General features: G+C 36.7%; 4 protein-coding genes and 5 long non-coding RNA genes across 11 annotated transcripts; 4 read left to right on the plus strand and 5 right to left on the minus strand.

Moving 5' to 3' along the window:
* The first annotated feature begins 12,055 nt into the window (after window positions 1-12,055).
* On the plus strand, window positions 12,056-12,618 carry LOC110906159. The gene is made up of 3 exons (XR_002573707.2): window positions 12,056-12,132; window positions 12,219-12,298; window positions 12,393-12,618. It is a non-coding gene; the product is annotated as an uncharacterized LOC110906159 (long non-coding RNA).
* A 3,026-nt stretch (window positions 12,619-15,644) lies between these two features.
* LOC110907681 (replication protein A 70 kDa DNA-binding subunit E-like) lies at window positions 15,645-18,340 on the plus strand. Its single transcript, XM_022152628.2, has 11 exons — window positions 15,645-15,797; window positions 15,894-16,161; window positions 16,276-16,375; window positions 16,465-16,592; window positions 16,717-16,801; window positions 16,897-17,029; window positions 17,115-17,323; window positions 17,425-17,545; window positions 17,792-17,872; window positions 17,980-18,048; window positions 18,119-18,340. Exons 1-11 carry the CDS (start codon window positions 15,645-15,647, stop codon window positions 18,338-18,340), a joined length of 1,569 nt encoding a protein of 522 aa, XP_022008320.2.
* Window positions 18,341-19,695: 1,355 nt separating this feature from the next.
* On the plus strand, window positions 19,696-22,436 carry LOC110904554. Its single transcript, XR_004879704.1, has 3 exons — window positions 19,696-19,842; window positions 21,129-21,213; window positions 22,206-22,436. It is a non-coding gene; the product is annotated as an uncharacterized LOC110904554 (long non-coding RNA).
* A 3,575-nt stretch (window positions 22,437-26,011) lies between these two features.
* LOC110906160 lies at window positions 26,012-28,706 on the plus strand. Of its 2 annotated transcripts, XR_002573709.2 has the most exons (4): window positions 26,012-26,161; window positions 27,435-27,519; window positions 27,823-27,913; window positions 28,476-28,706. It is a non-coding gene; the product is annotated as an uncharacterized LOC110906160 (long non-coding RNA). The 2 variants fall into 2 exon arrangements; XR_002573708.2 differs by lacking the exon at window positions 27,823-27,913.
* Window positions 28,707-42,401: 13,695 nt separating this feature from the next.
* Window positions 42,402-43,527, minus strand: LOC110906161 (AT-hook motif nuclear-localized protein 14). The gene is made up of 4 exons (XM_022151412.2): window positions 43,393-43,527; window positions 43,151-43,300; window positions 42,737-43,019; window positions 42,402-42,660 (listed from the first exon to the last, which is right to left on the minus strand). Exons 1-4 carry the CDS (start codon window positions 43,504-43,506, stop codon window positions 42,596-42,598), a joined length of 612 nt encoding a protein of 203 aa, XP_022007104.1. The 5' UTR covers window positions 43,507-43,527; the 3' UTR covers window positions 42,402-42,595.
* A 21,888-nt stretch (window positions 43,528-65,415) lies between these two features.
* Window positions 65,416-67,818, minus strand: LOC118486742. Of its 2 annotated transcripts, XR_004879706.1 has the most exons (6): window positions 67,662-67,818; window positions 67,472-67,593; window positions 67,223-67,372; window positions 66,202-66,918; window positions 66,004-66,067; window positions 65,416-65,654 (listed from the first exon to the last, which is right to left on the minus strand). It is a non-coding gene; the product is annotated as an uncharacterized LOC118486742 (long non-coding RNA). The 2 variants fall into 2 exon arrangements; XR_004879705.1 differs by having other exon boundaries at window positions 67,472-67,818.
* Window positions 67,819-93,285: 25,467 nt separating this feature from the next.
* Window positions 93,286-97,315, minus strand: LOC110904551 (AT-hook motif nuclear-localized protein 14). The gene is made up of 6 exons (XM_022150395.2): window positions 96,703-97,315; window positions 95,235-95,287; window positions 94,376-94,507; window positions 94,118-94,267; window positions 93,705-93,987; window positions 93,286-93,595 (listed from the first exon to the last, which is right to left on the minus strand). Exons 1-6 carry the CDS (start codon window positions 97,127-97,129, stop codon window positions 93,531-93,533), a joined length of 1,110 nt encoding a protein of 369 aa, XP_022006087.1. The 5' UTR covers window positions 97,130-97,315; the 3' UTR covers window positions 93,286-93,530.
* A 15,670-nt stretch (window positions 97,316-112,985) lies between these two features.
* Window positions 112,986-113,674, minus strand: LOC110906155. The gene is made up of 2 exons (XR_002573704.2): window positions 113,449-113,674; window positions 112,986-113,161 (listed from the first exon to the last, which is right to left on the minus strand). It is a non-coding gene; the product is annotated as an uncharacterized LOC110906155 (long non-coding RNA).
* Window positions 113,675-125,312: 11,638 nt separating this feature from the next.
* Window positions 125,313-128,805, minus strand: LOC110904552 (receptor kinase-like protein Xa21). The gene is made up of 2 exons (XM_022150396.2): window positions 126,057-128,805; window positions 125,313-125,894 (listed from the first exon to the last, which is right to left on the minus strand). Exons 1-2 carry the CDS (start codon window positions 128,737-128,739, stop codon window positions 125,500-125,502), a joined length of 3,078 nt encoding a protein of 1,025 aa, XP_022006088.1. The 5' UTR covers window positions 128,740-128,805; the 3' UTR covers window positions 125,313-125,499.
* Between the last annotated feature and the right edge of the window lie 2,003 nt (window positions 128,806-130,808).

Raw genomic sequence — 130,808 nt, forward strand, 5'->3', positions numbered from 1 at the left:
AGTATATATAATTAAAAGGCACACGGTTGAATGCAAAATTGTTGGTGATTTTAGTGTCGTTGAATATGTCATTTTATTGTAATTGTGTTTACTTAAAACGAAATGATAAATTGAACTAAACATTGATGCAAGTTAGGAGATGTAGAGTGCACACTCAATCAAGACAATTATGATTTCAGGTAGTATGTAACCTTCAGGGTTTTAAAAGGCGAAACCCCTAGACTATAGGGCTTCCAAGGGGGCACCACCCCCTTGGCGAGGTCCAAGGCAACGTCCTAGTGAGGTTTGGTAGCATGTCGACTGAATCCAAAAGGCAACACCCCTGGTGGAGTGTCAAACTATCTAATCATCATGAATTTTTTTTGTGTTGCCATATTTAAGCATGATAAGAAGTTGCTTCAGATTTGTATTGTATGGCTAGTGAAAAAGTTGCATCTAAAATGATCTTTAGTAGTAATTAATTATCATTATAAAGTTGCTATTAACTATCGGTGGAACTTATTAGCAACCACTGGTTTCATCAGTTGCAAAGAAGTTTAGTGGCAAGTTACTACTATGCTGAGTAGTAACTCGAAGTAGTAATAATTTGGTATAAATGATGTTTCCGCTAAGGTTTTCCTTAGTACGAATGTGAAATCTTAATCGCCAAATGTTGTACTTGTTCACCAAGGGTTATAAAGTTTTAACCTGATCACTATGATGGTTCGACTCTTATATAAAGAAATTCAGTTAGTCAGATTTAACGCATAAAATTAGAACTTTTTTTTTTGCAAAGATTTCATTCTCATTGTTTTCCAAACTTTTGTCTTATCCAATTATTGATTTTGTACAATCCAGTTTTCCAAACTTTTGTCTTATCCAATTATTGATTTTGTACAATCCAGATACTTTAAATTGATAGTAAAACATACATGATTCAACAAGCTATTGAGAGAAGAGGTGAGCATATTTAATGCCATAACTGATAACCAAGGTAACAAAACCGATAACTAACATAACTGGTGGTTATGAATTTGAGTCATTGGTTAACCGATCGACCAGTTGGTTATGGTTTCGGTTTTGAAGGTTTTGTTAACCACCATGACAGAAGCCGAACTGATGGTGAGCATATTAAGTGCCATAACCAATAGCTAACATAACTGAAGGTTATGGTTTTGAGGCGTTGGTTAACTGATCGGCCATGCAATTATGGTTTCGGTTTTGAAGGTTTTGTTAACCACTATGAGTCTATGACAGAAGCCGAACCGGTTTTAAAGGTTTTGTTAACCACTTTGTCAATCATTCACAAGGTATACAATCCCATACAATACAAGAAATAATAGTGCCTACGTCGCGCAATAGCGGCGACCGACCTCGTTGCCAATCACCGCTATTGCCTGGTGTCGCCACTAATAATTGATTTGTGTGCTAGTGAACATGGCTTGCTCTTGGCCCTTGATGAGAAGATGATCCAACGACATGGGTGCTCTCCCACAAACAAACACACTCTTCATAAAATGCACCCTCTTCATCCTCCTCAAACAAACACATGTACACCCCCATCTTCTTGGAAGGTTGCTCAATCACCACCGTAAACCACAAGCTCCGCCACCGTACAAGCTCAAGCTCCGTCATCCGTATCATGTAGAAATTATGTAATATAAAAATCATGTAACGTATGTAAAATTGACTTTTATGAGAAATTAATAGTGTTTTGGCATATTTTTTAGTTCGGATTGATAAATAACAAATTCCCCGGAAAGAAATCGTGTTTTGTTGTGCTGGAAATCCTCCGACGAACTTTCCAGCAAATTCTACGGCATAGGCATTAGTAGTGACTTTGTTAGGCAATAGCGACGTTATGGATCATTAGCGGCGACATATCGCCTAATACCCTTAGGGGCTAGAAAATGGGTCTTTAGCAGCGACATGTGTTGTTGCCGTCGCACATATTTGTTGTAGTGATATACAATGTTTGTTTATGTTTTACTTATATTAGCTTTAAAATGTTAGTGAATTTGATTACCATAGTTTGTTAGAACGTGATACATTTGATTCTTTTGATTTTTTTTTTTTGAACAACTAATCCATTGTTACTTTCCCTAAACTCCTATATTTATAAATGATACGCCCTTGTCTGGGATTGAACCAATACCCCCACTAAGAGGTAATAGCCTCTACCAAGTGAACTTGGCATTTGGTTCTTTTGATTAACTTAAATTGTTTAAAGACTGTTAAATTTAATGTAAAATGAGGATTTTATCATCATAATTAGAAAAAAATATAAAAATAATAACTTAATAATTCTACAAGATTGTTGGATTGCAATACAGTCTTCTGATAATCATGCCAAATAATTTAAATAGACCATAAATGCAATCTAACTTTTTATACAATCATCCATATTTAAATTTTTATGTCAATCATTCACAAAGTATTCTAATCAATTTATAGAGAAAAATGCAATTTGCGTCCCTATGGTATGTGCCAAACATTAACCTGAGCCCCTAAATTCATTTTTTGGTTTTTTGAGCCCCTGGCCTTATAAATCCATAACACTCTGAGTCCTTCCGTCAGACTTCCGTCTGTTTGACTGTTTGGCTATTGTGAAATGTCCTTTATACCCTTAATGATACATACATATAATCCCTAATTCCCTAAATTGATCAAACTGATTCATAAGACAACTGATCTCATACGAACCCTAACCCTAATTCCCAAATCGATCGATCCAACGTGATCTATTGTAAAGATGTCTCAAAAATCCGCTGCAAGCTCCAACAAGAAATCATCTCAGGGTGGGGAAGCATCTCAATTCCTGTGTTCATGTGGTGCAGCGACTTGGTACAAGGTTTCAAAGACTGAAGCTAATCCAAATCGACGCTTCTTATGCTGTGTAAGTTAAAATTATAGAAGAAAGATTGAAGTTAATTATATGGCTATTTGCTGATTGATGTGTTTTTACAGAAGAAAGATTGTGGTTTTATACGGTGGGCTGATACACCTTCATCTCCACATTCATCTCCACCTTCATATTCATGCTCTGGTTGTGAGAAGGTAATACCCGTATTGTTAAGGAGCATGGAAAACAAAGATAATTTGGCAATTAAGAAAGCTAAGGAAGTGATGTTTTTGAAGATGTGTTTATGGTTTACTTGGTTAATGATTGTGGTGGTTTATGTGTATTTTTAGTTTAATGTAGTGAATGCTGGTTATGTGTCTTTTTTTGGTTAATGTAATGAATGTTGGTTATGTGTCTTTTTTTGGTTAATGTATGAATGAACAAGTTTAGTATCAGTTTAATGCTATGAATGTTGTCGTTGATGTGTAGAATAACGAATTGGTTGAGGAAGTGGCTGATAATGAGTTGGACTTAGTGCCGTCTGTGCTGAAGGAGGAGTGGTTTGATGACTATGATGTTGTGATAGAAGTATTGAAAGCAGAGTATGAAGCCTCTCTTCCAGATCCAGCAGCGGACTATGACTCAGAAGAGTTGGAATGGGCTAGGTGGGAATGTGCAGTTCAACCACCGGAGGATGATTGGTACCATGATCCGTACCCGGGGGAGCATTATTCTGACTCCGAATGGTCAAATGATGATGCTCATTGGAAGTAGATTGTTAGGGTTTTAAATGTTTGTATTGACCGACTGGATGAGACTCGACATGTGTTTGATACGTTTAATGAAATTTAGTTGTGGTTGAGACTCAATGTGTTTGATACATTAACTGCATAAACTATAGTTGAACTGCATTACCAAGAGCAGCATAACATAAACTGCATTACAAACATAAACTGCATTACAAAACATAAACTGCATAGTTGAACTGCATAAACAAGTCTTATAGCAGCCACTACATAAACAGGTCTTAAACCATACATAAACGGGTCTTAAACCATACATAAACAAGTAATTCACAAAACATAATCAAGTCTTAAACCAGTGAAATCAACCTAACTAAGATTCACTCGAACTTGGTGCACCTTGTGTTGCAGTTTGAGATTCTTGAACATTCTCCCCTCCCTGGCCCTTGCATGTCCTACTGTTGTGACCCAAGGTTCCACACTTGCTACACTTGCCCTTCCTGGTTTTGTTTTCTCCACCTGCAACTTGATCCTCACTTGGTGCATGTACAACATTCTCCCCACCCTGCCCCTTGCATGTCCTACTATTGTGTCCCAAATTTCCGCACTTGCTGCACTTGGTTGTGTTGCCCTTCTGTAACACCTCGAAAATTTGCGTCCTATAAAGTAATGACATGTGTCATAAGTTTGCACGTGATAATAAATACTACAGAGGGACTAAAGTTGACAAACATAGAAAGTATGTGAATTCAAGGGTTCAAAATGTCAACAAGGGATAAATATACTTTACAGTAACCCTACATGATGCTCGTACCTTCAAACGAATGAATCACGGATCATACGGAACGAAATGTGGAAGAAAGTGAGAGATTACAAGCTGCAGGGGTTAAATGTGTCAACATGTTTAAGTTGTACCTCTGAGTGACCCTTTAACAAACCCGAGGCTTTGTAACAGTAAAATATGCTCACTAGAATGCACGATATAAATTTCATCAAGTTCCGTTATAAAATGAGAAAGTTATGATCGAATTCGTACATGAGGGGTTAAAAGCGTCAACATTGAAAGTTATGACTTTTCGGGTAGTAATAAACTAACCGAGGATTAATAAGTTGGGTAAAAGTCACGAGGCCCTTATACGTAAATAAGAAAGGCCCAAAGTGCAAAGTTACCCCTTCGAAACGCCAAGAGCCAGCTGCAATAATGTAAAAAGATTTGAAAAATCTTACAGCAGGTCTCAGGCGGGCCGCGTAAGAGTTACCTTGAGCTTATGTGGGCCGCGTGGACAGTAGGAAGATTTGATTTCTGACAGTGAGATTAAGGCGGGCCGCGTAAGCCTTGTTAAGGTCTTACGCGGGCCACGTCAGACTCCCAGATACAGAAAAAGGCAACAGCAGCACTGTTTGGTGTTTTAACCGACTTAAAACATTATTGCAACAGCATGGGCGCCCCCTAAACGACCCCTAGGCCTCAGAGACACTTTTTGATGATTTGGTTACACTTGTAGACTTGTGTGTCATGATCTAATGCATCCATGAACACTATAAAAGGCCATTGTATGCATACATTGTAACCACACCTTCATTCAACACTTCTGATCATTTCTGGAGCTCAAGTGTCTTCACTAAGCATCTCTGGTCATGCATAGGACTTCAGTAAGTGTGCTTAACCCTTCTTAGTTAAGTTTTTGCTTAGTTATAGCTTAGAAGTCAATCCGTCGTAATTAACGATTGACTTAACGATTAATCATAAATGGTCCAGTGATTAATCGAATCAAAGGTAGTTATATGTTGGTAATTATGTGGGCATTAAACCCTTAAAAGGGCACCCTCTGATTCCCACTCTAACTAGTCCAAATGTCGGGTCAAAGTTGCTTAGAAAAAGTCAACAGAATGCTAATTTTCGATTTAACGCATAATTAACAATGTAGATGGCATGTAACCTGTTTTATCACTCATATAACTTGATAATAAGCATTATAACTGGTCTAAGCTTGTTTGATCCGACCATGTACTGTTTTGACCCGGTTCGGAACCGAAAGTCGCAAAACTTTGACTTTTGCTTTGACTTCAGTTCTGACCCGTTTTGGTATGATTTAGATATGCCTTAGGACTCTCTTAGGACTAGGTTACATGATGGTATAACCCTCTGTGGCTGGTTCGTTGTTTGTCCGAGTCGTTTGCACATTTCCGTTATATGCTTAAAAGTTGACCATAATGCCCTTTTGATCTTAAAACGAGAATTTTGGATATGTGAAAGGACAGTAACCTTAGTTACTGATTTCTAAACATGTCCCAAAAATTTCATGTCAATCCGAGGTCTAGAATAGGAGTTATGCTAAATAGCGCAATTAAGAAAAACTTTGTTAATTAAACGGCGCAATCAGCATAAATCCTATCTAGACCCAAATTTTGACACCAAACCTTTTACACACTGATGTAAAATAATAATTTGGGATTTTTAAAGATTTTTAATTATTTTTAACCTGCTCATAACCTGCGGTTATGGCGTTGATTCGGTAAATACCGAATATACCCTTTTCGGACCTAAAATGAGTTCTACATGGTATCTTGACCCGAATCCAATTGCTACTGATTTCATATAATAAATAAAGTATTTTGAACTTTATAACCTGGCTAGAAAACTCAAGTTTCCTGTTTAACCCGAAAATCTCTTTTATAATCTTTAAAATGACCAAAATACCCCTACGGGGCGTATATTGGGATTAAACTCGTTATGGGCATAATGGAAGGTATCCTACTGATATCACGATCTCTCTAGAGCATATTAACTTAGGAAACCTGTGTAGGACTCTTACGGTTACCCGTTACGCCATTTACGCGTTCGGTTCGGTTTATGTTACTAGTTTACATAAATTAGCCGAAACGGGTCAAACCTTGTCGTTTTTATCTCAAAATCCAGAATGTGATTGGATTACCCATATTAAACAAGTCTTCAAACTTGTCGGGTCTAAATCACAATTTGTTCCGGTCTTCGCTTAATCGTGCGTTCGAATCGTATCTTTCGTTAAAACTAACCGGTCTAGGTTTAAGCTTAATCAAAGACCCGTTAGGATTCTAATAGGTTATTATAAACCTTCGTTCTAGAATAGGAGACCCGGTAAAAGCTATTTGCATTAGCTGTTTGTGAATTATACTTGCAAAGGTAGATACTTTTAAGTTATTTCCCTATACGGGCTTGGGGTATGGTATATAGAATACCGCTTGGTCGGGCATTTGACCTTAATCGATTAGTGGTTAAGTATTGTCAAGATGACCCATTAAAAATTTGATTTGTTTGCTTAAAGCCTTTGGGGGGTTAATGACCATGTCCCGGATATCCCTGGCATCATCTTACGAGATGGCCACGACCTAGGCACGGGGTGTAGGCGTACACCTGACAGCTGCATATGAAAAATGGTATCTCACTTAAGGATTAACCTTGTGGGTATTATACCTGTGGTGTGTCTATTAGTCTTTAACCCGGTCTACGGAACGGGCTACTGAACGCAAAGAAACATGTAATTCGTTTACAAGTATTATATTAAAATAATTATCCCAAGTTATAAAAGTTTGTGCCACGTGCATTCAAATCAATTTTATTAAACCTTTTACAAAAGTGTCGGTTGAATGTATTTACCAGTGTAAACTGACGTATTTTCCCAAAAGGTTAACTGCAGGTACTAAACGAACTAGGCTGGCTTTCTCCTAGAGTCCACAATAAGCCTCGCAAGCTTGGACGCCAAACTGTTGAACAATGTTCCTATTTTTTTTTGATCCCCTGTGGACTATTTCAACTATTTGTGATACATGATATTACATTAACATTCAGTTGAAATATATCTATCTTTTGCTTCCACTATGCATTTATATATTGTGTTGTTTGACTGTATTGTTGCCAACTACGTCACGGTAATCCCCCACCGGGCCCACCGGTGAAATGTGTGGAAATTGGGGTGTGACACCTTCCTGGTCATTTTTCCCTCACTAGCAAAATGAGCTTCAACTTCAGCCTCACCAACTGATTTCTTTCTCTTCTTTTGTGGTCTCCCAACCTATTTGTCATTATACTACAATTAAAAATAGAAAAGGTAAACTATTATAAATGAGATTACCTATTAAAAACCACTAACCTGCTTATGGTGTTTGGGAGGCAGAAGTTTGGTGGGACATTGTGAGGGTATCCAATTCTCAGGCCTTTGGGAATTGGATTAATCACATTCTCATAAACCTTCTTCCATGTGGATAACCAATACACTTCATCAACCAATTCTTCGGGCACCCCTATCCTAATATCATTCCTGGCCATATCATTGATAGCAGCCACTGCATTGTTTACATGGCATGCTAGTTAAATCCCACTTTCTGCAGGTGCATGTTCTGTTCTTCATATTAACAACACACTGGGATCTTGAGCTATTCACCTACACAAAATCAGTATCCAACATTGAAATGGTCAAACTGCAATACAACTAGTAAAGGGTCTTATTTGGTCAAATTGCAATACACATACCTGGTACTGTACTGCATCCACCATTAAAACATTGAGTTGTGAGGCTTCTTCTTTGATCTTATTAAACACTTCTTGAGCATGAGGAGTTAATGGACCATGAGCTTTAGCTTGAATCTTCTTTACATTCACAATTCTTTTGGTCATGTACACTCTTATGAACTCTAAACATGTGATTACAGGTTTGTCTCTGGCTCCTATCAACTGCCTATTGAACACTTCACATATATTATTCAACAATATTTCACATTTGGCCCTACCTGAAAAGTGTGCTTTTGACCAACTGCTTGCTGGGATATTTGATAGCTTTTCATGGAAACCAGGCTCTGCAATCTTCATTTCTTCCATTGACTTTTCAAAATATGGCATTGATGTCTTGCATGCTACTCCGTACAACAAGTTTTTGTACAAATCACCAGGCCAATCCTTCTTCAGATTCTGGTGGATATGTCTTAAAAAGAACCTGTGTTCATAGTCTGGGAACACTTTGGATAATGCAGGAAGTAGTCCCTGCCTCAGACAATGTAAGTTAGATATGATAAAATGCCATAAACATTTAAATGATAAAATGCCATACCTTTTGCCTATCTGAGATGAAAGTGAAGTTGGTACTGTCTGCTAAGCCAAGATCATCTTTGAGTAATTCCAAAAACCATTCCCAAGATTTAAAAGTTTCAGCCTCCACTAAAGCATATGCTACAGGATATATACCGTTGTTGCCGTCTACACCAACTGCAGTAAGAATCTGTCCAGGAAATGGACCTTTCATAAAACATCCATCTAGTCCCAATATTTCTCTACCACACATCTTGAACCCCCTAATAATCGAAGCAAAACAAACATAACATCTCTTGAATTGCCTAGTAGGAAGACAAGGGTTAGCACAGGGTTCACAATCTATTTTAATTGTGCTACCTGGATTTGCCGTCAACAGTGCTTCACAATAAGACCTTAGGATACCATACTGCTCTCTATAATCTCCAATGATCCTTGTTGTAGCAATTCTTTTAGCCCTAAACACTTTCTGGATTGAAACATTCACCTGATGGTTCTTCACAAGTATATCCTCTATGGCCAGCAAAGGCATGCCAGGGTTTGACTCGATCATGGGTTGGATCTTATTCGTTATCTGAGACATAGTGTACAGGCCCACTTCTCTTGTTTGGAGGCAATGATGTTGTGAGGGAATGGTTTTCACACACCAAGATTCCTTTTCAGTTCTCCTGGAGATCTGAACCGCCCAAGGACAAGTGGGCTTCAAGTGCCTTTTATCTTGTTTTAACCCTAGCCCTCAAACTTTACTATTCTGTCCCTCACCAGAACCCAAAGTAGGATTAGTCCCAAGACAAATAACTCTGAACCTCAACTTATCATTTTTTAATATATAAATCTGCCTTCTACTCTTAACAGCATATGTCTTAACCATGTCATTCAACTGTTGTTTATCTGGTATTAATTGACCAATTGAAAATGGGAGGTATGAGTCACTAACATTACCTGTATTTTTTCTCTTATTCCTTACCTTCTTCGCAACCTTGTCCAGCAGTGTACAGTTATCATCTTTATCACTAAAATCCTCATGATCACAAGTTATATCTTCCTGCCTAAGTTCTTCTTCAGTATTCTCATTTCTAGCATCCTTAATTATCTCATTGACTTCATCAGGATCAAAGTCAACACATGCCTTGAACTGACTCGTATCTACTTCATAATCAAACACTAGATTATCTGGTTCCTGATCAAATGTGTAATCTGGATCGTCTTCATCACTGTTCTCTTTATCACTACTTTGTGACTCACCCTCAGAAACTGCCTCGCTACTTTCTGACTCACCCTCAACCACATTATCTTCACCCACATTATCTAGTAAAGCCAGGCTCATTGCAGTTGAATCCTTGATTCTAGAGTCTCCTATTTCAACATACAAATCTACTAACTTGCATCCTTTTCTAAGTTGGTCATACACATACTCTAACTCATCATCATCAGTAAAGTGTCTAAGACCAAAATCCAAACACACATTAGGATCTTTAACAAAATAATTGAACACATCATCTATAGAGTAACCTGTATCTTTCAGCATTTCACGAAGAACAGCAACACTTAACTTTTCAAACTCAACCCAGTCAATGTAACTAACCTTACCGTTGACATACTCTCTTCCTGGATAATCAGTAAACTCACCTCCATGGTTAATCTTTATCGAAAATAGTCTGGGTTCATTCCCTGTTAACACAAATGATCAAAACATCAAACTCATTCTCAACAAACCGAAAATAGACTATACCCCTGAGGAGGAAGACACAATCAACTTACCATATATATCTTCAGGATCGTAGTATTCACCTTGAGGACGAAGTCACCATGTGAACACCATCGATTTGGGGTTTCTCTCTGGCACAATCAACTGTCTTTGTTTTTGGCGGGACTAAATTAGGGCTTAATACTGAATTTTGGGATTTTTAGAAGGGAAAGAAATCCAAAAGACGGTCTTACCCCTGGCTCAAACAGTCAAACAAACGGCAGTGTGACAAAAGGACTCAAACTGTTATGAATTTATAAGGTCAGGGACTCAAAAAACCAAAAAATGAATTTAGGGGCTCAGGTTGATGTTTGGCACATACCACAGAGATGCAAATTGCATTTTTCTCCAATTTACATTATTCGTATATGTTTCAAATATATTAGCTTTTACCATTTAAGTATATTCTTTTTACCGTGTCTAATCTATACTATATATGAAGCTCCTCTTTTTAATGACGAATATTAGCTTTTACCATTTAATGTTAGCTTTTAGCATTTAAGTATATTCTTTTTACCATCTAAGACTAGTGGGTATGGAGAGCCTCATCCTCAAGGGGATGGGCCACCACGTCACCGTCACGTAGAAGGGGCTTGAAGGGGATGGACCTAGGGGAGTGGGGGATGAACCCCTTTATATATATATATATATATATATATATATATATATATATATATATATATATATATATATGTATAGACGTGTGTGTGTGAGGAGAGAGGAAGGAGGCCTGACGAAATCGGCGTGGGGAGGACGAAGTTCACGGGGCTTGGGCGGCGACGGGGCTGGAGGGTGGAGAGTTTGGGGCGGGGGCGGGAGGACGGGCATGGGGACGGCCCCCATACCCTCTGGTCTAAGTATATTCAAATATCTTGCAAGGAGCTGAACCTTGAGAACAAAACACCAATCTTCCCGGTGTTACTATTTTAAAGCAATAATCATCTATCATATAGATTAGAGTGAATCGTAAGAATTTGTCTTTTATCTTTATACTTAATTTCAGATATATCATTTGCCTTTAAAATTGATGAGTTTTATACTTTTTCTTTCTAAATACTACACAGTTTGTCCTTTTGGCTAATCAGATAGTTTTTTTTGTTAAATCTAGTCACGAACCTTGAACATGAGTGCAATTTTGTCATTTTACCATTACAGGGACTAATTGTATAAATAACTTAAAAAGGATTAGAAATACATACACATATATATACACACACAAAAAAAACCTACTCTCTCTCATTCTCTCCCCCTTTCTCACCTCTCCCTCTCTCCCACCACCACCCTACCTCCTCCCACCCCCATCACCACCTGCACCTGCCACCTCCATAATGAAAAAAACTAATTGGGTTAGACCAAAAAGACAAACAATGTAGCATTTGGAAACATAAAGTACAAAACTCACCAATTATATAGGGAATGGACACTGTCTGAAATCTATTATATATAATAAATGAAAGTTATTTGGGCCACGTGTCACTTAATTAGGGCATCCTCAGTTCTTTTTTCCCGCCCAACAGTACCACTGCCATCCTCTATTTATACCATCCCTCATTTACTCATTTAGGGCTAATGCTTTCTTTCTCTCTCTGCTCTGCTCTATTCCGATCGATGTTTATCCTCTCTGATGTTTATCTTTCTTCTTCTTCTTCTCATATTCATCTCCTCAACAATGTACGACAGAGGTTACTTCTATTGGATATATCTGCGTTTGAAACCCTAAATCATGTACCGTCGAGTGGTTGAAGAAGAGAATAATCATGTAAGATCTATTTTTTTATTCAGAAATTTTATTTCGTTTTATCTATTTTCTCATACTGAACATGATGAAGCCTTTTCTATCCTCAGAAGAAGAAACAGATCTCCTAGGGTTTCTTATCGTACTCGATGAACGCTTTTGTACAAGCTCCTCTTAATCGGTGACTCTGGTATGTTTGCTTTGTTGTATCATGTGATTACAAGTAGATTTATTTTGATATGTTTTGTACTTTGTCTTTCTAAAGCTTTTTTGTTGGTTTATAGAGTTTGTTGATTAGAAGCAACCTCTGCCGGACGGTTGTTGAGGAGATGGAAATGTGAAAGGTGATACCAGGTGTATTGATAGGTGATACCAGTACAAAAGTTTAGGACATCACCAAGGTAACTTAAATTGGTGTGATTTATTTTTTGGTATTTCTAACGTTTTGATTTACTGTTTATTGGTGCATTGATTCATTTGTAATCCTTTGCCGATCTCCCGTCATCTCAATTTGAGCAATTAAACGTAGTTTTGTTAATCACTATCGGTGTTTTAATTACTAGCAGTGCTTAAAAAGTTTTCCATCAGCCTTTTGACTTAACAATAATTTGCGTTATTTATTCTAAATTCATCAGTTTTTGTAGGTAAACTGAAGTTTCCTACAATAGGCACTGCCCAGCTAAGTTTCCTACAATGATAGTGGTTATAACAAGTTAATATGGCAAATCACTGATTTGCCTAACAAGTGTTGGATATAATGATGGTTGTACATAAAGTTTGATAAACATCATCCACTGTTCAATTATGAAAAACCACTGATCAAGACCAAAGTCCAGACAAGCACTGATCAACTAAATGTGAAACACTCTCCAACAACAGTGGTTCCCCATCAACATTAGTTGTTCTATCTTTGTTTATGTTAACAGTGTTTATTCTATCTTTGTTTATTTTAACAGTGTTTATATGTAACATAATTTATCCTATCACTTTAGTGTTTTGATCTGTACTATTAATTGAACAGTTGTTTCATTTTTATACTAAAAAAATTCCTATACACTTGGATGAATATTAAGCACCTCATCTTGATTGTTTGGGTATAGTATTCTTGAAATTGGTTCAAACATTTGATTATTCAAAATATTTCACTGCTGAAATACAACCTCTGTTTCTTCAATCTCCCTGTTGACCACTGATTGACCAAACATCAGTGTTTCCAAAACTGGTTGGTATCCACTGATCGGAAAAATAGCCACTGCTCACTTTTACATTGTTGACATCCAATTACATAAGAGTTCCACCAACATTATTTTCATGATAAAATTTAAAGTTAAATTAAAAAATAAAAAAAAAATTCTTGATGACTATTTGTTTCAAATCAAATTAGAAATTAATGCTGATTTCTTGAGCTTTGGACATTTGATTAAGCAAATTTTGAATTTCAAATTGACGGTTATTATATCTTGATTAAAGTTAAAATAAATTTTAAAAAAGTCATTATGGCATTTGCTTTCAAATCAAGTCAGTAGTTACTGATAATATCATTAATTTTGAAATTCAAAATATGCAAAATGGTAATTTAAAATTTTCGTTCTCTTTTTTTTTCCTACTTTGCATATCATTTCTAATATTTAATTAGTCTAATAAAGTAGCGTATAAATATATACACTACTTACCTTTGAAAATTAAATCTGAAATTTATGACGTCGAACAACAGTGTCAAACTAAAACAGTGGTTCAGTATCAACTTTAGTTATTCTATTGTTTATTTGTTTATGTTAACAGTGTTTATATGTAACAGTGTTTTCCGCATCAATGTTTTAAAGACTGTTAGGTTGTTAGATGTCATCACCTCAGTGTTTTATATGTAAGCATTTTTATGGCATCAGTGTTTATATGTAACAGTGTTTAGGACTGTTGTTTATATGTAACACTATTTATCACATTTGATTGTTCAAGTACTCCACTGCTGAAATACAACCTCTGTTTCTTCAATCTCCATGTTGACCACTGACTGACTGAACATCAGGGTTTCGAAAAGTGGTTGGTATCCACTGATTGGAAAAAATAGCCACTGTTCACTTTTACATTGTTGACATTCACTGATATTGACCATCAGCGGTTTCCCTATAAAATAGTCAGTGCTCACATTTTTATTACTGATGTTGTTAATTTGTGATACATTGAAATTATCAAATGAAAACTAGAATTACAATCAAATTACCATTTTACCTAATCTTTACATTCCAGTTACATAAGAGTTCCACCAACATTATTTTTATGATAAAATTTAAAGTTAAATTAAAAAATAATAAAAAAAATTCTTAATGACTATTTGTTTCAAATCAAATCAGTAATTAATGCTGATTTCTTGAGATTTGGACATTTGATTAAGCAAATTTTGAATTTCAAATTGACGGTTATTATATCTTGATTAAAGTTAAAATAAAATTTAAAAAAGTCATTATGGCATTTGCTTTCAAATCAAGTCAGTAGTTACTGACAATATCAGTAATTTTGAAATTCAAAATATTCAAAATGGTAATTTCAAATTTCCGTTCTCTTTTTTTTCCTACTTTGCATATCATTTCTAATATTTAATTACTTTAATAAAGCAGCATGTAAGAATATACACTACTTTTACCTTTGAAATTAAATCTGAAATTTATGACGTCCAACAACAATGTCAAACTACAACAATGGTTCAGCATCAACTTTAGTTATTCTATGTTTGTTTATTTGTTTATGTTAACAGTGTTTATATGTAACAGTGTTTACCCCATGAATGTTTTATAGACTGTTAGGTTGTTAGTTGTCATCACCTCAGTGTTTTATATGTAACCATTTTTATGGCATCAGTGTTTATATGTAACAGTGTTTAGGAACAGTTGTTTTTATCACATCACTTCAGTGGTTTCATCTGTACTATTAATTGAACAGTTGTTTCATCTTTATTTTAATAAAATAAAATTCCTATACACTTGGATGTTAACAGTGTTTAAGTATTTATATTTAGTTAAGTAAAATGTGAATTTAAAATAAAATTCCTATACACTTGGATGTTAATGACTATTTGTTGCAAATCAAATCAGTAATTAATGCTAATTTCTTGAGCTTTGGACATTTGAGTTAAGCAAAATGTGAATTTCAAATTGACGGTTATTATTTCTTAATTAAATTTAAAATAAAATATAGAAAAGAAATTATGACAAGTGCTTTGAAATCAAGTCAGTAATTTTGAAAATCTAAATATACAAAATGGTAATTTAAAATTGACGTTCTTTCTCTTTTTTTTTGTCTACTTTGCATATCATTTCTTATATTTTATTACTTTAATAAACCAGCATATAAAGATATACTCTCCCTACATTTGAAATTACATTTGCCACTTCATTCAGTTAAAATTTTTATTGGATAATCGGTAAGCTTGAATTCCAACCTTGATATTTTTTTAAGAACATCCATGCTTATTGTATTATCATATTACGTTTAACAATACTTATATTTTGCATATTCTTTTTTTTATGTACAGTCTTCAAATGGAGGTTGCAAAGGTTAGCATGCTTAACGATCTTAATACATTCTCAAACAACTATTCGATTAGAGTGAATATTGTTAGCATTTCGAAGAAGATGATGAATAATAACAAAAATGAAATATATCGTCCTGATATGATCTTCATGGATGAGATGGTACCGTATATAGTTGTCTTATAATTTTTTTGGACATATGAATATCCAAATGAATATAACACCTTTTTTATTTAATCGGATGTTTCATATTCTTAGGGAACTATGATTCAAGCCAGTTGTTTGCATAAGATGCTAGGAAAATTCAAGGAATTTCTTCAGTTGGATGAATATCTTCTTATCACCAAACCTTCTCTTGCTACTAATAAGTCCGCTGCTAAGTATACCAAGAGAAATGACAAAATATCACTGTATTTCTATACTTCTGTTGAGAAATGCTTTGACTGGTCTGGACTGAAATACCGTTTTAATTTCGTTAACCTCAAGGATGTTGTTAAAAATAAATTTGAAGTTAATACAGTTATTGGTATGTAAATCACTACATGATATATATCTATTGTTTTGTCTTATTGTTTTTTTTTCTTTTATTGTTATCACTTCTTAATGCTGTTTTCTTTTCACAATATATTTTTGTTTATAGATTGGATTGGTTATGTGGATGTATGTTTCAATCTAGAGGATACGTCAAAGAAGGATGGGAGCAAGGGAAAGAGACTTAATCTTAGACTTGAAGACATTGAGTGCGTTCTTTTTATTAAGTTGTTGCATTTTGACGTTTAAACCATTATAAGGTTGCTTGATGTTATTATGTTTTATGTTAATATTTTAGAGGCCAAAAGTGTCCGGTTACTTTGTGGGATGGTTTTGCTATTGACATGTTTGCTTACATGAATGATAAGAAACGAAAGAAATATGTTGTTATCCTTTGTCATTTTGGTATGGTCAACCTTTACAAAGGTACAATTTAAACTTAATTAGTTTAATTTTTTTATTGTTATAGATTTATCTTTAGATTTACTTATATGTTTTAAATTTGACACTATTTATATTGATCTATATTTGGTTTTATTTTTAAATTCAGGCAGGCGTGGTGTTGCAAACGGCTTTGAGCTAAGCAGACTTTTTATTGACACTGACATTGAAGAGATATCCTCTTTTAGGAAGAGGTATAGTTAGTAATATGCATATAAACATTGAAAAGTATTATTTTGTACTTACATTTATTTTTTACGTTTTAATTTGATCACATGAATCTGTTTAGGTATGTAGAGAAAATTTATGCTTCATCTTCATCAAATGATCATGTTGGTTCAATCGTTATCTCAAGTGTTGAAGATGAGTTTCTTAATAACCCTGATTTCATGCTTATTGGTTTCCTTGGAACCATATCAACGGTGTGTATTTTCTTATAAGTACTCTACATGCTGAGTTTTTTAAAAGTCTTTTCTAAGTGTAATTATTTTTCTTTGATGTTGATAGACAAAGAAGGTTTTGGTTGTTGGCACAATCACAGCTATATGCACTGATAAACTTTGGTATTACAATGGTTGTAACCACTGTAAGTCAGGTGTGGAGGAAAGATTTGTAACGAAAGAAAATCCGGATGGTTTATCTGATGTTTATCATGAAAAATCGTTGGTGTGTACAAATGATAAATGTGAAGGAGTCGACATCTATTCTATTCCCCGGTTTGAGATTACAGTTTTATTTCCTTATACTAAATACTAATATGAACCACACTTTTGTTATTAGTAATACTAATGTTTTCATTTGTTTTTAACTTTGATAGGTTCAAGATACCTATTAGGGTGCAAGACTCTTCCGGTACTGTGTCTTTGACACTGTTTGATTTTGAAGCTTACAAGATTCTTCAGAAAACTGCCAAAGAGTTAGTTTCAATTCAAGATCAGGTAACAAATACATGCATTCAGTTATTTGGCCATGTACTATATATAATTTAAAATTAATTTTTATAAAATTGTATGTTCTCAATTATGGAATCATTCTGCTCATTGTAATTTATATTAATTTTTATAAAATCATAAGTTGTTAATTCTGGAGAGATACCGAACCCATATCCTGAGATTTTTGACACATTGATTGGAAAGAGGTATGTTTTCATCATAAGTGTTAAAGACTATAACATTGAGCATCAGGTTGAAAACTATGGTATTTCAATGGCCACTAACGATGATGAGATCCTTTCCGCGCTCTGCTCCAAATTCAATCTTAACCAGGTCTAAATCTTCATTATGTCATTCTTTTAATTTGATATTCATATCGTTTTAAAATATATTTATACCATTGTGTGTATTTTATGTTATTGTGTATTATGTACTTAAAGCATGAACAGTCCGAATCGTTGGATGTTCCAGATTCCTGCAGTTTGTCTACTCCTGTTGACCTTATGAAGGTAATATGAGAATTTCCTTATTTGTACTAATTTTTTTTAAACGTTAGTACTTATTGTCTTTTTATATCAGGATGAGATGTCATACTGCGGTGACAATGTTACACCTGCATCCCAAGCACTTGTAGGCACTGAGAATCCGTCTTCTGATGAAACAAAACGTAGTATTCGTGAAGTGTTCGATGTGGATGATGCATTAGGTAACTCCTCGACAAAGCGCCGCATTAGTGATGAACTCTCTCAGGATGAAGATGCTGGTGTTTCAACGCTTTTGATTCCAAAGATTGAGAAATAGTGTCTTCTGTATTTTCAAATACATTTACGTGTTGATTTCATATGCTGTTGCCATGTTGAACTTATGGTTTTCGTTTTGTTGCTTTTGGGTGTTTGGTGGGTTATGTTTTGGACTGATTATGTGGTTTTGAATTCCTAAAAACTTATCTGCTTATTATAATGTATATTGTTAAATAAATATTGAGATGTTCAATAGTCAATATTTATGTTTAAAACTTATGTGTATGAATAGTAGCAACAATTTATAATATATATATTGTATATACCCAATTAACAACTTTTTTATCTACAAACATTTGTAATCTTTAAGCAATTTTAATCTTATTATCTTATCTCATAACTTATATAGGATTATCAGTGGATGTGGTTGTTCTTTATTGGTTTTTACCGTTATCCCTGCCCACCAAGATTTAGTAAGTATCCGTCATATGTTACAGTTTAAAAAAAATATTGAATTTATGCCTGTTTCTCCCATTAACTTATTTAAGTAATCTCATTCAATAGGTTTTTTATATACTTCAAATTTTCTGTAAGTCGTTCAAAGTATGTTGTTAAGAAAAATCGTAACCAAGTATGAAGCGTAAATTCAAACCCATTTTATTTGGTTTTTTGTTTGGTTTATCAATCCATGTTTTATTTTATTTGTTTTCTTTAGTTTATTTGGATAACTGAAAAAACACCGTTTAACTTAAATCATATACAAATAAACCATAAACCTAACCGATGAACATCCGATTTACATTCCACAAAGATTACAAAATTTGTTGTTAAGTTTTTTTATCAATGTAATAGATTATTTGGAATAATTAATTCAATAATATGAAACAATATTATTTTGCTTTTCATGAAATGATTTTTAATTACAAAATAATAAAATGCAATATTATAATTTTTTGAGGTTATGTTTAATCCCTAGGTATTACATACTGTAATTCAAAATTTAAAAACCACTGTTTTCTTCTATTTTTTTAATGTTCCTGTGTAACACCCCGAAAACAGGTTTGGAAATTAAACCCTGTTAATACTAAAGACGGGGAAAGTACCGTTAGCGGTAAAAGTAAACCGGAAAATATTAGGAATCAAGTGAATAATCCTAATATTAATTAAAGGTGAATAAGAGCTTCCAGGAAAATAGAATGGATAAAAGGCCCGATTTAACGGGACTTAAAATAAAACGGGTTTTAACTCCCGGAACCCACTAAGTTAACTAGGTAAAATTAACCAAGTTAGTAATGAGTAACTAAATAATAAGCTATGGGTTATAGTTTCATTTATGAATCTCTAAACTTGAGGGGCTAAACATGGGCAACTAGAGAAGTGTTTTATTAAAACACTTAAATAAAAAAAAAAGCACACATACATGTGTGTACGTATACGATCAGAAGAAGGAGCCAGGAGAGCTCAAACCCTAGTTCAGCAAATCCTCCAAATCGAAGCTCAAATCAAGCCCGAATCGTCTGCATGATTACAAATTCCTGATCGCCTAGTCGTGGGGATCATAAGGTATGTAAAAATTTGATGATTTGTGAAGTTGTAAAATTTGAGTAATCTTCATAATCGCGAATTATGTATGGATTAGAGAGGCTATGGCTGAATTAGTGTTGTATGATTTCTTGAAAACAAACCCTAGATGTAAACTCGCTAATTTAGCACCATAAATTAGTGTTTTGGTTAACTAGTTATGTAGGTGCTAAGTGGGTTTTATGAATATGGTATGAACACTAGAATTATAGTGTTAAAATAGATGAACATTAGGTAAGTAATGCAAGTTCTAGTTGTAACTTATAAACACTAGACATAAGGGCTTGAAATTGATGCTTGAAGCTTGGTTGGAAGTTAATCAAGAACTTGACAAAAGAAGTATACGAATCTTGCACACTAGGTGTTTGTTAAAATGCCTAAATGAAAACTAAAGTGCTGAAATAGATGATATTTTTGACATCTCTTAGCCTACAATCACTGTGTTATAGGTTTCTAACCATTACCAAGAGTTTAATAATGGTTATAGCCATGGAAATAGGTTGCATTTGATGGTTTGGGTCGAATTTGAAAGGAAGCTAAACATGATTTCCGTAGCTTTTTATATGGATTTTGACTAATCTTAAAAAAATCATATAAAATCAACCGTTTATCCGATTTGGGTGTTCTATGCCTTTTCGGAAAGCTTATGAAGTAAATTTTTACTGTTTTCAATCATAAGAAACAAATGTGGTTGTTAAAGAGGTCAAAAATGTGATTAAAACTGCTGTTCAGAAAACTTAAAAGCTGATTGAAAAATGAAAATATAGTTGCTGTGCTGATTTTATAAAAATCATATAAAATCATAGAAAATTCGTTAGAAGGTGTACCTTATATGCTTGCGAAGGTATTGAAGTTTTCTACGATCCATTTTTGAACATGTTAATCTTGTTCGGACTTTAAATGGGTCATAATGGTCGATTACAGCAGCTGAATAGAAAAATCGCTGCACATTAATAATGTTATTATTAATCCGGAAAAGGCATATGATTGCGTATACTTGTTTAGTCATGAAGTATTTATTGTTAGGAACAAATAGCACTTTATGTGACATGCTTAAAGTGTTTAAAATCACTTACTAACTTGTTATATAAGTAATTTCACTAACAGGTCAAACGATTAGTGAATGAAAATAATTATGGTATGAAACTAGTTGTTGAGTATATGGCATGCTTTGATTTATAAGTGTGTAAAAAAAAGGGGGGGTCCATAAGGTGATGGCCATTATATAGAATGACCAATCTAACCATCTTATGGATGTTATGATATAGTTGACTCTAAACAAGCTAGGTGGGAGCTTGAAAAGGAACGGGTCAAACGGATCATGGATGCGAAGAATGTTTGCGCGGACGCGAGGTAAGTAAAGCTTACACTTTTTTTTGGATACGTATTTACTTTATAGATTATAAACACGACCAAGGTTATATCCGAAATATGGGTTCCAACACGAAATGATACGGGTCGGGACGAATAAAAGGATAAAAACCATCTTTAATGGCAAAAAGGGGCGAAATGGGTTAAATAATGAAATGGTAAATAAAGACCATTCAAATATAAGTGCAAAATGTTGGTCGTTTAGACTAAACAGGTCAAATGGTAATGTTAACACCATTTGACGAATAACGACTAACAAGTGCATGTCGAGTCTAATGCTCACAGGGTAAAACGGCTTATGGAATTTACGTGGCTATGAATCAGCAAATTATTAAGGCAAGGTATTAAAACTGGTCAATACTTTGACCCGCGCCAGGTACGCGTAAATTTGGTGGAAGATATGTGAATACCTTAATGTAGAAAAATGACATGTGAAAGTAGAGAGTGGGATTTAAACTTAAATGATTAAATTCTCTCTAACGGGTCGAAATATGCATTTAAGCGTAGATGGGTCAAAATCTTGTAAAAAGGTAATAAGCCGAATGCATAAAAGTCTCAAAATTTATTAAGCCGGATGTCGGACTTTAACTCCATATGATGGAGAATCAAATTACAAACATGTAGGAAGAAATGGTAGGTCAAACGGACAAGCGAATTTAAAGATACGAAAGATTTCGTGTCAATTACGGCAAAATGGAAAGGCTGAATGCAGGGGCCACCGTAACTTACGGTGCCACCGTAAGTTACGGTGGAGCTGAATTATTTACGGTGGTTGCCTACTGTTGTACGGTAGGAAAATTTTATTACAGAGGCCACCGTAACTTACGGTGCCACCGTAACTTACGGTGCCACCGTAACTTACGGTGGAGGTCACTTTCAAATTTTTGTTTTTTTGGAATCAACGGTTTCCCGGACTCGTTTGGACACGTTTTAAAGCCCGTAAGACTAAAGCATTTCGTGTTTTTGAAATGTAGGTACATTTTGGATGCCGGAAGACGATCAAGCTCGACGAAGGACCGAACACAATATAGATACATGCTTCCGCACTTTAACACTTTGCAAATTTTAAACAACGAATTCAACCACGTTATGTAGAATAACTTATGAATTGTAAAAGTTTTAATAAATTCGTATTTTTATAGTATGTGTAGGCTTAACTACACATCTAATTGTTGGCGTTTACATATAAAATTGTTAATTAGTAACTAGGGTGTTACAAGTTGGTATCAGAGCCCTGGTTTAAGAGATTCAAGTATGGTGGGGAAAACCATGGTTGGACTTAAACCTTATGCTCTTGACAAAGATTGGTTTTCGGTTCGAGGCTTGATCGCAAATCCGGTAAGTACATCTATGCTAATAGTTTAGCATGCTAAAGTGTTGTAAACAACACATGGGGTTATCGTGTGATACAAGTTACCTCAATTAAGCGATAAATGTAGTTGACAAAGTTACGCGTGTTGACACATATAGTACAAAAGTCTTGTATTATGATACGGGCATTTAGTAAAGTTGACATTACTAACTTTTGTGAATGTCTTGATTGAAGGACACTTGCGTTTAAAGATGACAAAGGTTAAACAAATTAAAGATGTGATAGAGGAACAGTCTGAGGCATGACGAGAGGAACATGCTCACTAAGGACTAAATCGCGTAAAGACCGCGAACAAGGTTAATGGCAAGAAACGCCCGTCGGGGCAAGCATTATCAGGTACGTGCTTTTAAATATAATCGCGCAATTAGCAATGTGCAACAAACATGTAAAGAATGATTGTCGCATATGTAAATTAGAAACTTGAGAAACCTGAATAGAATACCTATCCAGGATATTATCTCCAAGAAAACTAAATAGAGGTGTTACTTACATGGGGTGTGATGTGAAAACTATAAAAAGGTCGTGTATATCATGTGTTAATCGCTTACTCTGGCCAAGTAAGTAGTGGCATATGATACCATGAGTTTCTTATAGCGGACACATTATATCTGATGTAGTAAGGACGGGGTAAATGGGACAAATTAAAAAGTACCCAAAAGAGTCAAGTGAGCAAAATATTTGATAATAATGTAAACGCACAGCCGAGTGACGGAAGCGTATTACATTAAGATAATGAGCCCGAGTGAAGGGACAAAGAAACACGTAAGATGATCAGAATATGTATTGGGAGGGGGTGTACTTACACTCGAACCCGGAAAATGCAAACATGTAAAATGATGTAGACATGTATTGGGAGGGGGTGTACTTACACTCGAACCCGAAGAATATAAACATGTAAAATGATCAAGATATGCATTGGGAGGTAGTGTACTTACACTCGAACCCGGAAAATGCAAATATGTAAAATGATGTAGACATGTATTGGGAGGGGGTGTACTTACACTCGAACCCGGAAAATGCAATGTAAAATGATGTAGACATGTATTGGGAGGGGGTGTACTTACACTCGAACCCGGAAAATGCAAACATGTAAAATGATGTAGACATGTATTGGGAGGGGGTGTACTTACACTCGAACCCGAAGAATATAAACATGTAAAATGATCAAGATACGCATTAGGAGGTAGTGTACTTACACTCGAACCCGAAGAATGCAAATAAGACTCTTAACGGGCCGATTTTGTAAAACACCAAATTTGAGAAACAAAGTAGGAATATAAAAGCGAAACGAAGTCATAATGCATACCGTAAGGGTTGCAATAATAACGACTTCGGTAAAACACCCGGTTGGTGGGTAAGGATTTAAACACATGCGTAGACTGAGAAACAGGAACGCGCATGGAAAGTCAAAAGACTCGGGTTTTGGGTCATGACCAAAGGACGATAAGATAACGGCAAATAGAAATTTTGATGAATTACGCTCAACTATTTTAAAGTTGAACGGGTCGAACAAAGATTGAAGTTTGACATTTATAAGTGATGAAATTTTCACACGAACAAGTCAAACAAAATTTAAAAAAAAAAAGGATGACTCTTGCTAAAGTAAGTAAGCACGAATCAAAAAAAAAGGGAAATATTAGTAAACCTATGTAAAAGAGTTAAAGGTGTTAAAAACATTAGAATAAAAGAACCCGGGTAATGGGATGTAAAGAAGTATAGGTAAGAACCGGTTAACAGTAAGTGTATGGCAAACCGACGTGTAATTGACGTTAGAAGTCAAGGAGTCGGAAGGATAATTCAAAAGAAAACAATGTAGCCTTAGACTACGGTCAAGGTCAAACGAAATCCAAAAAGTAAACGTGAATAATTCTAAAACATAAGAGGGGGTGCCTTAATGCCATATGCGTATATAAATGTATACATATTTGAATAAAGACTTGAATAAAAGATGATCTACGGGATCATCATAACCTGCGGGATATGAATTAAAGCAAAAGGATCATAAGGGTCTCACCTTAAAGAGGTGAAAACACAAGGAAATAGCCTACGAGGTTAAGTGAAGGAACCTACGGGTCAATAGTGTAAGGTGAGGGAATTTGTTACGATTCCCCGCATAAGGTAAGAACGAAAAACAATAAATTATGAGTTATCAATTTCCTTGATATGGATAATTGACAAAAGTTAAAAGGAAAATGCTAAACTAAAACTCCGGTTTTTGCAAGAAATGAAGTTTTTACGAATATGAATTCTGATAGACGAATATGTAATAGGCATGAAAGATATAAGTCTTGACACTGATAAGTGCAAGACGATACATTTGAAAAGAAAGGTTGGAATAGACCTAAACATGACGTGACGCAATCACGGTCAAGAGAAGTAATGTGAAGTAATCATATTATGACCCGAGTGATGGGTACAAAGTAACTGGACTGATAAGTCTAGTTAGTGAGATCGGTTAAGGTCGAAACCCAAATTAAGAAATTGTTTAACACGTTATTCACTACGAAGAGTAATGTAGAATAAACATAATTTATAAACCTATGTGACTAAGTGGCCAACGTTTGGCGACTCGGTCAAGTAACAACAAAGGTATATAGATCCAAGAGATAAAGTGACGGCCCATGAGACCTCACTAACAGAAAATATTGATCACTTATTTGAGGGATCATAAAGCTATAAGTTCATGAACAAAAGAATAGTTGCTAAAAGTGAAAGATTTCATCAAGGACGTTTAAACGGGTCAAAACGACGGATTCATAAATAATTTGATAGTATATGAAAGCGATGAATATCGCTAAGTTAACCGGACTAGTGGAAATAACGAGGTTACGTTATTTCAAGATTGCACTATGTAGTATGAGATACATAGACAATTAGTAACCAAAAGGATATTGCCATACTTTTCTGGTAATACTAACAATTGGTCTAAGTAAAAGTAACGTTTAAAAGATTTCTCGGATCAAATGCATTGAGTTTGAACTCGGTGAATTAAGCAAGAAAAGGTTTCGAGGACGAAACCTCTTTAAGGGGGGTAGACTTGTAACACCCCGAAAACAGGTTTGGAAATTAAACCCCGTTAATACTAAAGACGGGGAAAGTACCGTTAGCGGTAAAAGTAAACCGGAAAATATTAGGAATCAAGTGAATAATCCTAATATTAATTAAAGGTGAATAAGAGCTTCCAGGAAAATAGAATGGATAAAAGGCCCGATTTAACGGGACTTAAAATAAAACGGGTTTTAACTCCCGGAACCCACTAAGTTAACTAGGTAACATTAACCTAGTTAGTAATGAGTAACTAAATAATAAACTATGGGTTATAGTTTCATTTATGAATCTCTAAACTTGAGGGGCTAAACATGGGCAACTAGAGAAGTGTTTTATTAAAACACTTAAATAAAAAAAAAACACATACATGTGTGTACGTATGCGATCAGAAGAAGGAGCCAGGAGAGCTCAAACCCTAGTTCAGCAAATCCTCCAAATTGAAGCTCAAATCAAGCCCGAATCGTCTGCATGATTACAAATTCGTGATCGCCTAGTCGTGGGGATCATAAGGTATGTAAAAATTTGATGATTTGTGAAGTTGTAAAATTTGAGTAATCTTCATAATCGCAAATTATGTATGGATTAGAGAGGCTATGGCTGAATTAGTGTTGTATGATTTCTTGAAAACAAACCCTAGATGTAAACTCGCTAATTTAGCACCATAAATTAGTGTTTTGGTTAACTAGTTATGTAGGTGCTAAGTGGGTTTTATGAATATGGGATGAACACTAGAATTATAGTGTTAAAATAGATGAACATTAGGTAAGTAATGCAAGTTCTAGTTGTAACTTATAAACACTAGACATAAGGGCTTGAAATTGATGCTTGAAGCTTGGTTGGAAGTTAATCAAGAACTTGACAAAAGAAGTATACGAATCTTGCACACTAGGTGTTTGTTAAAATGCCTAAATGAAAACTAAAGTGCTGAAATAGATGATATTTTTGACATCTCTTAGCCTACAATCACTGTGTTATAGGTTTCTAACCATAATAAGGGTTATAGCCATGGAAATAGGTTGCATTTGATGGTTTGGGTCGAATTTGAAAGGAAGCTAAACATGATTTCCGTAGCTTTTTATATGGATTTTGACTAATCTTAAAAAAATCATATAAAATCAACCGTTTATCCGATTTGGGTGTTCTATGCCTTTTCGGAAAGCTTATGAAGTAAATTTCTACTGTTTTCAATCATAAGAAACAAATGTGGTTGTTAAAGAGGTCAAAAATGTGATTAAAACTGCTGTTCAGAAAACTTAAAAGCTGATTGAAAAATGAAAATATAGTTGCTGTGCTGATTTTATAAAAATCATATAAAATCATAGAAAATTCGTTAGAAGGTGTACCTTATATGCTTGCGAAGGTATTGAAGTTTTCTATGATCCATTTTTGAACATGTTAATCTTGTTCGGACTTTAAATGGGTCATGATGGTCGATTACAGCAGCTGAATAGAAAAATCGATGCACATTAATAATGTTATTATTAATCCGGAAAAGGCATATGATTGCGTATACTTGCTTAGTCATGAAGTATTTATTGTTAGGAACAGATAGCACTTTATGTGACATGCTTAAAGTGTTTAAAATCACTTACTAACTTGTTATATAAGTAATTTCACTAACGGGTCAAACGATTAGTGAATGAAAATAATTATGGTATGAAACTAGTTGTTGAGTATATGGCATGCTTTGATTTATAAGTGTGTAAAAAAAAAGGGGGTCCATAAGGTGATGGCCATTATATAGAATGACCAATCTAACCATCTTATGGATGTTATGATATAGTTGACTCTAAACAAGCTAGGTGGGAGCTTGAAAAGGAACGGGTCAAACGGATCATGGATGCGAAGAATGTTTGCGCGGACGCGAGGTAAGTAAAGCTTACACTTTTTTTTGGATACGTATTTACTTTATAGATTATAAACACGACCAAGGTTATATCCGAAATATGGGTTCCGACACGAAATGATACGGGTCGGGACAAATAAAAGGATAAAAACCATCTTTAATGGCAAAAAGGGGCGAAATGGGTTAAATAATGAAATGGTAAATAAAGACCATTCAAATATAAGTGCAAAATGTTGGTCGTTTAGACTAAACAGGTCAAATGGTAATGTTAACACCATTTGACGAATAACGACTAACAAGTGCATGTCGAGTCTAATGCTCACAGGGTAAAACGGCTTATGAAATTTACGTGGCTATGAATCAGCAAATTATTAAGGCAAGGTATTAAAACGGGTCAATACTTTGACCCGCGCCAGGTACGCGTAAATTTGGTGGAAGATATGTGAATACCTTAATGTAGAAAAATGACATGTGAAAGTAGAGAGTGGGATTTAAACTTAAATGATTAAATTCTCTCTAACGGGTCGAAATATGCATTTAAGCGTAGATGGGTCAAAATCTTGTAAAAAGGTAATAAGCCGAATGCATAAAAGTCTCAAAATTTATTAAGCCGGATGTCGGACTTTAACTCCATATGATGGAGAATCAAATTACAAACATGTAGGAAGAAATGGTAGGTCAAACGGACAAGCAAATTTAAAGATACGAAAGATTTCGTGTCAATTACGGCAAAATGGAAAGGCTGAATGCAGGGGCCACCGTAACTTACGGTGCCACCGTAAGTTACGGTGGAGCTGAATTATTTACGGTGATTGCCTACTGTTGTACGGTAGGAAAATTTTATTACAGAGGCCACCGTAACTTACGGTGGAGGTCACTTTCAAATTTTTGTTTTTTTGGAATCAACGGTTTCCCGAACTCGTTTGGACACGTTTTAAAGCCCGTAAGACTAAAGCATTTCGTGTTTATGAAATGTAGGTACATTTTGGATGCCGGAAGACGATCAAGCTCGACGAAGGACCGAACACAATATAGATACATGCTTCCGCACTTTAACACTTTGCAAATTTTAAACAACGAATTCAACCACGTTATGTAGAATAACTTATGAATTGTAAAAGTTTTAATAAATTCGTATTTTTATAGTATGTGTAGGCTTAACTACACATCTAATTGTTGGCGTTTACATATAAAATTGTTAATTAGTAACTAGGGTGTTACATCCTGATCTTATACTCTTTCTTATTTTGAAAGCATCTCCTTCTTTCAGACTTAACAATGTCAAATAATTCACGTTCATCTTCTACAGCAGTTAATTCATCTCAACGAAATTTACATAGTAAGTGAAATTATAACTTCTTAACTCATCGTTTCCCAAATCAAGGGGAAGAGAGCTGCCAATGTTCAGAAAAAGCTTAACCGTAGAAATAAGATTGCAAAGACTGCAAAAAAAACATTCTGGACACCCTCTTGACCCTGAGTTCTTTCATTTTGATCGCAAAGGAGACTATAGGCTGGTATACCATTTTTTATAATAAACTAATGATTTACGTTTATTTGTCTGACTATTATTTTTTTCCACACAATACATGTAGCGTCTTCCTGCTGAAGTTGCGAGACGAGCAGGTCTTTCTCTTGATCTTCATCCTTTGAAAGTTCAAAACATGGTTGGAGTTGTGGAGGTTTATGATGTTAAGTTGGAGTTAAATGAATTGAAGCCATGTTATGCGTTGGACGGTTGGCGAAAGTTTATGACTGACAATAACTTGAGGTTTGGTGATATGTTGCATTTCACATACGTGTCTTCGCAACAGAAGATAGTATTAAATCAAGTTACATCAGTTTAACAAACACATTTTAAGTCTGTTCTGTTATCAGATACTAATTATGAATTTTTTGATGGTGATGTTGTAGGTTTTTTTCTTAAATTATTAACTTGATGATTTGTTGCTATGTATGGCTAAGATGATAAAACACTGTTATTAGCACTTTATGTTTTAAATTTGGCCAATTTGATTATTTGTTAAATTATAGCCCTTTAAGTCATTGTTCCATTTTCTTGAATTCTATCTAATTTTTTAAAGAACTTCAATAACAAATAGTGGTTTGAACATCTGTTTGCCTTTTGGTCAATAGTTAATGGAAACCCATGTTAGGTTCAACAGTGTTTTGAAGAGGAAAACTGTGTTAGAAGACAGTAGATCTTAACAAGTTAAAGATCTGTTAAGGCTTAAACAGATGTTTGGCATTTAACAAATGTTTGGCCTTTTATATCAGATGTTTGGACTTAAACAGTTGTTTGACTTTAAACACATGTTTGAACTTAAACAGATGTTTTGCCTTAAACAGATGTTCTTCTTCTATATCAGATATTTGGACTTAAACAGATGTTTGACCTTAAACAGATGTTTGGCCTTAAACCAAACATCTGTTTAAGCTCAACATCTGTTTAACTATTTGTCAATATCTTATTGACTTTTGGTTAACATCTGTTTCAAATTTGGTCAACACCTTATTTTGTAAAAGAGGTACAAAAACAAAGATTTTTTCAAAATTCCAAATCACCCTATCATGTAAGTGCATTGATGTAAAAGTGGAAATAATATTATTCATATGGTCCTGTTGTGTTTTTGTTTGTCCTCTAATATGAGTTCATGATCTAATCCGGTGATTTGAAGACATTGATGTTGAATCGAATGAGATGGTTGATGTAATGTGGTCGTATTACAAACAAATAGTAATTAATTAATCTAAATAACTTTCCCGAGCCCGGGAAGCAATCCCGGGTAAAAACCAAGTTAAGTATAAAGATAAAGGATAATCTTACAATTCACTCTATAGATTAATTCTATTAAACTATAATAATTTAAGCTAGATTTATTTATTCATGTTTATTATATTGTTTATATGTATTTTGTTTGTATATTACTCTAGGGTTAGGATATAATAGAAAGTTTATTTGGCTAAAAAGGCTAGGAAGTAATTTTGACCATCCATTTAGTTAGTCAAGGGCTAAGATTAAATGAGGGAAATTGAAGGGAAGAAATGAGGCCCGTGTGTTTGTTTAGGAGCATTCTAGTCAATACAAGGCAATAGTTTCTCTCTCCTCCAATTCCCCCCCATTTTTTAAACGTTAATAACTCTTTCATACGACATTATTTTTTTATAAAAATTGCACCAAAAAAACGAGCGTTTTTTTTATCTTTAAAACGAGTATACTATTGCTATAATTTCGAAAAAAAAATTAAAACCCAGTTGCGTAAAACGCAATGAAAAAAAAAACCTAAAAAATAACATTTTTCTAAAACGCAATGCACCAAAAACACAAAGAAATGTTTTATTTGTAAAACGCAATGGCCAGAAAACACAAAGAAATGTCTTATTTCTAAAACGCAATAGCCTAAAAACACAAAAGAAATGGTACTTTCTAAAACGCAATGGACTGAAAAAACACATAAAAATGTGTTTTACCTAAAACGCAATGCACCAAAAAACACAAAGAAATGTCTTATTCCTAAAACGCAATGGCCACAAAAACACTTAAAATGTCTGTTTTCTAAAACGCAATGGACTGAAAACACATAAAAATGTGTTTTACCTAAAACGCAATGCACCAAAAATACAAAGAAATGTCTTATTTATAAAACGCAATGGCCAGAAAACACTTAAAAATATCTCCTTTCTAAAACGCAGTGGCCTAAAAACAAAAGAAAGTGTTCTCTCTAAAACGCAATGGACTGGAAACAATTAAAAATGTGTTTTACGTAAAACGCAATGACTAAAAACATTTCAAAAATGTGTTTTTCTAAAACGCAATGGCCAGAAAACGCATAAAAATGTCTTAGTTCTAAAACGTAATGGCCTAAAAACACCAAAGAAAGTGTTTTCTCTCTAAAACGCATTGAACCAGGACAATAGTTTTGTCTGTGAATTGTCTGAACCAGGAAGTAGGAGATCAAAAAGACTGTCTACAGCTCAACCCCAGCCAGGGACTCTGCCCCTTGGACCCCGCCAGGGGCTGCCGCCCCTGGGACCCGGCTACCAGGGGCCGTCAAGATCGTAAAACGCAATGACTAAATCAAAAACCCAGATAATAAAAATGAAATTAAAAAACTTCTTACATGGATCGAAGTCAGTTTCTTCAACGATTGACGAAATTTGAATGATTGAAACACTTATCAGAGATCGAATCGAACGGATCGAGTGATTATCTTCAAAATCACCGGAAAAAAAAAACGAGATTTTGTATGAAATTAAACTGGGTTTTCTTCAAAAATGCTGAAGAACACGTTGATCGGGTGTTTGAATCATTGATTGATGACGAAAATCGTACTATAATGTAGTGATTATTGAGATAGAAAGTGAAGAAAATGGTTGAAGATTGTGGGTTTTGAAAATGGTGGGTTTTGATGTTACTGGGAAGAAAATGAAGAAGAAAATGATAAAGTTTGCTTAAAATACCCTTTCTCTTTATTTTAAATTTTGTCACATGTCCTAATCTTATTGCTTTCTATACTCTCTAGACAAAATAAACTTTCTATTTGATTCTCACCCTATTTGATATGGTTATACCGATCCAACTTATATATGGGTCGGATAATCACTAACCCTAGGGGAGAAATATTTATACCCTGCTTGTATTCATTTGACGGTTACCAAGAAATTGCAATCGAATCATATTATCGTACACTCTCTGATTGATATCTAATAAATTCGACAGTATAACCATAAATGTAAACCAGACGAGCTGCTTATGTACTTCTTAATATTAACACACGAAAATCTCAAAATAAGTAGAGCTTAAATGATTTCCATCTTAAATTAAAGCTTATTTAATAAACGTGTTTTAAATATATTGTCGTCTCTATTATATTTAGATTAATCGCCATGTAGGTCAATTCGATGTCGACATCAAAACCTTCTTATATAATAAAGATATAAGTCTAAGGGTCATGCTACTGATGCGATGGTTAACGTGTTCAACATTATTTTAGATAAGAAATGTGATCTTATTAGAAAAAAAATATATGGTAACTTTTGACCATATAATATGAATGATGAGAACTTTGAAAACATCCAGAAGTTTGATACATTGCGTCATAATTGTCTGGCACCGATGCGAGCTAATTAATGTAGAAGACAATCTTGTTCCTCCTATGTATTCATATATGATACTAGTTAATGTCCCGTTCGTGTTGCGGGACGCCAGTCAAATATTTCTCTACAAATTAAAACAAAACACTATCATAGTTTTGCAAGAAAAAAAAACTAAATTATAATTTTAAACTTGGGGAGGGGGGGGGTGTAACAACTCTTATTAAAATTAATAATTAGAATGATAATTAGTCAATAAGGAAACCCTAATTGAGACACCCAAGTAATTCCGCACTAACCCTGAAATTTCCCGGAATAATCGAAATCAGGATCAGGGCCCCTAAAACTCAGGGGGGTTAAACCCTAATTGATATTTATCTTTATAATTCGTTGTCTATTTGAGAAATTTCGAAGACTTCTGAATCACCAAAGCTATGCCACTGACTAGGCTAGTCTACAAGCTAAAACGCACCCTTTACGGACCGTAAAGCTTAGTCCTTACGGACCGTAAGCCAACCGGCTCCCTTACGGACCGCAAGGGTCCATGCATACGGTCCGTATGCGAGTCGAATTTTGGGCTATAAATAGCCGACCTTGGCAGTCGACTATTGATGTTAAAACGTCGATCAGAAACCTTCTGTACGTCGTTATTAGGCCGAATTACTATAAATTAAACACACACTACACACGAGGTGCTGCCGCGGAACAGGGTAATTACTCGATCGCTATTACGATTCATTTCCGGGATCAATATATCCAAAGAATGTCTAAGTGCCGCCCACATTGGGTTATACTTTGTCGTTTGTCGATAATTCGATAAATGAGTTGAAGTATTATACTTTGTCGTTTGTCGTTAATTCGATAAATGAGTTGAAGTATTGCACTTTGTCATTCATTGTGAGAATTTGATCTCGTAAGTTATCGTAACTGCTGTATTAATCACTAACCCTGTTTTGTGTGCATTATTGTTGAAATTAGGTTAACAGGGCTAAAATCATATTCTGTCAGTACTAAATCTGCAATGTGAGTTATTCTTCTTTTATAAACTCTTTTCTCACAGTTTGTGAGTTGTTAATTGTTTACAATACTCCAAATTATTTTCAGAATTATAACTTACAGTGATTAAGTTTATGTAATCACCAAATTACAGCCGGTATGTGGGGTATTGTGCACATTACTTGATAATCGTCACCATTGGGGCAGCCATTGGGTGATATGACCATAATCACAGACACCATTGTACAGGTGGGCCAATGGGTCGAGTGGTAAAGTACTGTGGGTAGATTGGTTGATATCAGAAACATTGTAAAAGATCTTAACACTGTGAATTATAACAAATGTGTCATTTTCCAGTAACTAGAATAATTCACTCAGTATTTCCCCGCTGACCAAATCTTTTTCAAACATGTTTCAGGTGATCTGCTGTAATTCAGGAAAAATGCAGGGGGAAGCATTTCAAGCTTAAGATAGTGGCTCAATATCAAATAAAGAAATATGTTTTATCAATAAAATCTTGTTATTGTAAATTATCGGGGTTTTATCCCGAATTGTGAAATAAAATAATCGGGAAAAATTTTAACTTAGCCGATCCTGTAAATAAAATTTCCGCTGCTAAACTCACAATAAATAAAGTACCGCAGGATTTCTGTCCAGCGGCTCCTGAAACGGGTCAAACCGGGTCGGGGGCCGTGACAGGGGGTCATGACCAATGAGTGAGCACTAACGAATAAAAATTACATCGAGTCAACCAATTAAAACAAAACACTATCATCGGTTTGAGCAAAGAAAATGAAAACGATGGCAAGACTGTAATTTGAACTGAGGGAACGCATAAGTTTGACTGGGGTAAGATCGTAATTTATCAAAATAAAAATTACATCGAGTTAACCAATTAAAACAAAACACTACCATAGGTTTGCGTAAAAAAAAATCGAAAACGATGGCAAGACTGTAATTTTGAAATGGGGGAAAGCGTAAGTTTGACTGGGTAAAATCGTAATTTATCAAAAGCTATAACAACGGCAAGAGTGTAATTTTGAACTGGGGGCAAATTCGTAATTTGTCAAAATCTAGAACGACGGCAAAACTGTAATTTTAAACTGGGGAAAAGCGTAGTTTTTAACTGTGGCAAAATCGTAATTCAAAATTGATGTAAAAGTGTAATTTGTTCGGGCCAATATGAAAGTGTCAGACAGCTGCCTGACATTATTCCCCTCCATTGGTTTTACATATATAAAAATTACAAGTTTTGTCTTTTATTTTTAGGTAATGCGTAGTGGGGCTTTATATGGCGCCCTTTTCTCTTATAACGCCCTCATAACGCCTGGCACACCATTATGGGCGGCGTTATGTGGCAAAAAAAAGTGGGGGAGCGCGATCTATATAGCGCTGGTATGAGGGAAGTTTTCAAAATTTGGACCAATCAAATTTAAACAGGGTTTTTTATAATTAATTAATAAAATTGAAAATTATTAAATAGGTAATGATGGGTAGGGGCTTTATGACTACGGGCTCTAATGATATAACGCCCCATGAAGCCCCCATATGACGTGGCACGACACGTGTCGCATAACGCCCCATAAGGGGCTTTATGACTACACATGGCCTTATACCACTTTTCAGGCGGTGTTATTTACTAGGTATTTTGTTGTAAGTTTAGTCTTTTACACTCAACCCAGTTAAAAACCCCTGTTAATTGTTGGGTGTAAATGACTAAACTTGCAACAAAATACCTAGATAAAGGACTAAACTTGCAACAAAATACCTAGTAAAGGACACCGTCTGTCAACAATTAACAGGGTTTTTTAATTGTGTTGGGTATAAAGGACTAAACTTGCAACAAAATACCTATTAAAGGACACCATCTGTCAACATTCGTTAAAAAGGACACCGCCTGAAAAGATGGTATAAATATAAATCACAAAACTTATAATTTTTCCTATAAAATATCATCTCTTAAAGCTTTAATAGTTTAATCAAATTTATTTTTTCACTATTTTCTAGATCAGATTAATGCTTTAGAATGACATCATTGCTTATTTTAAATCATTATCTTAATATCCACTATTAAATCAAATAAATCTTTAAGGTTGACCAATATTTTTTTTTTGTTAGAAAAGAACTTCTAAACCTTCTCATAAAATCCGCGTTTATTTCACATTATATTATATTATAACCTTATTAAAAAGCAACTAAGTTATGCATATGAGAGTTGTACAATTGGTTTTCAGAGCTTTTCAAAAAAAAATTAAAATTTTCTTTTTTAACCCTAAAGTTTTAAACTTTAACAATTTAAGTTTAAAGTTTTAATCTTTGTTTCATTTTTAACCTTAAAGTTTTAATCTTGACAATTTAAGTTTATAGTTTTAATCTTTGTTAATTTAACCCCTTTCATTAATTTGATTTTTCACTTCTAATTCAAAAGTTTTCATCTTATACAATTTAACCCCTTTGATTAATTTGATTTTTCACTTCTAATTCAAAAGTTTCCATCTTTTGCGATTTAACTACTTTGATTTTTTTTACTGATGTGTTGTAATCTTGGCTTTGGGAGTTTTTCAAAGAAAAAATTGTTATGCATATGGTTGTTGTAACCTTGGCTTTGAGGGTTTTTAAAAAAAAAATTGATTTTTTTACTTTTCACTCAAATGTATTTCATAAATTACCTTTAACGCAAAACTATTTGTTTTTTTACTTTTAACATAAAACTTTTTATCGTTTGCAATCTATGCTCACAACCTTTTTTACTTTCAACTTTGGCCCTTTATAATTTTCATTTTCCGTAAATTTTTCGCTTTATGCTTCGTTCTAAATTTTGTGACTAAACACATCGAAACGTGCGTCTTTGGTTTAACGTTTTTACGTTTCGTTCTAAATTTTGCGAGTTAACACGACGCAACGTACGTGTGTGGGTGAACGTTTTTACATCGTCTATTTTTTTCCCGTTTGAAAGGTTCAACATAACGTGCGCATCCTAAATCGACTTAGTTATAACTAAAGAATCCCCGCCGCATTGCGGCGGGTCGTAATTCTAGTATATCCTTTAATTTATAATGATAATAATATTTTTGAATGAAATCTTACAAAAAAACATATTTTTATGAAATTTTTTTAAATCATACTTATAATAATATTAAGGGAAAAGATCAAATAGGAAGTTAATTTTGGCTAGGAAGGATAGGAAGCCATAGGATTATGACATGTGGCAAATTTTAAAATAAAGAGAAAGGGTATTTTAGTCAATCCAACTCCTTCTTCTTCCTTTTTCAAAACCCAGTAACTTCAAAACCCACCATTATCAAAACCCACCATCTTCAACTATTTCTTCACTTTCTATCTCAATAATCACTACATTATAGTGCGATTTTCATCACCAATCAATGATTCAAAACCCGATCAACGTGTTCTTCAGCTTTTTTAGAAGAAAACCTAGTTTAATTTCATAAAAAATCTTGTTTTTTCCGGTGATTTTGGAGATAATCATTTGATTCGTCCGATTCAAGTGTTGATAAGTGTTTCTGTCATTAAATTTCGTCAATTGATGAAGAAATCGGCTTCGATGCATGTAAGAAATTCTTTAATTTCATTTTCACGATCTGGGTTTTTGATTTAGTCATTGCATTTTACGATCTTGGCGGGGGTCCAGGGGCGGCAGCCCCTGGCGGGGTCCAAGGGGCAGAGCCCCTGGCTGGGGTTGAGCTGACCTAAAAATGCATCAGAAAAATTAATTTTCCAGAAATTGGCTCATTTCGAAGACAGTAATTCGTAGACAATTCAGACAGTTCACAGTGACAGACAGTTTTATGTGTCCATTGCGTTTTAGAAATAAGAGAGTTTTAGGTGTTTTCAGTCCATTGCGTTTTAGAATGAGTCATTTTTAAGTGTTTTCTGGCCATTGCGTTTTACAAATAAGACATTTCTTTGTGTTTTTGGTGCATTGCGGTTAGGTAAAACACTTTTTATGTGTTTTCAGTCCACTGCGTTTTAGAAAACAGACATTTTAAGTGTTTTCTGGCCATTGCGTTTTACAAATAAGACATTTCTTTGTGTTTTTGGTGCATTGCGTTTTAGGTAAAACACCTTTTTATGTGTTTTTGGTGCATTGCGTTTTAGGTAAAACACATTTTTATGTGTTTTCTAGCCATTGCGTTTTACAAATAAGACATTTCTGTGTGTTTTCTGGCCATTGCGTTTTACAAATAAGTCATTTCTTTGTGTTTTTAGTGCATTGCGTTTTAGAAAAATGTCATTTTTTAGGTTTTTTTTTTCATTGCGTTTTACGTAACTGGTGGTTTTTCTATTGCGTTTTACGCAACTGGGTTTTAAATTTTTTTTTTAAATATAGCAATAGTATACTCGTTTTAAAGATAAAAAAAACGCTCGGTTTTTTGGTGCAATTTTTATAAAAAAATGTCGTATGAAAGAGTTATTAACGTTTAAAAAATGGGGGGTGGGGGAATTGGAGGAGAGAGAAACTATTGGCTTGGATTGACTAGAATGCCCTTGAACAAACTCACGCGCCTCTTTTCTTCCTTTCAATTTCCCTAATTTAATCTTAGCCCTTGATTAACTTAATGGATGGTCAAGATCACTTCCTAGCCTTCCTAGCCAAATAAACTTCCTATTGTATCTCCACCCTAATATTGATGTATCTGAATTAAATTGCTAAAAAATTATAGAATCTATAAATTTTTAAATATTATGATAGACAACATAATATGTTTGAAACAAACTTTGAGTTAGCATAAAGAATGTTAAATGTTAACCTAAATATGAGTTTAGATATTTTTCATATTTAAACCATATTACATGATCAAGAGTTTAATCATCTTATTTGAAAGCTTAAAGCATTCACAGTTGATTCTTCATCTTTATCTCTATAATTATACTAAATGTCACTATCATTTCTATCACTTATTCAATTAAACAATATCTTTTATACTTTTATCGTTATTTTTTATTTTTTCTCTACTCACGATCACTTTCAAAAATACTATATAATTATATAGGGTGAACAGTGTTTTATTCAAATTTACTGATGAAAAGTAACATTTTATCCCTTATCCCCTCACAACCACTCTATATAATATAAAGAACTTACATATTTTGGATCCAATGTGAATACTCTTATACGTTTATCACTATCAGGGGCGGATCTAGTGCTTTGTTAGTCATAGCACGGGTTACGGCTCAAGTCGGTATTGGTAGTGTATCTTTTATATATATTTTTTCGTTCTTATACAAAGGATACCCCTAAAATAATAAAATGATACCCCTAAGACTATGTCTTATCAGAGAAGAAGAGAGAAAAAAAGTTTGTATAAACTATCTATGTTTTCCGGCCAAAAAAATTGCAATGTTTTAGGAAGAAGAAGATGCCTTTTTAGAGAAAAACTATTTTTTATTGTATAGTGATGGGACTGACAACCAAAGTAAACTTTGATTTTTTCCAATTTTTTAATTTAAAATTTCTAATCACGTGGAAATGCACAAATGCTTATTAAAATAATATTTTTTTGTAACAAAATTTAAAACGGTTATTGGGTTTTCAAAATATCTGAATCATAATAATGTAATTAGTATTTGAAGTAGTAAAAATGATTAAATTTTTTGAATTATTGACGCTGTTAATAAAACTTTTTTTTTGAATTTTAAGTGTATCTAATAATATTTAATTATATTTGTTAATGTATAAGAAACAGTTTAATAATTATTATATAATCATCAACCAAGCCCTTCCCATTACACCATTTCTAGTTTATGCAGAATTTTAAAGTTTATACAGAATTTTACTTTTATAGTTCATGCGATATGCCGAATTTTAGCTTGTTAAGACGAATTTACGCAATCGAATGGGCCCGGAATCATGGGCGGATGTAATGTATAAGGAGGGGTAGCATGAGCTACCCCTCAACTTTGTCGACGGAGTGTAAAATTAGTACAAAAAAAAATATTTTCTCTCCGTTTTATGTATTGGGGATACCCCCGAGCAAATATAAGGATACCCTTGTATCAAAAAAAAAAGTTTTGGGATACCCCTGAACTTGTCTTCTAGATCCGCCACTGATCACTATAGCCCAACAATTTATTAGTATAGAGTAATAATTTTTAAAAATTATACGTAAGAGAAGATGGACTAGTTGTATAATAAAATAAGAGGGAATAAGTTTATAAGTTATCTATAATTTTTTTAGTCAGTACCAATAACTTAGCAGTATGCTCTTTACACATAAAAATAATGTGGGTTCAATTTTTTTGTAAATGTAACGTGGCATTTTAGGTATATGAAAACATGTTTTATCAATTGCTTATTCGGAATTCATGTGCCACTTGAGGAATGAGAGGCATCCAACTTAGAAGGTTAACCAACTACCTAAACAATAGTTTGATTTTAAAAAACTTGAATCTAAATTAGACAACTCTATATTTAATTTATTTGATTTTTCAATTGACCAAATTGAAACCATTTTCTTAGTGTGAGGTGAAGTGAAAGAGGGTAAAGTGAGTGATATGGCACCTACATGTAAGGGCGTGAAAGTATACCCCATAGCTTAACATCTGCATATTTTTAACAGCAAATCTTACTCTAACTAAGATTTGAGATTTGAACCAACAATCTTCTCTTTAAAAATCAAGGCCGTATGTCTCTATTAAATGGGTTATCCACATATTGGAGTATGTAACTTATAAGTGTAAGCCTGTTTTTAAACACAAAACAATTTGTGAAAATCAAGCCCTAGATTTTTTTTATCCGTACCACAACGCTAGAGGAAGGTGAAGTTTTGAAGCTTGATAAAGCCTAAAGGTCCGTGTCTATGGGCCTCCTTTTCTTATGAGGTTGATTTCCTTAAAGATGATAGTGGACTGGGAATCTCGGATGGAGTCAAAAAAAAGGCCCAACAGTTTTAAACAGTTCCTTCACTAATTGTATGGGTTTGGTACAGAACTAAATTTTGCTAATAACGGCCCAGTCAAATCGTATTATTTTCGAAAGAAAGGAGATTTCATTATTTAAAAAATAAAAACTTCAAAATTATTAGATTACTTTGAAAGGGGAAATACTATTTTTTTAATTCTTTTAATGACAAGTGACATTCACCTTCACATTTATTTCAACTTTGGGGGCTTAACAAATTTTGAGCTACTTAAATTAATTGAAGGTTATCTAACTTTTGAAAATATAAAGTTGAATGCAAATTCGAATTATATTAGAAAAAAAAAAACAATTCAAACTCATAACTAAAATTCAGTTCATATTTGAATTAAGATTTTGTTTGAATCCGAGTTGATTTGCTTCAAACAAATAAAAAATTAAAATAATAATAATAATAATAATAATAATAATAATAATAATAATAATAATAATAATAATAATAATAATAATAATAATACTAACAATCATAATAAAAGCCCATGTTTTTAAAATTATACACATAAAATAAAACTAAAAATAAATTTATATATAATATGAGTTTGATTTTTGGATCTAATCAGAAATCGCACATTTGAATTAAATTCAAAACCTAAATTCAAATCAGCTGTTAATTTGATTCGGAAACTCAAAAAAAAAAGGATTTTAAATTCAAATAAAATTTTGAGTTTTTTTTAATCCAATTCAAATATTGAATACTCTTAAAAGGTCCTAATAAAGACACACCTCAAAATTTTAATTTCACACCCTGTATACGGGTTGTATAACGTTATATGTCCCGTATAAAATAATCTAACATGACAAATATTGGACCGTATAATGTTATACGACTCGTATAGATAGGGAAAATAATAGGACATATAACATTCTATGCCCGTCGTACAACATTATGCGGGTCGTATAACACTATATGGGTCGTATAACATTTTATACGGTTCGTATAATATTATACGGGTCGTATAATATTATATGAGGTTGGGTTCGGATAACATTATATGGGTCGTATAATGTTATACAATCCGTATACATGAAGGAAGAAGTAAACATTCTCTGACATTTTTTTTGTTCAACAATCATTTATACAACTGTATATGGAGTGTATACGTATAGTGATGTGAACATAAGATTTTAAGGGTGTCGGAATAGTGAGAACACTCTTAAATTTAGGACATTAACAACATTGACCCGTAACATGTTTCTCTTTCGTGACATAGATATCCAATAATGACACAAGCTTTGAATAAATCACGAAGGCCTTTTTCTTATTTTCTATTATATAACAATAAAAAAAAATAATTTCCCAAAGCGACCAAACGACCATACTGTCGTTTCACATTCAAGGGCCAACATAATCCATTAATCCTACAACTTGGCCAAATGAGGTCGACATTAGCTGGAGAACGACCGGAGATATTTCTCATAGTTGGATATATCACAGATTAGGGTGAGCGGGGCACTTCTCGGGGAGGGGAGCGGGGAGTGAAGTCCTCGAGCGGGAACACCGCCGCCATCAATTCGGGGAGGGGAAGCGGGGTGGGGGAGCGGTGTGTACTCACCGATTGAGAGAGAGGAGAGAGAGAGGGGGTGATTGGTTATTAATGTGAGTCCACCCTTTTTCCACCAATCATATTTTTTTCTTCTTTTTTTATAAAAAAGTAATTGTGTGAGTGGAGTGATGCCAACGTTTGATTGCAAAATGGGGACTTAAGAGGGAAGTTGACGTTGCACGTGCTGATTGGGTGTGTGTAAGAGAGGTCACTCCCCTAAGAGAGGAGTGCCCCTCTCACCCTTATAGGTGTACTCTCAAATCAAATCACAACCCACATTAATTAACAAATAAAATGTATATTGAAAAAAATAAAAATTTATAATAACAAAGATGAAAAAAAAAAGTGAAATTTGCATACTTATACATGAATTTAGATACATTAGTGTTAATCCAAAAGCAAGTTGAAGAAACATTTGCTAACTGCTAAAAGTACACATCAGCAGATTTGAATAGAAATATGTTTTTGGGTTAACTGTACAATAATAATCATGAAGCATTGAGTTACCACTTCCCACCACAACTGCTTCAGTCTTGAAAACGATCATAATCCCCACTCTTTGGTGACTGTTGTGCCCCATGATTCAATCTTCCTGCAAAACCACACCACAAGCCCATTAAACATTTCTAACCGCGAAAAAAAAAGCGTTACATAGTAATAATATTTACCTGAGAAATCATAACCAGCAGTGTTCCTAGAATCATTGTTAGGCCTCCAATCGCTTACAGGCACATTTCGATTCTGGATCATGAACTGGTACCCGTCGATATTTTGTTGCTCATCACTGCCACCGACTACATTTCTTCCAGAAGTGTCTGGTCCCGATAGGAAGCTCAAGTTTGGAACCGACGGCCCCACATTTGGTGATGGCAACTTGTTTGTAGATGTATCGCCTTTTAAGATAGCAGTACTTTCTTTCTTACCCTCGATAGAAAATGAGCCAACGATTACCTGAAGACGCAATCAATCAAAAAAGAGGCGTCAAATCACACGCGTACCATTCCAACACAAACCTGTTTTGACCCGTTACCCAACCCTCTCATTTGGTCAAATCTACTTGACTCAAACTAAAAGAATACTACCTGGACAGGACCTGCGGCTATCAACGGCCCATCAACACCGCCACCTATGATTTGTCCGTCGTTACTAGACAAACAGACGCTTAATCCACCCGTGCCACCCAGATCAGTACGTATGTAAGATCCGCAGAATGATAGGATGTCAAAACGACCCTGATATCATAGAAAGTTAGAAACCGTGAATTGATAAGTGATTAGCTAATGATCATAAAGAGTTAAGGATGCATATAAAAATGTTTACTTACCTCATAAGTAATGTTGCCTGCGGATGTGGCTGGCTGGCGTAACGTTGCATTCGTGATTGAACCAGATGCTGAGAGGACACACATCTCTTGCTTGCTTTGTTGCATAAACGACATTATTTTCTGGCTAATATCCTGTCATCATTTCCAAAAAGCATATTAGAAAGACTTCAGTATTAGGGATGAAATGGCCTTATGGCCGGGACGGGTTTCTGATAAGTATTGGTAATCCCGTCCCATAACCGATTGTAAAACTATGTTCTGTACCCGGTCCCATACCCATAAGGCCATAAGGCATCGGGTCTACGAGATAGTTTGTTAAAAGTTACCCGTTGGGATTCCTAAGTAGATTTCTTACTATTCTATTTTTTATATAATTGTGTTACCCAAAGTAACTACACGTAAAACTAAAAAGTAGGGGGATTAGTAGATTACTCTGTTACTCAAGAATAGAGAAAACTAAAGTACGGGTATGGTTCGGGTAAATGGGTATGTGACTCTTCAGAAAACTGCCAAAGAGTTAGTTTCAATTCAAGATCAGGTAACAAATACATGCATTCAGTTATTTGGCCATGTACTATATATAATTTAAAATTAATTTTTATAAAATTGTATGTTCTCAATTATGGAATCATTCTGCTCATTGTAATTTATATTAATTTTTATAAAATCATAAGTTGTTAATTCTGGAGAGATACCGAACCCATATCCTGAGATTTTTGATACATTGATTGGAAAGAGGTATGCTTTCATCATAAGTGTTAAAGACTATAACATTGAGCATCAGGTTGAAAACTATGGTATTTCAATGGCCACTAACGATGATGAGATCCTTTCCGCGCTCTGCTTCAAATTCAATCTTAACCAGGTCTAAATCTTCATTATGTCATTCTTTTAATTTGATATTGATATCGTTTTAAAATATATTTATACCATTGTGTGTATTTTATGTTATTGTGTATTATGTACTTAAAGCATGAGCAGTCCGAATCGTTGGATGTTCCAGATTCCTGCAGTTTGTCTACTCCTGTTGACCTTATGAAGGTAATATGAGAATTTCCTTATTTGTACTAAATTTTTTTAAACGTTAGTACTTATTGTCTTTTTATATCAGGATGAGATGTCATACTGCGGTGACAATGTTACACCTGCATCCCAAGCACTTGTAGGCACTGAGAATCCGTCTTCTGATGAAACAAAACGTAATATTCGTGAAGTGTTCGATGTGGATGATGCATTAGGTAACTCCTCGACAAAGTGCCGCATTAATGATGAACTCTCTCAGGATGAAGATGCTGGTGTTTCAACGCTTTTGATTCCAAAGATTGAGAAATAGTGTCTTCTGTATTTTCAAATACATTTACGTGTTGATTTCATATGCTGTTGCCATGTTGAACTTATGGTTTTCGTTTTGTTGCTTTTGGGTGTTTGGTGGGTTATGTTTTGGACTGATTATGTGGTTTTGAATTCCTAAAAACTTATCTGCTTATTATAATGTATATTGTTAAATAAATATTGAGATGTTCAATAGTCAATATTTATGTTTAAAACTTATGTGTATGAATAGTAGCAACAATTTATAATATATATATATATATATTGTATATACCCAATTAACAACTTTTTTATCTACAAACATTTGTAATCTTTAAGCAATTTTAATCTTATTATCTTATCTCATAATTTATATAGGATTATCAGTGGATGTGGTTGTTCTTTATTGGTTTTTACCGTTATCCCTGCCCACCAAGATTTAGTAAGTATCCGTCTATGTTACAGTTTAAAAAAAATATTGAATTTATGCCTGTTTCTCCCATTAACTTATTTAAGTAATCTCATTCAATAGGTTTTTTATATACTTCAAATTTTCTGTAAGTCGTTCAAAGTATGTTGTTAAGAAAAATCGTAACCAAGTATGAAGCGTAAATTCAAACCCATTTTATTTGGTTTTTTGTTTGGTTTATCAATCCATGTTTTGTTTTATTTTATTTGTTTTCTTTGGTTTATTTAGATAACTGAAAAAAATACCGTTTAACTTAAATCATATACAAATAAACCATAAACCTAACCGATGAACATCCGATTTACATTCCACAAAGATTACAAAATTTGTTGTTAAGTTTTTTTATCAATGTAATAGATTATTTGGAATAATTAATTCAATAATATGAAACAATTTTATTTTACTTTTCATGAAATGATTTTTAATTACAAAATGATAAAATGCAATATTATAATTTTTTGAGGTTATGTTTAATCCCTAGGTATTACATACTGTAATTCAAAATTTAAAAACCACTGTTTTCTTCTATTTTTTTAATGTTCCTGATCTTATACTCTTTCTTATTTTGAAAGCATCTCCTTCTTTCAGACTTAACAATGTCAAATAATTCACGTTCATCTTCTACAGCAGTTAATTCATCTCAACGAAATTTACATAGTAAGTGAAATTATAACTTCTTAACTCATCGTTTCCCAAATCAAGGGGAAGAGAGCTGCCAACGTTCAGAAAAAGCTTAACCGTAGAAATAAGATTGCAAAGACTGCAAAAAAAACATTCTGGACACCCTCTTGACCCCGAGCTCTTTCATTTTGATCGCAAAGGAGACTATAGGCTGGTATACCATTTTTTATAATAAACTAATGATTTACGTTTATTTGTCTGACTATTATTTTTTTCCACACTATACATGTAGCGTCTTCCTGCTGAAGTTGCGAGACGAGCAGGTCTTTCTCTTGATCTTCATCCTTTGAAAGTTCAAAACATGGTTGGAGTTGTGGAGGTTTATGATGTTAAGTTGGAGTTAAATGAATTGAAGCCACGTTATGCGTTGGACGGTTAGCGAAAGTTTATGACTGACAATAACTTGAGGTTTGGTGATATGTTGCATTTCACATACGTGTCTTCGCAACAGAAGATAGTATTAAATCAAGTTACATCAGTTTAACAAACACATTTTAAGTCTGTTCTGTTATCAGATACTAATTGTGAATTTTTTGATGGTGATGTTGTAGGTTTTTTTCTTAAATTATTAACTTGATGATTTGTTGCTATGTATGGCTAAGATGATAAAACACTGTTATTAGCACTTTATGTTTTAAATTTGGCCAATTAGATTATGTGTTAAATTATAGTCCTTTAAGTCATTGTTCCATTTTCTTGAATTCTATCTAATTTTTTAAAGAACTTCAATAACAAATAGTGGTTTGAACATCTGTTTGCCTTTTGGGCAATAGTTAATGGAAACCCATGTTAGGTTCAACAGTGTTTTGAAGAGGAAAACTGTGTTAGAAGACAGTAGATCTTAACAAGTTAAAGATCTGTTAAGGCTTAAAAAGATGTTTGGCATTTAACAAATGTTTGGCCTTTTATATCAGATGTTTGGACTTAAACAGTTGTTTGACTTTAAACACATGTTTGACCTTAAACAGATGTTTTGCCTTAAACAGATGTTCTTCTTCTATATCGGATATTTGGACTTAAACAGATGTTTGACCTTAAACAGATGTTTGGCCATAAACAGATGTTTGGCCTTAAACCAAACATCTGTTTAAGCTCAACATCTGTTTAACTATTTGTCAATATCTTATTGACTTTTGGTTAACATCTGTTTCAAATTTGGTCAACACCTTATTTTGTAAAAGAGGTACAAAAACAAAGATTTTTTCAAAATTCCAAATCACCCTATCATGTAAGTGTATTGATGTAAAAGTGGAAATAATATTATTCATATGGTCCTGTTGTGTTTTTGTTTGTCCTCTAATATGAGTTCATGATCTAATCCGGTGATTTGAAGACATTGATGTTGAATCGAATGAGATGGTTGATGTAATATGGTCGTATTACAAACAAATAGTAATTAATTAATCTAAATAACTTTCCCGAGCCCAGGAAGCAATCCCGGGTAAAAACCAAGTTAAGTATAAAGATAAAGGATAATTCTTACAATTAACTCTATAGATTAATTCTATTAAACTATAATAATTTAAGCTAGATTTATTTATTCATGTTTATTATATTGTTTATATGTATTTTGTTTGTATATTACTTTAGGGTTAGGATATAATAGAAAGTTTATTTGGCTAAAAAGGCTAGGAAGTAATCTTGACCATCCATTTAGTTAATCAAGGGCTAAGATTAAATGAGGGAAATTGAAGGGAAGAAATGAGGCCTGTGGGTTTGTTTAGGAGCATTCTAGTCAATACAAGGCAATAGTTTCTCTCTCCTCCAATTTCCCCCCCCATTTTTTAAACGTTAATAACTTTTTCATACGACATTATTTTTTTATAAAAATTGCACCAAAAAAACGAGCGTTTTTTTATCTTTAAAACGAGTATACTATTGCTATAATTTCGAAAAAAAATTAAAACCCAGTTGTGTAAAACGCAATGAAAAAAAAACCTAAAAAATGACATTTTTCTAAAACGCAATGCACCAAAAACACAAAGAAATGTTTTATTTGTAAAACGCAATATCCAGAAAACACAAAGAAATGTCTTATTTCTAAAACGCAATAGCCTAAAAACACAAAAGAAATGATACTTTCTAAAACGCAATGGACTAAAAAAACACATAAAATGAGTTTTACCTAAAACGCAATGTGTAACACCTCGAAAAATTTCGTCCAATAATGTCTTAACACGTGTCATAAGGTTCCGGTATGTGAAAATGAACTTTAGAGGGACTAAAAGTGACAAACAGTGAAAACTATGGAACGTAAGGGTCCAAAGTGTCAACAATGGATAAATAGACTCTATGATAACCCTACATAATGTTTATAACCTTAAACGGGTGGTTCATGGATCATACGACGCGGAAATTGCACAAAAGTGAGGAATTACAAACTATAGGGGCCAAAAGTGTCAACATATTGAATTTATACCTCTGAGTGAACTTTTGGCAGACCCGAAGCTTTGAGAAGCTAAAATATACTCACTAGAATATGTGGTTAAAATTTCGTGAAGTTTCGTCAACGTATGAGAAAGTTATGGCCAAAACCGTACTTGAAGGACTAAAAGCGTCAACGTCGAATTTCATGGCTTTTCGGTTGAGCGCAAAATTATCCGAGGACATTACCATGTTGGTAAATGTCCTAAGGTTCCTAGAAACCAGGTTTGGGGGTTTACGGGTCAAGATAAGTAGCCAAATCATCGCAACCAAAGTACAGGGGCCAAACATGCAACAAATGGGCGAAGTTTGGAACTGCTGACCCCAGGCGCCCGCCTGAGGTCCTACGCGGGCCGCGACCCAGCGCCCAGCGACAGAATTCGCGAACTGGGCTGATTTGGGTCCGATTTTGTGTGCATTCCAGCTGTTTTCACCTCCCTTGAGCTCCAATAAACGTCCATGCATGCCTAGGCCACAGTAACCTCCTTGCAAACATCAAAATTCAGCTTTAAATCTGATCCAAAGCTCATTTTACTAAACACTTGTGTTGTGAACAAGAACTTCCAAACTTGCAAAAGCTCTCAAGCATCTCTGGAGCATTACTGGACATCAAGGCCGATTTCTTGTGTTAGATTAACATCAATAGGACCTTGGTAAGCTTCTAATTCGATCTCAAATCCGTTCTTGCTTTGATTATTGCTAAAAGTCAAACTGTTTGATCATACACTTTGACTTTCTGATTAAACAAGTTTCAATCAGTCATTCCTCGAATTGAAACCAGATTTATGTTGGTATTTATGTGGGAAACAAACCCTCTAAAGGGTACTATCTGAATCCCACTACATGCATGCTAATTGTCGAGTCAAACGTGATTCTAAAAAGTCAACAGAAGTGATTTTTGAGAAAAAATAGCTTAAATGGTAAAATAAATGACATGCAATCTGTTTGATCATCATAGATAGCTTTATTATGAATATAAGAATGTGTTTTACCACGATCAACTCGACAATCTATAGTATAGACACGAATCGGAACCGAAAGTCTTGTAAAACGACTATTTCGTAGACTATCGATTCGGATTCGTACATGCATGTTTGAAATCTGTATTGGAAAGTATTTTTGGCCATTTTTATTTTGGTAAAACTTTCTGGAATTTTTGTTGATTAAGTCTATACTTAGCCGATTAAGTTGCATGTTTCCGATTATGCTTAAAAGTTGACTATTTTGCCCTTTTTGATATAAAACGTGATTTTTGGAAAAGTGAAAGGATAGAAATCTGTATTTCTAATATATAAACTTGCACCGAAAATTTCGGATCAGTTGGTGGTCCAGATTTTGAGTTATGGCCATTAGCGTAAAACTATATTCTTAAATTACATAAACGGCCCTTTTCGCGTAGAACCCGTTTCTGGCCACGTCTTGATACGAAACTTTTTACCAACAGATGTAATATAATATTTTGGGATTTTAGATGATTTTTATTTAATTTTTGGCTGATCGTATCTTAGATCGCTTAATTATTTCGGCTTATGTCGGTTTTGACCGTTTTAGCCATAAAATGAGTTTTACACATTCTTTTGACCCGAAACCTTTCCCTACTGATTTTATATGTTAAATAAATTATTTTGAGCCTTCTGGAAATATAAAAATCTCAGCTTTCGTATATAAACCCGGAAACGGCTCTAAATCGCATTTTTAGCGTTTTAAGCGCATAGTAAGCGTTATACCCGTTTTTAACATATAAGACTTATACCTACTGATGTAAATTGCATATTTTCATATAATAACAGTAAGGATAATATTTTGAACTCAGGTTTCCAGTTTTAGCCCTTGTGAAATTACTAAAATACCCATACGGTGCATAGTTTGGTTTTAAATGATAAATTTGATATATGGGTCATACCCTACTGTTATAACATGTTAAATTAAGTATATTTTCTGTATGAACCAGACCCGAACCTCAGATTTCTAATTTAACTCTTTTACAATCTTTTAAATGACCAAAATGCCCTTCTAAGGCATAAATTGAGTTTAAACTTATTCCGGGCAATATGGAACATAACTTACTGATGTTATATCATATTTAAAGCATATTATATCAGGAAACTTGCATTTGATTCTTTTGGCTACCCGTAACGCCCTTTTAGCGTTCGGTTCGGTTTACGTAACTAGTTTGCGTAAATTGACCGAAACGGGTCAAACGTTATCATTTTTAACTCAAAATCCAGAATGTATTTAGTATACCCATATTATACAAGTATTCAAACTTGTCGGGTCTAAAACACATTCTATCCGGTCTTTCGCTTAATCGTGCGTAAACCGTATCATCCTTAAAACTAACGGTCAAAGCTTAGGCTTAAATAAAAGACCCGTTAGGAATCTAATAGGTTAATTATAAACCTTTGTTCCAGATTAGGAGGCCCAGTAAAAGCTACCACACTTACCGTTTGTGTTACATACTTGCTCAGGTAAATACATTTTGACTTATTTTCCCTATACGGGCTTGGGGTACGGTATTTAAAATACCGCTTGATCGGGCGCACAAGTCCTGCGCCTTATAGGTGTACAGTCTTGAATAGCTTGTGCGACTCGTTTAAACAGTCTTGTCTTACTTTAGGCTTTGGGGGGGTTATTGACCGTGTCCCGGATATCCTTGGCATTATCTTACGAGATGGCCACGACCAGAGCACGGGGTGTAGGCGTACACTCGGCGTGTATAACTCTTTAATGTGGTGTGTCATTTAATCTTTAGCCCGGACAGCAGATCCCGGGCCACCAAAGATACGAGTGCATGTAAATCGTTCACAAGTTTATATTGTATAATTATCCCAAGTTAATAAAAATATTTATGCCTTGTGCATTTAAATCAATTTTCAATCATTTTCAAAATGAGTCGGTTGATTTGTATTTACCAGTGTAAACTGACGTATTTTTCCCAAAAGGTTAAGTGCAGGTACTATACGAAAATAGGCTGGCTGTTTCCTAAGAGCGTCCACTATAGTCTCGCAAGCTCGGACGACAAATATCTGTTGAACTATTTATTCTTATTTTTTTTGATCCGCCTGTGGATCCGTTTCAACTACTGTGATATTTATTATTGCACTTTATTTAAAAGTTGAAATGTATCTTTTCTACTTCCGCTGTGCATTATTATATTGTGTTGATTGTCTATGACGATGCCAACTACGTCACTGTACCCCACACCGGGCCCACCGGTGACACGTGGAAATCGGGGTGTGACAGGTTGGTATCAGAGCCAACGCTGAGTGAATTAAACACTATCCTAATGTGTTTAATCTCAGTTACACAATTGCACATTCCTCGATTTTCGAGTCTAGACAAAGAACTTAGGAAATGTTCAACATTTCGTTTATTTTATTTTATTTTCATTATTTGCTTTGTCTTATATATTTGTTGTGCAACTTGTTTAATTTTTGACAGGATCATTATGCCGCCACGGATGAGAGGTCGAGGAGGATTCGCTACATCGCACGACCATGAGGCAAGACCCTCACACAGACGAGCTCCGTCAGCTACGCACCACACTGCAGCCAATGATCCTTGGGGATCATTCGCCGAGCCGGCTAGACACTCGGTGTCTATGAGCACTTCGCCATCACTACCCCAATCATTTGGGCCCCACTCGGAGAATGGGCCCATGGTTCTCATGGATCTTACATACCGCTCCATCAGTCGCCTCACCAATACCTAGCACCAGTTTACCAGGGTCTGTATAACCCTGATGCTTTTGTGGATGAGCCAGTGGGTCATAACCCACTAGGACCGGAGGACCACTTTCCTGGTGATCACGAGATGGAAGTTGATGAAGACACGGACCCTTCACTGCCACCGTCAGGTACGCCCAACCATCCCATCGAGATATCGGATGGGTCACCATTTAGGGGATCACCCTACAATGGTGTTGATAGCTTTCAGGAGAGGTTTCGGCAGCACGATTGGTATTACACCCCCAGCCGCCACAACTCTCCGATGCTCCAGTCTCACCATGGATCGCCGGTGCACTCGCAGCACCACTCCCAGCAGCAGCAGCTTCAGCAGCAGCCGCCACTACAGCAGGACCTATCTGAGGCCCTCTGGCGCGATGTGATCACTCCGTCGCCACCACCACCACCAGTTTTACCTCCTCCGCCTCAGAGGCCAAGGAGGAATGCGCGTATGTCTACGCGCGGAGGGATTCGCATAGGCACCCCTCCCCATGTTGGTAGCAGCCGCTACACGCCTCTTCCCGAGGAGTCCGAGACGGGGGAGTCTCCGCATCCCGTATCGGAGGTCACTTCAGTACCGATCCCGCCTCTGCCGCCGCAGAACTATGGAGAGCCGATTCCGGCTTATGCCAGCGCAGCTCAGTTTAACCCGTTCGAGCAGGTTTTCCCCCAGGGTTACGATTACACAGGAGACCCTTATTGGCAAGCTGTAAACTACAGCTCACTCCCACCTAGTGGTCCATTTGGAGACACTTGGACTGCTGGGCAGTCTACCTTTGGTTACCCTCCGGGTTACCAGCAGCCACAGCCACCGCAGCCGCAGCAGTACCAGCCACCGCCACCGGCGCCTATGATGTCGCCGCCGCAGGTTCAAGAAATCCTGCATGGGATTAACAGTATGCGACGTGAGTTGCAACACGAGATGTGAGCTGATCGCCGACGCAATAGTGGCATGTTCAAGAAGGTGTTTGACTTACTCAAGGGTAAGAGTAAGAAGGATTATTGAATCCTTTGATTGTTATCTCATTACTCATGTCCCTGCGTGGACATCTACTCCTGTATTCTACCCCTGCGTGGGTATGTTGTTCTGTTAACCCCTGCGTGGGTTTGTTTTATTTTATTCGTCGTTGTTGTTAGTTGTTTAGCCCCTGCGCGGGCATGTTATTCGTGTTATTTGAATTAAAAGTCCCGTTTAGGGCAAAGATGTACTAGTACCTTATTTAAAATTTGATATGGTTAGTTTGAATTTCTCATTTTATTTGTGTGCATGAATTTAATATTTAAATAGTGGAAAATATCAATTTTTATTTGATTTGCCATTTATAAGAATCTTAGTAAGGTATAACCTAGCTTGAATGCCTTATTAACAGGCCTGGCCATGATGGTAAAACCTGGTTGAAAGGATTCAACTCCCTGTTAACATCTGAAAACATGTTAACATTCCTGGCTAAGCGTGATCGGTAGAATCACACAAGCCACCCTTTTTAATAAATTATCTACAGATTTTATCTGTACACAAGTCTATTTATGACTTGATACCTACGGGTTATGACTATGTCATATAGTGACAGTTGTGGTTTATGACTCCCTGTCTAGTAACGGATTATTTGTTTAACTATACAATTTATAATCCTATAAAAATCTAAATTTATAATTTAGTAATTGTCCATGTGACTAGGCCTATGGTGCCAATGTATATATTTTCATTCCTTGATTGCTATTAAGAGCCTGAATGAAATTATTAAATTAACTGCTAAGGTTCTTGATACCATGGTTAATAAATCGTCTAGAACGATGATACTGTTAGGTTTCTAAATAGACCTTGTCCTTTATTGTAGCTTAAAGCTACAATGGCCAAATCGGAGGAGACCAACAGTCATTCTGGGGAACACTCAGATAATGCAAAGATTCACGTCACCGGTGCAGAGTTGCAAGCACTGATAGATAACGCTGTTGCCAAAGCTATGGATAGGCAATTCAGGGAATCTAGTGGTACTCGGAGTAGGACCCGAACAGAACCGCACGCAAAGCCCAAGACTCATTCTGAGGCTCATAGTAAGCCACCTTCTAAAAAAGAGTGAGCCGAAGAAAGCTGAGGATGATAACCACTCCTCCAACCACAGCAGCATCCCAAAGCAAGAAGTTAAGATGAACCATGATACGCACAGCAGGTCCTGTACGTACAAATACTTCGTATCTTGCAAGCCCAGAGATTTCACTGGGGAAAAGGGGGCCGTCGATTGTATGACGTGGATTGATGAGATGGATACTGTGGTCGATATCAGCGGGTGTGCTGATAGGGATGTTGTGAAGTACGCGTCCCAGTCGTTCAAGGGAGACGCGTTAGCATGGTGGAAGTCGCTTCTACAAGCTACTGGAAAGACCGCTCTGTATAGCATGACATGGGATCAGTTTGTAGCACTGATCAAGGAGAATTTCTGTCCGCAGCATGAGGTCAAGAGAATTGAATCGGATTTTGTGTCTCTAGTTATGAAGAATCTCGATTGTCAAGCGTATCTTACTACGTTCAACACCTTATCCCGGTTAGTGCCTTATCTGGTGACCCCGGAGCCGCGTAGGATCGCTCGATTTATTGGGGGTCTGGCACCGGAGATAAAGGCAAGCGTCAAGGCTTCAAGGCCTACTACATTTAGATCAGTAGCTGATCTATCCCTCTCCCTCACTCAAGATGTCGTCAGACTTAGAGCTATGAAGAGCTCAGAGGAAAACAAAAGGAAACGTGAGGATGACACCTCACGAAGATCTGAGAAACGACACAAGGGAAACAACGACCATAGGAAAGGGTCGGGGTTCAAGAAAGGAGATCAGTCGGGTGAGAAACCCAAATGCAAAGTTTGTAGGAGGCATCACTTTGGGAGATGCAGGCAGGAGTCTAAGTCCCAGTCTTTCGAGAAACGTTGTGGGATCTGCAAGTCCACAGATCATAAAGCTGTGGATTGCAAGAAGATGAAGGATGCAACTTGTTTTGGTTGCAACAAGAAGAGGCACATTCGGCCCAACTGCCCAAAGAATGCGAAGAAGGTTGATGATGGGAAGAAGACTAATGCGAGAGTCTTCAGAATGGACGCCAAGGAGGCAGTTCTTGACGACAACGTCATTACAGGTACGTTTCTTGTAAATGATGTTTTTGCTAGAGTCTTGTTTGATTCAGGAGCTGATAAGTCGTTTGTAGGTGATAAGTTTTGTAAATTGTTGAACCTTCCTGTTAAAACCTTAAGTGTGAAATATGAGGTGGAATTAGCCGATGGAACCATAGAAACCGCCTCGACTGTTCTAGATGGATGTGTTATATCCATTAGGAATCATTCTTTCCCGTTATCCTTGCTTCCCTTTAAGCTAGCTGGATTCGACATAGTGATAGGCATGGATTGGTTGTCGAGTAACCAAGCCCAGATTCTGTGCAATAGAAAGCAGGTGATAGTGAAGACTCCGTCTGGTGAGTCACTTACTATTCAAGGAGATACCCAGCATGGATTGCCTGAGCAAGTGTCCATGCTCAAGGCATCCAGATGCATGCAGAAAGGATGTGTCATTTATATGGCCCAAGTTACCATTGATGAGCCGAAGCCGAAGATTGAAGATATTCCCGTTATCTCGAAATATCCTGAAGTATTTCCTGAAGAACTACCCGGTTTGCCACCGGATAGGCAAGTAGAGTTTCGGATAGATATCATACCAGGCGCTGCACCTGTAGCAAGAGCACCATACAGATTGGCACCAACGGAGATGAAGGAGTTGAGGACGCAATTGGATGAGCTTTTAGCCAAAGGTTTTATTAGGCCTAGCTCGTCTCCTTGGGGAGCGCCAATCTTGTTCGTTAAAAAGAAGGATGGATCGATGCGTCTGTGCATCGATTACCGTGAGCTTAACAAGGTCACTATTAAGAATAGATATCCGTTACCCAGGATCGACGATCTGTTCGATCAGTTGCAGGGAGCAAGCTATTTCTCCAAGATCGACCTGAGGTCAGGTTATCATCAGTTGAAGGTCAAGGAGGAAGACGTACACAAGACCGCGTTTAGGACTCGTTATGGACATTACGAGTTCCTAGTGATGCCGTTTGGGCTCACCAACGCACCAGCCGCGTTCATGGATCTCATGAATCGCGTCTGCAAACCTTATTTAGATAAATTTGTCATCGTCTTTATTGATGACATCCTTATCTACTCGAAGAGCCAAGCTGACCATGAGAAACACCTTCGTTGTATTCTCAAACTTCTGCATCAAGAGAAGCTTTATGCCAAATTTTCGAAGTGTGAATTTTGGCTTCGAGAAGTCCAATTCCTTGGACATGTAGTGAGCGAGCGTGGTATCCAAGTAGATCCCGCTAAAGTAGAAGCAGTCATGAACTGGCAGGAGCCGAAGACTCCTACCGAGATTCGCAGTTTCCTCGGATTGGCAGGATACTATAGGCGATTTATCGAGAACTTTTCGAGGATTGCTGCGCCCCTAACGTCGTTGACTCGTAAGAAGATTAAATTTGATTGGGGCCCTAAGCAGCAGGAATCCTTCGACATCCTGAAGAAGAAATTGAGCAATGCTCCGGTGTTGACATTGCCCGATGGCATAGAAGAATTTGTGGTGTATTGTGACGCATCACATACTGGTATGGGCTGTGTACTCATGCAGAAAGGCAAAGTTATTGCCGACGCTTCTCGACAGTTAAAAGTGCATGAGAAGAACTACACCACCCACGATTTGGAATTGGGTGCAGTTGTATTTGCTTTGAAGCTATGGAGACATTACTTGTACGGAACCAAGTGTATAATATATTCAGATCACAAGAGTCTTCAGCACTTGTTCAATCAGAAGGAATTGAACATGCGACAAAGGCGTTGGATGGAAACTCTCAATGATTATGACTGTGAGATAAGATACCATCCAGGCAAGGCAAATGTAGTTGCCGACGCCTTAAGCAGAAAGGAAAGGGTGAAACCGATCAGAATCAATGCCAAGCGCATTGAAATAAGAAATAATTTGAGTGAAAGGGTGTTAGCTGCACAGAAGGAAGCTGTGCTGGAAGCTAACTATCCTGCAGAAAAGTTAGGAGTAACTGAGGAGCAGTTATCCTACGACAAGGATGGAATGCTACGACTAAACGGACGAATATGGGTTCCAGTCTATGGAGGACTTCGGGATGTTATCCTCCAGGAAGCCCACAGCTCTAAATATTCCGTTCATCCTGGAGCTGATAAGATGTACCAGGATTTGAAAGCAAACTACTGGTGGATTGGTTTGAAAAAGTCAGTAGCTGAGCATGTAGCTAAATGTTTGACTTGTGCGCAAGTCAAGGCTGAGCATCAGAAGCCGTCAGGTTTGCTTCAACAACCTGAAATTCCCAAGTGGAAATGGGAAATGGTGACAATGGATTTCATCACCAAGTTGCCGAAGACGAAAAAGGGAAATGATACCATATGGGTCATAGTAGACAGACTGACTAAGTCAGCTCATTTTCTACCCATCAAAGAGACGTATAGCTCAGATATGTTAGCTCAATTGTACGTCGATAAGATTGTATCATTGCATGGTATACCTATATCTATTATCTCCGATAGAGATACTAGATATACGTCACATTTTTGGAAGAGTTTCCAACAATCGTTGGGCACTCGTTTGAATTTTAGTACGGCTTATCATCCTCAGACTGATGGTCAGAGTGAGCGTACTATTCAAACTTTGGAAGACATGCTTCGTGCATGTGCGATCGACTTGGGTGGTAGTTGGGATAAGAACCTACCACTGATTGAATTCTCCTACAACAATAGCTACCATTCCAGCATAAAAGTTGCGCCTTTTGAGGCCCTATACGGTAGAAAGTGTAGATCACCCATTTGTTGGGCAGAAGTTGGAGAAGTCCAACTGTCAGGACCAGATATCGTCTTTGAGACGACAGACAAGATCGTTCAGATTCGCGATCGTTTGAAAGCTGCCAGGGATAGGCAGAAAAGTTATGCGGATCCTAAGCGCAAAGATTTTCACTTCGATGTAGGTGAAAAAGTATTGCTTAAAGTATCGCCCTGGAAGGGTGTGATGCGATTTGGAAAGAAAGGCAAGCTGAGCCCGAGATATATAGGACCTTTCGAGATTATCGAACGTGTCGGGTCAGTCGCTTACAAGTTAAACTTGCCTGAAGAGCTTAGTGCTATTCATAATGTGTTCCACATCTGTAATTTGAAGAAGTGTTTCGCTGACGATTCACTGGTTATACCGCATACAGATATACACATAGACGAAAGTTTGAAGTTCGTAGAAAAACCTTTGTCGATTGAGGATCGACAGGTGAAAAAGCTTCGGAGGAAGCACGTGCCTATTGTAAAGGTCAAATGGGATGCCCGTAGAGGTCCCGAATACACGTGGGAAGTGGAATCCACGATGCAAGAGAAATATCCCCATTTGTTTCAGTAAATCTCGAGGTCGAGATTTCTTTTAAGGGGGTGAGGATGTAACACCTCGAAAAATTTCGTCCAATAATGTCTTGACACGTGTCATAAGGTTCCGGTATGTGAAAATGAACTTTAGAGGGACTAAAAGTGACAAACAGTGAAAACTATGGAACGTAAGGGTCCAAAGTGTCAACAATGGATAAATAGACTCTATGATAACCCTACATAATGTTTATAACCTTAAACGGGTAATTCATGGATCATACGACGCGGAAATTGCACAAAAGTGAGGAATTACAAACTATAGGGGCCAAAAGTGTCAACATGTTGAATTTATACCTCTGAGTGAACTTTTGGCAGACCCGAAGCTTTGAGAAGCTAAAATATACTCACTAGAATATGTGGTTAAAATTTCGTGAAGTTTCGTCAACGTATGAGAAAGTTATGGCCAAAACCGTACTTGAAGGACTAAAAGCGTCAACGTCGAATTTCATGGCTTTTCGGTTGAGCGCAAAATTATCCGAGGACATTACCATGTTGGTAAATGTCCTAAGGTTCCTAGAAACCAGGTTTGGGGGTTTACGGGTCAAGATAAGTAGCCAAATCATCGCAACCAAAGTACAGGGGCCAAACATGCAACAAATGGGCGAAGTTTGGAACTGCTGACCCCAGGCGCCCGCCTGAGGTCCTACGCGGGCCGCGACCCAGCGCCCAGCGACAGAATTCGCGAACTGGGCTGATTTGGGTCCGATTTTGTGTGCATTCCAGCTGTTTTCACCTCCCTTGAGCTCCAATAAACGTCCATGCATGCCTAGGCCACAGTAACCTCCTTGCAAACATCAAAATTCAGCTTTAAATCTGATCCAAAGCTCATTTTACTAAACACTTGTGTTGTGAACAAGAACTTCCAAACTTGCAAAAGCTCTCAAGCATCTCTGGAGCATTCCTGGACATCAAGGCCGATTTCTTGTGTTAGATTAACATCAATAGGACCTTGGTAAGCTTCTAATTCGATCTCAAATCCGTTCTTGCTTTGATTATTGCTAAAAGTCAAACTGTTTGATCATACACTTTGACTTTCTGATTAAACAAGTTTCAATCAGTCATTCCTCGAATTGAAACCAGATTTATGTTGGTATTTATGTGGGAAACAAACCCTCTAAAGGGTACTATCTGAATCCCACTACATGCATGCTAATTGTCGAGTCAAACGTGATTCTAAAAAGTCAACAGAAGTGATTTTTGAGAAAAAATAGCTTAAATGGTAAAATAAATGACATGCAATCTGTTTGATCATCATAGATAGCTTTATTATGAATATAAGAATGTGTTTTACCACGATCAACTCGACAATCTATAGTATAGACACGAATCGGAACCGAAAGTCTTGTAAAACGACTATTTCGTAGACTATCGATTCGGATTCGTACATGCATGTTTGAAATCTGTATTGGAAAGTATTTTTGGCCATTTTTATTTTGGTAAAACTTTCTGGAATTTTTGTTGATTAAGTCTATACTTAGCCGATTAAGTTGCATGTTTCCGATTATGCTTAAAAGTTGACTATTTTGCCCTTTTTGATATAAAACGTGATTTTTGGAAAAGTGAAAGGATAGAAATCTGTATTTCTAATATATAAACTTGCACCGAAAATTTCGGATCAGTTGGTGGTCCAGATTTTGAGTTATGGCCATTAGCGTAAAACTATATTCTTAAATTACATAAACGGCCCTTTTCGCGTAGAACCCGTTTCTGGCCACGTCTTGATACGAAACTTTTTACCAACAGATTTAATATAATATTTTGGGATTTTAGATGATTTTTATTTAATTTTTGGCTGATCGTATCTTAGATCGCTTAATTATTTCGGCTTATGTCGGTTTTGACCGTTTTAGCCATAAAATGAGTTTTACACATTCTTTTGACCCGAAACCTTTCCCTACTGATTTTATATGTTAAATAAATTATTTTGAGCCTTCTGGAAATATAAAAATCTCAGCTTTCGTATATTAACCCGGAAACGGCTCTAAATCGCATTTTTAGCGTTTTAAGCGCATAGTAAGCGTTATACCCGTTTTTAACATATAAGACTTATACCTACTGATGTAAATTGCATATTTTCATATAATAACAGTAAGGATAATATTTTGAACTCAGGTTTCCAGTTTTGGCAGTTTTAGCCCTTGTGAAATTACTAAAATACCCCTACGGTGCATAGTTTGGTTTTAAATGATAAATTTGATATATGGGTCATACCCTACTGTTATAACATGTTAAATTAAGTATATTTTCTGTATGAACCAGACCCGAACCTTTGATTTCTAATTTAACTCTTTTACAATCTTTTAAATGACCAAAATGCCCTTCTAAGGCATAAATTGAGTTTAAACTTATTCCGGGCAATATGGAACATAACTTACTGATGTTATATCATATTTAAAGCATATTATATCAGGAAACTTGCATTTGATTCTTTTGGCTACCCGTAACGCCCTTTTAGCGTTCGGTTCGGTTTACGTAACTAGTTTGCGTAAATTGACCGAAACGGGTCAAACGTTATCATTTTTAACTCAAAATCCAGAATGTATTTAGTATACCCATATTATACAAGTATTCAAACTTGTCGGGTCTAAAACACATTCTATCCGGTCTTTCGCTTAATCGTGCGTAAACCGTATCATCCTTAAAACTAACGGTCAAAGCTTAGGCTTAAATAAAAGACCCGTTAGGAATCTAATAGGTTAATTATAAACCTTTGTTCCAGATTAGGAGGCCCAGTAAAAGCTACCACACTTACCGTTTGTGTTACATACTTGCTCAGGTAAATACATTTTGACTTATTTTCCCTATACGGGCTTGGGGTACGGTATTTAAAATAGCGCTTGATCGGGCGCACAAGTCCTGCGCCTTATGGGTGTACAGTCTTGAATAGCTTGTGCGACTCGTTTAAACAGTCTTGTCTTACTTTAGGCTTTGGGGGGTTATTGACCGTGTCCCGGATATCCTTGGCATTATCTTACGAGATGGCCACGACCAGAGCACGGGGTGTAGGCGTACACTCGGCGTGTATAACTCTTTAATGTGGTGTGTCATTTAATCTTTAGCCCGGACAACAGATCCCGGGCCACCAAAGATACGAGTGCATGTAAATCGTTCACAAGTTTATATTGTATAATTATCCCAAGTTAATAAAAATATTTATGCCTTGTGCATTTAAATCAATTTTCAATCATTTTCAAAATGAGTCGGTTGATTTGTATTTACCAGTGTAAACTGACGTATTTTTCCCAAAAGGTTAAGTGCAGGTACTATACGAAAATAGGCTGGCTGTTTCCTAAGAGCGTCCACTATAGTCTCGCAAGCTCGGACGACAAATATCTGTTGAACTATTTATTCTTATTTTTTTTGATCCACCTGTGGATCCGTTTCAACTACTGTGATATTTATTATTGCACTTTATTTAAAAGTTGAAATGTATCTTTTCTGCTTCCGCTGTGCATTATTATATTGTGTTGATTGTCTATGACGATGCCAACTACGTCACTGTACCCCACACCGGGCCCACCGGTGACACGTGGAAATCGGGGTGTGACACAATGGCCACAAAAACGCTTAAAATGTCTGTTTTCTAAAACGCAATGGACTGAAAACACATAAAAATATGTTTTACCTAAAACGTAATGCACCAAAAATACAAAGAAATGTCTTATTTATAAAACGCAATGGCCAGAAAACACTTAAAAATATCTCCTTTCTAAAACGCAGTGGCCTAAAAAACAAAAGAAAGTGTTCTCTCTAAAACGCAATGGACTGAAAACAATTAAAAATGTGTTTTACGTAAAACGCAATGACTAAAAACATTTCAAAAATGTGTTTTTCTAAAACGCAATGGCCAGAAAACACTTAAAAATGTCTTAGTTCTAAAATGTAATGGCCTAAAAACACCAAAGAAAGTGTTTTCTCTCTAAAACGCATTGAACCAGGACAATAGTTTTGTCTGTAAATTGTCTGAACCAGGAAGTAGGAGATCAAAAAGACTGTCTACAGCTCAACCCCAGCCAGGGACTCTGCCCCTTGGACCCCGCCAGGGGCTGCCGCCCTTGGGACCCGGCTACCAGGGGCCGTCAAGATCGTAAAACGCAATGACTAAATCAAAAACCCAGATAATAAAAATGAAATTAAAAAACTTCTTACATGGATCGAAGTCAGTTTCTTCAACGATTGACGAAATTTGAATGATTGAAACACTTATCAGAGATTGAATTGAACGGATCGAGTGATTATCTTTAAAATCACCGGAAAAAAAAACGAGATTTTGTATGAAATTAAACTGGGTTTTCTTCAAAAAAGCTGAAGAACACGTTGATCGGGTGTTTGAATCATTGGTTGATGACGAAAATCGTACTATAATGTAGTGATTATTGAGATAGAAAGTGAAGAAATGGTTGAAGATTGTGGGTTTTGAAAATGGTGGGTTTTGATGTTACTGGGAAGAAAATGAAGAAGAAAATGATAAAGTTTGCTTAAAATACCCTTTCTCTTTATTTTAAATTTTGCCATATGTCCTAATCTTATTGCTTCCTATACTCTCTAGAAAAAATAAACTTTCTATTTGATTCTCACCCTATTTGATATGGTTATACCGATCCAACTTATATATGGGTCGGATAATCACTAACCCTAGGGGAGAAATACTTATACCCTGCTTGTATTCATTTGACGGTTACCAAGAAATTGCAATCGAATCATATTATCGTACACTCTCTGATTGATATCTAATAAATTCGACAGTATAACCATAAATGTAAACCAGACGAGCTGCTTATGTACTTCTTAATATTAACACACGAAAATCTCAAAATAAGTAGAGCTTAAATGATTTCCATCTTAAATTAAAGCTTATTTAATAAACGTGTTTTAAATATATTGTCGTCTCTATTATATTTAGATTAATCGCCATGTAGGTCAATTCGATTTCGACATCAAAACCTTCTTATATAATAAAGATATAGGTCTAAGGGTCATGCTACTGATGCGATGGTTAACGTGTTCACATTATTTTAGATAAGAAATGTGATCTTATTAGAAAAAAAATGGCTCATTCTATTCCCACCCCCCCTAATTCCTGATTACACCCTCCCTATCAAAAAACATCACATCCATCAATCATTTGGTTTTTGTTTTTAGCCTGCTTTGTCTTTTTGTTGTCTTTTTTATTTTATTCATTTATTTAATTATTAGTTATTTAGTATTTGTTTGTATTTGTTTATTAATTAGTTATTATTATTATTATTATTATTATTATTTTTATGATATAGTATTTATTATTAGTTTTTATTGTTACTAGTGGGAAACCCGCGCGTTGCAGCGGAGTTGACAAACTTTGACCCATTATAATCAAAACAGTTAAGTTCTTATATAAGTTGTAATCAACACTTTTAGGTTTTTTTTTCATAAAAGTAGTGCGCCAAATATGAATAATAGTCATTAAAAAGATGTGTATTTCCGGTTGCCTATCAGTAATATAAATTCCCCTTTTTACCATAAAAGGAGCACCAAGATGGTTGCTGTAGATTCATAAAACGACTTGTTAACTGTATATAGGTCGCTCCAGCAAGTGTACAGCTAAAATAGAGCCAAACCCCTCATGAAAAAAAAGCATTTTACTCTAATTTCTATTTATAAAGAAGTTTACAAAATCTATTGTGCAGAAATTTGCCGTTGATGGGCGCCCGGAGTTCTTCATTGTTAACTTTCAGTTAATTCATGATTTTTGATCATCTCGCTACTTGTTTTTCTAGTAGATTTGACCAAAAGTTAATTTTACCTTATTTTTTTGGTTAATCAGATTCCGGGTTCAACAACGTATAATGTTGCTTCTTACTATATGACAAGTACACCGATCAAAGATCTTCCGTTGCTAGAGAAATTTGTAAAAGGAGATGATGCATTCAGACATTCAAGATTTAAGATTTTACCTCATATAACTAAGGTGAGTGGATCAGGCAGGTTATGTAACGGGTGAAAACAAATTCTGGTCAATATGGGTCATTCATTATGGGTCAAACGACATCTTTATACTTCTTTAAAGATAGTCGGTGTATGAAATATGACTTAAAATGATCCTTTTTTCACAATTAAATTATAACAAAATAATTTAGCATGAATTGAAAATATACTTTGGATGAATATCGACCCTTGTAACATGCTTATTTTTAAGAAGTTTAAAAAAAATTATCATAACATTCATTGATTTTAGGGACCATGGGTTCTGAAACAAGGTGCTAGAGCCGCTCTGGTGGGCCAGCACTGCTTTGAGTTGTTTCAGTAGTTTGATAGCCGAAACCCCATTTTTTATACAAGTATACTCATCCATCCATTAACCTCTTTAGTTTAAAAAAATCCATAAATTGTCATATATGTTATTTGTGCAGGCAAATACTTCACATGAGGTTCCTTAGCTACTTTGTGGTGCATCTAGGCTAAACCATGTTGATGTCTCTAGTGCTTTATGGGCAAACCAAAGATCTATCTATTTGTTTTTCTTTTCAATAAGTATTGTATGGGTATGGAAGGTTATCTGGATATAGATTAGCTGGACCGGGAACCGAATCCCGAACCAGTTTGGTTGGCATGGGGTGAACCGGCACTCATGCTATGCATTTGACTCTTGGCGGTTGAACTGATATGGTGGTTGGACCGTTTTTAAGTAATACTGGCAATGCCCGCGCGTTGTCGCGGGTATTATGTTTTTTGGCGGCATGTTGAGCAGCGGGTTTCACGTATTTTATTTATTAAAATAATTTTCTAATACGACACCTATTAGACATGTTTCCTTCTAGTCTTCTACTCAGGTCTTTTTTAGGTTACCCCATTTGAGCATTTAGAAATAAGACAACTCACAGTTGTAAATAGGTCAAAATTGCCATCAATAGATCAATATCAACCTTTATGTTTATGTCGTCTTTCTGTGATGATTGCGAACAAGAAATGGTGATGTGAAAAAAAGTACAAAATCAAACATGCTTACTTGGAATTGAGTTTGAGTTATGACTCGGGCAATAGAGGGGAGCCATACAACAAGTAAACACCCAAGCCGGGTTGGGTAATAATCTTGAAGAAATGCAATACATGATCTCAACGTTTTTACAAGGATTCCAAAAAATGAGAGTCCAAAGTCCATCAAAACAGTGATCTGACTATGTTCCAGACCAAGCAACCTTAGAACTTCATATTCCACCTGGGAAACTGAAACAAAAAATATGATTTTATACCCAACTGAAGTCGACATCATTTATATTTCAAGTAAAAAATTCAAAATTGCACCAACAATTTAACATGCTAAAATGCACCAGCAAATACTATTTAGTCTTTTCGTTTTTTTATATTTCAGAAATATATATTGTGCCAAGTACTATTAGAAAATAACATAAGTACTCATTTAGGATACAATGTAAGACATATATTATGCATTTTGAATGCACTTTGGGCAACTTAGGAAGTCACATTGAAGGAAGAATACAATCAAAATAAACCAATTTACCCATACATAAACAATCACAAAGAAAATAAATACGTCAGCAAATGTTAACCATACCTTTACATTGCACAAAGTGCAGAATAAAGCCTCTTCTTCTCCTTGCTGCATTTCTTCATCATTTCTGCAATTATAGAGAAATGTTATTGTATATAACCACATAGGACCCCACCAACTTTTGAACAACACCCACCAGACTACTGTTATTGCATATCCCTTTATTTCTAAACCCCTACTTACTAATAGATGACACATTACCTGACATCAAACCTGCAAGTGATTACATCAACAGTTAACTTCCCTAGGCCCCTTCGACCAGCATGGATTTGGCTCTTCATCAGTAACCGGAACAAAATGAAACAGTACCACAGATTTAAAATTTCAAGTTAAAATATTAACATTACACATAAGCACTCAAAAACAAGAAATAAAAGATCACAGCTTCTAAAGACTAAAATGTGGTAGTGTGTCATTTTGAACCTGCTAAAAAGAATTAAAAAGGGTTGAAGGACCTAAAATGTAGCTACCAAATAAGAAGATGAGAAGAACGAACCACCAAAAAAACAAGCAGAAATGTTATACGGGTCAACTACCTGCCATCCCCTTATATCTCCAGCCCAAACCAAAAGACCCAAAGCCCACAACATATCAAACATACCCCAACCCACTCCCACTACCACCCCATCCAATAATTGGTAACCGATACCCATGGCTAATAGTGACAAATGTTATGAAACATTCTATAAAACTCGTGAATAAGTGTTTATGTGTGCGCCCCATGTATGAATGTGAACTCTGTACATCCACTTGTTATGATGTGCCATTTATATGAAACAATGAAAACAAATACTATAAAGAAACTGGCACCGACTCCCTTAACCCAACACTAAAATCATCCTTTAATTGCTTCTTTGTCAATGTCGCGCTTCCATTGTGCACCATTGCTACAAATTCATTATAATCTATACGACCATCCTGCAAGTCAACATTAAAAAAGATTTCAACACAAATTCTCAAAGGTCTGAGTGTCTTTTAACACAAAATGAATACTCAATCATGTAAATGATATAAAGTAAAATCCTAAATTGGTAACCAACATTGTGCAAACCAGCAATATTCAAAACCTAACGATAATCAAGAGTCTGGCCCAAACTCCCCATCACAACAATAAAAAAAAAAAAACACAGATTAGAATCAATTAATCAAAAAACACGCCATCACTTTGTGCCATAACTAAAACAATACTGACAAACAAGTAAACACAAAACGAAAAACTCACCAGGAGAAAACAAAGAAGAAAACCGCCACACTTCTCAACCTTCTGACTAATCAACAACAATCCAAGCGCGGATAAACCATACACCGCCGATGCATCTGAAGCGTACACATAGTAATTGAACTCGTCATACTGATCTGGCACAACTCTCGACTGTCGATTACAATAATATATGATAAATTACAATAATATAAACTGATTAAGCCCACAAAAGGCACCAAAAATGCAAAATAAGAAGAAGCAAGTTATTACCTAGTGAATCCCTAATCGGCGCGTGACTGAGGTTCCATCTGAACCATCACTGCCTGACAGTTATATTCTAAATCTGAAAACGAACGACCCTTCAATATTTTCATTCAATCAGGGATTAAAACCTACAAAATATAACGGGTATTGAATAGAGAGAGAAGGAAGATGAAGTGAATGTAGTCAATGATGAGACCTATGTATTAGAAATGGGAGTGACGCTTTGCGTATCTTTGTTGTTCAGGTGTAGACTTCATTGGGGTAATACATTGAATTGGGGCAAAATTGGGAAAAGAGGATGAAAGAACAGGGAAGAAGGCATGACCCTTCGTCTGCCATCTTAAAATTTTATGGGGAAATTACCTTTTAGTACATAGGAGATGTATTATATAGTAATATAGATAATTTATCAAATTATATTTATAGCTGTAACAAAAGCTATATAAAAATAAATATTTTTTTACAAAATTATTATCATTTAATAATTTACATACCGAGGTTTAATCTATACTCCCCCCAAATGTAGCAGGTTGTGCTATCCAAGACTTATACATATTTTGACGTGATTCAAATATATTCTCCCAGCCAGCTGCATCATTTTCTCTCATTAATTTCCATAGGTTGTTTGTGCTGGCAATTGGATACTCTCCTTGCAATTCTACCATTATAAAATGGTTACCATTCACGTGTGCAATTGTAATTATTTTTTTTTCTGGGAACTCGTGAGGGCCTCTCCAAAACGAAAAACAAGTAGAACTGTTTCTTTTTTCTTGAGATAAAAAATGAATGATCACATTAAACTTGTTCGCAATCAAGAATCCTGCCTCTGGCATAATCATCCAGTGTTTTTCAGGTGCAAACCCCGATCCTGACCAAGCCAAGGACGTGGACACATCTTTGAATGAGCCTAAGAAAGCCTTAGTGTACTTATTTCTAAACTCGAGTAGCTCTTCCATCAGTGATCTCCGGATAAATAACCATTCATCTTCACCGTAGCCGAGAGCAGAAGCTGTCGCCCGAAACCCACAATTTCCATCACCTAACACGTTATGTATGCGTGTAACATACGCATGGAAGATTTTTGGAATTAGATGAATATAGTTGTGTATCACCTGTGATGCTTGATCTTGGTTCAACCCCATGAAGTCATAGCCTGGCGCACTTGTAGAGTTGGCGAAAGAACTTTGTCCGACAATATCTTGGTTCAACCCCATGAAATCATATCCCGGTGTGTTTAAAAGGTTGGTAAAAAAACCTTGTCCGTCTGTATCTTGTGTCATGAACGGACTTGGTTCACCAGGATCGTCCTTGAATGGTTTTTTTCCGTAAATATCTTGATTTTTGAACGGACTTGTTTCACCAGGCACTTGATAGTTCACGTCTGGACTGATGTAACCAACATAATCACCAGTCTCTAGATACCCGAATGAACTATGTCTCTAAGGCTCTTGAGTGTAATCCTGCTCTTGATAGTTCGTAAATGAACTATGCCTTGCAGGCTCTTGAGTGTAATCCTGCTCTTGATAGTTCGTAAATGAATTATGCCTTGCAGGTTCTTGAGTGTAATCCTGCTCTTTATAGTTCGTAAATGAACTATGCCTTGCAGGCTCTTGAGTGTAATCATGATCTTGGGAGTTCCCAAACGGACTGTGCCTTGGAGGCTTCTGAGAGTAGCTTCGTTGAAGGGGCGGTTTAGGAATTGCAGGGTTTGGTATTGTTTGTTGTTTGGAGGAAATATCAACTATTTAATATCACCACATAGAACTTGCAGCAATAATAGCACGGCTCATATGAGCTTTTTGTGTTCATTATTATATCACCATGAGATAGTAAATAAAATAAAAAATATGGAAATTATTTGGATGTATGACCAGTTTGTGTTTTTTACTTGTCTTTTTGTGTTCACTAAAAAAATATTTTTGTTATTATTATTTTTATTATTATTTACTATTAGCACGGCTCATTATTATTGTCTTTTTTATATTTTTGTGTCCATATGGGCTCAGATCTATTGTGATAAAGTTTGAAGCTTTTTTTTTCTGTTTTTATTTGTTCAAAGACTAATAGTAAATAATAATAATAATAATAATAATAATAATAATAATAATAACAAAAATATAAAAAAGACAATAAAATAAAATAAAAAAGACAACAAAAAGACAAAAAAAAGACTAAAAACAAAAACCAAATGATTGATGGATATGATATTTTTATAGGGGGGATGTAATCAGGAATTAGGGGGGTGTGTATATCACCCAAAAAAATATATGGTAACTTTTGACCATATAATATGAATGATGAGAACTTTGAAAACATCTAGAAGTTTGATACATTGCGTCATAATTGTCTGGCACCGATGCGAGCTAATTAATGTAGAAGACAATCTTGTTCCTCCTATTTTTTTTTTTTTTTTTTTTTTTTTTTTGAACGGCCAACGAATCCTCCAAACGGGCTACTGGCGAAATTCACCACATCGGGATACATTCGCCTCCGAACCGGGAAAAACCCTCACCTAGGGCCGAAGCCCGTGAACACTCGCCCGAAGGCACGACAGTGCGGTGAGGTAAAACCCGCTCAGTTCAAGGATCGAACTAGCGATCTCCACCTATTCGCCTAGTCTCCCATCATCACCAGGTGCCGCAGAAAATAATGGGGAGGGCAGGAATCGAACTTGGGTCCCTTAGAACACCAAGACTCTCCCTTACCACTCCACCACCACCTCATTGGCCTTGTTGTAACACCTCGAAATTTTGTGTCCAACGATGTGTTAACACGTGTCATTTGTTTACACGTGGCATCTATAATAAATAAAGGACTAATTTTGACAAACCTTGAAAGTATATAAATTCGAGGGTTATAAATGTCAACAAGGGTAAATATACTGTATAGTATCCCTAAATAATGCTTAAACCTTTAAACGAATAAATTATAGATCGTACAAAAACACAACGCGGAAGAAAGTGAGAGATTACAAACTACAGGGGTTAACTGTGTCAACATGTTTAATAATACCTCTGAGTGACCCTTTAACGTCCCAAAGACTTTGTAACGGTATTATACCCCCACTAAAATAATATATATGAATTTCGCGAAGTTTCGGTATGAAACAAGAAAGTTACGATCGAATTCGTAGAAGAAGGGTTAAAAGCGTCAACAATGAAAGTTAAGGCTTTCAGAATAATTAAATAAATAAACCGGGGACTTAATAGCGCGGGTAAATAACACGGGGCCCCTATCGGTAAATAACCGAGGGCCAAACCGCAAAGTTACCCCTTCAAAACCGAAAGGTCAGGCGAATCATTACGAAAGATTTCGTTATTAATGGCCAGATTCTGTAATAATTACAAAAAGATTTAAAAATCCTGAAATTTTAACCTTAGGCGACCCGCGTAAGGTTTAGACATAAGTTGAGGCGGGCCGCGAGCCTCCTCTATTTCGCGTCTGATTTTTGAACTTTAGGCGACCCGCGTTAAAATGGCATGGAACTCCCATGCGGGCCGCGTAAAGTGCCCAGATGCAGAAAAATTGTGTTTTCTTGACTTTTGGAGCTTGTGAACGATCATGCACATAATTATGGGGCATGGGCACCCTATGCTCAACCCATAACACTTAGGGGACACCTACCATCACCTCTGGTCTGATAGTAGTGCTTGCAATGATCAATATGGCTTGGCATTTGGCTATAAATAGCCATGTTGTAGTTACAACATTCACACAACTCAAACAACTTCCATCTGATCATTCTAAGTGCTCCCAAGTGTTCTTCTCTGCTCCATATTCAAGTCCTAACTTCTGTAAGTTGCCTTGATCATTCATACTTCAGTTATGCTTAGTATTTAGCTAAAAAAAAACCAAACCGTCGTAAGTATGGTTTGACTTTAAAATAACTCAGTGATGGTTCAGTCTTATGACGAACCAAAAGTAGTTTTGAGTTGGTATTTATGTGGGTATTAAACCTCTAAAAGGGTTCCCCCTGATCACCACTCTAACTATGTCAAATATCGAGTCAAACGTGCGGTTAAAAAGTCAACAGAAAGCTATTTTGGCGATTTATGCATAATCTGTAAGATATATGTTATGGAACCTGTTTTGAAAATCATAAAACATGATAATAAGTATATAAACTTGTTTGCGCTCGTTTGAATCGATCATTTACTATATAGAACCGGTTCGGAGCCGAAAGTCGCATAAGTTTGACTTTTGCTTTGACTTCAGTTCTGACCCGTTTTAGTGAGGTATAAATATACCCTAGGACTCTCTTAGGACCAGGTCACATGTTGGTATAAGCCTCTGTGGTCGGTTCATGAGTTATCCGAGTCTTTAGCACATTTCCGTCATTCGCCTAAAAGTTGACCGTAACGGCCTTTTAAAATTAAAACAAGTATTTCGGACACGTGAACGGACCAAAACCTTGCTTATTAAATTATAAGCATGTCCCTGAAGTTTCACGTCAATCCGAGGTCTAGAATGAGAGTTATGCTAAAAGGCGCACTTTTAAGAAAGTTTTGTAATTAACGGCGCAATTAGCATAACACCCATCTAACCCAAGTTTTCGTCACCAAAACTTTTACCCACTGTGGTAAAATAATATTTTGGGAATTTTAAAGATTTTTAATAATTTTTACCTTGCTCATAACCTGTGGTTATGGCTACGGTTCGGTAAATACCGAATATGCCCTTTTTGGCCAAAACGGGAGTTCTACAAGGTCTTTTGACCCGATTCCAGTTGCCACTGGTTTTAAATAATAAATAAAGTATTTTAAGCTTTATAAGCTGTTCGGGAAACTCAGATTTCCTGTAGAACTCGAAAATCCCTTTTAAAGTCTTTAAAATGACCGAAAAGCCCTTACGGGGCATAATATAAACTTAAACTCGTTACGGGCATTACGGAAGGTATCCTACTGATACCAAAATACTTTTAAGGCTTATAGACTTAGGAAATAAGCATACGACTCTTATGGTTAACCGTTTCGCCTATTTGCGCACACGGTACGGCTCATGGAACTAGTTTTCGTGCAATAGCCGATATGGGTCAAATTATATTATTTGAACCCCAAAATCCAGAGTATGAACTATAAACCCATATAAAACAAGTCTCTGAACTTGTTGGGTCCAAATCATACTCCATTCTCGGTTTTCGCCTTTCCGTGCGAATTAACCATATCTATATATCGGAATCAACCGGTTTAAGCTACGGCTAATACAAGGACCGTTAGGATTCTAAGAGGTTAATTAAAACCTTCGTTCCAGATTAGGAGCCCCAGTAAAAGCTATCGGTGACTTGATCTAAATTAAGGATTAATACTTGCAAAGGTAAATACTTTAACTTATTTCCCCTATATGGGCTTGGGTTACGGTATATTAATACCGCTTGATTGAGCATTATATAATTCCATCGCTTAGGTGGTTAATTGATTAAATATGATCGGCTCATTTAAACAGTTTTGTTGCTTATAAGCCTTTGGGGGGTTTAATGACCGTTGTCCCGGATATCCTTGGCATCATTTTACGAAATGGCCACGACCATCGACATCCCGGTGTAGGCGTACACCCGGTATAAAGTGTCGACATTAAAACTAAAAGACGTAGCCGTTGGTTTCTGTACTACGGTTTTACGCAAACGTGGTGTGTCTATAAATCTTTAACCCGGCACGACCCGGGCTACTAAACGCATAAAAGAACATGTAAAACGTTCACAAGATCATTATAAATTTTCCCAAGTTATAAAAGAGTTTGTGCCTTGTGCATTCAAATCAATTTTAATAAACATTTTCAAATGTGTCAGTTGAATGTATTTACCAGTGTAAACTGACGTATTTTCCCCAAAAAGATTAAGTGCAGGTACCTAAACGTAATTGGCTGGTATTAGCTCCCTAGCGTCGGGATAAGCCTCGCAAGCTTGATTGCAGTATCTAATGGAACAATACTTTATCTGTATTTACGATCCACTGTGGATATCCAACTTCTGTAATACATTTTGATATTACAATCAGAGGTTGAAATTATATATTTAAATTATGCTTCCGCTGTGCATTATATAATTGTGTGGTTTGACTATATTGTTGCCAACATCGTCACGGTAATCCCCCACCGGGCCCACCGTTGAGACACGTGGAAATCGGGGTGTGACAGGTTGGTATCAGAGCCAACATTGAGTGAATTAAACACTACCCTATTGTGTTTAATCTCAGTGACACAATTGCACATACTTGAGTCTAGACAAGAACTTAGGACAAATTCGGATTTATACTCCTTTTTGTCTTTATTTTTCGATTTGATTTTTAATAAGTTTTGGAGCAGGAAAATGCCACCTGTTATATTCCGAGGAAGAGGAAGGGGACGAAGAGGCCGAGGAGAAATCGTGACACATCACGATCAAGAAGCTGGACCATCTGGTACAAGACATCCTTCGATGACACGAAGCGAAGAGCCACAACGACGAAGAGATCTTTACGAACCAGCGAGGCATTCCACTTCGCACAGCTCGACGCCATCCTACCGGCACTCCTTTGGGCCAGATTCAGAAAATAATCCCAACAACCCACAACCTTCCTTCATACCTCTACAACGTTCGGTATCGCACCGAAACTACGACGACCCTAGTCCATACTACGTAGCTCAGTTTAATCCGGCTGACTACATACAGGAACCTTCAGGTTTTGTTCCACTAGGGCCACAAGACCACTTTTCTGAAGATCCCATGGAGGAAGATGAGGATCCAACTGAACCAGCTCGTGGTACGCCCACGCATCCGATAGAAGTATCTGATGGATCTTCATATCATGGTCCGCAGTATCAAGGCCCAGACAGCTTTATGGCTTTGTTTGACCGACATGAGTGGTACAACACACCATCTCATCAGACACAACAACCGAGACATCCACAGGATCCCTCTGAGGATTCACGCTTTGAGGCAGTTACGCCACCACCTCCGCCACCGGCACAACCAGTAATACCTGATCCGCCGAGGCGTAGGAGGACCAATGCTCGTATGTCTACACGAGGAGGAGGGGGTAACCACTTCAGCACTCCTCGACATTCAAGTAGCAGCCACTATCCGCCGCTACAAGAAGAAGGACCTTCAAGTCCTATACAAGAAGCGAACTCCGCACCTACTGCACGAAATTCGCCACCATTTGGGTATGACCAACCCATACCAGCTTACACAGGTCCAACGGCTTACAACCCGTTTGAACCGTCACAAGCACAATACAACTACGGCTATGAGCGCGACCCATATGTGGTGTCGGCTAGATATAATGCGCGCTACCCTGACGGAGCACATGGAAACATGGGACCACCGGACTACTCAGCTCATGGGTATCCAATACCTCCCAGACCTCCAGTTCCGCATCAAGCGCCACAACCACGATTCTCTCCTCCTGAACAGGAAGAAATACTCCATCGACTGGATCGAGTGGAGAGAGAGTTCGAGGAAGAGAAGAAAAGCCACCGAGGATTTCTCAAGGGCTTGGCGAACCTACTAAAGGGCAAAAAGAAGAAACGTGACCACTAGCCCTTAATAGTAGTACTACTGTAATTTCTACTTTGAAATAAGTCCCTGCGTGGACAACTTATCGTATTTCAGTCCCTACGTGGACTTATAATTAGTCCTTGCATGGACACCTACCTTGTATTAGTCCCTGCGTGGACTTGTCACTTATTTTAAAACCTCTATGGAGGTATGTATTATTTGAAAGACCCGTTTAGGGCAATATGTAATTGTATTTGAAATTTCGGAGTGTATGTTATGAGTTTTGTTTTAATATATATAAAAATAAATCAAAACCATTCCTTTTATATTGATCTGCCTAATAAAGAATCTTAAGGGGGTGAAACCTAGCTTGGGGTCTTTTAAGATCAGTCAAGATGGTACGACCTAGCTGAAAGGATTCTGATTCCCTGTTAAACTCTGTACGCATGTTAACATTCATGGCAGATGTGATTCGTTAAAATCACGCACGTCATTCTTATACAATAATCCTTTGAGGATTTCAAAACCCAACTAAATGATATATAGATCGTGGGTTAAATCACCAATGAAGGTGATCAATATTATAAAGACATCCATTTAGTGATGCAATGCCTACGGGCCAGTACTATAAAGACATCCATTTAGTGATGCAATGCCTACGGGCCAGTATTATAAAGACATCCATTTAGCGATGCAGTGCCTACGGGCCAATATTATAAAAACATCCATTAGTGATGCAGTGCCTACGGGCCAGAATTATTAAAACATCCATTAGTGATGTAGTGCCTACGGGCCAATATTATCAAAACATCCATTAGTGATGTAGTGCCTGCGGGCCAACCATATTAAGACATCCATTAGAGGTGTAGTGCCTATAGGCCATAATAATTATCTTATAAGACAAAAGGCAGTGGTAGTCTATGACTCTCTGTCAGAAAGAGATAAAAGGACTACGGTTCAACTCTCTATGCCTTTGATTCTCTGGAATCTCGGCTAATATTATAAAACATCATCATGATTAGGCTTTGTGCCGCCAATACTATTTATATAGTTAAAATAGGATATATTCAAATCCTAATATTTAATGAGTTAATAAGTTAACCGAATATGGTCTCTGTACCATGGTTGACAAATTGTCATAAAAGACAATCATATAATAATCTCCTAAATTAAAATTTTGTTATCTTCTGTAACAGATTCAAGTTACAATGGCGGATCCCAATGGAGAGAACAGCCACACAAACGAAGATGACTATGACAATGCGTCAGTGCATTTGACAGGCGCACAACTGAAGGCTCTGATCAACAATGCTGTCCAGGCAGCTATTGATCGTCAACATACTGAGTCCCAAGGCAGAACTGTGTCAAAGCCACCCTCTAAACCAAAGACACACTCCAAACCACCCTCTGAACCCAAGAAAGATGACGATAAGCATTCGTCTACTGAGCACAGCGTTCACCGCGATAGAGAATATACTGATGCGTCTAGTGCTAAAGGTTGCACCTACAAATACTTTGTATCATGCAAGCCCCGTGAATTTACGGGGGAGAAAGGTGCAGTTGACTGTATCACCTGGCTGGACGAGATGGACACGATTGTGGACATCAGCGGGTGCGCTGAGAGGGACGTGGTTAAGTTTGTGTCCCAGTCATTCAAGGGCGAGGCCCTGGCGTGGTGGAGAGCTCTGGTGCAGGCTTAAGGTAAGTCTGCCTTGTACAAAATGTCATGGGGGGAGTTTATTACCCTCATAAAAGAAAACTACTGCCCTCAGCACGAGGTTGAGAAGATTGAGGCTGATTTTGTCTCACTAGTGATGACAAACCTGGATTGTCAAGCTTATCTGACAAGCTTTAACACTATGTCACGCCTGGTGCCATATCTTGTGACACCAGAACCACGAAGAATTGCCCGATTCATTGGGGGCTTAGAACCGGCGATTAAGGCCAGTGTAAAGGCCTCTAGGCCAACGACCTTCAGGTCAGTTACTGACCTCTCCTTGTCTCTTACACTTGATGCTGTCCGTCTGAGGGCACAAAGGAGCAAGGAGGCTGAAAAGCGAAAACGTGAGGATGATACCTCACGAAAGTCTGGGAAAAAGCACCGTGGAAACGGTGAGGGCAAGAGAGGGTCGGAGGCAAAGAAAGAGGGGCAAGCCGATGGAAGACCTTACTGCAAGGTCTGCAAGAAACCTCACTCCGGGAAGTGTAGGTTTGCGTCTGGTTCACAGTCGCAACAAAGGACTCCACCCTGTGGGCTATGCAAGTCCAAGGAGCATAAGACAGTGGAGTGCAAAAAGATAAAGGACGCAACCTGCTATAATTGTAACGAAAAGGGGCACATAAAGAGTAATTGCCCGAAGTATGCCAAGAAGGCAGAAGAAACGAAGAAATCAAATGCGAGAATTTTTCGCTTGGATGCAAAGGAAGCGGTTAAGGACGACACTGTGCTTACAGGTACTTTTCTCGTAAATAATATATTTGCAAGAGTACTGTTCGATTCTGGCGCTGACAAGTCCTTTGTAGACCAGAAATTTTGCCAACTACTAAATATGCCAATCAAAACCCTTGACGTGAAATACGATGTAGAGTTAGCAGACGGAACGATAGAAACCGTCTCTACTGTTCTAGAAGGATGTGAAATATCCATTAGGAACCATTCTTTTCCTTTATCTCTACTCCCTTTCAAACTTGCGGGTTTTGACATCGTGCTAGGTATGGACTGGTTATCCCATAACCAGGCCCAAATCATTTGTGGCAAGAGGCAAATAGTTTTAAAGACTCCGAGTGGTGAACCTCTTACCATTCGAGGGGATACGCATTACGGATTGCCCAAAGACGTATCTATGCTGAAAGCTTCAAGGTGTTTGAACAGAGGCTGTGTAATTTACATGGCTCAGGTGATAATTGAAGAGCCAAAGCCGAAGATCGAGGATCTTCCAGTCATTTCTGAATACCCCGAGGTTTTTCCTGAAGAACTACCTGGTTTGCCACCAGATAGACAAGTGGAGTTCAGAATTGACATCATTCCTGGAGCAGCTCCGATAGCAAGAGCACCTTACAGATTAGCGCCAACGGAAATGAAAGAACTGAGGACCCAGTTGGATGAACTACTGGCGAAAGGTTTTATCAGACCTAGTTCATCTCCCTGGGGAGCTCCTGTCCTATTTGTAAAGAAGAAGGACGGATCGATGCGGTTGTGCATCGACTATAGAGAACTGAATAAAGTTACCATAAAGAACAGATATCCTTTGCCAAGGATCGATGATCTGTTCGATCAGCTGCAAGGAGCAAGCTACTTCTCCAAGATCGACTTAAGGTCGGGCTATCATCAACTAAGGGTCAGAGATGAAGATGTACACAAGACTGCATTTAGGACTCGCTATGGTCATTACGAGTTCCTAGTGATGCCTTTTGGGCTCACGAATGCACCGGCTGCGTTCATGGACCTCATGAATCGCGTTTGCAAGCCATACTTGGACAAATTCGTCATAGTCTTCATTGACGATATCCTTATCTATTCCAAGAATCAAGCTGACCACGAGAAGCACCTTCGTTGCATTCTCGAGTTACTACAACGTGAGAAACTCTACGCCAAATTCTCGAAATGCGAATTCTGGCTAAGAGAGGTTCAGTTTTTAGGACACGTTGTGAGTGAGCGTGGTATCCAAGTGGATCCCGCTAAGGTAGAGGCAGTCATGAACTGGCAAGAGCCAAAGACGCCTACCGAAATCCGTAGTTTCCTGGGATTGGCAGGATACTACCGAAGATTTATTGAAAACTTTTCGAGGATTGCTGCGCCCTTGACTTCCTTGACCAAGAAGAAAGAAAAGTACATTTGGGGCCCGAAGCAGCAAGAGTCCTTCGAAATACTGAAGCAGAAGCTAAGCAACGCACCTGTGTTGACCTTACCTGAGGGTACAGATGAATTCGTAGTTTACTGCGATGCATCACACACAGGCATGGGGTGTGTTCTTATGCAGAAGGGCAAGGTGATTGCCTATGCTTCAAGACAATTAAAGGTGCATGAAAAGAATTACACCACCCATGATTTGGAGTTGGGTGCCGTTGTATTTGCACTGAAGTTGTGGAGGCACTACCTTTATGGTATTAAATTTGTGATTTATTCAGATCACAAAAGCCTTCAGCACCTGTTCAACCAGAAGGAGTTGAACATGAGACAGCGCCGTTGGATGGAAACCCTGAATGATTATGACTGTGAAATCAGGTACCATCCCGGTAAGGCGAATGTAGTCGCCGATGCATTGAGCAGGAAAGAAAGGGTAAAACCCATTCGAATCAATGCCAAGAGCATTGAAGTTAAAAATAATTTGATGGAAAGGATTTTGGCTGCACAGCGAGAGGCTGTATTGGAAGCTAATTATCCAAATGAAAAGCTGGGAGTAACTGAGAAGCAGTTGACTCTTAGCAAGGATGGAATTCTTAGGCTGAATGGACGTATATGGGTTCCGATTTATGGGGGACTACGTGATGTTGTTCTCCAGGAAGCCCATAGTTCCAAATACTCAGTCCATCCTGGTGCTGATAAAATGTACCAAGACTTAAAGGCAAATTATTGGTGGATAGGCTTGAAAAAGTCTGTAGCCGCTCATGTAGCAAAGTGCTTGACTTGTGCTCAAGTCAAAGCCGAGCATCAAAAGCCGTCTGGCTTGCTACAACAGCCTGAACTTCCCGAGTGGAAGTGGGAATGCGTAACTATGGATTTCATAACCAAGTTACCCAAAACCAGGAAAGGAAACGATACAATATGGGTCATAGTTGATAGGCTGACTAAATCAGCTCATTTTCTACCCATCAAGGAGACGTATAGCTCCGATATGTTAGCCCAACTATATGTTGATAAGATTGTAGCCTTACACGGCATACCTGTGTCTATTATTTCCGACAGGGATACTAGATACACATCTCACTTCTGGAAGAGTTTCCAGCAATCTTTGGGCACGCGTTTAAATTTTAGTACGGCTTACCATCCACAGACGGACGGTCAAAGTGAGCGTACTATCCAGACGCTAGAAGACATGCTTCGTGCATGTGCGATCGATCTAGGTGGTAATTGGGATAAAAACCTACCCCTGATCGAATTCTCCTACAATAATAGCTACCACACCAGCATAAAGGCTGCGCCTTTCGAGGCATTATTTGGTAGGAAATGCAGATCGCCTGTTTGTTGGGCAGAAGTAGGAGAGGTCCAATTATCGGGACCAGAGATTGTTTTCCAGACAACGGACAAGATTGTCCAGATCCGGGAACGTCTCAAGGCTGCCCGCGATAGGCAGAAAAGCTACGCTGATCCAAAGCGTAAGGATTTTCACTTCGAAGTGGGTGAAAAGGTATTACTTAAGGTATCGCCCTGGAAGGGGGTGATGCGTTTCGGCAAGAAGGGCAAGCTGAGTCCGAGATACATAGGGCCTTTTGAGGTCATTGAACGAGTCGGATCAGTTGCCTATAAACTAAACTTGCCTGAAGAGCTCAATGGAATTCACAATGTGTTCCACATCTGCAATCTCAAAAAGTGCTTCGCCGACGAATCGTTGGTGATTCCACACACAGATGTGCATATAGATGAGAGCTTAAAGTTCATAGAAAAACCTTTGTCGATTGAAGATCGACAGGTGAAGAAGCTTCGCAGAAAGCACGTACCGATTGTAAAAGTCAAATGGGATGCTCGTAGAGGTCCTGAATATACGTGGGAAGTCGAAGCTACAATGAAAGAAAAATACCCCTATTTATTTGAGTAAATCTCGGGTCGAGATTTATTTTAAGGGGGTGAGGATGTAACACCTCGAAATTTTGTGTCCAACGATGTGTTAACACGTGTCATTTGTTTACACGTGGCATCTATAATAAATAAAGGACTAATTTTGACAAACCTTGAAAGTATATAAATTCGAGGGTTATAAATGTCAACAAGGGTAAATATACTGTATAGTATCCCTAAATAATGCTTAAACCTTTAAACGAATAAATTATAGATCGTACAAAAACACAACGCGGAAGAAAGTGAGAGATTACAAACTACAGGGGTTAACTGTGTCAACATGTTTAATAATACCTCTGAGTGACCCTTTAACGTCCCAAAGACTTTGTAACGGTATTATACCCCCACTAAAATAATATATATGAATTTCGCGAAGTTTCGGTATGAAACAAGAAAGTTACGATCGAATTCGTAGAAGAAGGGTTAAAAGCGTCAACAATGAAAGTTAAGGCTTTCAGAATAATTAAATAAATAAACCGGGGACTTAATAGCGCGGGTAAATAACACGGGGCCCCTATCGGTAAATAACCGAGGGCCAAACCGCAAAGTTACCCCTTCAAAACCGAAAGGTCAGGCGAATCATTACGAAAGATTTCGTTATTAATGGCCAGATTCTGTAATAATTACAAAAAGATTTAAAAATCCTGAAATTTTAACCTTAGGCGACCCGCGTAAGGTTTAGACATAAGTTGAGGCGGGCCGCGAGCCTCCTCTATTTCGCGTCTGATTTTTGAACTTTAGGCGACCCGCGTTAAAATGGCATGGAACTCCCATGCGGGCCGCGTAAAGTGCCCAGATGCAGAAAAATTGTGTTTTCTTGACTTTTGGAGCTTGTGAACGATCATGCACATAATTATGGGGCATGGGCACCCTATGCTCAACCCATAACACTTAGGGGACACCTACCATCACCTCTGGTCTGATAGTAGTGCTTGCAATGATCAATATGGCTTGGCATTTGGCTATAAATAGCCATGTTGTAGTTACAACATTCACACAACTCAAACAACTTCCATCTGATCATTCTAAGTGCTCCCAAGTGTTCTTCTCTGCTCCATATTCAAGTCCTAACTTCTGTAAGTTGCCTTGATCATTCATACTTCAGTTATGCTTAGTATTTAGCTAAAAAAAAAACCAAACCGTCGTAAGTATGGTTTGACTTTAAAATAACTCAGTGATGGTTCAGTCTTATGACGAACCAAAAGTAGTTTTGAGTTGGTATTTATGTGGGTATTAAACCTCTAAAAGGGTTCCCCCTGATCACCACTCTAACTATGTCAAATATCGAGTCAAACGTGCGGTTAAAAAGTCAACAGAAAGCTATTTTGGCGATTTATGCATAATCTGTAAGATATATGTTATGGAACCTGTTTTGAAAATCATAAAACATGATAATAAGTATATAAACTTGTTTGCGCTCGTTTGAATCGATCATTTACTATATAGAACCGGTTCGGAGCCGAAAGTCGCATAAGTTTGACTTTTGCTTTGACTTCAGTTCTGACCCGTTTTAGTGAGGTATAAATATACCCTAGGACTCTCTTAGGACCAGGTCACATGTTGGTATAAGCCTCTGTGGTCGGTTCATGAGTTATCCGAGTCTTTAGCACATTTCCGTCATTCGCCTAAAAGTTGACCGTAACGGCCTTTTAAAATTAAAACAAGTATTTCGGACACGTGAACAGACCAAAACCTTGCTTATTAAATTATAAGCATGTCCCTGAAGTTTCACGTCAATCCGAGGTCTAGAATGAGAGTTATGCTAAAAGGCGCACTTTTAAGAAAGTTTTGTAATTAACGGCGCAATTAGCATAACACCCATCTAACCCAAGTTTTCGTCACCAAAACTTTTACCCACTGTGGTAAAATAATATTTTGGGAATTTTAAAGATTTTTAATAATTTTTACCTTGCTCATAACCTGTGGTTATGGCTACGGTTCGGTAAATACCGAATATGCCCTTTTTGGCCAAAACGGGAGTTCTACAAGGTCTTTTGACCCGATTCCAGTTGCCACTGGTTTTAAATAATAAATAAAGTATTTTAAGCTTTATAAGCTGTTCGGGAAACTCAGATTTCCTGTAGAACTCGAAAATCCCTTTTAAAGTCTTTAAAATGACCGAAAAGCCCTTACGGGGCATAATATAAACTTAAACTCGTTACGGGCATTACGGAAGGTATCCTACTGATACCAAAATACTTTTAAGGCTTATAGACTTAGGAAATAAGCATACGACTCTTATGGTTAACCGTTTCGCCTATTTGCGCACACGGTACGGCTCATGGAACTAGTTTTCGTGCAATAGCCGATATGGGTCAAATTATATTATTTGAACCCCAAAATCCAGAGTATGAACTATAAACCCATATAAAACAAGTCTCTGAACTTGTTGGGTCCAAATCATACTCCATTCTCGGTTTTCGCCTTTCCGTGCGAATTAACCATATCTATATATCGGAATCAACCGGTTTAAGCTACGGCTAATACAAGGACCGTTAGGATTCTAAGAGGTTAATTAAAACCTTCGTTCCAGATTAGGAGCCCCAGTAAAAGCTATCGGTGACTTGATCTAAATTAAGGATTAATACTTGCAAAGGTAAATACTTTAACTTATTTCCCCTATATGGGCTTGGGTTACGGTATATTAATACCGCTTGATTGAGCATTATATAATTCCATCGCTTAGGTGGTTAATTGATTAAATATGATCGGCTCATTTAAACAGTTTTGTTGCTTATAAGCCTTTGGGGGGTTTAATGACCGTTGTCCCGGATATCCTTGGCATCATTTTACGAAATGGCCACGACCATCGACATCCCGGTGTAGGCGTACACCCGGTATAAAGTGTCGACATTAAAACTAAAAGACGTAGCCGTTGGTTTCTGTACTACGGTTTTACGCAAACGTGGTGTGTCTATAAATCTTTAACCCGGCACGACCCGGGCTACTAAACGCATAAAAGAACATGTAAAACGTTCACAAGATCATTATAAATTTTCCCAAGTTATAAAAGAGTTTGTGCCTTGTGCATTCAAATCAATTTTAATAAACATTTTCAAATGTGTCAGTTGAATGTATTTACCAGTGTAAACTGACGTATTTTCCCCAAAAAGATTAAGTGCAGGTACCTAAACGTAATTGGCTGGTATTAGCTCCCTAGCGTCGGGATAAGCCTCGCAAGCTTGATTGCAGTATCTAATGGAACAATACTTTATCTGTATTTACGATCCACTGTGGATATCCAACTTCTGTAATACATTTTGATATTACAATCAGAGGTTGAAATTATATATTTAAATTATGCTTCCGCTGTGCATTATATAATTGTGTGGTTTGACTATATTGTTGCCAACATCGTCACGGTAATCCCCCACCGGGCCCACCGTTGAGACACGTGGAAATCGGGGTGTGACACTTGTTCCTCCTATGTATTCATATATGATACTAGTTAATGTCCCGTCCGTGTTGCGGGACGTCAGCCAAATATTTCTCTAAAAATTAAAACAAAACGCTATCATAGTTTTGCAAAAAAAAAAAACTAAATTATAATTTTAAACTTGGGGAGGGGGGGGGACTCTAATTTGTCATGACCAATGAGTGAGCACTAACGAATAAAAATTACATCGAGTCAACCAATTAAAACAAAACACTATCATCGGTTTGAGCAAAGAAAATGAAAACGATGACAAGACTGTAATTTTAAACTGAGAGAACGCATAAGTTTGACTGGGGTAAGATCGTAATTTATCAAAATAAAAATTACATCGAGTCAACCAATTAAAACAAAACACTACCATAGGTTTGCGTAAAAAAATCGAAAACGATGGCAAGACTGTAATTTTGAAATGGGGGAAAGCGTAAGTTTGACTGGGTAAAATCGTAACTTATCAAAAGCTATAACGACGGCAAGAGTGTAATTTTGAACTAGGGGCAAATTCGTAATTTGTCAAAATCTAGAACGACGGCAAAACTGTAATTTTAAACTGGGGAAAAGCGTAGTTTTTAACTGTGGCAAAATCGTAATTCAAAACTGATGTAAAAGTGTAATTTGTTCGGGCCAATATGAAAGTGTCAGACAGCTGCCTGACATTATTCCCCTCCATTGGTTTTACATATATAAAAATTACAAGTTTTGTCCTTTATTTTTAGGTAATGCGTAGTGGGGCTTTATATGGCGCCCTTTTCTCTTATAACGCCCTCATAACGCCTGGCACACCATTATGGGCGGCGTTATGAGGCAAAAAAAAGTGGGGGAGCGCGATCTATATAGCGCTGGTATGGGGGAAGTTTTCAAAATTTGGACCAATCAAATTTAAGCAGGGTTTTTATAATTAATTAATAAAATTGAAAATTATTAAATAGGTAATGATGGGTAGGGGCTTTATGACTACGGGCTCTAATAATATAACGCCCCATAAAGCCCCCATATGACGTGGCACGACACGTGTCGCATAACGCCCCATAAGGGGCTTTATGACTACACATGGCCTTATACCACTTTTCAGGCGGTGTTATTTACTAGGTATTTTGTTGTAAGTTTAGTCTTTTACACCCAACCCAGTTAAAAACCCCTGTTAATTGTTGGTGTAAATGACTAAACTTGCAACAAAATACCTAGATAAAGGACTAAACTTGCAACAAAATACCTAGTAAAGGACACCGTCTGTCAACAATTAACAGGGTTTTTTAACTATGTTGGGTATAAAGGACTAAACTTGCAACAAAATACCTATTAAAGGACACCATCTGTCAACATTCGTTAAAAAGGACACCGCCTGAAAAGATGGTATAAATACAAATCACAAAACTTGTAATTTTTCCTATAAAATATCATCTCTTAAAGCTTTAATAGTTTAATCAAATTTATTTTTTTACTATTTTCTAGATCAGATTAATGCTTTAGAATGACATCATTGATTATTTTAAATCATTATCTTAATATCCACTATTAAATCAAATAAATCTTTAAGTTTGACCAATATTTTTTTTGTTAGAAAAGAGCTTCTAAACCTTCTAAAATCCGCGTTTATTTCACATTATATTATAACCTTATTAAATTAAATTAAATTATATAATTATATAATTTGCATCATTTTCTTGGAGTATATATTGTACCTTGTGCTTTATAGCTTTATTATGTTGTATGGTGTTGTTCTATTAGTTTAATTTGTTGTACATAATACTCTAATAGTCTATCCACCTTGTATAAATACATTCAACACATAGTGCTTAGTGGGTTGTATCCACTAAAGACAAACTTGTATTTCATTTATATAATTTTGCGAGTTAACACGACGCAACGAGCGTGTGTGGTTAAACGTTTTTACGTCGTCTTTTTTTTTCCGTTTGACAGGTTCATCGTAACGCTCGGGGTCCTAAATCGACTTAGTTATTTTTTTATATGTTTTACGTTTCGATTTAATTTCTTCGCATTAACATAAAGACAAATTTTTATTTCATTTAAATACTATAAATAATTTTGCGAGTTAACACGACGCAACATGCATGTGTGGTTAAACGTTGTCTCTTTTTTTTCCATTTGACAGGTTCATCGTAACGCTCGGGTCCTAGATCGACTTAGTTATTTCTTTATATGTTTTACGTGTCGATTTAATTTCTTCGCATTAACACGCTGCAACTTCAGTGTTGGTGGTAGCTGGTAATAGTGTGGCATTGATGTTCACCCCCGCCGCAACGCGGGGGGTGCTTAATACTAGTTAAAAATTAAAAAGCAACTAAGTTATGCATATGAGAGTTGTACAATTGGCTTTGGGATGTTTTCAAAAAAAAAATTGAAATTTTCCTTTTTAACCTTAAAGTTTTAAACTTTGACAATTTAAGTTTAAAGTTTTAATCTTTGTTTCATTTTTAACCTTAAAGGTTTAATCTTGACAATTTAAGTTTATAGTTTTAATCTTTGTTAATTTAACCCCTTTCATTAATTTGATTTTTCACTGCTAATTCAAAAGTTTTCATCTTATACAATTTAACCCCTTTGATTAATTTGATTTTTCACTTCTAATTCAAAAGTTTCCATCTTTTGCGATTTAACCACTTTGATTTTTTTTACTAATGTGTTGTAATCTTGGCTTTGGGAGTTTTTCAAAGAAAAAATGGTTATGCATATGGTTGTTGTAACCTTGGCTTTGAGGGTTTTTTTAAAAAAAAATTGATTTTTTTACTTTTCACTCAAATGTATTTCATAAATTATCTTTAACGCAAAACTATTTGTTTTTTTACTTTTAACATAAAACTTTTTATCTTTTGCAATCTATGCTCACTACCTTTTTTACTTTCAACTTTGGCCCTTTATAATTTTTATTTTCCGCAAATTTTTCGCTTTATGCTTCGTTCTAAATTTTGTGACTAAACACATCGAAACGTGCGTCTTTGGTTTAATGTTTTTACGTTTCGTTCTAAATTTTGCGAGTTAACACGACGCAACGTACGTGTGTGGGTGAACGTTTTTACATCGTCTATTTTTTTCCCGTTTGAAAGGTTCAACATAACGTGCGCATCCTAAATCGACTTAGTTATAACTAAAGAATCCCCGCCGCATTGCGGCGGGTCGTAATTCTAGTATATCCTTTAATTTATAATGATAATAATATTTTTGAATGAAATCTTACAAAAAAACATATTTTTATGAAATTTTTTTAAATCATACTTATAATAATATTGAGGGAAAAGATCAAATAGGAAGTTAATTTTGGCTAGGAAGGATAGGAAGCCATAGGATTATGACATGTGGCAAATTTTAAAATAAAGAGAAAGGGTATTTTAGTCAATCCAACTCATTCTTCTTCCTTTTTCAAAACCCAGTAACTTCAAAACCCACCATCTTCAACTATTTCTTCACTTTCTATCTCAATAATCACTACATTATAGTGCGATTTTCATCACCAATCAATGATTCAAAACCCGATCAACGTGTTCTTCAGCTTTTTTAGAAGAAAACCTAGTTTAATTTCATAAAAAAAAAATCTTGTTTTTTCCGGTGATTTTGGAGATAATCACTCGATTCGTTCGATTCGAGCGTTGATAAGTGTTTCTGTCATTAAATTTCGTCAATTGATGAAGAAATCGGCTTCGATCAATGTAAGAAATTCTTTAATTTCATTTTCACGATCTGGGTTTTTGATTTAGTCATTGCGTTTTACGATCTTGGCGGGGGTTCGGGGGCGGCAGCCCCTGGCGGGGTCCAAGGGGCAGAGCCCCTGGCTGGGGTTGAGCTAACCTAAAAATGCATCAGAAAAATTAATTTTCCAGAAATTGGCTCATTTCGAAGACAGTAATTCGTAGACAATTCAGACAGTTCACAGTGACAGACAGTTTTATATGTCCATTGCGTTTTAGAAATAAGAGAGTTTTAGGTGTTTTCAGTCCGTTGCGTTTTAGAATGAGTCATTTTTTAGTGTTTTCTGGCCATTGCGTTTTACAAATAAGACATTTCTTTGTGTTTTTGGTGCATTGCGTTTTAGGTAAAACACTTTTTATGTGTTTTCAGTCCACTGCGTTTTAGAAAACAGACATTTTAAGTGTTTTCTGGCCATTGCGTTTTACAAATAAGACATTTCTTTGTGTTTTTGGTGCATTGCGTTTTAGGTAAAGCACCTTTTTATGTGTTTTTTGGTGCATTGCGTTTTAGGTAAAACACATTTTTATGTGTTTTCTGGCCATTGCGTTTTACAAATAAGACATTTCTGTGTGTTTTCTGGCCATTGCGTGTTACAAATAAGTCATTTCTTTGTGTTTTTGGTGCATTGCGTTTTAGAAAAATGTCATTTTTTAGGTTTTTTTTTTCATTGCGTTTTACGTAACTGGTGGTTTTTCTATTGCGTTTTACGCAACTGGGTTTTAATTTTTTTTTTTTTTAATATAGCAATAGTATACTCGTTTTAAAGATAAAAAAACGCTCGTTTTTTTGGTGCAATTTTATAAAAAAATGTCGTATGAAAGAGTTATTAACGTTTAAAAAATGGGGGGGGGGGAATTGGAGGAGAGAGAAACTATTGGCTTTGATTGACTAGAATGCCCTTGAACAAACTCACGCGCCTCTTTTCTTCCTATCAATTTCCCTAATTTAATCTTAGCCCTTGATTAACTTAATGGATGGTCAAGATCACTTCCTAGCCTTCCTAGCCAAATAAACTTCCTATTGTATCTCCACCCTAATATTGATGTATTTGAATTAAATTGCTAAAAAATTATAGAATCTATAAATTTTTAAATATTATGATAGACAACATAATATGTTTGAAACAAACTTTGAGTTAGCATAAAGAATGTTAAATGTTAACCTAAATATGAGTTTAGATATTTTTCATATTTAAACCATATTACATGATCAAGAGTTTAATCATCTTATTTGAAAGCTTAAAGCATTCACAGTTGATTCTTCATCTTTATCTCTATAATTATACTAAATGTCACTATCATTTCTATCACTTATTCAATTAAACAATATCTTTTATACTTTTATCGTTATTTTTTATTTTTTCTCTACTCACAATCACTTTCAAAAATATTATATAATTATATAGGGTGAACAGTGTTTTATTCAAATTTACTGATGAAAAGTAACATTTTATCCCTTATCCCCTCACAACCACTCTATATAATATAAAGAACTTACATATTTTGGATCCAATGTGAATGCTCTTATACGTTTATCACTATCAGGGGCGGATCTAGTGCTTTGTTAGTCATAGCACGGGCTACGGCTCAAGTCGGTATTGGTAGTGTATCTTTTATATATATTTTTTCGTTCTTATACAAAGGATACCCCTAAAATAATAAAATGATACCCCTAACACTATGTCTTATCAGAGAAGAAGAGAGAAAAAAAAGTTTGTATAAACTATCTATGTTTTCCGGCCAAAAAAATTGCAATGTTTTAGGAAGAAGAAGATGCCTTTTTGCTATAGGGTGTGGTCATAACCCTCATGACCACCATGATCCTCCACATATGCACCATGTCATCCATCTTTAATTCATCATTAAAAACCACTACCCTAAGGGTGTGGTCATGACCCAAACCACTATCCCCTTTATTTTTTTAATTTATTTTTGTCTTAAAATTTTCAAATGGGAGGGTCGTGGCAATCGTGGTTTAATCCATGAGAATCACCATCAATCAAGGAGGGGGGTGGTATACCATTTAATTAATGGTCCTATGTGGAAATAATGTTCCAATCCATGACCCCCAGAGAAAAACTATTTTTTATTGTATAGTGATGGGACTGACAACCAAAGTAAACTTTGATTTTTTTCCAATTTTTTAATTTAAAAAAAAAAAATTTCTAATCACGTGGAAATGCACAAATGCTTATTAAAATAATATTTTTTTGTAACAAAATTTAAAACGGTTATTGGGTTTTCAAAATATCTGAATCATAATAATGTAATTAGTATTTGAAGTAGTAAAAGTGATTAAATTTTTTGAATTATTGACGCTGTTAATAAAACTTTTTTTTTGAATTTTAAGTGTATCTAATAATATTTAATTATATTTGTTAATGTATAAGAAACAGTTTAATAATTATTATATAATCATCAACCAAGCCCTTCCCATTACACCATTTCTAGTTTATGCAGAATTTTAAAGTTTATACAGAATTTTACTTTTATAGTTCATGCGATATGCCGAATTTTAGCTTGTTAAGACGAATTTACGCAATCGAATGGGCCCGGAATCATGGGCGGATGTAATGTATAAGGAGGGGTAGCATGAGCTACCCCTCAACTTTGTCGACGGAGTGTAAAATTAGTACAAAAAAAAAATATTTTCTCTCCGTTTTATGTATTGGGGATACCCCCGAGCAAATATAAGGATACCCTTGTATCCAAAAAAAAAAGTTTTGGGATACCCCTGAACTTGTCTTCTAGATCCGCCACTGATCACTATAGCCCAACAATTTATTAGTATAGAGTAATAATTTTTAAAAATTATACGTAAGAGAAGATGGACTAGTTGTATAATAAAATAAGAGGGAATAAGTTATAAGTTATCTATAATTTTTTTAGTCAGTACCAATAACTTAGCAGTATGCTCTTTACACATAAAAATAATGTGGGTTCAATTTTTTTGTAAATGTAACGTGGCATTTTAGGTATATGAAAACATGTTTTATCAATTGCTTATTCGGAATTCATGTGCCACTTGAGGAATGAGAGGCATCCAACTTAGAAGGTTAACCAACTACCTAAACAATAGTTTGATTTTAAAAAACTTGAATCTAAATTAGACAACTCCATATTTAATTTATTTGATTTTTCAATTGACCAAATTGAAACTATTTTCTTAGTGTGAGGTGAAGTGAAAGAGGGTAAAGTGAGTGATATGGCACCTACATGTAAGGGCGTGAAAGTATACCCCATAGCTTAACATCTGCATATTTTTAACAGCAAATCTTACTCTAACTAAGATTTGAGATTTGAACCAACAATCTTCTCTTTAAAAATCATGGCCGTATGTCTCTATTAAATGGGTTATCCACATATTGGAGTATGTAACTTATAAGTGTAAGCCTGTTTTTAAACACAAAACAATTTGTGAAAATCAAGCCCTAGATTTTTTTTATCCGTACCACAACGCTAGAGGAAGGTGAAGTTTTGAAGCTTGATAAAGCCTAAAGGTCCGTGTCTATGGGCCTCCTTTTCTTATGAGGTTGATTTCCTTAAAGATGATAGTGGACTGGGAATCTCGGATGGAGTCAAAAAAAAGGCCCAACAGTTTTGAACAGTTCCTTCACTAATTGTATGGGTTTGGTACAGAACTAAATTTTGCTAATAACGGCCCAGTCAAATCGTATTATTTTCGAAAGAAAGGACATTTCATTATTTAAAAAATAAAAACTTCAAAATTATTAGATTACTTTGAAAGGGGAAATACTATTTTTTTAATTCTTTTAATGAAAAGTGACATTCACCTTCACATTTATTTCAACTTTGGGGGCTTAACAAATTTTGAGCTACTTAAATTAATTGAAGGTTATCTAACTTTTGAAAATATAAAGTTGAATGCAAATTCGAATTATATTAGAAAAAAAAAAAACAATTCAAACTCATAACTAAAATTCAGTTCATATTTGAATTAAGATTTTGTTTGAATCCGAGTTGATTTGCTAAATAAAAAATTAAAATAATAATAATAATAATAATAATAATAATAATAATAATAATAATAATAATAATAATAATAATAACAATCATAATAAAAGCCTATGTTTTTAAAATTATACACATAAAATAAAACTAAAAATAAATTTATATATAATATGAGTTTGATTTTTGGATCTAATCAGAAATCGCACATTTGAATTAAATTCAAAACCTAAATTCAAATCAGCTGTTAATTTGATTCGGAAACTCAAAAAAAAAAAAAAAAAGGATTTTAAATTCAAATAAAATTTTGAGTTTTTTTAATCCAATTCAAATATTGAATACTCTTAAAAGGTCCTAATAAAGACACACCTCAAAATTTTAATTTCACACCCTGTATACGGGTTGTATAACGTTATATGTCCCGTATAAAATAATCTAACATGACAAATATTGGACCGTATAATGTTATACGACTCGTATAGATATGGAAAATAATAGGACATATAACATTCTATGCGGGTCGTATAACACTATATGGGTCGTATAACATTTTATACGGTTCGTATAACATTATACGGGTCGTATAATATTATATGAGGTTGGGTTCGGATAACATTATATGGGTCGTATAATGTTATACAATCCGTATACATGAAGGAAGAAGTAAACATTCTCTGACATTTTTTTTGTTCAACAATCATTTATACAACTGTATATGGAGTGTATACGTATAGTGATGTGAACATAAGATTTTAAGGGTGTCGGAATAGTGAGACCACTCTTAAATTTAGGACATTAACAACATTGACCCGTAACATGTTTCTCTTTCGTGACATAGATATCCAATAAGGGGACCCGGGGCGGTCTCCCTATTTACGTGATACTATAACGGAATCTTGCTATAACGCGTTAATCCCGGCCGCCGCTCTCCCTTCAACGCGTTAAACTTCCACGCGTTAATCATTTTCGTGATGGTGACAACGCGTTATGGTTTATTTTTCGTGAGTGGAATTGTTGGTTGGGGGGAAATTGTTGGGTGTGGTGATGAGTGATGACCACCCCCACTAAAAATGGTTGTGAGTGATGGAAAAATGGTCAATGACATGGCGAAACTTGATTGGTGCTTGTGAGTGATAAATTCTATCACTAGTGAAACCACCCCTAGTCCCCTAATGACACAAGCTTTGAATAAATCACGAAGGCCTTTTTCTTATTTTCTATTATATAATAATAAAAAAAATAATTTCCCAAAGCGACCAAACGACCATACTGTCGTTTCACATTCAAGGGCCAACATAATCCATTAATCCTACAACTTGGCCAAATGAGGTCGACATTAGCTGGAGAACGACCGGAGATATTTCTCATGGTTGGATATATCACAGATTCACAGATTATAGGTGTACTCAGTACTCTCAAATCAAATCACACCCCACATTAATTAATTAACAAATAAAATGTATATTGAAAAAAAATAAAAATTTATAATAACAAAGATGAAAAAAAAAGTGAAATTTGCATACTTATACATGAATTTAGATACATTAGTGTTAATCCAAAAGCAAGATGAAGAAACATTTGCTAACTGCTAAAAGTACACATCAGCAGATTTGAATAGAAATATGTTTTTGGGTTAACTGTACAATAATAATCATGAAGCATTGAGTTACCACTTCCCACCACAAAGGAATCCATGGTATCCAACTGCTTCAGTCTTGAAAACGATCGTAATCCCCACTCTTTGGTGACTGTTGTGCCCCATGATTCAATCTTCCTGCAGAACCACACCACAAGCCCATTAAACATTTGTAACCGCGAAAAAAAAAAAAAAAACAAGCGTTACATAGTAATAATAATATTTATTGTAATGTAATTATCTTTACCTGAGAAGTCATAACCAGCAGTGTTCCTAGAATCATTGTTAGGCCTCCAATCGCTTACAGGCACATTTCGATTCTGGATCATGAACTGGTACCCGTCGATATTTTGTTGCTCATCACTGCCACCGACTACATTTCTTCCGGAAGTGTCTGGTCCCGATAGGAAGCTCAAGTTTGGAACCGACGGCCCCACATTTGGTGATGGCAACTTGTTTGTAGATGCATCGCCTTTTAGGATAGCAGTACTTTCTTTCTTACCCTCGATAGAAAATGAGCCAACGATTACCTGAAGACGCAATCAATCAAAAAAGAGGCGTCAAATCACACGCGTACCGTTCCAACACAAACTGTTTTGACCCGTTACCCAACCCTCTCATTTGGTCAAATCTACTTGACTCAAAGTAAAAGAATACTACCTGGACAGGACCTGCGGCTATCAACGGCCCATCAACACCACCACCTATGATTTGTCCGTCGTTACTAGACAAACAGACGCTTAATCCACCCGTGCCACCCAAATCAGTACGTATATAAGATCCGCAGAATGATAGGATGTCAAAACGACCCTGATATCATAGAAAGTTAGAAACCGTGAATTGATACGTGATTAACTAATGATCATAAAGAATTAAGGATGCATATAAAAATGTTTACTATTTAATTAACTTGCTTACCTCATAAGTAATGTTGCCTGCGGATGTGGCTGGCTGGCGTAACGTTGCATTAGTGATTGAACCAGATGCTGAGAGGACACACATCTCTTGCTTGCTTTGTTGCATAAACGACATTATTTTCTGGCTAATATCCTGTCATCATTTCCAACAGATCACAAAAGGAAAATTATAGATGGGCGGGTGTTGTTCAGATTAGAAAGACTTCAGTATTAGGGATGGAATTGGCCTTATGGCCGGGACGGGTTTCTGATAAGTATTCGTAATCCCAGTCCCATAACCGATTGTAAAACTATGTTCTGTACCCGGTCCCATACCCATAAGGCCATAAGGCATCGGGTCTACGGGATAGTTTGTTAAAAGTTACCTGTTGGGATTCCCAAGTAGATTTCTTACTATTCTATTTTTTATATGATTGTGTTACCCAAAGAAACTACACATAAAACTAAAAAGTAGGTGGATTAGTAGATTACTCTGTTACTCAAGAATAGAGAAAACTAAAGTACGGGTATGGTTCGGGTAAATGGGTATGTGACTCTGTGAGTTTCGGGTAACCAGGCATCACCTAATACCATAGATGTCCCATATCCACAAAAAATATAGTTCCATTTCCTAATGTTTTGGGTTTGTGCGTTAGGTTTGGGCTTGTTTGCCATCCCTAGTGACTGATTCAAAAACCCAACTGTAGTTAATAGAGAGGAAAGATTTGCTGGAGATTATCTAGAGCAGGAACCATAGGTTGCGGAATATATTCATTTGTTACATATATAGATCAGCGTATTGCGAAAGAGGCACATATATAAACTGGTATAAAACTGAAATGCGAACAATATAATGGAACATTATATGTTCACAATGATACCTCTCCGGCAGCCACGGATATAACATGAGGTGTAAAACCTTGCCCAGTGTTCCCTGAAAAAACAGATAAAGAAATGGAATATAGCCAACAGATGATAATGTATACAAAATTCTCAAAGCTTAATCAAAGATACAACAACATTTTTCAAAATTCATTACAATTGTAACCCATATTCAGAACCATTATCCTGCAGCCTGACGAAACTAAAGTTTTGCATACAACAAGGACTATAGCTAGTAATCAACAACTCATTGACAATGCTAAAACATAACCTAAGGTGCTGGTATAGCGAGCAACGATCAATACTCGGATTGGGCAGGGCCGGCTATGAGGGTGTGCCAGGTGGGAGACCGTACCAGGTACAAACTATTTTTTTTCTTTGTTTTAATATATAAAAAATTACGAGTAATTATTTATCCGGGATTTAAAAAATAAAAGTAGTGAAGCAAGAGCTGGTAAGACCGTCGACACGCCACAGGTTCCATTTGTCATTTACACATCCCACATCCCCTAAATGAGAAAGTTTTCCCTTCTTTTGTCCCCATATATTCATGCTCCCCCCCCCCCCCTTTTTTTTTGTGAACGGCAAGTAAAACTATATCAGAATTATAGCGCCCAACAAGAAGTTGGCGAAAAAGAAGAATACAAGGAAACGAAACAAAAACATACAAAGTTACAAGATATCTAGTAGATTGAAACCCAACCATTTCTCCCAGTCGCTATATTTCGAATGTATTTTTTTTTTTTGGTAAAAGGTTACCCCGGTGAATTTTATACCAACCAAAACCAATAAAACAAGTGAAAGGCAAAAAAACCCCTCAGTTCTCAAGTATGACATGCCATACCAGAGTCAACAAAGCAACCCCCACATCGGGTAAATATTTCGAATATATTTTCGCATTAAAAAAAACACAAACCTATTAATAGCTCCTCCCCATAAATTGCTAACTTGCGTATCTCACTCAAGTACTACTTGAACCTGAATTGGAAAGGCTAAACAAGTTTATCCGGCACAAACAAGCCGAGCCGAGTGGACCTAGTTTATCAATAAGCCGAGCCCGAACTTAAACTTCAAGACGACCCTGAGCTAGCCTTGGCTCGGTGTGGCTCATGAGCCGGGCTCATTTTTACTAATCGCGTCTCAAAAACCCAAATGTAAGAAGTGGGGTCTTGTGTTAATTTTTTTCACAATCATACATAAGACGGGAATGCATGTCAATAATAACAAGGTTAAAAAAGCGGCACATTCCCTTTTAATATGCACCACGCAAAGATTATCCATGCAATCCACAATCAAGCATGATAAAATAAAACATAACACAAACATAAAACCTCAAATATAGCAAACAACAAACACTCTTTAAAGTTTAAACCTCTTATTCAGATCAAAACAACTTAAGGGATTAATTCTGTTCCTATAATATATAAAAAAGTTAAAAAAAAAAAAAAAGATGAAAGAGACACACACCAAGAGCATACTTCTTGAAAGAAGTAGTAGATGAGCTACTAACTCCCAAAGACGACTCCTTCTTGCTCGGCGGGGACAACGGCGGAACCGAGGTGCCCGGAGAAGAGCTCGACGACATTCTTTTCGCAGCGGCAGCTTGTTCCGGCGTTCCGTACTTTCTTGGTCTGCCTCTTTTTCTCCGAACACCGGTTTCTAACGGAGAAGAGACAGCAGAGGGAGCAGAATTATGAGGGTAGAGCAATTGAGATGGTCTAGGATCATTGTTGGTGTTTTGTAACATTCCATTGGCGATGGCTGATGGTGGTTGTGGTGGTGGTGGTGGTTGAGGTTGTGGGTGGTGTGGGTGCTGGTGGCGTTGGGGTGGAGGTTGTGGTTGCGGGTGGTGGTGGTGATAGTAAGAGCCTAGACCAAGGTCATCCGGTTCCATTCAAACGGTTAAGAAAGAAAAATGGAGTTGGTTTTTATTTAAATAAATATTATTTTCATTTGTGTTGTTGTATTCCAATATTTGAGGAATTTGGATCGGGTTTTTTTGGTTTTTGTTTGTGTTGGTGTTGTTTACATGTTCTTTTCGGATGAGGTTTTGATCCTCTGCCGCATGATTCGTGGCGTGTGTGCGGAGTTGATTGAGTTTGACCCTCGCAAGTTTGACTCTTGGTGTACAGAATGGTCAAGAGTATCACAAGTCAAACTAACTTAAATTTGTTCAATTTTTAACTAGTTAAATGCTCGGATAGTCCCTGTGTTTTGCCCTTTTTCCATCTTTAGTCCCTCATTTTCTAAAATTACAGCTATAGTCCTCAACTTTTCAATTTTCGTTCCCGAATAGTCACTGTGCCTAACATCAGTTAGTTTTCTCAGTTAAGAGGGTGTGAAATGACGTAAATACCATTTCCTTAAAATATATAAAATATTAATAATTAACAAATCATTTATAAAAAGAAATGGGGCCTACCACTATTATTTAAATATACACAATGTGTTTGGTCGGATCCTAATGATCGACCAAATAGGTCGGGTTCGAAAGTATAAGCGATGGTTTAGATCGCTTACCTTACGACCCTATATAAGCACAATACTAAAATTGACGAACTAAGCATGTTAGAACATGCTTAACTAAGTTTAGAAAACAGGTTTGGCATCAAAACAAACGGCTTTGATGCTCACGAGTAGTTTGGTTACAAAACACGCAAGAATGCGCATTTTGGCCGAAACTACGACTCGTCACTGAGCCTAGATAACGGGGTAATCAGTAGGTATGGTCACTATGGACCATAACCATCGTGATCACGCTCACGTTATGAAGTTCCAACGAACTTCGCATCGACCATAAGCTGGTCAACGCAGAAAGTCAACAAAACGTCGACTTTCGGACTCGAAAAGCGATAAAACAACGAAAGAATACTTACGGAGGGTCCCCGAATGCTAATCGAGATCAGAGAAACTCAGGTATGAAGCAATACTTCAACTTAGAGCTTTTTAGATCTGATTCTTGTGATTTTTACACAAAAGGGGGGGGGGGTATTTATAGGAAAAGTGGAACCGTTAGGATCGTTTTATCGAATATCGTGCCATGATCTTGTGCGTACATGTGTTAGAATGCTATGGTCACCTAATGTGTTTGGTCGGATCCTAATGATCGACCAAATAGATCGGGTTCGAAAGTATAAGCGATGGTTTAGATCGCTTACCTTACGACCCTATATAAGCACTATACTAAAAGTGACGAACTAAGCATGTTAGAACATGCTTAACTAAGTTTAGAAAACAGGTTTGGCATCAAAACAAACGGCTTTGATGCTCACGAGTAGTTTGGTTACAAAACACGCAAGAATGCGCATTTTGGCCGAAACTACAACTCGTCACTGAGCCTAGATAACGGGGTAATCAGTAGGTATGGTCACTATGGACCATAACCATAGTGATCACGCTCACGTTATGAAGTTCCAACGAACTTCGCATCGACCATAAGCTGGTCAACGCAGAAAGTCAACAAAACGTCGACTTTCGGACTCGAAAAGACATAAAACAACGAAAGAATACTTACGGAGGGTCCCCGAATGCTAATCGAGATCAGAGAAACTCAGGTATGAAGCAATACTTCAACTTAGAGCTTTTCAGATCTGATTCTTGTGATTTTTACACAAAAGGGGGGGGGGGTATTTATAGGAAAAGTGGAACCGTTAGGATCGTTTTATCGAATATCGTGCCATGATCTTGTGCGTACATGTGTTAGAATGCTATGGTCACCTAATGTGTTTGGTCGGATCCTAATGATCGACCAAATAGATCGGGTTCGAAAGTATAAGCGATGGTTTAGATCGCTTACCTTACGACCCTATATAAGCACTATACTAAAAGTGACGAACTAAGCATGTTAGAACATGCTTAACTAAGTTTAGAAAACAGGTTTGGCATCAAAACAAACGGCTTTGATGCTCACGAGTAGTTTGGTTACAAAACACGCAAGAATGCGCATTTTGGCCGAAACTACGACTCGTCACTGAGCCTAGATAACGGGGTAATCAGTAGGTATGGTCACTATGGACCATAACCATAGTGATCACGCTCACGTTATGAAGTTCCAACGAACTTCGCATCGACCATAAGCTGGTCAACGCAGAAAGTCAACAAAACGTCGACTTTCGGACTCGAAAAGCGATAAAACAACGAAAGAATACTTACGGAGGGTCCCAGAATGCTAATCGAGATCAGAGAAACTCAGGTATGAAGCAATACTTCAACTTAGAGCTTTTTAGATCTGATTCTTGTGATTTTTACACAAAAGGGGGGGGGGGGGGGGTATTTATAGGAAAAGTGGAACCGTTAGGATCGTTTTATCGAATATCGTGCCATGATCTTGTGCGTACATGTGTTACAATGCTAGATTCACTGAATATGGCCCTTGGCCTTTCATTGGGTGAAAAGGCAATCGGACCTTTCGCGATTTGAAGAGCCAATCAGCATTAAATGTGGGTTCTGCTGTACTGGGGACCCCTTACGGACCGTATGGGCTTTGGCTTACGGTCCGTAAGCCCCTAGTTTGGCAGATTTACCATTTTAGTCCCTGCAGCACCAAAACTTGGTATTTGATGCGTTTTTGGCACGCTTAAGCCCCGTTAACTCCATTTCAAAGCTCTAAAATGATGTTAAAGTATAGGGAACTGAAAATGTGCTCAAAAATATGTCGGATGTCGGTTCGTTTGGCCGTACGGTCGCGATGTTCGGTTAATTACGACGGAATGCGCATAAGCGCGAAAGACGATCCAAATTGCGCGACGAATGGACTTTTCTCATGCCAAACACTAAGGCATAATACTAGGATGCTTACATAAATTTTTGGATGTCCGGATGTATTCAGAACGTAAGTTATGCGCGAAAGTGCAAACTTGTGCACTTTTTGACACTTTTAGCCCCTGAATGATCCAAAAGTGTGTTTTAGCATACCAAACCCCTCAAAGCCTATTTCTAAGCTATGTATAGGATATTTATGGTATGTTTAACTTATGGACATGTTCCGGAATGTTCGTTACAGTTTAAATTGGCATACTTTCGCAGTTTGTCAAGTTTAGTCCCTGTAAGCGAATTAACTTGTTTTTGCCATACCAGAGCCTTCAAAACTTATTTCTAAGTTATGTAAAGGTTATTTAAGGTATGTTGAGTATATGTTGATGTTCCGGAGTATTTGTCGCATTAAACTGAGTACGTTTACGTACTAGTTTGCGTATAATTCTCAAGAAGGCGATGTAGAGTTTGAAATTGAACAAAAGTTAAAATACGAAAAATGTAAAACAAAATCAAACAATTCATTGGGATAAAATAACATTGTTTTATTGATAATTGAACTGTTCATAATGATTACAAGCACAAATGTTACAGTCTCCCCTACTTGTGGAAATTTCGTCCCGAAATTTATTTAGAGGAAACTCGTGGAAAAAGATGCGGATATTTTGCCTTCATTTGATCTTCACGTTCCCAAGTAAACTCGGGTCCACGCTTAGATTCCCAACGAACCTTGACCAAAGGAATGCGCTTGCGTTTAAGCCACTTGACTTCACGTTCCATGATTTCCACCGGTTTCTCAACAAATTTTAGTGTTTTATCAACACGAATTTCGTCAAGCGGTATGTGGAGGTTCTCATCAGCTAAACACCTTTTGAGATTGGACACGTGAAAGGTTGGATGAACATTTCCAAGTTCAGGAGGTAGCTCAAGTCTGTAGGCTACCTTGCCGATTCTTTCGACGATCTTGAATGGTCCAACATATCTTGGTGCAAGTTTTCCTTTCTTTCCGAATCTGATCACACCTTTCCAAGGTGAGACCTTAAGTAATACACGATCACCGACTTGAAAATCCAAGGGCTTGCGTTTTAAGTCCGCGTAATTCTTCTGACGGCTTCTAGCTGCCTGAAGGTTATCACGAACTTTCTTTACCTTATCTGTTGTCTCTAAAATGAGGGCAGGTCCAGTAAGTTGAGCCTCGCCAATCTCATTCCAGCAGACTGGTGAACGACATTTTCGACCATAGAGAGCCTCGAAAGGAGCCATGTTGATGCTGGAGTGATAACTGTTGTTGTAGGAGAATTCAATCAATGGAAGATGTGAATCCCAACTACCACCAAAATCGATCACACACGCTCTAAGCATATCCTCCAGTGTCTGGATTGTTCTTTCAGATTGACCATCCGTTTGCGGATGATAAGCTGTGCTCAGATTAAGTTGAGATCCCATAGCAGACTTCATGGTTCTCCAAAAATGAGAAGTGAAACGAGCATCTCTTTCAGAAATTATGTTCAAAGGAACACCATGTCGAGCTACAATTTCATCTACGTAGATTTGAGCAAGTTTGTCAGCCGAAAAATCCTCACGGATTGGCAAGAAATGCGCTGACTTGGTAAGACGATCCACGACTACCCAGATGGCATCGTGACCTTTCTTTGTGCGCGGGAGTTTGGTAATGAGATCCATAGTAATGTTTTCCCATTTCCAAACTGGGATCTCCGGTTGCTCTAATAATCCGGAAGGACGCTGATGTTCAGCCTTAACCTTAAGACAAGTAAGGCATTTGGATACGTATAAGGCAATGTCTTTCTTCATACCAGGCCACCAATACTGTATACGAAGATCCTTATACATCTTATCTGAGCCTGGATGAATAGAGTAACGAGACTTATGGGCTTCATCCATAAGCAAGGTACGAAGATCATCTTGGCTTGGGACCCACAAACGGTCCATGAAGTAATATGATCCATTGTCCTTCAGTTCTAGAGCAGGAGTTATGTGATAAGGAAATTCCTTATCCATCAAACCTTGTGAAACACAAGCTTGTTGAGCCTGAGAAATACGGGCTTGGATATCGGTTTGAATAACAGATTGGACACGTACACAATGAAGCTTAGTACGTTCCTTGCGACTCAGTGCATCGGCTACAACATTCGCCTTACCAGGATGGTAGCGAATCTCGCAGTCGTAGTCGTTTAGAAGTTCAACCCAACGTCTTTGCCTCATGTTGAGTTCTTTCTGATTGAAGATGTGTTGAAGACTCTTGTGGTCAGTGAAAACCACACATTTTGTACCGTACAAGTAGTGTCTCCAAATCTTAAGAGCGAAGACAACTGCACCCAACTCAAGATCATGAGTGGTGTAGTTCTTCTCATGAATCTTCAACTGTCTCGATGCGTATGCTATGACTTTGTTTCTTTGCATCAGGATGCAGCCAAGACCCAATTTAGATGCATCGCAATAAACGACGAAATCATCATTGCCCTCAGGCAATGTTAGGACAGGCGCGTCGCAAAGTTTTTGTTTCAAAGTCAGAAACGCTTCCTCTTGCTTGACTCCCCAATCAAAGGGCTGGTTCTTCTGAGTTAGAGCAGTTAGAGGAACTGCAATCTTTGAGAAATTCTCAATGAAGCGGCGGTAGTAACCCGCTAGACCAAGAAAAGAACGAACTTCAGTAGGAGTAGTAGGTGTATCCCAATCCTTGATCGCACTGATCTTGGAGGGATCTACGTGAATACCTTGTTCGTTGACAATATGTCCCAAGAATTGAACCTCCTTAAGCCAGAATTCACACTTGGAGAATTTGGCGAAAAGTTGCTCTTTCTTTAGGAGTTCCAACGTAAGACGGAGATGTTGCTCATGGTCGGCTCGCGTCTTAGAATATATCAAGATGTCATCAATAAAAACGATGATGAACTTATCCAAATAAGGCTTGCAGACCCTATTCATCAAGTCCATGAAAACAGCAGGAGCATTAGTCAAACCGAATGGCATGACTGTGAACTCATAATGTTCATAACGAGTACGGAACGCCGTCTTGGGAATGTCTTCTTCATGCACCCGAAGCTGATGATATCCAGATCGTAGATCAATCTTTGAAAAATAAGAAGCGCCTTGCAATTGATCAAAGAGATCATCAATGCGAGGTAGGGGATATCGATTTTTGATGGTAAGCTTGTTAAGCTCACGATAATCGATACACATCCTAAAAGATCCATCCTTCTTCTTGACAAAAAGAACGGGAGCACCCCAAGGTGAAAAGCTAGGACGGATAAAACCTTTGTCAGAGAGCTCCTGAAGTTGCTTAGATAACTCTTGCATCTCAGACGGTGCAAGACGGTATGGAGCTCTGGCTATGGGATTTGCACCAGGTACGAGGTCAATACGGAACTCGACTTGGCGTGCTGGAGGTAGACCAGGTAACTCTTCAGGGAAAACTTCAGAATAATCCCGAACGACAGGAATATCTGAAATAGACTTACCCTTGCCTTTATCTGCTGTAACATGTGCTAAGAAAGCCACATAGTGCTTTCGCAGATATTTCCGAGCTTTAAAACAAGACATGAGTTTGAGACCACCGGCAGGCTTCTCACCACGAACCTGTAGGATCTCGCCTGTCGACAGCGGTACACGAACAATCTTCTCAGAACAAACTATCTCTGCGCGATGCTTAGATAACCAATCCATTCCCACTATAACGTCGAAGCTTCCAAGTTGCATTGGCGTGAGGTCAATAGGAAAAATATGGTCGTTAAGGTTCAACTGGCAGTTGCGTAGAACAGAGTTAAGAACAATGGGTTCTCCACTGGCAACCTCTACTGTCAAAGGTTTACCTAGTTTCGTTCTAGACACGCGAAGCATTGTCTCAAAAGACAATGATACAAAACTCTTGTCGGCACCCGAATCAAAAAGAACAGATGCTGGCTGATTATTAATAAAGAACGTACCGTTCACCACTTCGTTGTCTGCTTGTGCTTCTTGTGCATTCATGTTAAAGACTCGACCTCGAGCCTGTGCCTGATTCTGGTTTGCATTCTGGTTCTGGTTGGCTAGCCTTGGACACCGATTTCTGTAGTGGGTCAGATCCCTACAGTTATAACAAGCACCTGGTGGGTAGTTTGGTCGTGCAGCCTGACCCTGTTGCTGAGCAACTTGTTGAGCAGGGTTCTGAACTGCGCGGTTCTGAGCAAACCGACAAACATCGGCAAGATGACCCGACTTCCCACAGTTAGTACAGAAACGACACTGATATTGCGGCTGATGGTGACTGTTGCATTGATTGCACAAAGGTGCACTTCCTGAATAGGGCTTCTTTGCTGGAGGCTGGTTGGGAGCTGCCTGGTTAGCTTGGGCAGTGACAGCATAGTTTTGGGAAGCCTTACGCTTCCTTGACCCCCTTGAGGAACCAGAATCCTTTCCCTTCTTGTTTTGACCTTTCTTGCTATCTTCCTTGTCAGCCGACTGCTTCTTGCCCTTGTCACCCTTCCTGTGTAGCTTATTCTTTCGAATCTGCGACTCAGTCAGTGTCGCTGAAAACTCGATTGCCTGACGGAGTGTGGTAGGGTTGCTACCAGTAAGGATGTCTTGTACTGAGTCAGGTAGGCCGTCGATGTACCTTTCGATGGCCTTATCGAGTGGGGTAACCATAGTCGGGCAAAGCAGACTCAACTCCTCAAACCTATCCGTATAAGCCCTGTGCTCGCCACTATCTTGCTTCAAAACATCAAATTCTTTCTCCAACGCTCGTTGTTCATGACGAGGACAAAACTCCCTCATCATAAGAGCTCTCAGTTCAGCCCATGTCTGAGCTAGAGCAACTTCTGCACCTTGATCTCTCATAACCCCATTCCACCATGTAAGAGCCCTCTTCTGAAACACGCTTGAAGAAAACTCGACCTTGCGATTATCCGGACACTGCACGTGGCGAAAAGTGTTCTCGATGCTTTCGAACCACTGAAGAAGCCCAGTTGCTCCCTCAGAACCACTAAACTTGAGTGGCTTAGCCGAGTTAAAATCCTTGTATTTGCATGTACCATTGTTGTTGTTATTGGCCTGGTTCCATTGAGCAAAGAGATTTGGGAATTGAGCAGCCATCTGCTCCGCAATAATCTCCGCCAGCTCGGCAGTAGCTATCTGGTTGTCGCGTCGAGGAGGCATTCTAGAAGAGAAAAACATGAAATGAAACGAGTGAGATGATTGGATGAAGAGAATGAGATGAAGCAAAATCAACAAAAGCAAAGATGGCGGTTATGCATCGCAAAGCAAACAAGCGACATGAAATGTCTAGTCAAAGTAAATGGGTCAGAATTAGTATATTGCGAAGACATGCTCGCCTATAAGTGAACACTCACCCCAAGAGTTCCCAGGTAAGGGTGACTGGTCCGATTATGTGGATTTGTACGAACACTCTAGCCTTAGACAGAAAACCCAGGGTATAGGCTTTCACTCTTCCAGTTCGCACGTGTTCACACTATTAACCCAAAACTTTGACTGGATTTTTGAAATCCAAAGAGGTTCAAAACCATATAACAGAGGGTTCAAAACCTTATAACAGAGGGTTCAAAACCTTGTAACAGAGGGTTCAAAACCTAGTAATCAATCATCCTAGAACAGATGATTAATTTTCAAAGCGGATTCGGAACCGAAGTTCCTGTTGTGGTTATCACCTAAGGATAGGTGATGTGCATGTTTTAAACTCTAAACACAAGATAACTTGTGTTAGGGTCCTAGAAAGTTATAGTCTAGGTCAAAGCATTACTAATAACCTAATTCCCTATAACCAATGGCTCTGATACCAACTCTTCTGTCACACCCCGGCCGCGTATAACATGCAACCGCGGCGGAAACGCCGGGGAGTGTTGTTGACAGAATTAATTGTTATACAACCATGGAAATTAAAGTTACATTTTATTTATCAACACGGGTAGTACATCATTTCAAACAGGAAAACAAAGAGTTCAGAACATAATTAAACTAATTCTATCTTCATTTTTATTCTCTAAGGCACAGGTCCGCCCTAGTGTCATGATCATCATCCTATGGAATAGCTCCTGAAAACACATGTGAAAGTAGGTACGTCAGCATAAAAATGCCTGTGAGATACATAGGTTTTGTGAAAATGGGATTCATGACTTGAGTTTAAAGAATGTTTAATAACAGTCAGTCATGAACCTTGTAATTTGTCTTGCTTTGTAAACCATTTAAAAAACGATAACATCAAATGATATGTATAGATAAGTGCAAGGTTAAACGAGTAACCAATTAAAATGAGTTGAATATAATAAGTTGTTTTGTAAGACAATGTTTTATGAAAAGTGTGTTATTCGTATAAAATGTTATCTGTCTAAACTGAAATGATTTAGATAACGCTGAGATATGTAATATTATACAAACATTTATATATAGGAAGTACCAGCGGCGTATCCACCATGTTTGTATCATATCACATACGGCACGTTACTCCAACCATTTACCCAAACCAATCCACCATGTAAATTATTCATGTATAAACCAAATGTCAAGTGTTATTGTGTAAACCATGTCAAATGTTTATGTTCAAATGTAAACCACCAATGTGTATGTCAATGTCAACGTGTTTATATTCAATGTAAATCATGTAATGTGTATCCCAAAATGTATCATGTATGGTAAGCGAAATGTATCAACTTAAACCATATGTAAACTGCACAAAACAAGTCGTTGAAGTAACACGTGGTTTAAATCAACGTTATGTTCTGTGGAAAAATGCATGCTCTATTGATATTAACATTTATGCGGTATTGTAACTTATGCATACATCCAAGCCTTGAGACTGCGGCGATAAACCCTTAAACAAATTAAAGGTTTATCTAAGTTATGTATATCGAATTCGGTCACTCCTTCCAGTCCTATCAAACCCAGGACTTCAGGAATGGGAGTTGTCAATTCCTATGGTACCACTACCTACTAACGAACGGCGTAGCTAATGTTAATGAATGTATTGTCCCATGTTAAACAAACCAAATGTCATAACAAAATGAAGGCATGTGATGTAAACAATTGTACTAAGTATGCTAAGTAAACATACGAAGCAGAAATGTTCGTGTAAATCAATGTGTCCATATGCTGAGTAAACATATGCAACAAAAATGTTCATGTAAATCAATGTGTCCATATGCTGAATAAACATATGCAACAGAAATGTTCATGTAAATCAATGTGTCCATATGCTGAGTAAACATATGCAACAGAAATGTTCATGTAAATCAATGTGTCCATATGCTGAGTAAACATATGCAACAGAAATGTTCATGTAAAAGAGGGGTTCAATGTACTCACCTGGGATTGCTTTGACTTCCTTGTATAATAACCAGATAATGCTAAAAATCACGGGATATCAAACGGCACCTAATAGGTAGCTATGTTAATATACCGGACCAAATCGGAAGGATCGGATAGTATGCGGGTTCGTAAACCAAACGAGTATGGGGACTCGTGTAATATGGTTTAACAAAGCCTACATACTAAAATGAAACCTAACCTAAGTGCTTACGGCTCATCACGACCCGTTTAGGTAGCTTATGCTACCCTAACGCGTCGTTCGCGTAGAACGCGTATGGAACGCCTAACATCGTGACCACAAGGTATAACCTCGGAAGCTATGGTCACCTAATGTGTTTGGTCGGATCCTAATGATCGACCAAATAGGTCGGGTTCGAAAGTATAAGCGATGGTTTAGATCGCTTACCTTACGACCCTATATAAGCACTATACTAAAAGTGACGAACTAAGCATGTTAGAACATGCTTAACTAAGTTTAGAAAACAGGTTTGGCATCAAAACAAACGGCTTTGATGCTCACGAGTAGTTTGGTTACAAAACACGCAAGAATGCGCATTTTGTCCGAAACTACGACTCGTCACTGAGCCTAGATAACGGGGTAATCAGTAGGTATGGTCACTATGGACCATAACCATCGTGATCACGCTCACGTTATGAAGTTCCAACGAACTTCGCATCGACCATAAGCTGGTCAACGCAGAAAGTCAACAAAACGTCGACTTTCGGACTCGAAAAGCGATAAAACAACGAAAGAATACTTACGGAGGGTCCCCGAATGCTAATCGAGATCAGAGAAACTCAGGTATGAAGCAACTTAGAGCTTTTTAGATCTGATTCTTGTGATTTTTACACAAAAGGGGGGGGTATTTATAGGAAAAGTGGAACCGTTAGGATCGTTTTATCGAATATCGTGCCACGATCTTGTGCGTACATGTGTTACATTGTTAGATTCACTGAATATGGCCCTTGGCCTTTCATTGGGTGAAAAGGCAATTGGACCTTTCGCCATTTGAAGAGCCAATCAACATTAAATGTGGGTTCTGCTGTACTGGGGACCCCTTACGGACCGTATGGGCTTTGGCTTATGGTCCGTAAGCCCCTAGTTTGGCAGATTTACCATTTTGGTCCCTGCAGCACCAAAACTTGGTATTTGATGCGTTTTTGGCATGTTTAAGCCCCGTTAACCCCATTTCAAAGCTCTAAAATGAAGTTAAAGTATAGGGACTTAAAATGTGCTCAAAAATATGTCGGATGTCGGTTCGTTTGGCCGTAGGTCGCGATGTTCGGTTAATTACGACGGAATGCGCATAAGCGCGAAAGACGATCCAAATTGCGCGACGAACGGATTTTTCTCATGCCATACACTAAGGCATAATACTAGGATGCTTACATAAATTTTTGGATGTCCGGATGTATTCAGAACGTAAGTTATGCGCGAAAGTGCAAACTTGTGCAATTTTTGACACTTTTAGCCCCTGAATGATCCAAAAGTGTGTTTTAGCATACCAAACTCCTCAAAGCCTATTTCTAAGCTATGTAAAGGATATTTATGGTATGTTTAACTTATGGACATGTTCCGGAATGTTTGTAACAGTTCAAATTGGCATACTTTCGCAGTTTGTCAAGTTTAGTCCCTGTAAGTGAATTAACTTGTTTTTGCTATACCAAAGCCTTCAAAACTTATTTCTAAGTTATGTAAAGGTTATTTAAGGTATGTTGAGTATATGTTGATATTCCGGAGTATTTGTCGCATTAAACTGAGTACGTTTTAGCACCAGTTAGCGTATAATTCTCCAGAAAGCGATGTAAAGTTTGAAATTGAGCAAAAGTCAAAACATGAAAAATGTAAAACACAACCAAACAAACATTGGGATAAAATAACATTGTTTTATTGATAATTGAACTATTCACAATGATTACAAGCACAAATGTTACAGTCCACCACGACCTCTACAACCCGAAAACCTTCTCCCGACCACCACATCTGACCACCATTCACCACTGCATCATCACTGTATCCAGCATCGTCGCACCACACCAAAACCACCACTCGAGCCACCCACGTTTGAATCCCCATATTCGAACCACCGCCTCCACCGTCTCCAATCATAGCCTCCACACATCAGGCCCGACGCCCATCGCCTGAATCCATCACAGATTGGCCGGAAAGGGTTACCTGCAACTCCATCATCCCCCTGCAACTCCATCATCCCTTCTTCTTCACAAGAACACCCATATTAAAGGCCAGAACAACACATATATTAAAGAAAGATCTAACTGGCGGGAAAGAGGACTAGAAGAAGACAACTTTTCATGAACAAGAATACAAGATCGGTGGCGATATGAGGGACACCGAGAAGATTTGACAACCGACTAGCATAGGTTCCCTTTCCGACACCGGGGCATCCAAGAAACACCCACTGGAAGTTTCTAGAAAGTTTGGGGTTTGAGAAATTAGGGGTGTGGTGGTGGTGATAAGATTCGATGTGGGAAACAATGGCGGTGGGGGTGGTGGTGGTGGTGGATAGGGATTGTTTGAAGAGGAGGGAGAGTGATGGGGATGATGAGGGTTTGAGGAGGAGGGTGAGGGCCGCCATTGGTAGGTTTTGAAGGATGAATTTGCAGAGACAGACAGAGAGAGATATGTGGGTGACAAAAAGTAATTGATGTGGGGATTAAGTTATTTTGTTTTTTAATAAGGGTATTTTGTCATTTCACACACTCTTAACTGAGAAAAATAATTGATGTTAGACCTAGGGCTATCCGGGAACGAAATTGCAAAAGTTGGGGACTATAGCTGTAATTTTAGGAAGTTAAGGACTAAAGGTGAAAAAAAAAAGGCAAACCACAAGAACTATTCGGGCATTTTTCTCATTTTCAACCAAAGCAACCTTGTATTTTTTTTTCAATCAAATATAAAAATTTCTTACTTAGCACATCTAGAAATTATTTTGATTGACGATGTCTTCAATTTAATTAATTTTGCTATATATACTTGTTAAATTATTAAGGAGTGAATAAAACAAATACCGGTTACGCATGTATTTTTTTATTTAAATTTAGACACGAAAATTACTTAAGAGTCATTGGAGTAAGCACGAAAGAATTCTTATCGTAACGAATTTACGCCTCCTCTCTAATTAAGGATAACATAAGATATAGACCACATGTAGAAATTAATTCGATTGACAAAGCCTATAATTTAGGAATTTTTTTTCTCGCCGTAACAAATTCACCTCCCCCCCCCAATCAAGGATGACATCAGATATGGATCTCAACAGGCTCCGGTCATAAGGTGGGTCGGTGACGGTGCGTAGTTAAAGGTGGCAGTGGTAGTGGTGGTGGTTGGTGGTGGTCGGTGGCGGTGATGGTGCGTGGTTAAAGGTGGCGGTGGTTGGTGGTGGGTGGTGATACGTGGCGGTGGTAGCGGAGGTGGTCGTGGGTGACGGCGGCGCGACAGGGAGTGGCGAAGGTGGGTAGTTGTCACACTCCGATTTCCGGTGGGCCCAAATGAGTTTAGTCGTGACGGTTGGGTAGCAGTTATCACAATTAAATAATAATAATGCAGCGGAAGTATTAAGAGTAAAAGTATTCATAACATTAAAAGTGTTTAATATTCAAAGTATAAAGATGTTCAAGTGTTCATATAACAGCCCCCAGGCGGATCGAAGTAAAACGAAGCTTAGACATCATAGCCCTTAAGCTAGGAGTTGCAAATTCCAAAGCTTTTAAGTTTTAACATAGCCGACCCGGATTCCCAGCCTAATATCAAGATTCGGTACCCGCAGTTCAGTTTGTTGAAAATACGTCAGCTTTCGCTGGTAAATGCAATTAACTGACTCATTTTGAAAATAGTTTTTCAAAAATGATTTTATAAATAGAGAAAACCCGTAGGCAATCATTTAATATTTCTTGTGATTTTATCTTGTCACCAGATTTACATATTTGTCATACAATGGGAACCAGATATCAAAGTCGGTCATTTTCAGTGCTATAATGATTAAAGTACACACCAAAGTTAAATAGCGTGTCTTACAGTTAGTATGCCTACCCTGGCACGTTATTCTGTATGGCCATAATAGTTCATGAGTGGGGATGCCCGGACACAGTACCAATAACCCCCAATTGTTTCAGTTATCAAATATAACGGATTAAACCGGGTTCTTACATTTATGAACAATCATAGGCGGCTCATTTATGTAATCCCGCTCCAAGTGGCGTATTGGTCATACCCCAAGTTTTCAAAGAAAATAAGTTAAGAGTACTTATCTTTTAAGTAGCTTCCAACCGATAACGGTTTTCAAATATAGTAAAAGCCGTAAAGAAAAAGTATTAAACTCAGGTCCGAATATCTGGGGGGGGTTTATAGTCCGGAGTGAACAAATTTAGCTATCTGTTAGAATGTATACGGGTCATAGGTTAGTTCCTTTGACACGACCCGTTACGTAAGAATATGATTAACTCGCTAGATTAAGTGTAAATTGATCTGAATGTGGTTTATACCTAACCAAGTATAAGGACTCATTGGATAAAGGTTAATCAAACAAACATTCTGATTTGGTGATTTTCAATATTTTGACTGGACCATACTTAAGTAGCATGGGCAAATTTAAGTTAAACTAAACACGGTAAAAAAAATAGTGGATTCCACTTGACATATACCCATTGGACAATATTAAACATTCCTTACTTTAGTACAAAATATAACGGTGCTCTATATGTTACTAGAGGTGCAAAAACCGGATTTTGAACCAAGGCTATTTGGTTTTGGTCAACGTAAATCAAAACTGATTCGAAATGAAACCGCATTCTAAGAGAATAATCAGAGTCGATTTGAGTTGGTTCGAATTGTTTTTGGACAAGATCGAGTGACAAAGCAGGCAAATCAATTTGGATTGGGATTGGATCTGGGACAAACTGGTTTGGATTTAAGCTGGTTTCAACTTGTATGATCTCATACCAGTAACCAATAGATCGAATTGGATTGGGACAATTTTCCCAAGATCTGGTTTCGTCATTGATATCAAATCAATTTTAGAACCTATTTCGAATCCGGAAATGTTTTTTTTTTTTTCTACACCTTTTATTATGATTTCTTGTTAGGTGCTCCTCCCATAATAAGGTTAGCCCATTGATCTTGGCATGTCAATAGGTCGAATTGGACGAGAGCTATTAATAATGGGATCCCATCCATGACTCAACTAACTAATATAAACAAATGGAGCTATTTGTTGGTCTTATCTCTCTTTTACAACCTTTCGCCCGGTCATTACTCTGACAACGTCATAAACAAACAAATAAAAGTATCTAGTAAAATCTCACTCGTATAAGAGTTGTAAGATGGCGACAAACCTTACAATTGCAAAAGTTGTATTAACATTTTATTTTACTTTTTCATAGAAACGAGCAACCAATGGTTCACTTATGATGTATATTAATAAAAAAATTTGTGAGTTCAAATTGATGTTATTTGAGAATCCACACCTACCTCAAAAATAAAATTCTACTTTTTATAATTTGTTTTCTGGGTCTTAGGTAGAAAAACATCTATACTACTATAAATTGATCTTTTGGGGACAAATTTGGAATTTTACATTCAACTTCAGACACTTTTAGGGGTAAATCTAGAATTTGGAATTTAAGCCTCTTTGGAATTTTGGGGACAAATTTGGAATTTTACATTCAACTTAACACAAATATCAAATTGCCATAATTATTATGTTGCCTGTAACAACCACCCAAACAATATCATATCACTACACAAATATGAAGTTGCAATCTTAGGGCCACCCTCCCCACCCTCCCCAACCGCTGTTATGGTTATTATAAGTATATGTACCCTGTTGTCCTTCAGCACCTGCAAATTACATACAACACATTCAATATACATACACACACTCTAAATAATATATATTTGTTTGAGCCAAACTATGAAAGTTGTCAAACCAAATGAATTGTCTTTAGCTAGGTTATTGTCCCAATAACCGGTTTCTAAATAAGTATCTCGATCTATTACACAAAGAATGTTGTATATATGTTTTTCTTTTTGATCTGATGTGAGCATAAAAGGCTAAAAGACTATACTGAAATGAACCCACCTCTATATATGCATATATTGGTAAAGAATAACTAAATATAACGTACCTTTTGAATTCTCAGTTTTGGGTGGATAAGTTCTTCCGGCAGAAGAAACTAGAACAAGGGCCAAAAGAACAGTGAAGCACATAATGAAGTCAAAGGACTTCATTTTCTTAACACCGACGAAATTCTTCCACCTAAGTATGATCACAGATTATTTGATATTTGTTTTATTTATATAGCAAAGCAGATAAATACCAAGTCATATGATATGGAAGTCTTGGTCAGTAATGATCACAAAAAGAAAATAATGGACGTGGTCTAGCAAATAAAGCATACGTTTTTTGAAACTAATGTATGCTTTAAAGAGGATGGTTTAAATGAAAACGCTAAATATTGCGAGAACTGTGAGAACGAATGAAAAAAATCACGAGAACTTGATCAAAAACAATTCAAATTCAAAATTTCTTATTAAACTTATCATTATTATTCGAATACAATATTAGAAATTAAATTTACACGTTTAAATTTACATATATTCGTAAATAAAGAAAATTTACACATGTGTAACTTTGTCATTTACACATATGTAAGTTTGCCATTTACACATATATAAATAACTTATTGAGAGTGATTTTTAATTATTTAAATAAATTCTTTTTCTAATGTTGTATTTTATTTACAGTGAGGTTTATATTATAAAAAAATTGAATTTGATTGGTTTTTTCATTCGTTCATACGGTTTTCACAATATTTAGCGTTCTCAATATAACTCTCCCCATGCAATTAATGTATATGTTTTAAAGTATGATTATTTTTCAAAATAAAATTTAATACCTGAGTAGGGGTGTAAATGTATATCTTTTAAAGTATGATTATTTATTCAAAATAAAATTTAATACCTGAGTAGGGGTACATAAAACCTAAATTCAACATGAAAACGAAATTTGAAACATACAAAATGGACAACTGGAAGGGTATTCAAGTATTGGAGAAGATATAAGATTGATTAACAAAATTTTCGGTATTTAAAACATATATGATTCGGGTAATGGCTGTTAAATTATACGAAATCGATCTCCGACTCATATATCCTCACCAAAGTGAGATATATTAATATATTGTATAATAAAACAGGTAAAAGTTCCTGTACAAAAGAACTTGTTAACACATATAATCATCAGAATTGTACTTTAATATTTACTAGCGTAAGTCAACTTTCTAGGTTAGTTTGAAAACGTTTTTTCTCTGTTTCATTGTCGGTATTAGGTTTGTTTATAATCTATTTCAGATCCCGAACCGGTTTTTTATATATACAAACATATTATTAAAACATTAAGGGGCTATTTGGTAGCCTCTTAATAACCATTCAGATGCTACATCTTAATGGTTTAAAACCTCTTAATGAATAAGATGTAACCTCAAGTCTGAATGGTTAAGAGGTAACCTCTGAATGGTAAATCATCACATGTCACATTCTTCTACCTTCTCATTGGTAAAATTCTTAATGGTTCCATTAAAAGGTAGCCTCTTAATGACCATTCAGAGGCTACCAAACAGCCACTTAAACACTTACACATACACTAAAGCCTAATTGGGTATTGTTATCCATTGGTCAAACGGGAGGATCCCGTCACCAACACATCTACTACTCCTACTAGTGAATTCTACACTTTTTGCCATCTCGCCATCGCCTACTGGAACTTTGCCAAATCATCCCCACATCCGCTAGTCAAACTAGCGGATCACCTATTTTCAAAAGAGGTTTCAGAAGCTACCTAAAAGTCATGTAGACCGCCTAAAAGCTACAAAAAAACATTAAAGGTAACTATGAGAAGATCGATAAAAAGTAAATATTTTCCAAAGACAATGAAACCGAAATAGAACGAAAGAGAGAAAAATATTTTAGGTAAGAGTGTTTTTTATTTTTGTTTTGCATTTGTTCTAGAGTTGTTCACGTGTCTATCCTAAGTTAATTGGCTCAGGCTCAAACTAAAAAATATACAATCAACTTGGCTTGGTTCGGCTCGAAATCCTCTAATCTACCGAGATGGAAACTCGAGCTTGAACTCGTCTAGTTCACAAATCAAACTTTACGTGTGGTTATGTGGGCTCATGATAGAAATATTTAGTTGGGATGAATTAATATATTTTAACGGAGTTTTTCTTATATTTATTCAAGTATGCAAACAAGTGAGCGATGAGCCACAAGATATTTGAACATGGTTTCAAGAGAAAAGAAAACGTGGAAGTTTATAGTGCTTTACAGGGGTGGGTGCAAAAAACCAAACCATAACCGAATTAACCGACAAAACCGAATCAAAAAACCGAACCAAATCAAAAACCGGTGGATCGGTTAATGGTTTTTCTGAAAACCAAAAATAGCAGGTCAGTTATGGTTATCAATGTTTTCATACCCACCATATCCGATCCGACCCGAACCGACATATAATAAATCTTTTGTAGGATTTAAGACTTTTCACTATTTTTTTAATATATGATTGTTTATTTGAATTTATGTAATATATCTTAACACTTTCTTTGAGTATTCGGTAATAATTGATATTAATATTATAGATTATATGTATTTTTCATACAACGCAATATACTAATATATACAAATATGCAATAACAATTTATTCCATGTTAAAAATTAAGTTATTTTTAGCTAGGCTAAATACACGGTTAACAACCCACAACCGACCCGCTATAACCATTAAAACCAATTAACCATAACCACCATAACCGATCAGTTATGATTATGCTTATCCATTAACCGACATCGTGGTTATGGTTATTGTTTTAGACAAACCGGCCCATGCGCATCTCTAGTGCCTTATATATATTTTGAATCATAAGGTGTGTTTGATTGAGGGTATTTTTTTCGGAGGGGTAGTTATCATTAAAGAAGGTTGGTAATGTGTCACTAGTCGATCTTACACATCCACCCATAGAAATCGAGAATAGGTATTGGTGATGATTGATGAATGATTTGTGGCATTGAATAGTTTATGACTTGTATTTTTATATGTGTAAAGATATCACAAGGTGTAAATGAAAGCCTAACAATGCGTACCAACATAAAAATGTCTTAACTAATAAGTAATATGATTAGTCGTCGACATATACCTCCAATACAGCAATGCTTGATTTCTTGTGCAAATATGGAATATAATAAATCGAAAGTATTATAGAGTGTAGACTTAGAGCATTCTCATCCAATCCATCAAATTATACATACATTCCACTAAAAAACAACTCCTATATCAATATATTTCCACTAAAAACAAATACTTTTTCTCTCTCCTTTTCAATTAAATAATATTATCATCACATTTTTCTTTTTTCTTCACTCACAACCACTTTCAATATATATTAAAAAAATTATACTGTGTGAACAGTGTCCCCCCAAATATACAGATGAACAGTAACATTTTCTCTCTCCTCCACTCACAACTACTTTTTATACCCTTTACAATATAAAAACTCACCCTCACAAGTTTTGATGAAGTGGATGAGAATGCTCTTAGATTAGTAACTTGTAACTTGTTAAACAGTACAATAACTTTATGGTTTCTTGTATTAGAGTTTTATTTTATTTTTATATAGACTATGTTATGTGTTCAATACAAAGTTTTGTATGGTAACGGAACATCAAATATCCCGGTGACCAAATATATTTTATTTTTTCTTGTAATCAGAACATTAACCGATCTTGATTTCCAAATTTGATGTTTGAGATCAGTTTGTTTACTTTTGTTATTAACTACTAGAAAACCATTGTTCTTGCAACAACATCATTTGTCGCAAAATTGTGGCAAAAAGTCGGCACCTAAAGTTTTCCGACAAACTAAGGTTTGTGTGAAAAAACCTCGTCCCAAATTAAGCTACCGACTATTTTGCCCCAAATTCTACGACAACACACTTAACTCTTTCGAAATAAATCTAAGGATCCTCATTACCGAATCTTATCATTTTGTGTTACCAAAACACTTTCGAAATTAATCAAGTTTGGAATTTAAAGTTGTGATATGAACTTTAACAATAATTTAAAAAGAAAGCAAAAGGTGTAACTTTGTTTAGGATCCGGTTTACAAACGAGTCGGGTTTTCTAAGACCCGTTTTTTATGAATGTTACAGTCTCCCCTACTTTTGGGCTTTGTAAGTTGTTTTCTTTAGTGGGTATTTAAGCGTGTGTTTTAGTGATATTTTACTTCACTTTTAAGTTTCCACTCTCCCTCTCTTTCTCTCTCTACGAACAACGAACTCCCATCGTCTCTTTGACAAATGGCCGGACATGCTTCGATCGTTGGCATACGTGATGTTTACAGGTATATTCTTGTTGCCGTTGTCTTCATTTCGATTTTTACGTCTTTTGGCGTGGTTAGAAATAACGTTTGACGCTTAGAAGGTTCTTTTTAGAGTTTAATGTTGGGGTTTGTCTTAGTTTTAATGATTTGCTGTCTCATGCTCTGGTTTTTTTTTTGGGGGGGGGGGGTATTCTTCCATCGTTGAAGACATGGACTTAAGATTCGTCGTTTGATTTTTGATTTTCTAGTCTGGGGTTTGTGTCCCTGTGAACGATTTGTCAGTGCATGTGTTTTTTTATGTTAATCAGGTCTCATTATTGAACATTTGATGTTGTTGTTTAACCTTGATTTTGGTTTACAGTTGGTTTCAGATGTTTGGATGAGACCTTTTTGAGATTTTTAAGGGTCGGTGCTAGTGTAACGATAATGTTCACCGAAGATCCTTTGTGGTTTTACAGCTGTTGTTTGTCCTTGTGACGTTTTTTTGTTGGGTCGATGAAAATGGTTTATGGCTCATCGGAGACCAATGGCTATGGTGTTGCTTTGGTCTAAGCTTGGTAACTTATGTCGCCGTCGTCTATTGGTTATGAGCTTTGTTTTATGGTTGTTTTATGCTAATTATGGCCATTTGGGTTCTGTTGTTGTTGGCTAATGTACAAGTCACTTAGCCTAAGTGGTTCAAAACAATCTATCATGTACCTTTGGGCTTGGTAACCTAAATTGTTGTCGTCTATTGCTTAAACATTCTTTTGTTTGGTTGTTCCTTTTAAGGTTCTGTGAAGGTATAAAGATAATCTTCATCGGAGATATTTTGTCGTTTTACAATTGTTATTAGTCTTTGTAATGTTTGTTTGTTGGGCCGATGAAGATGACTTATGGCTCATCTGAGACCATTAGCTATGATGTTACTTTGGACTTGGCTTGGTAACTTAAAGTACAGCCATCTATTGCTTATGAGCTTTGTTCTATGGTTGTTTTGATGTTGATTATGGCCATTTGTGTCACACCCCGACCGCGTTAAAACAATAAACCGCGGCGGAAACGTCGGGGAGTGTCATAACAGAATCATTGTTTCACAACACATAGATTTGAAGTTTCGTTTTATTGAATTAAGTTTATTACATTGTATTGAAATCAGAAACAAAACATGAACAATTGTCTTTCATTGTTATTAAGTCACTAAGGCCTCGTCCATCCCTATGTGAGCATGCATCATAATCATCATCAAACATCATCAAACTATGGCACCTGAAACATATGTGAAAGTACGTCAGCATAAAAATGCCGGCGAGTACATAGGTTTTGTGAGTGTGTCAGATTCATGGCCTTGAGTTCATATTGCAATACCTCGTCCAACTACAAGAGTTGTTGAGTGTATACCTTGAAAACAAAAGAGATTGATATTGCAGTATGTTTCTATCAACTTTTACAAGTTGATATATGTATAAACCAAAACCATTGTAGCCATGAATCTTAACTGAAAACATTTGTCTTTGTAAATCAAGTAGTAAATCGTCGTTTGAAAGTAAACATTGTATGGTTTATATCCAAATTGTAAATCGTTCTCGTAATAAAGCTCGTATGGTTTATATCATTTAGTAAACATCGTTGCGTGTCTTTGTTTAAAAATTTCTCGTCCAAGTGAACTAAATAACGCAACGACATGTAATGTGTTAAAAGCACTTGTATATAGGAAGTACCAGCGGCGTATCCACCATGCTTTTGACACATTACACCCGTCCCGTTATCAAATCACTTACAATAATCCAATCGTTCAATAGTTCAAATAATTTCAATCGTTCAAATAGTTCAAATAGTTCACATAGATCAATAGTTCCAGTGGTTTAATAGTTCACATAGTTCACAAAGTTCACATGGATCAATAGTTCCAGTGGTTCAATAGTTCACATAGATCACATAGTTCTAGTGGTTCAAGTAGTTCAAATAGTTCATATAGATCAATAGTTCCAGTGGTTCAATAGTTCACATAGTTCAATAGTTCCAGTGGTTCATGTTCAGATAGTGAAAACTAACTTTTGGTCATTTTATTGAATACATTCAAACCTGTGTGACTCGTCCTAATCGTTCAACTTGTATTAACAAACCACCAAAGGGTAAGTTAACAATTTTCAGGTTCTGTCGTTACCCACATTACCCCTATAACCATGGTGAAAGTCCGATAACGGGATTTGTCAGATCCTATGGTATCATAATATCCTATGGTACCATAACGTACTACTGGTCGGCTTAAAAATATTTAATGAATGTCATTCAATGTCTTTCGACCAACGCCCCAACAAGTTCGTTCACATTATAGAAATCTTTGTGTTTAATATAAACCATAGCATTTGTTTCGAAAGCTTGAAAATCGTTTAGCACATATGAATCACCCCAAAACATTCGAAAACGGTAAAAGAGGGGAACTATGTACTCACATTGAATTGCAAAGTATCCTCGATTAAATGAACTTAACAAAGCTCGGGCAAACCACGGAAATCAAGTAGTACCTAGTAATCGGATCGCTAAGTTAATTAATCGACACCTAAATCGGAGGATCGGGTAGAATGAGGTTTCGTAAACCAAATGAGTATTGGAACTCATGTGATATGGTTTAACAAAGCCTACATTCTAAATCGGAAACTATCCTAAGTGCTTACGAGCCGTTACGACCCATTAAGGTAGCTTACGCTACTTTAACGCGTCGTTCGAGATGCCTAACTAGTCCTATGACAAGTATTATATGCCCTAACATGTTTAAATATGTTGCATAATCAGTTTAGGTGACAAAACTTAAGTTACATATGCTTAAAATCCAATTATGCATGAAAAGGGCATTTTGGTCATTTTACCTAAGGCATATAAACTACCTATCATACAACTAATTAAACTAAGTGACCATAAGGTATAACCTCGGAAGGTTATTCCCTATACAACTATGGTCACAAAACATGCTTGGTCGGATCCTTACGATCGACCAAATGGGTCGGGTTCGAAAGTCTAAGCGGTTGTCAAGACCGCTTGACTTACGACCCTAAACAAGCACTAGACTAAAAGTGACGAGTTAAACATGTTAAAACATGTTTAACTAAGTTAGAAAACAGGTTTGATATCAAAACAAAGTGTTTTGATACCCGAAAATAGCTTCGTTGCAAAATACGCATAAACACGTATTTTGACCGAAACTTTGACTCGTCACTTCGACTAATCGACGTGGTAATCAGTAGGTATAGTCATAAGGGACTATAACCATCGTGATTACGCTCACGTTGTAAAGTTCGATTGAACTTTGACTTGACCAAATCGTGGTCAAAGCAGAAAGTCAAACACTGTTTGACTTTCATGCTTGAAAAGCATAAACAAGCATGAAAGAAGCTTACAAAAGGTCCAAGCTAGGAAGAATTGAACCAAAATACTCAGGTATGAAGCCTTAGCTTCAACTTAGAGCAGAATTGATTCAATTTGTGAGGAATGAAGTGAAAAACCCAAGTCTATTTATAGTAAGTTTGGATTAACAAGATCATTCCAAGTGTTATGAGGATCAATCTTGGTCATACACCTTGTGGAACATGGTTTCTAATACAGTGGGAACTCAAAACAAGTCCATTGTATTGAGAAAATTGCATTAAAGTTCCTGAAATTCAAGCTGGTTGCTGAAAAAGTGAATCTCAGGCGACACGTGGCAAGTGACAGGGATTCTGTCGCGACTCTCCTGGCCTGTCAGCCAGAAAGTTTTCAGTTTTAACAGTTTTGGTCCCTGCATGCTAAAAACTTGATTTTTGATACGTTTAAGCCCCGTTAGCCCCATTTCAAAGCTCTACGATGAAGTTAAAGCATAAGGAACATGAAATATGCTTGAAAACATCTCGGATGTCGGTTCGTTTGGTCGTACGATTGCGTTATTCGGTTAATTACGACGAAGACTCGAACGGACGCAAAAACGATCCAAATTACACGATGAATGGTATTTTTGCATTCCAAATCACTAAAATAAAATATTTTAATGATTACAAAAATTTTTGGATGTCCGGATATGTTCAGAGCGTAAGATATGCGCGTAAATGCAAACTTATGCACTGTTTGATGCTTTTAGTCCATATTGATCAAATAAGCATATTTTCGCATAACGAACCCCTCAAAGCCTATTTCTAAGCTATGTAAAGGATATTTAGGGTATGTTTAGCTTATGATCAATTTCCGGAATGTTCGTTGCCATACGAATCGGCATAGTTTCGCAGTTTGACGCAAATAGTCCCTGCGATCGAATAAACTTGTTTTCGACACACCAAACCCTCCGAAACTTATTTCTAAGTTATGTAAAGGTTATTTAAGGTATGTTAAGCCTATGTCACTGTTCCAGAGTGTTTTTCGCGTTAAACTGATTACGTTTACGCATCAGTTTGCGTATAACTTTCCAGAAAGTGATTTAAAGCTTGAAATCGAACAAGAATTGACATGTGCAAATGATACACGTATTTATACAAATTCCAAGAATGAAACACAATATTTCATTGGATTCGTATTTGTACGATGGTCGAAATGGCACAAATGTCACAATTTGGGTGTGCAATATTATTTACATGCTCTTTGTTGGTCCTATTCGGTTGTTGTTGGCTGATGTTTAACTCAGTCCGACTAAGTTGTTAAAAACAGACTTCTTCTAAGAGCCAAAGTTGGGATGTTGGTGAGGATTTGACTTGGTATTTTATGTTGCCCCCATCCTACACCTTTGAGCTTTGTTATTTAAGTGTTTTGTTGAGGGTCATGGTTGTTTATGCATATCTGGTGCATTGTTGACTAGATCATGTGCTTTATTTTCCTTTCACGTTGTCGTCGTTAACTATGCAGCCATGGCGTATTTATAAGCTTGAGATAATATGTATCTTGGCGAGTCATTCGACCTGGTGATGTGATTGTGTTATATGTGATAGTCGTGTCAATTCTCAACAGTTTGGCTTCTTAGAACACTTTGATATGGTTGTTCATGCATACAACCATCAATTGTTATGTTGTGCATATGTCGTAGCGGTCTAGATTCTTTGTTTGAACAGTTTGATGTTTCTATACTTGTTTATTTCAGTTTGTAACATAGTTAGCTAGCTATGTTTAAGTGTGCGTGATGATTTATTGTTTTCCTTATATCATGTTGCAGTTTTTGATTCCCGACTTCTTTAGAAAGCTATTATTTTATCCCACTGGTAGGGTTTCTACATTTCAACTGTGTTTCCTCTGTGCCTATTTATGGAGTTCAATGTGGGTCTGAGAACCCGCACTGGCAATCGGTTCAGGTTTGTGGGGCCAAAAGGCCAGAATTGTAAGGCTGAACAAAAATCAACCTACGGTGTTTTTGGAAAAATAAGGAAGGTCGGGGTACAAAATGAAACCAACCAACGAAGGAAGACTGGGGTCTAAAACCAAACTGAACGACTAGACCAGTTGGACGACCAACGGCTTAACGAAGACGTGATAACTAGTTTTGTCACGAAGATGCATTAGCATAGGTTAGGCGCATTAGGTTTAGTCATGTAGTATTGAAAGAAAAATTGTTGACGTTGTATCTTTTTAAAAGTGTTTATAATAGTAGTTTGTCTTTAAGTGTGTTGTGTTTTATTGTATTTTTATAAGAGTAATTAGACTTTGAATATATTGTGTTTATAAATTGTCATTGTTTGTACCAAAACCTGCCGTATTGCAATGTGTGCTAATTCTAGTTAAAATTATAAGGAAGATATGAGATATTATTCATTTTCACTCCTACATCGGAGTCCACATCCTCATACCCCCATACCCCTAATTATATAAAATAAAATAAAAACCTAAGTAAAACCTCCATATTTGGGGTTCATTATTCATCCCCTATATATCCTATATGTTAATGTTTGTTGTAACTAAAAATGTATTATTTAATTGATTATGAATATATAGTGATCGCAAACTTAAAACATCATTTACTAATTAGCATTCAATATATAAACATAAATATCAAATTGCCATCATTGTTATGTTGCCTGTTTGCCATCATTGTTATGTTGCTTGCAACATTTAACACAAACAATATCACTAATGAGACAGCCACCCCACTTGAAGTCGCAACCTTAGGGCCAGCCTTCCCACCCTCCCCAAGCGCCTTTACGGTCATTTTTATAATACGTTCCATATGGACCCTCTACTGCTTCAACAGCTGCACACAAAAACACATCCAATCATCGGTCAATGCATATACAACACGTGCACAGAGCACATTCAATATAAGAGACATTTGTTTGAGCCAAACTATGAAAATTCTTAAACCAAAAGAATCGTCTTCAATTGGGTTATTGTCTGGTCTATATATAATTATATTGGTTTCTCAATGAGTATCTTGATCCATTACACAAATGTTTTTCTTTATAATTTTATGTAAGCATAATAGGTTAATTAAGGACTATCCAGAAATGAACTCACCTCTATGTATATATTGTGTATGTGTTTTAACTATATGTTTGAATATATAACATACCTTCTCGATTGTGCGTTTGGGGTGGATAAGCTCTTCCCGCATAAGAAACTAGAACGAGTGCCAAAATTAGAATAGTGAAGCACAGAATGAAGTCAAAGGACTTCATTTTCTTAACACCAAGGAGAATTTTTCAACCTAAGTATGATCAAAGATTATACGATGTTGTTTTATTATATAGCAAACTGATAAATGCCAAGTCAACGCGTCTAGGTATGATATGCCAAGTCTTGGACGTGGTCTAGCAAATAAAATACACATGTTGTGAAAGTAATGTATATGTTTTAAAGTATAATATTCTATTAAAAGTATTATTAATGCCCTACTAGGGGTAGATAAAAACTTAAATCCGAAATTGTAACATACGAAATGGACAAGAGGAAGGGTATCATAGTAAGATATAACTAGATACGAGGTTATATATAAAACTCTTGGTGTTTAAAAATGAATAAAATTACAAATAATGTCCTTATGTTTCCATAAAACTACATTGCACTTTCTTAATGTATAAAAATAACATTCGATGTCCTTTACGTTTATTTTTTATTTCATGTTTCGTCCTTTATTGCAAACCTAGATAGTTTTTGGAGTTAAGTGGCATCACGTGCTATTCACGCGATAGGCAAAAGAGTCATTTTAACTCCTTTCGTGTCTAGACATCAAACTCATCTTCTTTAGTACCTTTAACTATAAACCCCATCATCGAACCATCCTCCCAATCCTATATCGACGTCATCATCACCCAAAAACCCTATTTTTTTCACCGATGACATTTGTGTATTGCTCGTGTGGTAGACAAGCAATGATCAGAACTTCTTGGACCTCTCGAAATCCAGGTAGTCGATTTTAGTCATGTCCACTCAAGGTATGACTTTGTATCAATGGGAACTATTTCATCCCGAGTTACGCTTTTAATTACACAAAGCCCATCAGCTAGATGTCACGATCCAGGTCAGGGCACAAGCTAAGCCGGCCTGGAAAGAATATCTGCAGCCCACGACAGTGGCAAAATTACAAAATAGACTGTATCATATAATATTATACATTGGCAAAATTACAAAATAGATTGTATCATATAATATTATACATTCTTATATTAGAGCCTTTTGTATTTTGCATCTAGCTTATATTATGTTACTACAAAGTTTTTTTATGGCAACGGAACATCAAATGATTCTAAGATCCTTATTACCGAATCTTTATCATTTCTCGTAACTATAACTCTTTCGAAATAAATCAAGAGAAGAATTTAAACGTGTGATATGATCTGTAACAAATTAGTCTTAAATGGAATCAAAACTTCTTAACTATTGTTCAAACTTGAGTAGAGTTCCCTAAAATAGCATCCTTTATCAACTGGAGCTCTTGGATAACACTAGCAGTGTCCATTCTGTACTGTGGCGATTCCATGGAACATGACACTCCGATTTCAAGCAACATATGCAAACATCTTTCGTGATTCAAGTAACCGTCTGTTGTTTCTTCCTTGTTGGTTATCACTCCAATCTTCTCATTGTCTTTCAGAAGCACTGGATCAACGATCCCCAGTGCGCCATCGTCATCTATGGCTTTCTTAGCATACTTGTGTAGGCTGAGCTCAGTTCCAAACATGGCGTCGGTGGGCTTCTTACAAGTTATCATCTCCAGCAACAGTATCCCATAACTGTACATATCTCCGCTTCGTGACACCTTGCTTCCAACCCCATATTCTGCAATCAAATTGGATTTCTTTAATCAGAAAGTGATACAATAACCATCCTAATATTCAAACTAGAGATGGAATAATAATGACTAATAAGCATACTTAAAAATATATGCTACATCAAATTATAAGTAAAAAAGATAATGAACTCGGATAACAACAGACATACCTGGAGCTGCATACCCGATCGTTCCTCTAACTCCAGCTGAGCTACTATTATATCTATTATGGTACTCAGATTGAAGAATCTTAGAAATCCCGAAATCTCCAACATGTGCAACCATATCTTCATCAAGGAGAATGTTGCTAGGCTTCAAATCACAGTGAACGATGGTCTTTCCGGCATGAAGATGAAGATAATCAAGCGCGTGAGCCACATCTAACGCGATACACACTCTCTGAATCAGACTGAGTTGAGGGAACTCAAACTCATGTTGAGAGTTATGCAACCACCGGTCTAAACTTCCATTGGGCATGAACTCGTATACGATGGCTTTGAATTCATTGCCTTGGTAGTCGATGCCACTGCAACAAGTTATGACTCTCGTTAGGTTTCTATGTCGCGCATTTCTTAGTGCCTCGCACTCGGTAATGAAGCTTTTGGAACCTCCTCGACGACGGAGATTTAGTACTTTGACAGCAACGATGTTCACACCATCCATATCGAGGCGCCCTTTGTATACAGATGAAAAACTACCTTCGCCAATGAGGTTTTTGGCAGAAAACCCATCGGTTGCTTTGTGGAGCGTTTCAAAAGTAACCTGAATTAACGACTCCCCAGAAACAGTCTCTGGTGGGTCATCTTCTACTTCGTTTTTCCATCGATAGCACACGAAAAACAACACCAGTGCTACCAAAACCAGAGTCGAAAGTATAGAAATCACTAATATAACCGCAAGACTCAGTTTCTTTTTCTTCTTATTAGAACTACACTTAGGTAACTGAAGTTCAGGTACACCGCCACAAAGCCGATCATTGCCGACGATAGATACTGCACTTGCATTCGCAAACACTCCTTTACTCGGCACCTCTCCATCAAAACCGTTGAATGATATGTTGAGATTCCTCAAAGGAATTACTTCCAAATAAGCCGGGATTTCTCCAGTAAAGTTGTTATGAGAGACATCCAGATTTTCGAGGGCCCGCAGGGACCCCAACGATGCTGGAAGAGATCCAGAAAACCCGTTGTTACTTATGTTAAGACGCTGAAGACTACTGCAGCTACCAAGGCTACTTGGAAGCACACCGGACAATCGATTGTTAGCCAGAATAATTTCGGTTAAGCCCTTAAGGTTACCAACCTCTACCGGAAGTGACCCGGACAATTGGTTGTTACCCAAGTTCAGGCTTATGGACAGCGACTTGAGTTCGAATAACCGACTAGGTATATTTCCAGTCAGGTTATTTCCATCAAGGTTTAACCTTAACAACCTTTTACAGTTCCCTAAACTTGACGGTATAGTACCGTTAAATTCATTCGAACTTAGATCCAGATCAATCATCCATGACAGATTACCTAACGATCCAGGAACGTTCCCTGAGAAAGAATTATTCGTTAGATCTAACCGCCTTAGATTTTCAAGACGGCTAATGGTCTCCGGAACTGTGCCAGTGAGTTGATTATTAGACAAGTCTAGTAGAGTTAGACCCAAAAGATTACCAACCGATGAAGGAAGGCCACCCGAAAGATAATTCGAAGCAGCGCTAAGAAAATAAAGTGTAGTTGACAAATTTCCAATAGATTCCGGTACAACACCTCTCAACTGATTATTACCAAGATCTAACACTCCTAACCCTTTGCAAATCGACAAATCATCGATAAACTTCATTTCATCCGCTTCACCAGTTCCAAAACTATTGAAACTTAGTGACAGGATATCAAAACTACAAGCATTCCTAGGAGTGATTATTAGTTTTCCAGATAGATTATTTCTAGCTACATCTAAAACAGTTAGTTGCGGTGCACTAAGAACCGACGACGGAAGGGAGCCCGTTAGTCGATTATCAGCCAACGAAAGCACGACTAGACGAGGCATAATCGATCCTAAGTTGGCTGGCAGCCTGCCCGTGAGCCGATTATTATCTAGAAACACTTGTTCTAACGACGAAAGGTTATAAAAAGAAGGTGGGATAGTACCAACAAGGTTGTTTCCAGCCAATGCAATTCTTGTAAGATTAACAAGCCCGTGGAACACGTCGGGAAATGCTCCGCCGAGTTGACACTCACCAAGCGAAAGCGTTTCAAGCGACGTAAGATTCGCGATGAACGTCGGGATCCCACCTTCAAAAACGTTTGCGTGTAGGATGAGAGTGTTTAACTTTGACAACAAACCGATCCCATTCGGAATCCTTCCCACTAGATTGTTATATCCTAAATGAAGCACTTCGAGATTGGAACAGTTAGTTATATCAGTTGGAATGTTTCCAGTGAAAGAGTTGTTATACATACGTAGTTCTTGCAGCCGAAAAAGCCTACCGATTTCACGAGGGATTTCACCGGAAAACGAGTTGTTTTGGATCCGAATACCTTTAAGAAAACTTAAGTTTCCTATGAAAGGAGATAACTTACCAGTCAAGCTACCGGACTGGAGGTCCAGAAGGGTGACTCTAGGGTGACGTGTGCTGCAAGTAACCCCTTGCCACCGGCAGAAATCAGTGTTGGACTCATTCCATGAAGTCAGGATACCTTGTGGGTCATCTTCAATCATTGCTTTGATTGCGAGCAATGCCATACGGTCTCCGGCGGCCGTGGCGGTAGTGGTAGCGATGGTGGTGGTGTTTTGTGCGGCGGCAACATGCAGCAAAACGGCGAAGAAAAACGGTGGCGAAAAAAGGAACCATTTGGTACCCATTTTTTCGGTTTTTGAGAACAAGATTAAATATTCAAATGTGGTATTGAACTATTGATAATATTATCTGATATTTTGCAAACTATATAGATGAGGGGATAACAATTAACAAATTAACAACATATGACTAAGTCAAAGTTTGTGTTCATATGGGATCTTAGATTTGGAAGTGAGTGGTTTATTTTGTCATCCACGATTGTGTTTTGTAGTGCCCCACGATTAACATATTCAAGTTGAAGTAGTTTAGTAAGAAAAAGTGGAGCTTATCATTAAATAACTAATTAAAACTGAAACGCGACTGATGTGCATGAAAAGAAAAAGATTTATGTATAATGAAATTATTATATTTTGGAAAAAAATTGTGTTTAAAGCAAAAGAAAAAGTTGACCTTGGGGTCCGTGAACTTTGTTTTTTTACTCAATTTGATCTAATGAATCTTCGGTGGGAGAGTTGTTGTGGGGGTACACCTCATCCAAAGTCAAAATAGATCACAAAAGTCAATAGTCAACGTTTCATCCAAAGTTATAGATCACAAAAGTCAATAGTCAACGTTTTGATTAGGAGTTGCATGGCCCTGTTGAGTGGGTGAACATGAAAAAAAGTTGTTTTTTATCAAGGTTTTATTCTAAGTGGTCTTCAGTGTAAAGGTATAAAGATATAAAGAATTAAAGATGATATCTTTTGGATTCAGTCATGAGTTTTTTCTTTTCTTTTCTTTTCTTTTCCTTTTTTTTTTTTTTGTTAAGTTATAGAATAACAAATAAATTTAACTTTTTTTTATTAGATGCATGATTGACATATTTAGCTATGTTTGTAAAATTGCTTTTTGGATTGAAAATGTTTCGGGTATGAGACGGGTTTGTTAACCTTAGACGTACTTGATAATAAAACAATGTCGCATACTTGTGGGTACATTTTACTTGTACACCCAAAACCCGATCATAAACACATCTAAAAACCATCTTAGAATATAATATACTCAATTACACTTCTAACAACTACATAATTTCAACAAAATTAAGAAACTTAAATAGGTTCGTGTTAATATAATGGGTTCACCAAATACCATACATGTTTCAAATGTTTCAGATGTCACCTAATAGGCTAATATCATACCCATATCTAAATAATTCTCCCAAATGTTTCGATTTTCTTATCGAATTGAGATTCTTATACCATCCCTAGCTATTTCCATGTTATTTAGCTTTTAAAAAGCTAAGATTGATTCTTACTAATAATATTTGAACCATAAATTCAAATCAGGGTACATACAACATTAATATACTAGCATAAACAGGGGCACAGTATAGTGAGGGCAGGAGGGGCGGCCGATCCTTCGAACTTTTCGCTCATTAGTGGAGAATATGTAGTTTTCGTATAAATTTTTTGATTCTAAAGTGAGAACAAATTCATCACATATCTATTAAATAATATTTAAGTAACAAACTTTTGTTAATAACACCGTTATGTTATCCTTGCTTGTTTGTTGACAAGATTATGAGTAGGTAAGAACCACCATTGGAATTTATAGTGGGTAAAATATATGGGAAGAAAGAGAGGGTACGTGGGTTTCTCAACTCATGGGGTTTTTACTATTTAATAGATATGGTTGAAGTATCTGATAACAATATTTATCAAGTATTTATATTACGTACACAAACCAATATGCAATCCGTGATTATGCTTTTGGCAATTTGTAGTTGTATACTTGTATAGTTTGTTTTTTTCTATTCATGATGCTCTTAGAAATACTAATTGGTTCTTTCTTTGTTAAAACATGTGTATGATTTTGTTTGTTTTTTCTCTCAAGGCTGGGTAGTGTGGAGTAAAACCTCATGCTCCTCGTCTGCGCAACATAGACTAATGGAAAGAATGCCCCCCCCCCCCCCCTCTGGCTATGGCGGGGTGGTTTAGCTAAGGTTAGAAAAAGAAACTTGATTGGTTGAAATGAGGACCCTATTTTCTCTGGTGAGCGTCAGCGTTAATGGCTTCACGGAACAAGAGGCACCCCCTCGCGGTGTTATGATGGCGATGTGGCACTAAGCCACACCGCATAGCCTAATAACATCAAA

Source organism: Helianthus annuus, chromosome 14, assembly GCF_002127325.2.
Source record: "Helianthus annuus cultivar XRQ/B chromosome 14, HanXRQr2.0-SUNRISE, whole genome shotgun sequence".
Taxonomy (NCBI): domain Eukaryota; kingdom Viridiplantae; phylum Streptophyta; class Magnoliopsida; order Asterales; family Asteraceae; genus Helianthus; species Helianthus annuus.

Coding starts and splice junctions, on each gene's coding strand:
- LOC110907681 (XM_022152628.2), top strand. CDS start 15,645: ATGGAGGTTGCAAAGGTTAGCATGCTTAACGATCTTAATACATTCTCA. Junction 17,030..17,114: donor TCCTTGGAACCATATCAACG/GTGTGTATTTTC, acceptor TGATGTTGATAG/ACAAAGAAGGTTTTGGTTGT. Junction 17,546..17,791: donor TAGTTTCAATTCAAGATCAG/GTAACAAATACA, acceptor ATTGAGCATCAG/GTTGAAAACTATGGTATTTC.
- LOC110904551 (XM_022150395.2), bottom strand. CDS start 97,129: ATGGAACCGGATGACCTTGGTCTAGGCTCTTACTATCACCACCACCAC. Junction 95,288..96,702: donor TTTCAAGAAGTATGCTCTTG/GTGTGTGTCTCT, acceptor CTGTTTTTTCAG/GGAACACTGGGCAAGGTTTT. Junction 93,596..93,704: donor TGCTGGTTATGACTTCTCAG/GTAAAGATAATT, acceptor GTGGTTCTGCAG/GAAGATTGAATCATGGGGCA.
- LOC110906161 (XM_022151412.2), bottom strand. CDS start 43,506: ATGTCGTTTATGCAACAAAGCAAGCAAGAGATGTGTGTCCTCTCAGCA. Junction 43,020..43,150: donor TAGCCGCAGGTCCTGTCCAG/GTAGTATTCTTT, acceptor TTGCGTCTTCAG/GTAATCGTTGGCTCATTTTC. Junction 42,661..42,736: donor TGCTGGTTATGATTTCTCAG/GTAAATATTATT, acceptor GTGGTTTTGCAG/GAAGATTGAATCATGGGGCA.
- LOC110904552 (XM_022150396.2), bottom strand. CDS start 128,739: ATGGGTACCAAATGGTTCCTTTTTTCGCCACCGTTTTTCTTCGCCGTT. Junction 125,895..126,056: donor GATCGGGTATGCAGCTCCAG/GTATGTCTGTTG, acceptor ATTTGATTGCAG/AATATGGGGTTGGAAGCAAG.